The following is a 130,322-nucleotide window of genomic DNA, read 5'->3' on the forward strand; positions in this document are numbered from 1 at the left end:
ATGTATCAGGATATGACACAAACAATGTTTATTAGGTAGAAGTTAACTATTTAATTATTGGGTGTATGTTAGATGATACAATCCTTGGTGTAATAAAATAAGGGAAATTGGGGTTCTGAATACTATTTGGGATGTCAAAGGTTAAACTTGGATACTACAATTAACATCAAAATTAGATAAAATTTAATAACAGGACATAGATATACTTCATTGAAATTGGACTGACAAAATCTTTTTTAACTGACCATGCTATTCTTATAAATCTGTTATTTTAAATATGTTGTATTGAATGTTGAGGGAAATAGAGAAGGATGCTATGATAATTTAACCCGAACTATGTATTGAAAACTCTGTTATTTAACTGATGACTACCCAGGTACCATGATGCTTTCTAGATATATAGGTTGTAAATTGAAAAACTAATAAAAATTGTTTTTTTTAAAGAATCTTCTGTATTTAAATGTGAATCCTACTCCAATATTTCTTTGCTTTATCATATGTACAGCATAAATGATACAAAGTTCCTTCTTTCCATTTCCATTTCCATATTATTCCTTTCTTTGTGAAAGAAAGAATATTGCAATTCTTTATTTTATTTTTTAATATTGCAAACTTTAGGACCAATTTTAAGAAAGGCACAAGAGTCAGTTGCAAGGAAAAATTTTAAATAGAAAGGTCGCCCCTGCAATAAAAGTATAATAATAAATAACAAATTGTGTCTGGAACAAGACAGCAGGACGTTTACAAAAATTGTGGAAAAACAGATTGAGAACAGCTAATTTTGGATTGTCCTTAAAAATTGGTAGAATGAATTGCACAAGTTTGGGAAAAATCAGCAAATATAAAAGCTGCCCATCTGAAAAATGCTGTTGCAAACTAAGTTAGGTGTGTACATATAGATGTTATGGGCAGACGTTTCCATTAATTAACTTTTAAAACACAGTCATAAAAACTATCCGGCCAGTATACGTAAACAAGCCACTATGGATTAAGTGATGTGCATTGTGATGTAGGGCAGTATCTATATATGGTAGCCATACTTACAAAATTATATAATTGGTATTATTATGCAGCCCTGCAGTGACAAACTCATGTGGACAAGCCATTCTCATTTGTGGAAAGGTCTGAAAATCCAAAATTATATTTATACTGATAAAGGAGAAGGTTTGTATTTCAGGGTTGAAATGAGGGGTCCTCGCTGCTCTCTGGACTTGTTTTTTTTTCCCTTGCAGATGTTTCATTACCCAAACTAAGTATCATCAGCACTGATGATGTTACCTAGTTTGGGTTCTAAAACATCTGTCAGAAAACAACCAAGCCCAGAGAGCACCAAGGTCCCCTTATATTTATACTATTTATAAATTAATCCAGAGACGTGCAGGCTCCTTTCGGATCAGTTTGGGGTTGATTTTAAAACAAATACCTGAAAAGAATTGATTTTAAATTTAGCCATATTCCAACACTCTCCTGGGAATATGCCTTTTTTAATTTCCCAAACTGAAGCATTACTATTGTCTTTGTGTAAGGAAAACCTGCTTAGCCCAGCAGTCTGACAGCCTACACATGCTAGGCCTTTGGCACTCCTTCATTCCTTCTCTATCTGTGTCATGCTGACTCACTCTGCAGTGACATTATAACAAATGATTTGAGAGCATTGTGTCTTGATACAGCATGCCCTTTGGAAAGAAAGTGCTGGTATTCACAGCCAGCAAAGCCTCCTCTTGGTAGCTCTGGCAGATTACAGTACTGCCCTGCCCTAATTAAGAGTTTATTGCTCAACAGTCAGTGACTGTCATAATATACTCTCTACTTCCCTTGCAGTTATTTGTGTTAAGCAGCCAGTTGAGTAGATTCTCAGCTTCCACTTCATAAATGCTTCGACATAGTTTGTTATTCGATCTCAGGGCTCTTTCTCAGGGCTCATTCCATGTGCTATCCACACAAACCCGGCCAGCAAATACCTATATCAGCATAAAGTGTACTGTATTGTCCCTACTAATAATTTCTAAATTGTCATAGACAGGGCTTTTTTCCTCATAGAACGCTCAGAACGGAGTTCCGGCACCTTTTTTGGCTGAAACCTTGTAGGGTAGGTAAGGCGGGTTGTATGACACGTGTGAGTTCCGGCACCTTTTTCTTTTACAAAAAAAGCACTGGTCATAGACATCCAATGGTGATGTTGTTATTTACTCTAAATCAAAGGTGGGGAACAACAGCCTCTTTGTGACTTGTAAACTTCAACTTCCAGAATTCCTGAGCCAGCATGGCTGGCTCAGAAATTCTGGGAGTTGAAGTCCACAAGTCAGAAAGGGGCCATCGTTCTCCACCCCTGCTGTAAATAGGCCACATTAGGGGAAACAACTGGTAGATTCCAATGATTTTCTTTGTTCTCCTTCTTGCCACAGCCCAGGAAAACTCCCCTCCCCCTTTTTTTCTCCTTAATTTGTGTCAGGAAAGAGACATGTGTTAAGGAACAGACCCATGAATTTAGTCATCAGTCAAAATTCACTCTAGAGCAGACATGTCAAACACAAGGCCCGGGGGCCAGATCCGGCCCACGAAGTGGTTTCATGTGGCCCGCGAAGCCATCCTGGAAACAGTGAGGGAATGGCCCCCACTGCCTTGGCCCTGGCCCAGAGACCCTCCTTCTGCCAGAGACCCTCAGATCTGTCCCACTCCTGCCCAGGCCCCCATAGGCACCCTTGATGTGAATGATGTAGAGCTGGCCATGCCCACCCAGTAGGCCATATGCACTCTAGCCACGCCCACCCAGTAGGCCATGCCCACCCTGGCCATACCCACCCAGCCCCCTGAGGGCAACCGCAATGCTGATGCGGCCCTCAATGAAATTGAGTTTGACACCCCTGTCCCAGCAGGCGAGTTATTGGAAAGGAGGTCTCCCTCACCCAATGCCTGTGATGTTGAGTTAGTTTTGAATAAGTTCTTTCAGAAGAGCATTAATCCAATATGGGGGGAAAAATCTGACTAAACAGCTAACAACAGACTGATGGGAGAGTTTATGGTGTGACAAAATCCCTTGAGGCACTGTGCAATCACAGCCCTATCAGCTGCTAAGTGACATATGCATCAGGGGTTATAAGATTTGAATTGTTTGATACCCAGAATCATTGATTGAGATGGGTAATTACAAAAATTGAATAAATAAAGAAAGTGTAGAGGGAGGTGAACTTCTGCTGCACATAAGCCTGGTCAACTGCCATGGCTGTTACTAGTGTTAGCTGCATGGGAGGACTGCACAGTGCAAAGAAGAGCTTCCTCTCACCATATCACACAAAAAAGCTGGAAACTCGGGGTCTTCTTGAACCCTGATGTGGTGCTCTTTTGATTCCTAGACCCACATTTAAATATAGCCTGACTGACAAGTGACAGGCCCATGGAAAAACATTGCACATCCACACACAAAAAAAGGTCTTCCATTTTATGACCCTCCATACACTCTATAAACTCTTCAGTTACAATCCTGTAAACCCATGCTTAAAGGTACCCTAGCCAACTGTGACAGACATCGGTCAAGCAAGCTAGAACAGATAAAAGAAGCTGAAGAACAAGCATCCCAAAGATGCCTTTTCACGAGGCAACTGGACTTTTCTTGCTTTTCTTTGAAGACGTTTCGCTTCTCATCCAAGAAGCTGCTTCTCTTCACAGCTGAAGAAGTTTCTTGGATGAGAAGCGAAAGGTCTTCAAAGAAAAACAAGGAAGACCATTTGCCTCATTAAAAAGTATCTTTGAGATAATTATGACCTGGATGACTGAAAATCTCCATAGCTAAGCAGATGAAAGAGTACCTGATCAAGAAATATCACCTAGAGACAAGGAAGCTCAAGGAAGCACTAGAAATAATAAAGCAGTAAATAACTGCCTTAGCCAAGAAAATAAGCAGATATGAAGTTTGAAATGCACACTATAGACAAAATCTCCAATTTCAGTTGAATCAGAAACATTTCTATCAATCCATCAACAGAGAGATTGCAATGAGCCAGTCAACACCTGGCAAAGAAGAAACAGTGAGGTCTGGGCACAACCATGGAACAACCCAAAGAAATACAATAAAAACACAGTTTGGATAAAGGAGATGGAGAAAGAAGAAAAAAGAAGCTGAAACTATGGCAACTCTAGGCCAATTGCCTACTTATCAACAACTTTCAAATTGCTAACTGTTGTGATAGCTGATGCAGTCCATCATCCAACAGTGTGGGTCAAAAATGGGCTCCTAACTGACAAGATGATTTTGGAAAACTGCAAGAGAAGGAAGAGTAACTTGAATGTAGCTTGGATGAAGGCATTTGACTCCTCACCACAAGATTAGATAAGTGGCTAGAAATAACAGGAGGCAGTAGAAATGTCAAAAGTTTTGTGCAAATAGCACAATGGAAGACACAGTTGCTGGTCAATGGCAATGGATTGTGAGAGGTTTATGAGAGGATTCTTTCCAGGAGACTCACTATCATCACTACTGTTTGTATTGCACTGATTACTCTATCAACAGTGCTGAACAAATCAGGTTATGAAACATCAAAAACATCTGCCAGGCTATCGTTGTGTGAAAAGAAATATGTGAAGTGGAACTGCCACTCAGTGTCCATATATACAACCAAGACATTGAATGGAGTTTGGATATTGGACATTGAAATACTCTGTCTGGAGACAGCAGAGTAAAGAGAATAGAAGAACTGTATAGAAGAGAAGAAAAAGAACTGGAGAAAATCGCAAAATATAAAGACCTGAAAATAAAAATAGAACAACTGTTTCAAAAGAAAACAAAGATAGTACCAATAATAATACTGCAGTCCCAAAACAACTGGAGCACCACTTGAACACCTATGGCATTGACAAAATCAATATCAGTCAATTGCAAAAGACAGCTTTATTTGGAGCAGATTACATCCTGCGATGATACATTTAACACTCTCAGACAAAAACATCTGCCTATCCAGGTCCTTGGGAAGGACTGAATAGGTTGATAAAAATGCCAAATTCACTTTAACATCTGTCTGACTGTGCAACCAATCATAAAATAATATCCAATAATGAGAGACAGTTTGATAGTAACTATACCAAAGGTTACTAGGATTAGGATGCAAAACAGGAGACTGTGAATCCTATTTCTCCCCTGGGTATGAAAACCATTTTGGTAACTTTATGCCATTCACCATCCCTCAGCATCCCTCATAGGGCTGTTGTGAAGAAAATAGGATACAGGAACACTGGGTATGTATCTGCCTTGAGTTAACCAAAAATAAAAATAGGATAAAAAGAAATCTAATATTTTTTTCCTGCTATGTCCCGATGATGTTGCCTTCATTTCATCCTCAATTCCTATGCCACCGGAAGAAAAGATCCTATTTCTATCAGCAGAGGTCATGTTACCTTCAGTATCTTTACTTGTTTGCCAGGATGATGTTTTGGTGGAAATTGGAGGAACTCAGAGCTATTTACCAGATTGCATCCATAAACATCTACCTGTCTTTTCGTTTGATTAATGTCGTGTGTCATAGATGCATTTAATATTTCCTGGATTCTGTGTAAGGGATAAAAGCACAGTGCTTATAAATAAGGATATCAAAGCTGTTTTGTCATCATAAGAATAGATACAATATCAGCTTTAAAAAATCCTTATTCATCCTATACCTTTCTCACATTCCTAGACTGAAGTGATTTCATTTACTCTGATCAAAGATTTACAGTGTCTTGACTTTGCTAAAAAAAAATAGCTGTGTTTCATAAACAATTCATGATATATTTTGAAAATAGCTACACAGTAACATATTGGCTATGTAACCATAATTTAATAAAAGACATACTGTATGTCCTTTGTTTGTTTTTTAAAAAAACCCTATCCTTTTGCTAGCTCTAGGTTTAACCATTTTCTATGGTTATCTACTTTGTAGTCTATTTAAAATAAGTATTGGCTGTTGAGATTCTCTTAAAGCAAAATGTAGGATTGCATGGTGCAAAACAGATCTTAAAATAAAATTGCCGCAGCCCTCAATTTTTCTAGTAGTCAGCAGTTTTTAAAGAAAAAATTCTTCAGCCTAACAATGCTCTCTGTAAGAAAGCTGACAATTCTCATACAAATGACTAGAATGCTTGAATGCACTGTAGATGTCACAGGAAGCTATGATTATTTTAATACAAAATAAATAGCACTCTCTGATTGTTTTGTCAATGTTGAATTTACCTTACTGTGTATATTTCATTTTATAACACATTTCCCCCCAATACATCTATGTTCTTGGCCCTTTTCTGAAATGCAGTACTAATGATGGTTAGATTTGACAGGGTTGCATGATGAAATAGCTTGTTGATGTGACTCTCTTTTTGACGGGAGACAACTGGAATTTCACACAACATACTAATGATCACAATATTTATTCAGAATACATGAGAGCAGTGGCTGCACTGCTAAATCAGACACCACAGGCAAGAGACAAACGGGATTGCATTCTCTACTGAGGGCTATGAAAACACATACAAGCTAGAAAGATCATAGTTAATATTGAAAAATTCTAATTAAAAAGATTATAGTTAATAGTTGCTTTGTTTCTTCCCATTTCATTGACATCAGGAAATAGGTGCACCATACTGTGGATGAACATTACAGATTTAAAAAAGAAATGAGAACCTATAGTAATTACCAGACAAAACATACTTGCATATTCTTTTCACTTGATAATATGCATTTTTGTACACTGTTTTCTTTAAAGCTATAGAAAAATAATCCCTTATTCTAACCAAGCTGGGATTCTATTGATATTAGTTGAAGTATAAGAGGAGCTGAAATGAGATATGGACTGAGCAGCAGAATATAGACAGAATCTTAGGTACCCAACTCTGTAATACTAAAATTGAAAGGTGGAAATTAAAAATAAAGATCAATCAGGTTACTACAAAATTTGGAATAAGTTTTATTTTTGGCGGGAACAAAAGGAAGGTCTCTATTAGAATTTATAGATTGGTTGATTGCTCTAAGTATTGTATTATTATATATAACTGATATGTATCTTAAGTGTATCTTATGTGTATATATACATATATGAATATTGTAGACATGAAGGTATGTCAGTCCGTTTGTACCGTGTCCAATGTTTTAAATAATAAATTCAATAAATTTTTTAAAAAATAAATAAAATTGAAAGGTAAATCCCAGCAACCTGAATTGAATTTATTTCTTAATAGGGATCAACAAATCTGACCACTTTAGTTCTTCATTTTTTTCAGATCTTTCCAATTTGTTTTTGTCTTGATTTCTCATCTTCTATTTGTAATACTCCTCTACTTAAAAAAACAACCCCACCCCCCAAAAAATCCTTTATAGTAAAACAGGTATGACATTTTGGCCACTTTTATCCAGATATTTACAGTGTGGTGTCATGTATAATCTTAGCACTGACTAGCACTGATGATGTTACCTAAAAATGAAATGCCTGCAAGAAAACTACCAAAACTACTCTCTGAGTATCAAGGACTCTTCATATATAATCTTTTTTATTATTATTATTAAAGAGTTTTACAAGAAAACTTTTACAATTTTTTCATATATAATCTTATGCTAACATTTTTCCTAATATAATCATTTTTAGACATTATATTAATTATAATTAGTTTTTACAATTTTTCATAACAATAAGGTTTGCAACAGCAAAAATTGCAAAATTTGGAGAAATGCTCATTTCGAAGCATAGTATTTTCAGTACTGGTTCCAAAATGCAAACTGCACGATTATCTCCTTCCTCCCTTTCCTTGGGAAGGAGGTTTAATTTAGCAGCTTTAATAGGTAGATGTTGAGATTTTGATAATATAGCAATTGGGATAAGTTACTGAAAATGCAAGAATTAATCTCCCAGAGCCCAGAAATGATTGAAGAATTACAGGTTTATGATTTCCCAGAGAGACTTCAGATTAGAATTTCAGGATCTGAAATGGATTTTTGCAGAGATGTTATGCCACAGTTCTCGTTGTAAGACCACACCAGCTAGGGGATGCAAGTTATAATGAGATGATATCAGAAATATGGCCTCAAGATAACCAAACACGTCTTAATCTAAACACTGGTGCCAAATTGCTAATTCCTTTCTTACCTTGCTAGTATGGGAAGTCAGTCCCACAGAGAAGGAAATATTGAAAGGGCAGAAAAATAGGTTTCCTCGAAGGATCTTAAAGAGGCAGAAAAACATGCCCAGTTTTTCTTAATAGCCCCAGGTCTGCCTCCCCCAAGCAGAAACTAGCTCTATAGAAATGCATATGTAAATCCAGGAATGTTGGAGCTAGAAGCTTAGGAAGACAAAGACACCTAAAATCCACATACCCCACCCAAAGTCTAAGACAGGGCATAATAGGATTAACCCACAGATGCCAAAGGGTACACCCAGACACAGGTCAAAATACATGACACAGGAAATACAAAACCTCAAAACAGGAACAGGAAACAACTCCAAACAAAGGGCTCCAGAGGGTATAAAAACCCACTCCCTACATGTGCTCAGCTCTTTTTTCTCTTTTCTGCCAGAGCCATCTTTCTGTCTGGCTCTCTTCTTCAATAAACTGCAACCTTCTTCCTAAAGCAGCCACCATGTTTATTCCCAGCTTGGACTGAACCATGATGAAGACTTTTCTTCCAACACTAGTTTTCTAAAAGTGATCTCTGCTTTCTGAAAGATAATCCAATCTTTCTCTGGTTGTAGGTATTTCCTCTATACATTGCACGCCAGATGATTGGCTTCTTTTCACAGCCAATCTAGTATCTGGGATCATTTTGTAATTTTACAAATACCATATTGATTTGAAGATGAGACCTGTTTTCCCCAATAAATATCTAACTTATATTCTCTAAAGGTATGGCAATAAAAGAAATCGCTATAAAAAGCAAACAAATGGAGGTACAAAAACTAAAGCTTCTGCTTTTAGCAGGATGGGCAAGTATACTGCCCCTGTCCTCTTCTTATCATTCTTATCTATCCATGGAGGCTTTCTACTTTAATGAAAAATCAGGATCCTGAACTGCTTGATAGATACTTATCCTGAAAATATGGATAACAAAAGTACTAAATGTCTTCAACATACTGAGACTAACAACCATTGAAACCACTGATATTTACTACAAAGTAAACATGCATAGACTTTTCTGGTTGCTTGCGGTCCAGCAACAATACTTCTGTTTCCTAGAGATTTTCATAATAGGTGAAAAATGTTCTTTTCCAAAAATTCAAAATTCAGAGTATTAGAAGACTGGCACTGTTCATCCTTACATATGTTTCATTACATTTCTGGAAAAAATTCATATTCCATAGCAAAGACAAACATTGAATTCTTTTTTTCCCAGCCTGAGGATAAACTTAAGCATAAATCATTATTACTACTAGTTCTAGCCAGCTGTCTTTAACTATCACAAGCCTAGATGTTTATTGGATCAATTATTTTAATAAATAAGGCTTGCCTCACCACCTTACCTCTTGGAATGACACTCTTTTTGCAATTCTTTCATTGCTTCCATAATAATTTAAAAGACTTTTTTAAGCCTTTAAACATATCAGTTTATACAGAGGGTGTGATGGATGAGGAGACCACACAACAGGATAATGCAAAACTGATATGAATATAAGTATTATACAAACATATCACATACTGAAGCAATTATGCACAGATTTATAGCACAAGACCACATATAAGCCTCTTTGAAATTATCTTTCTTGTTCTAGAAAGTTGGCAGACAAGAGAGAACAGATGAAATGAAATACCAGGAAAAGTTTTCACACTAGAAATTTGAAGCAGCTTTGTATGAGATAAATCCTGGCCTAAAATGTCAATATGAACTTATTTTTCTTTCTTTTTTGCTTTCTTTCATTTTTCCATCTTGACAAAATATATATCTTTATTTATAATATATATCTTTATTTATAATATAAGATGTGGTCAATAAAGCATCCTACTGAATGTCTGGCTATAATCCATATTTTAGAAAAAAGAGCTTTGTTCTAAAATGTTGACATCAAAATGTCTAAAGTAGTTTGTAGAGAATTTCCTGCAGGTGAACAAACAAAAGTATAGCATTGTTGGCTTTTGGTTAATAGTTGCAGAATTTTCTCTTGAATCAGCTCCAGAACATGACAAATTCAAAGTGCCCAAAAACAACCTGTATTTCAAACATGCATAAAGACAAAGTGCTTCAGATGTGAAACCCAAATACCCGCGGCTGGTACATGAACTGAAATCAGACAGATTCCCAATTTATGGTCCTCCCCCTGGGTAAAGCCCACAGGATGCTGACTGGACATTGGTAAGGCTTTCCTAATATCTTAATTCTCTCTTAGGGGAAGAAGTGCAATTGACTTCCATCAGTGCTTTTTTTGTAAAAGAAAAAGGTGCCGGAACTCACACATGTCATACAACCCACCTTGCCTACTCTACAAGTTTCCATTCAAAAAAGGTGCCGGAACTCCGTTCTGAGGGTTCTATGACAAAAAAAGCCCTGACTTCCATACCATCAAATGAGAAATAATGTTGCTTTAAAACTAAAGTATTGTTATGTTCCTAAGGATTGTTTAATGTATTGGGTTGCCAAAGCTGTTACTGGAAGCTGTGCTGTACAGCAATGTTACAGTTGTATTATTTTGCATGGTTATTATTATTTTGATATACCATCCTGAACAACTCTGAGAGAAAGACAGGAATGATAATCTAATCATTATTTACATATTTTGTTTGTTCATTCCTCACATTTATATAGCCGACAATCTCACAAACGTGGCTCTGGGTGACCATAAAACCAAAATCAAAACAGAAGAGAGTATCTTTGGTGCTTCAAAAACTAAACCACAGATTGTAAAAAGTTTACATACCCTTCTGCGAGGTTACCAGTATCAGAAATAAAAAAGGGGGCACTATTAGCCTTTTTGGGGGGGGGGGGTTCTGCCCTTCTCGATTTGCACAAAGCGTATTTTAAAAACAGACATTTTAGCATTTTGATTGCCTTATCTATATACATCCCTATCCCTTCTTTATCCAGAGACAGACAGGCCAAGTTCATAAAGAAGGAATAAAGAAATCTGAACAGGGTTGATCATAGAGCCCTTTTGATCACTAACTGAGCAAACATTCACATAAGCCATTTGTATTCAACAGTAAACAAGTTAAGGCAACCACATGCAGGGCAGGATTAGTGCCATCAGAACATGGAAAAATGTCAGTGTGCATGAGTGATGGCAAGGCTTCTGACAAAACCCATCAATTGCTCTTGATTCATTGTGGGTGGTTTATTGCAAATCCAAAGACAGAATATCAGTTGCCCATATTCTTGTCTTCTCCATCAATCACTTCTCCTCTTGTTTTATTAACATTGTTCTCTCTTAAATAACTGCCTATTCTATATTTGAAATTCTCTCTAATGTAACAGAAGCTCTGAGGTTTCTTTCCTGTCTGTCTCCAAAATCATAAGCTTTGCACCAATGCCACCTTCAGCTGAAACAACCTGAGGTACGTACAGTAGCCTTTACTGCTGTTTTTCTTTCCTATTCTTTCCTTCCTGATATTATTTTTTTTTCAACCACCCTGGGCAGTCTAAATATAGATTAATACTTCCTTAAGAAAAAACTTCATACACTACGCACTAAAGCACTCTCCCTTACATGTTGATTAAAAAAATATTTCAAACTCTACAGGTTGGTAAAACTTCAAGGTTTAAGTTCCTAAGTTTATTATCATTGTTGTTTATTATTATATAAATAATTGTACTTTTCTATTTTTCCTCCTCCAAAGGGAGCTCAATGTCCCCCCTCCAACAAAATCAACCAAATATAATGCAAACACTCTTAAATCAAGGCAGTACCATTAGTTATGAGATAAGGCCTTTTCGCACCCTTGTCCTGAAGTGCTATTCATCATACTTAAGCCTGGTGAAAATTATACCAGTATAAAATTGGTTGTCTTCATTGCAGCTCCCTATCCCTACATATCCCTATCCCTATCCCTTTGGCCACCTAATGAGAAGGAAGGACTCACTGGAGACAGTGGCGTAGCGTGGGGGGTGCAGGGGGGGCCGGCCGCACCGGGCGCAACATCTGGGGGGGCGCGACCGGCGGGCTAGGGCAAGGCTGCTCACGAGCGAGGGGTATCTGTGCCTGCGCCAACACAGAAACGCTTCTCTCTCCGGGTGGGGGAAGGCTCGGCGGCTCTCTGGGTCTATATACGCCTCTGCGCACGCCGCGGCGTGCTCCCGCGAACGAGAAAGAAAGAACGGCAGCGGCGGCGTCTGCGAGCCTCGCCAGCGGCGGCATTCCTCGGTGTGGGCGTGCCTGCGTCTTTGGGTGTGAGGCTTTCGGAGAGGCTGCCTTTGGCTCCTGGTACTTGCAGCCGGTGTAAAAGAACAAGTCTGTGAAAGCGGGCGAGAATTTCAGGGGGGTGGGGGGGGACGGGAGATCGCGGGAGGCTCGATTCTTCTTACGCCAGGGGGGTGCCAGGCGTGCGGTGCGAGAGCGAGGGGGCGCAAATTACTTGCCTTGCCCCGGGTGCTGACAACCCACGCTACGCCACTGACTGGAGAAGAGCCTAATGCTGGGAAAGGTTGAGGGCAAGAGAAGAAGGGGATGACAGAGAATGAGGTGGCTGGATGGAGTCACTGAAGCAGTAGGTGTGAGCCTAGATGGACTCCAGAAGATGGTAGAGGACAGGAAGGCCAGGAGGAACGTTGTCCATGGGGTCGCAATGGGTCGGATATGACTTCGCAACTAACAACAACAACAATCCCTACATAGGGATTTCAAGTCAGTGAAACAGAAGTAGAGTTCAAAGTGCTAAAATTTTATTTCATGCTACCTATACAACAAGAATCTGATCTACTAACAGTCAAGCCAAATTGGTGCTAGATAAGGGTCTACGGGTTTCACGGGGGTGGGGGTGTGTGGATTTAATTCTCTTGTGGGAATGACTCCAAACGTATGATGCGTTTGACCCCACTCTCAGGCTCTGCCTGGTCATCTCCTATAGATGATTTTGTAATAAGGAAGAAAACACAACTTCCACACTAATATAGCTAAGGATAACTTAAAGCTGTCTTGCTCATTGGCTGGGCAAGTTGAGGGCTGCCCTTGAAGACTTCTGAATACTTCAAGGAGTACAAAATACAGCAACTTGTTTAATTAAGGGATAGTCTTCTGGCTGATGTGGAACATTGCTGCCAGAAGAGCTGCATCATCTCTCAATATGTTTTCTAGTGTAATTCAAGACACTGGTAGTTAACCAATATAGCCCTATGTTCTCTGACCTTATGTATCTGTGAGCCTACCTATCCTAGATAGATTCTGCCTCTCCAATCTGAGCCAGCTTGCCAAAATTCCCTGCCTGTCAAGTGGGCTTGCATTGCAAGAGCATCTCTGCTCCCAAACAGCTTGACTCCTGAACCACGAGTAGCCCCCAGCCTAGGATGTTCTGAAAGCTTTGGAATGTCTGTCTGTCTTAGAAAGCCTTTGGAGTTCCATTGCTTTTTAGCTCAGATATATGTTGCTTACAGCCAGTTAGACTGAAGCTATGCTGTATGTAAACCCTACAAATAAGCAGGCATCCTGGGACAAGCAGAAAAAGAACATTCTGAGAATATGTTTGCACCATGATTAGAGGCAAATGGGGAAAACCCCTTTGAAGCGATATCAGGAGGGAGATATTTCCAATGTTGACTCTAATCTTCCTTCCCAGAAACCAGAATGCATTATATACTCCCAGGTGACGTGAGCTTGCTAGAACTCTACAAATGCTTGGCCCACATATGCCAACAGAGTAAAGCTCTTTTCTATGTCAGAAAGAGGGAAAGGCCCTGTTGCGGTTTTATAGAAGCTTAGAGGACCATGGCCATATTTGGCATGGCTGCCATTTTGAATTTGTGGAAACTGCAAAGATGGTCCAGTTTTGTCATTGGAAGCTTTATTTTTTTTTCTCTCCCAGTTTTGCCAAGGAGTTGACAGAAAAGTGTCCTGGAATCCTTGGAAGCAGTGAGAAGATGAGCAAGTTGACTCTTGCCCTTCCCTTTACCTAATGTAATAAGAAATTAAGCTTTGGCTTTGTTTCCCTTTTCTGGGTGGCATTGGAATTCCTTTGCTTAAGCTAAAAGGGCAGTTTGCAAACTCACTATTTTGACCTGGTCTTGGAATTATCCTCGTGTATTCCCTTTTGTGATTGAAGAATTTAGAAACATTGAAAATCAATGCCCAAATAAACGGCCTGTGGCTAATTCTAAAATTAGGAAGGAGCAGATAATGTTTTATTAGAGCCAAGCCTTTTCCCACAGCCTCTGTAATCCGGTTCCCGCCCTCACTTTTCCAAATAAGGTTTACAGAAAAGGTGCGGTTTCATGATGACTCATGGGTGGATTCTTGCCAAATAAGAGAATGTAAAACAACAACGTTCTGCTTCCTCCTAGTAAAATGAGATTGTTCAAATCTCCAAAGCATGTGTTATCTGTGCACAAATTGTATTCCTTTGTTATCACATCCTTCCTTTGAAGTACAAGGGTTGGTGAAAATGGCTTGCCCCATTTTATCACAATAGCTAGGCTGGAATGTCAGTCATCAAACATCATCTCTGAAGGAATCTGAACTGAGATTTACCTTTGAAACAAGCTTATAGCAATTAGCTTTCATAAACCTTTGGGTCCTAGAAAGTATTTTTGCTGGTGTGAAAAGTGAGATAACAGCTTTAAGTCAAATCATATCTCTTGTTATTTTCAGGTACCATACATACAATCCTTTTTCCTTTTTTGCATCCGAAAAAGTATGAATGGATCTCACTACAACTGAAAGGTTTTATTGGTACCAATTATAGAGCATAGTCTATACGAAATATCATTTTGCAATACTGGCAACGTTCAAATTTAGTCTGGGTATCTCAAGAAAAACACAACATTGCCTAATAAAATGCAGAAATAGCACTGTGCTCTAGATTTGTGCTCTTTACTAAAGAGCAAACTTTGACTGTTTTACCTCCTGTGAGAAATAATAGCATGATCATTCTCCACATCATACTCTGATGTTAGCATCCCAGCCTACTCTTCCAACTTGACTTAATTCAGCCTTTGCTTAATGTCTACTATGCAGCCACATGTTGCTGAATATACTGATGCATTACATTGTGACTGACTTTTAAAGGAACTCTAAAAGCTACCTTTTTTCACTGAGTAATTATTTCCCTTGCTATTTTCCCCCCTGCTGTATAATGCAGAATGTCTACTAAGGGCACCCTGGCCTTTCCACAGAGATGACCTCAGTTATATCTTAGCAATACTGTAGCTATGTATTATAGAAATGATCTGTGCATTTGCATGTGAGATGTGAATTAGGAATGGAATGAAGATATTAAAAGCCCCAGCCATGAAGACCTTGCAAAAGATCTTTAGATATTGTGATATATTGTTAGACTTTCGAGGAAACCAGTCAGGAAATAGGACTAGATCAGGGGTGTCAAACTTGCAACGTCACGTGATGTGTCATGACATATCTCAACATTTTTCCATTGCTGGCAATGGGGTGGGCATGGTTTTGCCATGACATATCCGGCCCGCGGGCCAGCAGTTTGACACCCCTGGATTAGATAAACTAATTCTACTTTATTGTAAGGCTACATCACAGAATTTTGTAAATCTGAAGGCACAAACTTCCCATTGCCATATTTAACTGCTCAATCCAGGGGTCTTCAAACTTGGCCCTTTTTGTGGACTTCAACTCACAGAATTCCTCAGCCAGGCACGCTGGCTGAGGAATTCTGGGAGTTGAAGTCCACAAGTCATGAGAGGGCCAATTTTGAAGACCCCTGGCTTAATCCATTAGGGTGGGTCCTTCTTAGGTTTATTTCTCTTAACTATTAAGCCACTGGAAGCTCCTGCCTCTGTTATCTGATTATTGCTTAGGCAGCTTCTACTCCTCTTTCCCAATGTGTCCATACCTTCAAAGATCAGAATAGTGGACGCAACAATATTCCACGTGATACCCTATGGAAGCAAAACTTGGACTTTGAAGAAGCAGGATAGAAAACAGTTTTGGTACTCTTCAATTTGATATTGGGGGATACTCCTGAGAATACCATGGATAAGAAAAGAATCCAATGGATTACTGATCAACCCAGAGATCTCATTTGAGGCAAAAATGTTCGTACTCATTATGCAAGAAATTTCTTTGGACAAGGCTGCAAAGCTGGGAAAGGCGGAAGGAATAAAAGAAGACAACTACCGGTTGCAGCAAGGTGGATGGACTCAGTTTTAGTGACAATTGGTACAATGTTGGAGAATTTGAAGGGCTGAGTTAGGGACACATCACAGTGAAGAAAATCCATCTATATGGTTGCTAAGAGTCAGCAACAACTCGACGGCACACGATCAAACAAACAAACAATGGAAATGGGACGAAGCGGCCATTACTTCTTTCTCTCAAATCTCCCAAGACACTTTTCACCTTCCAAACCTGTGCTTTAAATTCTTCTATCCCAGGGGTGTCAAACTCAATTTCATTGAGGGCCACATCAGCATTGCGGTTACCCTCAGGGGGCCGAGTGGATATGGCCAGGGTGGGCGTGGCCTACTGGGTGGGCGTGGCTAGAGTGCGTATGGCCTTCTGGGTGGGCGTGGCTAGAATGCGTATGGCCTACTGGGTGGGCATGGCCAACTCTACATCGTTCGCATCAAGGGTGCCTATGGGGGTCTGGGCAGGAGTGGGAGAGATCTGAGAGTCTCTGGCGGAAGGAGGGTCTCTGGGCCAGGGCCAAGGCAGTGGGGGCCATTCCCTCACTGTTTCCAGGATGGCTTCGCGGGCCACATGAAACCACTTTGCGGGCCGGATCCGGCCCCCGGGCCTTGTGTTTGACATGTCTGTCCTATCCCATTCATTCCCAATGTGTGCCACACCGATATTGTTGAACTAAAAATGCAAGGATGATTGATTGCAAGGATCCTCCTTGATTATAATCCAAGACAGCTGGACCAATTTAATTGAAAGGAAATATATTGTGTAAATATCAGCAATTCTGTTCTTTTTGGTAACAGCCCATATGGTTGTAAGTAAATAAAGAAAACAAACAGCAAAACCCCATCCTCTATATCCTCCCCCATCATCAACTCAGTTCCAATGAAGAAGTCAAATTTGTTTTCCCCCAAAAGGTCTTTTCTGTCTACTCTCTCTACAGCAGGTGAAGCCAACTGGAGGTGTTGCAGCACCAAAGACTTTCAAGGTGCCCGAAATCCTATCTACTGAGGTGTCTTTGCCTTAATAAATGTGTCTATCATCAGACTGCTGGGGACCTTTTATTTCAAAATAATTAAATAGCCATGCATTTGAAGAAATCAGTCTTCACCTCCGTATGTCTTCCATGAAATTTAAATGTCAAAATCCCAGGCACCTTTTCTCCCAGCCACTTTAGAAGGGGACTGTTAGCAAAAGGCCTGGGCATCAATTTAAATATCTCGACAATCCTGCAAGTACAACCTAATGTGGACCGTAAAATGGATGACCCATATTGTGCCATGCCATTGTGCATTTTGCACAAGACATTGTGCTATCTCATGCTTCTGGGTTTCTGTTTGGGATTGGGTGGTGTGAGAGAGCAAAGTTGAGCTCACTGTCTGCTCTTTCCAAAAGTGGCTGCAGTCAGGCAGACAAGTCACACACACACACACACACACACACACACATGCCTTCCCTCAGGCATTCATCCATTCCCCTAGAACTGCACTCAAAGGCATCCAGGCCAGTGTCTCAGCTGCCTGGCTAATTGAGCCAAACCTGGTGTTTTCAAGGACATGGTGACCTATCCAGAGGCAGCCTCATCCCGCTCAGTCCTTTGAGTTTACAAAAGCAAATGCTAAGACCAAGTGGGAGAAGTGGGTGTGTAGAGCAGGAAAAGTGAAAACAAGGTTTACTGAGGAGGAATCGAGGAAGCCACATCTTGTGATCGGCAGCTCCTCAAGAAGACCTTCATTCAACTGCCAGGACCACAAGCAGTTGGTGAGCAGCATATCCTGGTGGGAGTTGCCTGGAGCTCTGCAAAAATTAGAAAAGGAGCAACCATAAAGAAACAGCAACTCGTCCCAACTAGTGTAAGAACATTTGAGAAAAGGCAAAGGTTGCATGTTACTTAGTCTTTGAGACTCTGGTCTGAAAAGACTATGTATTAAAGGAGAGAATATTAAAGACATATTTGCAAGGCAACATCACCTTGCAAAGTCCTAGAAGGGTGAAGCTGACCCAGAGCAATATCTTGTTTTTGCGGAAAGTGTGTGCTGCAATGAAGTATTGTGCACAGATTTGTTACACTGTCCAGTCCTTGGAGAGCAAAGAATCCTCATGGGTGTGTGCCCATGTGTGCAGTTTTCATTATTTTATTTGTTCCTAATTAGAATTTAGAGCAGGAAATAATGTGCCAGACCATTACTGTTGTTTATAAGTCCATATATTTGCAGCTGCTAACCCGCCACCCAATCTCCTCAGATAACTTCCTTCCTCTATACTGGAATCTTCAGGCTAACCAAATGCCTGTTATTTACTCCTGTCTCCCTTTAGAATCAAACCCTTTGTTTTTCCATTACTTCTTCCTCTTCCTGTTCATTAACAAACATCAGGGAAAAAAAGAATTTATTCCCCCCCCCCCGTTTGCTGTTGCTGCAACAACAACAACCTTGATTAATAAAAATTGAATGATTCTGCATGATACTGGCTGAAAAGCTCTACTGCGATGTAAGCCATTTGCCCTTTTTTGGAGTGAACCAGACTTTGGGATCAGAAAGAAAATGAAAGAGAGCCTTCTGTCAAGGCTTTCAGATTTGAGCAGCAAAAATCCAGATGACCAAGAGAGTCGAGAGGCTTTCGTCTCTTTCATGCCATTTGGCCATTGATCAGATTTTTCACAATCTAACCTTACCAGAAATCTACAGGTAGTCTTTGAATTACGACCACAATTGAGCCCAACATTTAAGTTGCTAAGTGGAACATTTGTTAAGTGAGTTTTGCCCCATTTTATGACATTTTTGCCACCGTTGTTAAGTGAATCATTGCATTTGCTAAGTTGGCAATGTGGTTGTTAAGTGAAGCAGTCTTCCCCATTGACTTTGCTTGTCGGAAGGTGTTCATGTGACCCCGGGACACTGCGGTTGTAATGACTATAAAGCAGTTGCCAAACGACCAGATTTTGATCCCGTGACCATGGGGATGCTGCAACAGTTGTAGGTGTGAAAAATGGTCATAAGTCCCTTTTTTCAGTGCCCCTGTAACTTTGAATGGACACTAAATGAACTGTTGTGAGGACTACCTGTATTATTCCATAAAATGTAGAACAAAAGTTCACCAAACACCCTGCCCAATCTGCTATAATATCTGTGAATTGTTGCTTCTGTGGGAAATAGCAACAGACAATAGTGCAATAGTGTAAAAAAGATTACCGTAGTTTCCGGTGTATAAGACTACTTTTTAACCCATGAAAATCTTCTCAAAAGTCAGGGGTCGTCTTATACGCCGGGTGCTGAAAATTTAGGGACAGGGCTGGCTGGAAAACCTGGAGCGGATCTCCCATTTAGTCTGCGCAGGGAAAGCGGGACCAATTGGAGAAGAAGCTGCAGTCTGTGATTTTTTACAGGCTGGGGTCTGGGCGTCTTTCTTTCTAAATTTAATTTAATTTAATTTAATTTATTAATATTTCTATACCGCCCTTCTCCCGGAGGACTCAGGGCGGTGAAGTTGAAGAGCAGCTGTAGTATATCCCAACTTGAAAGGCAGGTGGGGAAGGCAGCAGCCAGAGCAGAGGCTTAGCTCTAAGGACACATTTGACTCAGGAACTGGGCGGGCTGGCTGAAAAACCTGGAGCGGATCTCCCATTTGGTCTTTTTTTTTTAAATCCCATTTATATCCTGCCCTTCTCCGAAGACTCAGGGTGGCTTACAATTTAAAGCACAAATCAATGTGCTTAGCAATAGCCTTCATTCTGTGTATATGCCTGTTTACTAGGGCTTTCACCCCCCCCCCCAAGCAGCATTATTACAAAGTCAGCTTATTGCCCCCAACAATCTGGGTCCTCATTTTACCTACCTTGGAAGGATGGAAAGCTGAGTCAACCTTGAGCCTGGTGGGATGCGAACCTGCACTAATTGCAGGCAGCTGGTTTTACGTAAGGCTCTGTGCAGGGAAAGCTTTAGAGTGAATTAGGAAAAGTGAAAAAGTGAATTAGGAAAATAGGGAACGGTTGCTGGAATTGGGTATGTGTAGTTTAACAAAGAGAAGGGTGAGGGGTGACATGATAGCAGTGACCCAATATCTCAGGGGCTGCCACAAAGCAGAGGGAGCCAAGCTATTCTCCAAAGCACCTGAAAGCAGGACAAGAAGCAATGGATGGAAACTAGTCAAGGAGAGAAGCAACCTAGAACTAAGGAGAAACTTCCTGACAGTTAGAACAATTAACCAGTGGAACAACCTGCCTCCAGAAGTGGTGAATGCTCCAACACTGGAAGTTTTTAAGAAGAGACTGGACAGCCATTTGTCTGAAATGGTATAGGGTTTCCTGCCTTAGAAGGGGGTTGGACTAGATGACCTCCAAGGTCCCCTCCAACTACTACTACTACTTATTCTTATTCTTATTCTTATTCTTATTCTTATTCTTATTCTTATTCTTATTCTTATTATTCTTATTCTTATTATTATTATTATTATTATTATTATTATTATTATTATTATTATAGTTTAATCCACTTGCACTGTTTTATGTTTACATGTTTGATGACAAACAGCCTTATGTTTATAAGTGACAGTTTTCCTACTAAGCACCTGCATGTCATAAGCATTTGAATTAAAATTACCATATTAAAATCAAATCTGATGTTTTTTAATTTTTATTTGGTGTGTGTTGGAAGAGGGGTAGTCTTATACGGCGAGTATAGCCCAAACCCTATAATTTAACAGGAAATGTAGGGGGTCGTCTTATACGCCCAGTCATCTTATACGCCAGAAAATACAGTAGCTATATGTTGTTGTTAGTTGCGAAGTCGTGTCTGACCCATCACGACCCTATGGACAATGTTCCTCCAGGCCTTCCTGTCCTCTACCATCTTCTGGAGTCCATTTAAGCTCACGCCTACTGCTATATACACTGCTATATTAAAATGAGCTTGAATAAATTACCCCATCTCCATATACTCCCTATGTAAAAGCCTGAACAGTCCTGAATATCAAGGGAACAGGTGGTGCCTCTGCAGATCTGTACAAAATTATGATATTCCTTAAAGACTGAGATTAGTGGTAGGGTAATGAGTCAACGAGAGATCAATATCAGAAGCTACAGATTAGCTGTTGAAGCTTCTGATGAAGCAGAACTGAATCAAATGTTCTGAAATAACTGTGCTTTTATATATTCCATAGAAAATCTCTGCATGCATCTTCCATCAGCATTTAAAGCAGTTGCCAGGCACTTCACATTGGGTCTTTTTTTTTTGGTCTTTTTCATTGTGCAGCAAGAGGTGTGAAGGACACTGCTGCCCGTGGCAGTGCTTTCTCCACTATCAGTCCGTAATCATTACCCCAAATGGATAAGGTTGACTCAGCCTTCCATCCTTCCGAGGTAGGTAAAAGGAGGACCCAGATTGTTAGGGGCAATAAGCTGACTTTGTAATAATGTCGCTTGGGGGGGGGGGCGAAAGCCCTAATAAGCAGGCATATACATAGAATGAAGGCTATTGCTAAGCACATTGGTTTGTGCTTTAAATTGTAAGCCTCCCTGAGTCATCGGAGAAGGGAGGGATATAAATGGGATTAAAATAAAATAAAAAATAAAATAAAAAATCGGAGCTAAATGGCAACAAGGACCTCTTTTCAATTAGTGGACATACTAATGTGGGGACAAGTCTCTGGGAAAGAGATAAATGCCAGTAACATGTTCGCTTTCCCTTTGCCCCTTTCCCTACATTCGCACATACTGACAATGGAAAAGAGACTAAAGCAGCAGCATCTGAAAAAAGTCCTCTGTCTTGAGTCAAGCTACATTTTGGATAACTGTGGCAACCGTATAGAACTAATTTGCCATTGCCCTCTTTCATATTTTCTTATCTTCCTACCGCAGCTTCACCGGCAACCCTAAGATTCCCTGCTGTTCCCCATCCAAGTAGTAACCAAGTCAACCTTGTTTTAGCTTTGGGTCCACTAGCTGTTGCCACCAACTACAGGTCAATAGTACTGTGAAAATAATCACATTCATCATTTAGGGCCATAGTCTACTTCATGTGACGCACAGCTTATAGCCCTGTTAATTTTAAGTGCCACAACTCTCTCTGTACTTTTGCTGAAAATGTTAAGGCAGGCAGCCATTAGGAAATACCTAACAGACTTATTTCCGAAATCTTACTCGAGAGGGAGATTACGAAGAGGAGGCCCAGCATTTCTTGAGGAGAGCTTATTCCTCTTTGCCCAGGAAGAAATCAATTTCCAGCCTGCAGTGTAATTTTTTAAAAAATGATCCATTGGATCTGATAGAGAAATGTTAACTATCTTACTAAACCAGAAGATGGTAACTGTGCTTATCTACAATCAGCTGTTCTTAAAACACTGGGACTTGGGTGATGGGAACTGAGCTAATCAAGGAATCCCCAGAGGCTGTATTTGGCTTGAATGCTATTTTAGCATAAACAACTGTATTAAAAATAATTATATGCCTTTTTGTTTAAAGGATGGGGAGAGGTAAGTTGTTAGTCTATTACAGGATTGTCCTAGATACAGTCCCGTCACAAACCTCGTGGCCTTCACAATTCACTCCAAAAATACTGTCAACTGACTATTTTCCCAGTGGGGAAAAAGGATAGATTTTGTGCCATGAATAGGATTTTCTTCACAACAGAGCAGTGATTTGTCAAGCCTTTTGGGTTTCAAGTAACAATAAGCAACTTTTGAGTATTTACCGCATACAAAGACACACATAAATCGACAAATCTGAAACTAACGCCAAGGTAGCATCTTTATAGCTTAAAGTTGTCAGTGTGCTATTGCAGTCTAGCTAATTCTAATGATTCCTGTGGTTCCTTGCCATGTAAACAGCTCATGTATAGAATAGCAACATTGTGTTTAGAGTCTATGTCAAAAATAGATCTGAATATACCTAGGTTTCTGTACAAATAGCATCCTCCAAAGAATTGGGCCCACCTTCTGTTAGGATTGAGGCTGTGCAACCTCAATGTAGCCTTTCAGAACAGAAAGAAAAGGGTTGTTTCATCCAAGGCAGAGGCTTCTAAATAGGGTGTGAACTCCTTTGTGGAGATACCATCATGGACATCAGGGAGTGGTGCCTTGGGAATTATATGAGGGATATGTCTGTGCTTGTTTTGGTTTCTATGGCCTCAGGAATAAAAGGAAGCCATATAAAAACAGGTAGCACATCTGCAATTACATGATCCATAAATAGATATCTGAGAGAGAGTCTCCTCCCACCCCTGCCAGCTTTTATAATTTAAAAAGGTAGATTTTTATCATTCAAATCTTTTTTTAAGGAAGGCATGACTCCTAGAAGTTGAACTGTTTGCCTTTGTATCTTCAGTGATCCCATGTAAAGGCGGTGTTTATGGTTTGCATGGGGAAAGCTCTTTTACATGGGTATTTGCTACATGCCCACGATCTGCCATAATCATAGTTCAGAGGAGTGCTTTTGTTAATTCAACAAACAGGCTCAGCTGCACAGCTGGCCTCAGTTCCGTGATATTGTCTGCCCCCCATATGTTAATACTATTTCCTTTTTAGTACAAGCATACTTGTGCCCATCCGGACAGTAAGCTGTTACAAGAGAATATCTGGAGATTTCTGCTATTGCTTTAAATCAACCTATTTTATCACAATAATATGATTCCGGCTTCTACTAATCCATCCCTCAGAGTTTCAAATGTTGCAAAATAAAAGTAATTGCTTTTTCTTCTTGGAGATTTTTCAGATATTTAATGATTTTTGTGGCTCAACAGGGTTAAAATTCTCCTTTTACGTATTTTCCCACCCTTTGTAAAAGTTTTGGGGAGAGAACAGTGCAGAGATTTTTTGTGTTGATGTACATTGTGGCTGTAATTGGATAACAAAAGTCTACAGGTCTGAAGATCGTCACAGATGGTACACAATAATGCACAGCAAGTCAGGAACCATATACAGGTAGTCCTTGACTTCCTACCAAAATTGAGCCCAAAATTTCTGTTGCTAAGTGAAACATTTGTTAAGTGAATTTTGCCCCATTTTACGACCTTTCTTGCCACAGTGAATCACTGCAGTTGTTAAGTTAGTAACACGGTTGTTTAGTGAATCTGGTTTCCCCATTGGCTTTGCTTGTCAGAAAGCCGCAGAAGCGGATCACATGACCCCAAGGCACTACAACCATAATAAATATGGTCAGTTGCCAAACATCTGAATTTTGATCATGTGATCATAGGGATGCTGCAACCGTTGTAAGTGTGAAAAATGGTCATAAAGCACTTTTTTCATGCCGTTGTAACTTTGAATAGTCATTAAATGAACTGTTGTAAGTTGAGGACTATCTGCACAGTTTTTAGAGGGGCAGGTGGCTATTCTCCCACTTTCCTCCAGAAAACAATGTAAAAGGATTGTAGACGTGGGACTGCAAAGAAATAGGGAATACCACAAAGAGTGCATTTATCTACAAACCTTATATAGAGCAGATGGACTAAAAAGTCTGAGCTGCTATAGAGAAGATAGAAATTTGCCACTAAGTAAATTGATAGATGGATCATTATTCTCAGGAGTCATAAGAGCATCCTGCTCACCATCCATTTGCCATTTTACGCCACCTGTTTGCATAAGTCATTTCTTTCTGTCTTCCCCATTTTGTCCTAAAATCCAGAGTTTAGCGCATTCAAGTTAACCCACAGAGGCAAAGCATGTGTTTAATAAAAATGTACTTCCAAGTAAACAGTAATGACAGAATGTGTTTCCTAAAGAAATGGATGATCTCCTACCTAAGCTGAAAGTAAACTTGACATTTCCTGTTGGAGATTTTATATATATATATATATATACACACACACACACAAACACACACGTGTGTGTGTGTGTGTGTGTGTGTAATAATCTTAAAAATTCGAATCCCAGGTATATTCATGCTAAAAGTACAACAAAGTCACTGAACTCCGGGATAAATATAAAAACAAACTGTTTAATACTAAGCTTTCGTCGGTCCTCTGCCGACATAGCCAGAGTGAAAGCTGGTGGCTGGAAGATTTGCTTATATAGCTAGCTGTTTCAACGATCTGCTCATAGAGCACATAACCGGTCTATCTGCCCCTCGTTCTCCCCCAGGATGCCCATCCATAGAACAACATGAAATCACAGCGAGTGGAAAGAGGGAGATGCCAATACGACCCACCCGAGAATCAAGAGAGAGACGACAGACTAACAAGAGCAGGACAATGCCCACGACAACAGGAACACCACCAGATGCGATCACACAACAACTTACTGAGGCAATAGGATGAGGCAACTTAGAGGATGATCCGCCAATGACGTTGAACAGCCGCACGCAAGTGGCTTTTAAAAAGCAAACGCTTCATAGGTCATTTTTCGAAGATATCATCCAACTAAAAATCTTGTATTTTGTGAATTTAGAAAAAAAGAGTGAAAAGGACCTTACTTACAATGTAAGCATTGTGCTTCATCTGCAACCTTCCCCAACTCTGCTTTGAACTACAACTTCATCCTTTTTATTCAGCATCTCTGTCTACGGCAGTCAGCACCTCTGGTGATATCAGGCTGAAATTATGAGAGAGGTAATTGTTTAATCGAATGTTGTAGGGAGAAAGGAGAAAGTCAGAGGGAGATTTCAGTCCATTGGCGCTGAAGTAGGACTGAATAATGTGGTCATGGAAGGAGATTCAATGTTTACTTTTGAAATGCAACATCAATCTCCTTCCTTCGCTGCCCTGTCCAACCCTCCTCAACCTCATATGGACTGAAGTTCAACTTTTTACCGATAACAGAATTTGATAGATTTGTACACAAGGCTGAAAGCTGTTCTTATTTCCATAGTTTGGCTATGTGATTATAAAATCTGTAACAACAAGAATGATAAGATTTAATACGAACCTCTCTTCTCCTGTCTCTTCACCAATCATAAATAGCAAATTGGCAGCTAACATCACCCAAACCTACTCAGAAATAAACCTCTTTTAATTTAGCGGATGTTTTACTGTTGCTTCATCCTGTCCACCTAGGTTTTTTAACTGGTGAGTTCAGAATTGCCATTTTCAGATTCATATGAGATAGAAAGAGGCAACCCCATTTCTGGCCATCATGTTCAAAAGAATCATTTTGCATTCTTTAAGATAAATTCAGCTTTGTTCGACTTAGCCAATTATCCCTCTAGAGAAGTTATCCAAACTCAAGATGCTCTAGTGTGATGAAACAGGTATTTCCTGAAAAATTAAAAAAAAATATCCAGGAACATTTCCAGTAGAGAGCTTACAAAATAGTTAACAGTCATCTGTGTGTGAGGATGAATGCTTTTTAAACAAATGATCTGAAATATAACTGATTTTTTTTTAATAAAGCTCTTCCAGGGAAGAAATGAATAAATGTCTTCCTGGCAAGCAAAAAAGAGATGAGAACTAAAAGTTCATTAAGATGTCTTTTTCAAAGAAACACTGGCATTTACACATTGCAATTGTTGGCAGAACAACTTCATGCTCAGATTGTTAAATGGTTAAACAGACTTATCAGTGACTGGGTTGACAAGTCCCAACACTTACATGGTTTTGATTTAGCATGTTCTATCATTCTACTCACTAACGTGTCCTGCATGTTCTCCTTAAAACGAAATGGAACCTTAGAATTTGGATATGGAAAGAACTAGATCCAAAGTCTGTGTTCACACTACATCCATATCCGCTGTTAAATGGTTCACTCAATTAGTTCAATCTATGGAGCTCGTACATCACACCAAACCATGAACTATCTACACCCCAGGCAAAAATAACTGAATACGTAGCTCAGGGTGTAGTCTAAACCAGCCCCAAAATGTCATGCTAGGTTGTATTGTATAAGTATACTTTTGGTGCATACACTTCACCTTTGTATTATTTTTATTAAATAGTGAAAAAATAAAAAAATCAAATACTTAAGCTATCCTATTGGAAGATCCTAATTTCTTTTTTTTCATTGATAGCCTTGTTTTCTGTCAACAATTAGCTGGAAGACTCATTTGCTGTCAGTTCGTCCTGTTTTAGTTTCTTAGCAGAGACATTTCCTGTTTCTTAGTGTGCTGTTCAAATTATATTTACTTTTGGGTCAACAAATCCGGAAGTCTGCTGAATGCTATTTTTGCACACCCAGCCTCCTTGTTTTTCTTTTGCTAGAGACTAGCCGTGTCTTTTCCTGTAGTGAGAGCTGCCACTCTGACTAGTAAGAGAAGAGCAACCTAGGCTGCTGGCCACAATGTAGATTACAGCAAGCACTGAGTAATCAACCCTGTGTGAACAACAGGAGAAAACATGCCCATTGTATTTTATTTTTTGCCATTCTATTCATTTCAAAAATTCATTTACGGTCCTATTTCTAACCATCCCATCATTTTAGAACAGACATGTCAAACACAAGGCCCGGGGGCCAGATCCAGCCCGCGAAGTGGTTTCATGTGGCCCGCGAAGCCATCCTGGAAACAGTGAGGGAACGGCCCCCACTGCCTTGGCCCGGGCCCAGAGACCCTCCTTCTGCCAGAGACCCTCAGATCCGTCCCACTCCTGCCCAGGCCCCCATAGGCACCCTTGATGCGAACGATGTAGAGCTGGCCACGCCCACCCAGTAGGCCATATGCACTCTAGCCACGCCCACCCAGTAGGCCGCGTCCACCCTGGCCATACCCACCCGGCCCCCTGAGGGCAACTGCAATGCTGATGCGGCCCTCAATGAAATTGAGTTTGACACCCCTGTTTTAGAACATTTATTTTTCATTACAATATTCACTTTTGTTTTCCACTTCATAATCTTTCAACCTTTTGGGAAAGGGCATAACTGAAGGAAGCAGAACTGAGTTTTAGAGGCTGCCTGGCAGGCCTCAAACCAAGATTGCCATGTGGTGGTTTCTTTATTGTTTGACACCAATAGAGAGAATGTAGCCAGACTGAGCACTCTGGTGTCTGCATCTACCATTTACTCTGTGAACTATTTGGGAGGGGCTGTCTCTCTCACCCTCTTTCTCACACACAAAATAGACTGAGCTGCCTCTCACTCCTCTAGAATACACTCCCTCCTTCCTAGGAGTCCAGACTACTATATTCCGTTCAGCAGCCATCATTTTATTTCATTGGAAGGTCCAGGACACATTGGTCATTGGCCATTCATGTTATTCTAGTGCAGGGGTCCCCAATCCCCGGCCTGTGGACCTTCACCAGCCCACGGCATGCCAGAAACTGTTCTATGCAAACAAGTGAAACTCCATCCATGGGATGCAGGCAGTACACGAAACCACGCCCTCTCCGGTCCACGGAAAAACCTTTCTCCATGGAATCAGTCCCTGGTGCTCAAAAGGTTTGGGGATGCTGTTCTAGAGCATATAGTGCTCTTCTTTCATATGGCACCTTTTATCATGACGTTTATTTGGAAAGAACAAAATACAAATATTAATGAAACCTGAAGAATTTCTTCTGGGTATTCTGAACAAAACAAATGAAAAACAGTCTGGGAGTTTTGGGGGGAAGGATGCTGCAACGCGCACGCACATCTGCGCGCGGAGAACAACTTGCCGAACGCGGACAGCACAGCAAGATGGAGAATGATCCAGCAGCCACTCTGATTGACCGGGTGCGGACGAGGCAGGAGGGAAGGGCACCGCAAAGTGCACGCACACCTCTGTGCAAGGAACTACCGGAGGAGACGGGATCGGCAGGAGTCAACAGCAGAAGGCATGAACGACAAGTGGATACACCAGAGAAAAAAGGGGGGAGTGGCAATGGAAGGGCACATATAATGCCAGTTCAGGACACACAGCTTATGACGATTGTGGGAGGGGGGCGTTTGAAAGATGGGTCAGTGATAACACCATATGGCCTGACGCAAGAAAGATGGGTTGAGAAGATAGATAAGGCAGGAAAGGGGGCACAGCAAGGAAAGGCATGGTTGACAGGAGTAGGAAGGGCAAAGAAAGGAACAGTAGGCTGGAAAGAAAGCAACAAGACTGGAATACATGCAAGGAGATGCGGGACAACTAAGGCAATTACGGTCAGCTAGGCCGGGCGACCCCTTTACGTGATCAATGGGTAGAGCGCTGAGTCAACAGGGTTTATAAACAAACTCCTCACCTCTAACACTCACTCTGATGACAGTGGACCAGCAAAAACAAAAGATTGTTTTAAGCTTGTAAATAGTTGTTTTTATTATTTTAACAATAAGCAGCTGTTTTGTATTCATCCTGGAGTTCGAGGACTTTATACTACTGTACAGATATGCCTGGGATTTGCATTTTTATAGTGTGTGTGTGTGTGTGTGTGTGTGTGTGTGTGTGTGTGTGTGTGTGTAATCCAATTACTAGACAGATTTCCATAGCAGAGATATCTTTTTATGTAATATTTTTGTTGTTAAATATAGATAGGAAAGTTTATAATTATGTGTAGACCTGTTATGTAAGAGGAGGAGAACACACTAGATTTCTGATATAGATCATATGTTTAATGTTAATTTAATATTAGTTGTTAATAATGTACTTGATATATGGGGGGTGTTTGTATACACAGTTGATTTTGTTATTTTGTCAGATGCTTGTTAGTTTTCTTTTTCTTTGCTTTGCATTTTATCTTTGAAGCTAAAGAATAATAAATAGAAAATAAATAAAAAAGAAAAAATGAGGAGACACCCTGTTTTATTATTAGGGGCCCCAGCATCCTCGTGCAATGTTAGGGGGGTAGCTGAGAGTTGAAGGCTTTTTATTGGGTTATGTAGTTGGGTTGTTTTTTCTGGGACACAAATACAAAGCATGTATTTCTCCATTTATCCTAGAATAGGAACAATATTTGGATCTGGAGAAGTTGGGCTATCCTCTGAAATCATAAGGTTACTGGCCAGAGAGCACACAACCATGGGAAGAAAAATAAATTAAAAATATAGCATATAGCCACAAGATTGTTACCCAGGGCTTTTTTTGTCATAGAACGCCCAGAACGGAGTTCCGGCACCTTTTTTGGATGGAACCTTGTAGGCGGGATGTATGACGTGAGTTCCAGCACCGTTTTTTTTAGAAGGCTTTGTTCAAATATCCTGGCTTGTTGGGTGCTTACCAAATAGGTTAAGGCTTTTTCATAGCTTTTACTCCAGCTTGTTGGAAAAAGAACCTTATTTTGAGTTTGGCAGGCAGAATGAGCCAAATGGGAGTGGCAATTGCTCATTTTGGATACAGTAAACTCTAGAGAATTTTGACTTAGAATGTCTACAAGATTCTCAGACATCCAGGTCAGGGTTGTCCCAAAGGTGCTTTTTCAAAAGGCAACTGGACTTTTTTCCTTGAAGATGTTTCGCTCCTCATCCAAGAAGCTTCTTCAGTTCTGACTGAATGGTGGAGAGTGGATTTATATTCCTTGCAGTGATCTGATTGTTAGCCTCTTTCTGAGAGTTGTTGAGGTCACTTGGAGGTTTATCTGTGCCCTCAGGGTCATCTGAATTGTACAAATGGGTATGGAACCTTCTTGGGAACTGCTGAAGAAACTGTCTCTAGCCCCCAACTGCTTCCACGACTGTAGGTATATAATAATTTTTTCCTCAGCTTCTGTTGCTTTAAATACATATTTTGCAAAATAGGATAAACAAGGCTGAACGTTACAATATTAGCACAGGATTTCATAGGACTATATAATGCAATCTTCTCAACACAAAAGGTTTCCTTTCTGTCAAAGTTTAACTGTTAACATCGAAGCAGTTCAGACTTTCTTTTTTAAACTGTGGCAAGACGCCTAATATTTTCTATTTTAAGCAGTCTATATATACCGCACTAACTCCTAGAGACATTTGCTGATTGTGAATGAAAGCCAGCAAACACATTTTAAAAAGCAATGTCCATGCAGGAACATTTTTTTAATTGGTTTCTGTCATATTAATTAGCATTAATTCCTTCCAGTCCAGGTGATTACTTGATCAGGAAACAGCATAAGAACTGTTAGAGGTGACAAAAGAGTATGTTCATATGTGCATACACACACAGATAGATACACACCACACACATTACACAGAGAACATGAACTCTCAGCTATAAAAATCCTGGTCATAAAAAATTCTATTTCAGACAAGACTATTTACCTTGCATGCAATTATTGTGCTTATCCTTCCACCATCTAAAGTGTGGTAAAGATTAATCTCTTCAAGTAGAATTTGACTGATGGTATCTAGATCAACACTGCCATATAGTTTTTGTGGTCACAATAAAACTGCCACTGTCTTTTTATGAAATGATGACTTTCTAGTCCAGCCTACAATCCTGGTGTTTCCTGATCTCATTCAGATACTAACCAGTCCTAACCCTGTTTAGCTTTTCAAGATAAAAATTACCTTGAGTATTTTAATTTGGGCAATGGTGAAGAACTACCCCACTTAGCCCTTGAGGAAATGAGGTGCCCTCTACTCATCTTGTTCTACTGCTGAAAGTTGTGCATGCCTGCAACATTTCTGTGCAAAAAGCTCGAAAGCATTTTTGGCATAACATCCGAGTGAATATCCCATGCAAGTTTGTGTGCAGTTAGCACTGTTGTTAATTTATTACAATGTTATCAGAAGGGTATGACAATACATGTAAGTAATTCTTTATATTTGATACAGCTTTTTCCAATTTGGGTTCCTCCAAATAAGTTGAACTTTGTCACATAGTCTCCAACTAATGTGATGAGAAACAGAATACATCTGAAAAGAAGTATGTTTGGGAAAGCAATTTCCATTTCATAATTTCTTTATTTGATACAAGCTCAACCATTTGCAGTCATTAAGATGATAGTGTTGAATATTACAATCATCCCTCTGAACAGTTGAGTGGTAATTAGAAGCAAATGCATGGGAATTTGCAGTAATGGAAGAGTCTGTTAATGAGAATGTTCACTGCAAAACATCCTACAGTATGTATTCCACTAGATATGTATAGAAATTTGCTTCCGGATAGAAGTATAAAAGTAAAATACAAAGGTCAATCTTTCTGCTTGCTTAATTCATGTATTAGAAGAGCTGAAGTCATCCTGTTATAATTACAGGTAGTCCTGAACTTACGGCCACAACTGAATCCAGAATTTATGTTGCTAAGTGAGAAATTTGTTGAGTTTTGCCCCATTTTATGACTTTTCTTGCGACATTCGTTAAGTGAATCACTGCAATTGTTAAATCAGTAGCTTGTTATTAAGTGAATCTGGTTTCCACATTGACTTTTCTTGTCAGAAGGTTGTAAGAGATGATCACATGACCCTGGGACACTGCAAGCGTCATAAATATGAGGCAGTTGTCAAGCCTCTGAATTTTGATTACGTGACCATGGGACACTGCAACAGCTGTGTTTAAAACAGTCATAAGTCACTTTTTTCAGTGCCGCTGTAACTCCAAATGGTCACTAAATGAACTGCTGTAAGTTGAGGACTAATCTACAATAACAAAATAAAAGCAACAACAGTAAATAGCAAAGCAGCAAAAAACTAGTATGACTGAAATACTTCAGAGAGAAATCAAAGTATTACAACAGAAATCAATATTTATTAGCATTCTAGTATTTCTCTTCCCCTTTCACAGTTTTAAACAATGACATGCTTTGTTTTCTTTTCAATTCTAGATGTGTTTAATACTAAATTAAATATGATTCCCTAAATACGATTCGCAAAGAATAATATGGACAATATGCTTGTAACTCAAAACATTTGTGCTTGCTGCAGAAAGTTTAGTGCAGTTCCTGAAGAATTGTAAAAATAATAATTGGGGAGGAAAGGAGAGAAAGTAACTCTTAGGGTCATAATATGATCTTGTGCTTGAGTTTCCCAATTCATTTGGACATTGATCAGTTATCAATGCATAGTTCATCGCATCAATGCACAATAACAACACAGATCAATATTTACCAGTAGCAAGTGCAGTATCACATTTTTCTACAAGAGAATTAAGCCAATAGCAAAGTGGGCATGTACAATAAAAGCACTCACCAGGCACATTCATTTTGTTACCTTTCCAATCTAGTTTCTTCAATGAGGCACATTCCAGTTTACACAATTTTTTTTAATCAAAGTCAGCAATAAGATTAGTATCTCAAGATCATCACTTTACACAGAAGTTGAAAGTTTAGATTGTCTGTTTCCAGGTCAAATATAAAGTGTTATTATTTTCAAGGTCTTCTGCATTAGGCTATGTTTTGACATATAAGGGGGACTCAGGGACTGCATGTTTTGAACCTGTGAAAGCTGCTGTGTCTTTTCCTAGAATCAGGTGATTACACTTGGCCACCGTATATGATTCTGAGAAGTGACACATGGGAGTTTAAGAAAATACTGGCAGGTGTCACATGCATGCCCATGCAATGTTCTGGCACATTGCTCTCTTTGACTCTGAAGTGCTGTGCAGCCCTTTTACACAGCTAGAGTCCAAGCTATTTCAGAATGTGCTTCCTTTATGTGATTTCACTATTCATTGAAATCATCTGAGATGATTCAAGATTGGCTCAGGGCAATTCAGGGCTGAATCTTCTGTCTTGGGCATATGGTCCTCAAATATAAATAAGAACTGGTGCCTTTGTTAGCTTTAAAAAAGGTCTTCAATCTCACCTTTTAACAGCATTGTTGTGTTTTTAATATTGATTTTAATGGAGGTTTCAAATACAGTAAGAGTCCTGGTGGTGCAACGGTTAGAATGCAGTACTGCAGGTGACTTCTACTGACTGCCGGCTGACTGCAGTCTGGCAGCTCGATTCTCACCAGCTTAAGTTTGATTCAGCCTTCCATCCTTCCGAGGTCAATAAAATGAGGACCCACATTGATGGAGGCAATAGGCTGATTCTGTAAACCAAAGCACTGTGAAGCGGTATATAAATCTAACTGCTATTGCTATATAGTAGTGGTCCCCAACCCCCAGGCCGTGGCACACTACTGGGCCGTGGCCCGTTCAGAACTAGGCCGTGGAAGCGGTAGGTTCATTTATGCATGTAGTGTGCCGGCGAGTGCACGCACGCAGCTCAATTTCTGTGACGGTGGGTGCGCGTGCCTGCCACTTGCACAAATGGAGCTGCGCACACCCAAGCGCTCACCCACTGCTTGCACGGAACCATCCCCTCTCCCCCCCACCCCACCAAGGTAGAAAGATCGGAGACCACTGGCATACAATATAATCAGCAAAACAAGATGACTAAATCTTCATCTTCCTTCATCTTTGTCAAGTTGTCTTTCTCGGCAAGCCACATCTTCATATTCCACTGCTATCTAGAATGCTTTTAATGGCAATTCAAACACTGAATTGAAAATGATCTCAGTGCAGCCTGGTCATCTCCTACACCAATATGCTACAGAGCATGGGAGGATCCAATATTAAAAAATAATGCTGAATTTGGTTCAGCTGTGACAACAATCACTTTAAAGAGCATCTGAAAGTAGCTATAGACTGGCCAATGAGTAAATAGTGCAAAGTTCAATATTGCAAAGTTCATTCAAGAGGAAAACGTAGTGAACTAGGGTGCCTGAGAAGTATCTGCCTTGGATAGCATTATACTTTGATTTGTTGTTGGGATGCTAAATATTGCTGTACTGTATAAAATAAAGAATAATTAATACTCTTCCCATGGACTATATTCAAGAGCCAATTAACTGGCAGTTCACCAGTAATCTGCCAGCTATGTTGAGTAATCTCCCAGGTGTGTTCAACACAAAGCAATAAAACAGTGATAACTATTAATGGGCTAAAGGACCTTCTGAATACATTTTTAATAGGCGGGGGCCTCTTAAAAGTAAGCCAAGTCAGGCTCAATTTCTGTGATTGTATCCTTCCCTTTCCTTGGCAGAGTTACTCTAAACTCTTCCTTGGCAGAGTTGCTTTAAAAAAAAAAGATTCCTTTTTTCCAGGCCCAAATCAGCCTAGAAAATGGTAATAGGAGCTTGGTGGTTTCATCTTTATCAAACATGCCGCAATAGGAAATAAGTGATTACCAGTTCATTTTTTTGAAAATGCATCTAGACAAAAATGCCCAGGCTCATATAATATGCTATTTAGGTTGGAAAAATCCAACCCAATCTGGCACCCATGACAATTTCTTCATCTTCATTCAAAATATCCAGTGGACAGCTCCTGATCTTCTTTGGTAACTTTATATTCAGTCAAGTCCCTTTATAGTCTGTCAGTTTAGAATCAAGAAAAGTAGGGTTCTCATGGATTCAGAGTTGCGATCTTATGGCAATGAGGGTTAGGCTTCAGAATTTTAGGAAGTGGATAGGTACTTATATATTTTGGCATTCATTTATGAGTAGGCTAGGGCTGGTCTTCTCTCCTGCCTTTGATCTTCCTTCTACAAGAGTTCTGATTACACAATCTGTCCTCCAGTAATTGATCTATAATTCTACATCCTGCACCCTGGGATAACAAACAATAAGGATTGTTTTTTTGCATGACATCTCTTCAGGTACTTGAAAAATGCAAGCATATGTCTGCCTTTATCATTTTTTTTCCAAGACTAAATATGCTGGGTAGACTTAGGTTTCTAGTCCTGTGATCATTCATACTGTTCTTCTCTGCATTCTAGTTTCAGAGATTTTTTTTTTCTTTAAATGTGGTGTCCGGAACTAGATATGTTCATGCTTCTTATGTTCTGGGTTTTCACTGCAATTCTGCCTCTGCAGAATTTCTGTATTCTATTTCTATATGGCAACATCAGCAACTGGATGTCCTAAAGGCTTTAATGCAGCCACCTGAAAAATACTATTACCGTATTTTCTGGCATATAAGACGACTGGGCGTATAAGACGACCCCCGACTTTTGAGAAGATTTTCAAGATTTTTCATCTTATACACTGGAAAATACTTACATGCCAGTTGCCAAGTGTCCGACACAAGCCCGATTTAGCCCCGTCTGATGCAGATGGTGCAAAGCCTCCCTTTTGAAGCCCAAAGGGGCTTTTCCTTCCACCCACCCTTTGGAATAAACGCAAGAGGTGCGTTCACATGACGCGCTCTTCCAGGCCAGACTCTGCAAATGGCATGCCAGAAGCCGCAACCACTGCTGGAACTCTGAGTCCCTGCCTTTCGGCAGCCTGCACGGCCAAGTGCAATCCGGCTTTGAGAGAACATTTGCAGAGGGAGCAGCCGCCGTGTCTGGAGCCAAGCCCCGCCCAGGAGGCAGTCGGCCAGGTGGGCCCAGAAGATGTGCTGGAGAGCCGGGCTTGGGGCAGCCATGCCGAGGCCAGCTGGCGAGGGCCACTGCTTGGTCTGCGGGTGAGGGGCGCCAGGCCGCCAAGTACCGCTGTCCAGACTGCCGGGAGAGATAGCGGGTAGCAGGGCACGCTCTGCTTATGCTCAGATGCCGCTTGGGCAAGGGGGAGGGGCTTCCTGCCGCTCCTGGGGTCTGGTGTTTGCAAGGGGGAGGGGAAGGGGCTTAGAGGCTCTTGGGGGTGGGAAGGGAGAGTCACATTGGAGGGGGGACTGGACTAAGGAGGCTTGAAGTTGCTTTGCAAGAACGGGGCACTCAATTGATTTATGTACTATTTTCTGGCGTATAAGACGACTGGGCGTATAAGACGACCCCCAAACTTTTGAGAAGATTTTCATGGGTTAAAAAGTCATCTTATACGCCGGAAAATACGGTAGTACTCTGAACGATCCTCAGCTAGTCCTCAGTACCATGTTGAATGACATCTGGCCTGAGCGATCAATCATCTGGCATTATATTCTCAATCATTTTATCTTTATTATCCATAGGATTTTCTTGGCAAATACACGAGAGGTTTACCATACTTCATAGTATGATAAAGTCCCTCCATCAACTTCTTACATTACTTTAATTCCAAGTAGGTGCTGGCTTGCTTTAACCGTGCGGGAGGGAGATTTTCATATATCAGGAAACCCTGCTGGGAGTATATACACCCCAAGTACCCACATGGCAGTCCTTCCAAAGAACAGCCTCCCTGCCATGATGAGGCAACATAGCATGTTTTGGTGTATATGGAATAACAGACCTAAACTTAATTTTAATGGATTAATTGAGGAAGGGAGATCTAGTGGACAGCAGATGATTGTAGCGATTTATATCATTTATGTGATACATTATACAAATGAAACCAATTGCTTCACTTGTATGACATTGCCCAAAAGAAATAAATTGACGCACATGACATATATCATGTCATCTGTGTAATAACTCTCGTTCATGTAAAATTTAGTCTGCTGCATATAAAACCTGTTCCATCATTGTCCAGTAAACTGGGGCTTCACCATATCACTTACATAATATTTAAAGTATATTTTTGCTAGGGTAACTATTCCCAGCAATGCAAACAAACACTATTAATACAAATTATAAAGTTTAATGCTAGCAAAACTACTAAAGTATCAAATATGTGAAATATTTCTTTTAACTTCGTTCAATTAGTAACAGAAACACAATGTTTTGGTGGAGCTAAAGACTGTAGTAGGTAGCAACCTCTTTTTTGCACAAGTAACTCTATTGCCATCCTCCAACAGAATTCTGCATTTATAACGATTATTGGGAAACATTCATCTGCAATATCATCAGTTATGTTTGCACAACATTCTAACCCACGTTTTGCTCAATTATTCCAACTTTTCAGTTTACACAATACACTAAACCATAAGCTAATCACAGTTAATAGGTGTGTATCGAGTCAGATTAAAAATGATTTTAAAATCAAAATTTAAAAATGCTTTCAAATTCAAATCATTTTCTTAAAATGTCAGTGAAAATGAAAATAGCTAATCCTCGATTTACAACCATAATTGAGCCCAAAATTTCTGTTAAGTGAATCACTGCAGTTGTTAAGTTAGTAACACGGTTATTAAGTGAATCTGGCTTCTCCACTGATTGTGCTTGTCAGAAGGTCGCAAAAAGTGATGCTAAGCATCTGAATTTTGATCACATGACCAAGGGGATGCTGAAACAGTTGTAAGTGTGAAAACTGGTTGTTAAGTCACTTTTTTCAGTGCTGCTGTAACTTCGAAGTGTCACTAAATGAACTGTTGTTAGTCAAGGACTATCTGTAATCATGAATTTAATGCTATTTCAACTTGTCAATATGACATTTTGGGCAATGTCATACAAGTGAAGCAATTGGTTTCATTTGTATAATGTATCACATAAATGATGTAAATCGCTACAATCATATGCTGTCTACTAGATCTCCCTTCCCCAATTAATCCATTAAAATTAAGTTTAGGTCTGTTATTTCATATACACCCAAACATGCTATGCTGCCTCATCATGGCAGGGAGGCTGTTCTTTGGAAGGACTGCCCTGAGGGTACTGGTGGGGGATATACTCCCAGCAGGGTTTCCTGATATATGAAAATCTCCCTCCCGCAGGGTTAAAGCAAGCCAGCATCTACTTGGAATTAAAGTAATGTAAGAAGTTGATTGAGGGACTTCATCATACTATGAAGTATGGTAAACCTCTTGTGTAGGGATGCGGTGGCTCAGTGGGTTAGGACGCTGAGCTTGTTGATCAGAAGGTCGGCAGTTTGGCGGGTCAAATCCCGAGTGCCGCGTAACAGAGTGAGCGCCTGTTACTTGTCCCAGCTTCTGCCAACCTAGCAGTTCGAAAGCACGTAAAAATGCAAGTAGAAAAATAGGGACCACTACAGTGGGAAGGTATAATAATGCCGCTTGGGGGTGTGTGTGAAAGCCCTAATAAGCAGGCATATACATAGAATGAAGGCTACTGCTAAGCTTGTAAGCCGCCCTGAGTCTTCGGAGAAGGGCGGGATATAAATGGAATTAAAAAAAAAAACAAAAAAAACAGCATTCCGTGCACCTTTGGCGTCTAGTCATGCCGGCCACATGACCACGGAGACGTCCTCGGACAAGTGCTGGCTCTTCGGCTTTGAAACGGAGATGAGCACCGGCCCCTAGAGTCGGAAACGACTAGCATGCATGTGCGGGGGAACCTTTACCTTTAAACCTCTTGTGTATTTACCAAGAAAATCCTATGGATAATAAAGATAAAATGATTGAGAATATAATGCCAGATGATTGATCGTTCAAGCCAGATGTCATTCAACATGGTACTGAGGACTAGCTGAGGATCATTCAGAGTACTAATAGTATTTTTCCGGTGGCTGCATTAAAGCCTTTAGGACATCCAGTTGCTGATGTTGCCATACAGAAATAGAATAAAAGAAATTCTGACATAGTAAATCAGATCCCTATCACGGTGCAAAGAAAAAAGTTATGAATTATAGTGATGGGGTAGATCTGTACTGTAAAAGGAGGAACTTACCAAACGGAAGTTGTTAGGAAGTGTTTAAGGAGAAGTGTGCAACCAAATGAGAGGCACCATACTGTACATGCTTAAGTATTAACAGAAAAAGAGAGCTTAAGAAATGTCCCCATTGATAAACATTTATAAGAAGCAGCAATAAAAATTATAAGAAATGCGTACTACTCTGCAGTTTTTCTCAGGATAAAAAAACAACAGGAAACAAGTCTCCAAATACAGTAGCATAATTTTCCTTACTTCTTTAATGCATCTTTTGGTAAAAACATTTAACGCTCCAGAAAGGCAGACTACTGTTAGAAATATTGCAAAATTTGCACAATCAATATTGGAACAGATGCTTGGAAGAAAGTGCAATCAAATAAATTTACCCGAAATACATCACTGATTAATGAAGGAAGCTAAGTCTATCGGAGCCAATTTTTTTAAATATAAAGGCAGTGACAAGAGTAAAAAAAATATATGTGAAAGGACAAGCACTGTCTCCAGCTTGATTAGTTGCTAATATTTATAATACTTACTGTAGTATCAGGATTAATCTTTAGAACCTCTAGCTGAAAAGAAGCCAGTTGTGACATGAACATCCAAGAATCCCCCCTCCATAATACCATTTATAATGTATTTCGGGCAAAGGGTGATCCATTGAAGAATTTCTTGCAGGTACAGTATTTTAAGAAAAGTCACAGTGTGAATTGGGGGAAGCTATTAAACATTTGGATTCAGAAATCTCTTTAACAATGCTCCAACTTTTACTAGCAGTACAGGAGCTACTTTTGCTACAGTAGAAAAGTTCCTTCAGAACTGAGAAATTTAGAAATGGGGAAAGCAGGAAAACTTACCTTTCTTTGAAGACTCCCTAAAGAAGTTGAACACATATAAATTGAATTCCCCAGCTCCCTGTATTTTAGGTTTCCTCAGCTGACTTGGTTAAAATTGCTTGTTTTAAATATATAAACAAATAAAAAGCTAAATAAAACGACATGCTTTTTCGTTAAAATTCTTTTATTTTTTTACCGTTTATTGCCAAATAAGGGGAAATTTATAATATAATGATCGTTCTTTTAGAACATCTTAGCAAAGACATTCTTCAAACATCCACTAAAAGTGAACTGCAGCTGGTTGCATTGTGAATGACTTCATAAGGAAAAGTCTAATTGACGCCAATCATTTCAATCTAAACGAAAATTAATCTGAAAAAAAAAACCTGACTAAATGATTTTACATACTACTATCTGAAAAAGTGAAATCCTACAGCTTTTGGAGTGCTGAAACTGCCCATCCAGTAGGATGTGTCAAGCAATCCCAGTGCACTTTGACTAAAAATGGTTAAAAAATGTTTCTGACTAATGAATAAGTAACTATTTAAACAATTCAAACCGACTTTTCCTGAATCGTGATTTACATCGAATCCATCCCGGATCGCGGCATAACAACAGACCAGAATCCAGCCATCGTAAAAAGTTGCTGTACAAAGCATGAAAGTGAGTTAACTTTCCTGCGTCAGTCATCAATCCGCTATAGCCACTTTTCCCTGCAGTGCTCTATAAGCCTGCAACTCGAATTCCTTTCTCTTGGCTCGCTTGGGAGGAGCAGATCAACCCCAAGCCGCCCTATAGAAACACCGAGCGGTCGGGTCGCGCCTTGCAAGACACCGCAGCAGCACGAGACCGACTCCGCTCGCCTCGCTTCCGCACCGTCGCATGCCTCACCCGGCCCACCCTTCCAGGGCTGGAAAAGCGAACGTGTGAGAGGAAAAAAAGATGGGCGGGGTAAAAAAAAAAAAGGGGGGGGGGGGTCGCTGTAGCAGCATTTCCATGGCGACGATGACGTCACCTCACCCTGGATCTAATTGGAGGAAACCCCGTGCTTTAGCTGCGGCGGCCCACAGACCAACCGAACTTGTGCCTTGACTCTTGTCCACCTTCGCGGCGGCGCCCATCGGCTGGATTGGCCGTGTGAACGTGGGAGGCGGAGTCGGAGCCCCGAGAGTGCTTCTTGATAGGTCCAGCCGCACGAGCGCGGGCCTAGCAGTGAGGAGGCTCGCTTTGTGCCAACGCCCTTTAGCAACGCTGCTTCTTTCGCTGAAAGCGGAGCAGCTTTTTCTGTTCTTCTCCCCTCTCTTCCTCCTCCCCCGCCTCGCGAGCGCAGTCCCGGAGCGGAGCGAGCGCAGCTGACCCAGCAGGCGCCAGCCGGCCGGCCTAGCGCCTCAGCGGAGACCGGTGAGAAGCGAGGGGGCCACGGCCCGGGAAGGAGCGGGGACGTCCTCGCCTCGGGCGTCTTTTTCCTGCTTCGCGAATCTGTGCCGCGTCGTCCATTTTGTGGAGGCGGCGCGGGACTGGGAGTCCCCTGCCGGGGAGAGGAAGCGAGGCAGCCTGGCGCTGGAGAGAGAGAGAGAGACGCCGCCATTTCGTACCGGCCTGCAGCCGCCGCGGCATTTTCCGTGGGACGGCAGGAGGGCAGGGCAGGGGGGGATGGGAGGTGACTAGACGGTGCGCTTTTGCCTCGCCGTCTCGGGCTCGGTCCCTTGTCCGGGGACAAAGGCATCTCCGCTGCTGCTTCCCTGAGGCTCCGAGGGAGGAGCCGGCGAAAAGGGACGTTCCGATGCGGATTCCTTTTCTTCCCCTCCTCCTTTCCTTCCCACCACGTTTTTTCCCCTGCCTGGCTTACGGTCCTATGGTTTCCGTCCCAAGGCTTTCTACGGGCCTGTTCGCCCTCTTTGGGCCACCCTGGGGAGCCTCTGGGGCCAGGCAGGAACCTTTTTGTGCCTTTCTTCGCCTCCCCCCATCCATCCACCCACCCACCCCGGGAGGTTCGCCTCCAGGCATTCCGCGGCCCGTCGTCCTTCGCCAAGCTGGCGCCCTCCAGGGCTCTCGGGTTTTATTAGGCTGCTTCACCTCGCGGGCAGCACCTACCGCTGGGTGGCGAGGGTGATGAGTATTGTAGTCTGAAAGATCTGGAGGGTGCCAGTCCGTGAACGGTTCCGTAATCTCTCCTTGGCTCTAGAGCCGCGAACCGCCACATTCCTCCGGCCGCTTTCGGCGTTCGTTCGCTCTTAGATCGTCGTCCCGCGACCGTTCTGCTCTCTCTGGCAGGTTCTTCATCGCGCTTATTCGTCTTTCCCTCTCTGTACCCTTTCCTATAAAATACCCTCTCGAAGGGCTTCTTTCGGAGGGTGGGTGGGAAGACGTTGTAGAAAAGAATTTACAGGTATTTTGATTTGTCACTTCGTCTTCAACTAAGGAGTCTCTTATTTCTGACCACCATTTCTGGTGTCTTGTTCACATGGCCCCTCATCATCTTCGGAAGAGGAGGCGCGAATAACCGGTTTTTGGCAACCAGTATTTTTTTTTCTTTTGTCTTCGGGGAAAGTGTTATTTTCTTGTAGACGAAGTGCAATTTTTTTCTTGCTAGATGGGATGGTTTGCAAGTTGGAAACTTAAGTGGTTTATTTCTTACTCATTCTCATTAAACCTATTGCCTTTTCTATTGGTCTGACTTCCTCAATCCACGTAGAATACTGTTACTTACATTAGCTCTTTTTGTCTTAGAAAAAAAAAACACAGGACTTAAGGGTGTTTCTTCGTTGCAGGTTTCGAGCAACTACTTTGATACAGTCCATCTTTCCTACCAAATCAGTTGCCTTACTGCTCAGACCACTGCAGTCTAATATGGAAAAGACCGAGATGATCCAGAAAGCCAAGCTGGCTGAGCAGGCAGAGCGCTATGATGATATGGCAACCTGCATGAAGGCAGTGACAGAGCAAGGTGCTGAATTATCCAATGAGGAACGCAACCTTCTCTCTGTAGCCTATAAGAATGTTGTTGGGGGGCGGCGCTCTGCTTGGCGGGTGATCTCCAGCATTGAACAGAAAACTGATGGCAACGATAAGAAAATGCAACTTGTCAAGGATTATCGAGAGAAAGTAGAATCTGAGCTTAAGTCCATCTGTACTACTGTTTTGGTGAGTTGTCTATGGTCATTTTGGTTTCCAAAATTTTATGTGATAAATTTTTAATTAGATTAGAGGCTGATGTCTAATGGCAGAGTAAATTGTATTTCTCTGGGATACTAATAAAAATTGTAGCATAAATCTAATAATTTGATGACCAAAGTACTGTTTAATGTAAAACTAGGTTTTCACTGAGGAGTCTTTAGATTCTGAAAAGTTACTATGTTATAGGAAAAAACATTTGAGTTATACTTAAGTAATCCTATTCACGATTAAGATCCTGCTAACGTAGCAGAATAAAGAAATTGTTTTATTTTGATAAATTTGAAAATGAAACAGCTGTTTTATTCTTGCAGTTAACATTTCTTGTATTCTGAATTAAGTGACTATGCTAAGCATAATAGTAGCAAGAAGTGATAAAAGCTGGCCAAAGTAACTGTTGATGATTTATACTTACTGTATTTGTGATTAACTAAGCACTGTTTGATAAATTGTAATAGCTAAGCACTGTTCAATAAATCGTAATAGGTAAATCGGGTAAATCACTTTAAAATATTTAAATAGTGTATAGGTTTAAACTGTATAGCAATTAACGAGCCAATTTGGTGTAGTGGATTAAAGCACCGGGTTAAAAACCAGAATACTGTGTTGTAGTCTAGCCTTAGGCATGGAAGCCACCTGGGTGACTTAGGGCTAGTCACTTTTTCTCAGCCGTAGGAAAGAGGTAATGGCAAACCACTTCCAAAAATATTGCCAAGAAGATTACATGGGCCTATCAGGACAGTTAACAGGAGCAGAGATTGACTTGGAGGCACACACACACCTAAAGTAGTAAGTAAGTGCTTTGGTTAAGCCAAGTAATGGGCAATCTGAATATTTTTGAGAGCTGAACAGCTTTACCTAAACTTCCCATAATTTGGGTGTGTTTTGTTGTTGAAATTCTATTAAATCTATTGTGTTTGTGCTACTTTTAAATCATGTTCCTACCTCAATATGATAAAAAAGTACCACTAGTTTTCAGTGATACTATCAAAGGGTTCTTGGGAGTTGTTTGTATTTGTCCCAAAAACATAGGGCTAACATATATTTTAAAGGGTGCTTCGGAGGGAAAATACCTTGCACTTTATGTTTATTGAAATTTCTAGTTGAATATATCTACAATTAAGATAATTTATGTACATTTTTGTTTTATTGAGATGTATGTTCCATTAAAGTATCTAATTTCTAACTTGGTCGATAGAATTCAGTCTGTCAACACAAATGTTTTTCTCCTTAAATGTGCAAAAGTGTTTCTGTGATCCTGTTAAGCATATATTGTTTGTAATGCACATTTAATTTTGTGGCAGCAACAAAAATTCATGCTGTTGACACTTGCCCCAAAATGACTTTTTTCTCCAAAATGGCATTTCACACCATTTAGGAGAACATTTCAGAAATAGGTTTATTTAAAAAAAATAGTTCGATTATGGTATTTAATCTACTTTAGAAAGAAAATGAAAAAATCACAGGAAAAATTCATGCTCCTGGATGTATCTGTTGTAGCTTTCTCAATCCTGGTCAATCCTTAGTCATCTCCATTATGTGCCATTAACTTCTCTAATACAAGCAAGTTTCTCTATTTTTTTTCCAGCTTGAAATATCTAGCTTAAGAGGTAGTTGTCTGACATTTTTAATCATTAGATCATTTTTTTTAGGAATATAAGTCTGACTCAAATGTTTTGCCACTGTTTTCTTCTATTTTTTTAAAAAATTCCCAGTATATATTCTACAATCCTGAAATTTCCTGGTGGCCTTCCATTCGAATCTTATCCAGTTGATTCTACTTATCTTGTTAAATCAGCCAGGATCAGCTAAGTACTACTTAGCTTGGATTTCTATAAACTGCTCAGGAAGTCTAAGCCTTAGAAAAGAAGTCATTCACACTAATGTACTTAGTCTATCTTTGCCTAATGACAGATTACAATTTTAGTTAGCAATACATTTTGTACAAGTCATATAGGATTGTTCAGGTTTGTAGAACACATCAAATAATATAATTCAGTTCAATATGATCTGTTTTAAATGCTCATGTATTTAAACAAAACTAATGAATTTTACAAGAACAGAACAGAATTTATTGGCCAAGTGGATTGGACACACAAAGAATTTGTCTATAAAACCATTCCAAGAAAGAAACTATAGCTTATAAACTATTATGTATACTTTGCTTATCATGCTCGGCTCCAATAAATGTTTAGTTTTGTGATATAGTATTACAGTATTGCTATACATTTGCTCAAATTATGTTTTACAAAAGAATGCTAAAACGTAGATATTTGGTTTTTAAACATTTGGTAAGATCCAGACTGACCAGAAGGAATGTTTCATAGCATGCTTTGCAGATGATTTACAGAACAATAAAATCTTTTGAAGCTTTTCTAGGAGGTAGGATTTCAGGACAATATTTGCTTATCTTCCTTCCCCACAGTGTTTCATATTTTTTGTATTCTGAGCTTTCAGTGATGATTTCCGGACGTTAAAGACTAGGTCACATAATGTCTTTGTTCAGCATTGTTTCAAATAAATGTGATTTTGATCTTCATCTGAGGGATAGTTTTTATTTCTGGTGCTTCTGGAGTGGTAAACATATTTCCAGTTTGTCCCAACCTGGTAATTAAACTTAACCAGTTCACTATTTCTTTTATTTAACTTCACAAAATCCTGGAACTATAAAATTATGGAAAAATAAAGTACCATGTATTTTATAAACTGAAACTTACTTTGGCCTTTGTATAAATGTCCAAGGCACTGAAATTCAAGAGTTGGTGAGGCTAGGTAAAAAAATAAATTAAATTTAATTGAAATTAAGTTGAATATAGACTATTATTTCCTATGTATTTTAATCTTTTATCTGTATGTTCAAATTTACAATTCATAGGCTAATATTTGGAGGCACTCTGGGGCTGTATGCCAGATTTGAATAGGATACATGTAACAGACAAGGCATAATAGAGAAGAGCAGATAGAAACTAAGTTTCTGTAGTATATTATACCCTGGTGAGTTATATTTAGATCACCCTTGTACTCATCCAGAACACTATTCATTTTTTTCCTATTCTGGGTAATGTACTACAGAATTGCATGAACCAATCCTGATGCTCAAAGTGATGTATTCTGTGGAATACATGGAACATTCTGGGAGAAAAACAGAATGTTCCCTTTCCTGACTAGCATGTTTAGATTGTCTCCTACTTTTTGTGTATGTAAGTGATATATAACTTGGGAGAGATCTCTCTAAAGACTTAAACTGAACAATGGTAGCAAGACATTTTGCTGTAATAAATATACTTTTATCTCAAATCTTCTCTGTTTTTGAATATGCTAACTGGGTCTCCTGGGAGTTGAGGTTCAAAGCATCTGGAAACACTAAATCACCTTTCTCTATTCTATAAGGTTTGAGCCATGGAGGCCAATGAGGTTTTTTTTTTCTTACTAAGCGTTTTTGAAATTATTTCCATTTTGTAGAATTACATGTGTCTACATTTTATTATGAATTCTAAGTAGCCAATGTGCCTATTACCCCCAAACAAATTTAAAACAATAAGAATAGACAAAACAAGTATCATAGAAAGATTGCTGTTATTATTGCTGAATCATGGAGTATTTAATCCCTTGAGTGAAGGGATAGACATTCTTTATTAACATTTGTATAAAGTATTTTCCCTCTCCAATAGTAACAACTTTGATTATCCAATGATGTTTCCCACATGAACCTAATTGAAAAATTAGATTATGGGAACTTTTTTTTTATAAAAGAATCAAACTTTCTTTTCAGATTCAGTAACATTGCTAAAATGGTTAGATCCCCAAAAGTATTACTAATATCAGAATTTTGTATACACAGTATGATTTTTTCCCCCACTACTGTGCCGCCTTATGAATTTTTATAATTGGACTAATTTGGTCGTTTCATGATTTTAATTAATCTGTATGTTTCCTCTTTGCATTATCTGCCCTTAAGCTTACATTTACTTAAATGTATACATAAAGTATACATTTAAATTAAATGTATACATAAGGGACGCGGTGGCTCAGTGGGTTAGGACGCTGAGCTTGTCGATCGGAAGGTCGGCAGTTTGGCGGGTCGAATCCCGAGTGCCGCATAACAGAGTGAGCGCCTGTTACTCGTCCCAGCTTCTGCCAACCTAGCAGTTCGAAAGCACGTAAAAATGCAAGTAGAAAAATAGGGACCACTCCGGTGGGAAGGTAACAGCGTTCCGTGCGCCTTTGGCGTCTAGTCATGCCGGCCACATGACCACGGAGACGTCCTCGGACAAGCGCTGGCTCTTCGGCTTTGAAACGGAGATGAGCACCGGCCCCTAGAGTCGGAAACGACTAGCACACATGTGCGGGGGAACCTTTACCTTTACCTTTTATACATAAAGTTGAAAGTAATGTAGAATATTGCAAATGGACATGTTGACATTTAAAGTAGTGACATTAGCTCTAAGGTGAGTGATTTGTCTTAGCAATAATATCTGAGGCTTCAACTTGAAATAAATTAGTGTGCATTAAAGATTCTGCAAGATAGCAGTATGAATGAATTGACTCTTCATTTCTTGCTTTCTTGGAATGTATCAGTGAGACTTTCTTAAGGGGAACCTGACCTTACAAATACATTTTATTTGTTAAGGTTACAAAGAAAAAAATGACCAAGTGTGACCTGTGCCCTTTGAAGTTTAGGGTTTACTTATGTAGCTCTGAAGCTGGAAAGGGCTAAACAAGCATTTCAAGGTTCCTTGTTCTCCCTTGATTAGTAAAATAAAATATTAAATGGTGTAAATGGTTTATGAAGCAGTATTGGTTAGTACAAAATTTGAATGCAGAATAGTATTTTGTTCTGGATGAGGGTACACAGCAGTCCAAATATTGTAGCAATGTGTCCTTGAACCTGTTTACTTAGAAGGAAGTCTTGCTGCAATATTCTTTATTTCAAAGGAGTATATTTGAAAGCAAACTGCACAATTGAATTGTTAGAGTACTTATTTGTTTAATCTGATTCATCTTTCTTCTGAGTTTTCTAATGGAGATGATTAAAATCTTGGCATATTTTTAAGCAATTAAAAAGGGGTGATGCTAATAATCTGGTTTATAGTAGGCATATAGAATATGTGGCATAGTAAGTGTACATACAGAAAATTAAACAGCATCGAAACTGTTCATGAATTTACAGAAAGGTTACAATTTCCCATATTTCATAATGAAGGTTGATCCTTACAGATTATATCTCTAGCTCCTAAGCATGACTTGGGAGGAACAGATTTCATATTTTTTTTTCTTCAATGTAAGTATTTTACTTATCTAAAAGACTTGATGACAAGTCATAGTCCAAGTTATTTAATTCCTAATGGTGACAGACTAAACCTGCAGTGTTACTGAAATAAGACAAGAGAATTTATCAGTTTTTTCAGATTTTACATTGTAAATAAGTAAAGATGATGACTCCAGTTCTGTAACTGGTTATTCTTTTTCTTTTAAAAAAATGGAGCATGTAGCTAGATTACAAGAGAGCTATCATATCAGGTTAGTGGGAATAAGTTGTTGCTATAGCTGTATGAATTACTGTTATAGAGATACTAAGAGGAAAATGGGAGATAGTGCTTAAATACTTGTAAGCATCAAGAAAGGCCCACAAGTAGACGTTTTGATACCTTACTAGAGTATTTCATACTTAAATATAGTGTTTTAGAATGCACACTGTTGGCAGAAATGCTTCATTGTAAATCAGGTTTATATGAATTTTCAGTTCAGAAGAATTCAATAAAAAGATCAGTATAAGGCTTCCCAGATAGCTAAATTTAAAACATTTAAACCAAAGGTATGAAACTATAGAAATGTTCAAAGTAATCACTGAATATTGAGAGAAACCATTACATGCAATGGAAAGTTAAAAGCTCTTCTGGAACAACATTGCAAAATAAACTGGCTAATCTACATTTCTTTGTCTGCAAAAATCTGCACACAGCTTTGGCATTGAACAGCATGGTGCTTCTGCACTATTAAGAGAATAAGTCAAAATTAGAAAAGTGAAGATAGAAATTCTGATAGAAGTTTCATTTTATAAGTGGGAAAAAACTTTAGCCATGTTGTCTCTTTTATCCCTTTTGCATATTCAGTTGGAAAGGGATTCTGCAGGTTGCCACACTGCAGAAATACAAATCACACCCAGTCTATTGTTTTTCAGGCTTGGATAGTCTTACAGTTTAGAACAGCATATACACATGTATAGAAAGATATTAATATAATGTCCAAATGACTTGCAAACCATCACAAAACACTACCTATTGCTGTTTTAAGAATCACTGTTGCAAAATAGTTTTTTTATTGGGCAATCTGCTTCAGTTGCAACAAAATTTTCATTTAAGATACTTTAGATTTTAACATCAAACCATAGACATAAATACATAAAGGGACACAGCAATGATCATAAATATGAACCAATTGCCAAGCATCTGAATTTTGATTGCTTGATCATGGGGATGCAGGAAAGGTCATAACAATGAAACACGGTTATAAGTCACATTTTTCAATGCCATTGTAACTTTGAATGGTCACTAAATGAACTCTTGTAAGTTAAGGGCTCTCTGTACCTACTTATTTTATTTCAGGATTTCATTTTTAGCTTATTTATACCTTGTACTGATTTTAAGGAAGCCTACCTTGTATTAGTTTTCATGTTCAAATCCCTGGCACTTAGATTTTTTTTTTTAATCCCATTTATATCCCGCCCTTCTCCGAAGACTCAGGAGGGCGGCTTACAATCTAAGAAGCACAAATCAATGTGCTTAGCAATAGCCTTCATTCTATGTGTATGCCTGCTTATTAGGGCTTTTGCCCCCCCCCCCAAGCGGCATTTTTACAAAGTCAGCTTATTGCCCCCAACAATCTAGGTCGTCATTTTACCTACCTCGGAAGGATGGAAGGCTGAGTCAACCTTGAGCCTGGTGGGATGCGAACCTGCACTAATTGCAGGCACCTGTTGTTACCATTCTTGTCTTTTGCCTGTACATCCCCTTGCAAATTAAGTCAGCTATGTTCTGCTTGCTCTCATCCTACCTAGAATTAGATGCTTCGGGCTGATAAGCCGCCCTGAGTCTTTGGAGAAGGGCGGGATATAAATGGAATTAAAATAAAAAATAAAATAAATAATAATAATAAACCTTTATTGTCAAAGTACAACATGTGTACATTGAGATTAGCTGAGCCTCCCCCCCCCTGTGCTCTCTCCCCTCAACACACAGTGACAACAAACCCTCCATCCCACCACACTATGTGAACCAACTACACCACACACCGGCCTCCCAAGTCAATTCTGCATAAGATTATGTCCCATTTAAAAGCCTAACAGATCTATCTTCTCTGGCCATTGAGGGAGGGAGGGAGGGAGAGAAAACAATGCTGGGAGAAATTCCAGAAAAATAACACTGTTCCACCCACCTTTAGAATCATCACTCTAGCAATATTCTTCAGAAACACTTATTTATGTATTGTAAACATAGGGGAGCTACTTATTAGTTAAATTAGAGAGCAAAGTAATGTATATATTACATAGTGCTGAAAGAATAAGACAGAAAAAGAAAGTTGAGTGAAGAACAGTCAGAGGAAGGAAAACAGGAGAAGGGCCAACATCTCAACTGAATCAAAGGTACTGATTCTCTGCTTTTTAAAAAAAAATTCATGATGGGTGAGCAGGTGAATAAGATTCTTGGCCCATGAATGTTTCAGAACAGTTGTATTAATACTTATAGCAAATATTTCTAGAGCTCTAAATGATATGGTAATTAAGGCATTTGATTAGGAATTGGAAAATCTAGGTTCTTGTCTCAAAGTGTTGCAAGGGAACAAGGAGAGCTGTGCAAGTTGCCTTAATAAAATACTGAATGAAATGTGGAATGAATTTTCAATTAAATATATGACCAGTTAAATACCCTCCTTCTGAAAAATACTTAAAAGACTTGGCTTTTCCCCCAGGCACTGGAATCTGATGAGGTGGATGAGGATTTAATGAGGATGTTGGAAGCCTAACTTTGGTACCAGGTTTTTAATGTTTATGGTTTTAATAGGTATAAGTATTCTGTTTTTTATTGATTGGAACCTTCCCAGAATTTGATATAAGATGGGCAGCTATATAATTAATAGTGCATTTATTTTATGTGTTTATTTTATATTTATGTGCTTTCCCCCCACTTTAAAGTGCCAGATAATAAAAGTTAATGGGTATGTGTCCTTAATTTCTTGTTAGTAATTTGTATAAGTATTGCCTAGATCAGGAGTCCCCATGCGCCCGCCGCTCTCACAAATGAAGTTATCCATGTGTGTGCATGCCTGCCCCTCACACAAAACCATCCCCTCTTTCCACCCTCCCCTGCGCCAGGCTGCCAACCCGGAAAGATTGGGGAACGCTGGCCTAGATATTATGTATTGCATAACTAGTAAGATAATCCTAGAATTTTATTTAAGGCATTTTCTTACCTAAAGTGCAATTGTACCCAGTTACAACATAGTACAGTCGTTTAAATGTTTTCATGTAATTGAATGTGCTGTCCTTTTATGGTGGTAAAATTTTACCTGAATCTAAGCAAGGTGATACATGACCAAATGGCCGCTATTGTGTTCATTTTTATTGTGATAGGAACTGCTGGACAAGTACTTAATAGCTAACGCAACTAATCCAGAGAGCAAGGTCTTTTATTTGAAGATGAAAGGAGACTATTTCCGTTATCTTGCAGAAGTTGCAAGTGGAGATGACAGGAAACGTGAGTACTATGTTCATTTAAACCTATAGTTTTCAGTTACAACAAATGTGTATGAAGCCATTATAAAAGGCAGGAGCATTATGTATTACGTCCTGCTTGTGTGGATAATAGTCTTGGCTAATTTTTTAGGTTGCTTTCACTTATTTTTCCCTTTTCTTCACAGAAACAATAGAAAATTCACAGGCAGCTTATCAAGAAGCATTTGACATCAGCAAGAAAGAGATGCAACCTACACATCCAATTCGTTTGGGTCTAGCGCTTAACTTTTCGGTGTTTTATTATGAGATCCTCAACAATCCAGAATTGGCCTGCACATTGGCCAAGACAGTAAGTTTTTGTTTGTGTATGTCTGTGCATGCACGTTAAGGGAGAGGACTTTGTAGTCTCATCTGCTTATTTTCTTTTTTTTTTTTTTTTTTTTTTTTTATTGAAAAGTTTTAAAATACAATTTTCCCTTGAAAACCCCCCTTCCCCCTCCCTCCTCCCCCCCTACCTCCCCTCCTCCCCCCTCCCTCCTCCCCCCCCTACCTCCCCCCCTCCCCCCCCCCTACTTCCCAGAGCTGAATACAAGGTATATATATATAAAAAAAAGCAAACCTAAGCAACCATATACTAACAACTATAAATTCTAAAATCCATCACTCTCTAGCTTATATAGGATAAAACAAACCTTAACAATATTAAACATATATATATAAAAAAAAAAAACTAGAATAAGAAAAGGACACTCTCTAGCTTATATAGAATGGAACAAACCTTAATAGTATTAAACATATATTAAAAACAAAAAAAAGGAAAAAGAAAAAAAAAAAACCCTTCTCAACCCTATACTTATCCTAAATAAACTCCATCCATTTTATCCATTCCATGATATAACATTCTTACAAATAGTTTTCCAAATTAACCAAGGATCCCAAATCAAAAAACTTTAAAGTCAACTCTTCTGTAATCGACCGGTCCTCTTCCCGTACCACATCTATAATTATTCCAAACACAACAAAAAAGGAAAAAAAAAAAAAAAAATTGCAAACAAAACTTGAACTTTAATCCAAAAAAGCTCACCCTCTCCACAAAACCACCAAATATAGAAATATATTGCGTCTACACCCAAATCTTTTCCCCCCTCCCCTACTTGACTACTTGACTATATCGTAAAAATTCCAAAGACTTCTGCGATTCCTGCTACTTTCTCTTCTTAGATCGTTTTGCAGCAGCACGCGTCACCCTCTGTTTTATAGATTCATCCAACGAGGTTGTATCTTGATCTCCTCCAACACCGTTGTCTTCTATCTGACCATCTTCGGCCTCTTGATGCACTCCTTCTCCAGATCCCTTTCCAGCTTCCAAAAGTGTTAATGGCGTTGCATTTAAAACATTATTGTAGAAATCACGCGCTTGCATCACAGTAACCAAACGGTACTTTTTACCTTCGTGCGTCACCATCAACCCCACTGGGATCTCCCATCTGAACCTTATATCTCGTTGCTTGAGCTCTTGCACAAGAAATGTAAAATCCTTCCTTCTCCTTAGAATCTTTGGAGGAATTTCTTTTAAGACCAAAACTTCTTGATTAGCAATCATAACTTTAGTATCATAAGCAGCTTGTATAACTTCATCTCTAATTTCCCTTTTTGCAAAATATACCACCACATCTCTAGGCAACTTCCTCTGTCTGGCAATCCATGAATTCACACGAAACACTTTGTCCATGCCTCCTTTTATTTCAGATGCTGGCTGTTTCAACACTATTTCAAAAGCCTCAGAAACCAGCTGCTTTAGATCTTCCTTAGTATTCTCCTTTAAGCCTCTAATTCTAATGGCAAACTGCATCTGGAAATATTCAGCAAGACACAGTTCCTTTTCCATTTTATTTTCATTCTCCAATACTTTTGCTTCTAATATAGCATTCTTTTGAGTCAAGTCTTCTAGCTTTTCCTCCAATTCTTCCACACACCGAGCCACTTTACACACTGAAGTCAAGATGTCTACCCTCATCGCTTTGAGCTTCTGTTCCATCCTCTCCTCCATTCTCTCCTCCAATTTCTCCAATTTCTCCTCCATCTGTGCAAATCTAATATTAATTGATTCCAAAATTACCTGGGTATGTTTTTCAAGAGCATCTTGTAAGTCCTTTGATGTCAATACATCAGGAGGATGCAGCGCCTGCAATAATGATTGTTGCACAGGAGAAGTTCCAGCACTCCGAAGAGTTTTAGGGGGTGGTTTAGCCGCCATCTTTTACCAAATATGACGCACTTTCACTTCAAATTTGTAATCCAAAAAAGTCCATCAAGCTGGAGAGTAAAACATAGTAATCCTCTTTACCATTTCCTCTTGTATCGCTCTGCCTGCTCCTTTAAATCATAGTCATTCCTTCAGGCAGGGGTGGTCGCAGACGGCTGGCTCTGCTCCAAGAATCAGGAGCAGAGGCGACGGCCAGCTGGGAGCAGCCCAGGCTACGGGGGAGTTCAATCCTTCAGCCGCCCAAGCCATAAGCTCAGGCGGCCCTGGAGAACTCTACCCCTACCTGGGGGCTCGCCCCCTCCTCTTCTCCCGAGGAGGGGGCTTCGGATTCGCCCGAACAGCTGATCGGCGCTGTTTCGGGCGAAAAAAAACAACAGCTGAGCCGCGGGCAGCCCGGGAAGGCTCCCTCCGTCGCCGCGGAGCCACCGGAAGTCCCTCATCTGCTTATTTTCTTAAATGAGAATTGCATGTAGAGAACATAGAGTTCTTGTAAAATATAGTCTAGAGTGATGTATCTTTTTCCATGATTTACATGCTGAAACTTGAGAGACCCATTAACAGTGAAGTGTACTAAAGGACACTTAATTGTTCTTCACAGATTTTCACTTAGTGATTTCAGGATGCAACTGCCACTGTATAAGGTTGCATCTTTTCCTTCATTGATCACAGTGAAACTTTGAAGGAACAGTACTTAGGATTGATTGCTCTCTTTTCCCCTGTTGTCTAAAGTATGTATGATAAATCTTGTTCACCAGATGAAAACATTGTGGCTAAGTATCCCCCTTCTTTCTTTTGCTTGAAAGCTTCATCAAACAGATTTTGTATTAATAATTCTTGTATAATATATAATTATAATATATAACTTGGAGAAGTTTTCATTAAAGAAATAAGATATACTTATGACGAAAGCTGATTTAGCTTTCTATGTAAATGTTTACTTTGGGGAGGTCTTTTTCCTGAAATGAGTAAGACTGGTCTTTGTGTCTCTTACAGGCTTTTGATGAAGCCATTGCTGAACTTGATACACTGAATGAAGACTCATACAAAGATAGCACACTCATCATGCAGTTGCTTAGAGACAACCTCACAGTAAGATACGCCATTTAATTTTCTTAGAATAACTGTTTAAAATCTAAGTTTGCAACTCTTTAATTGTAATTTTTTGGAAAGTACCTTTAGGAATAATAGTTGCAAGCCAAGGCTGTTTGGTATAGGAATAAAAGTAGACATACATTCTTGATATTGTCTAAGACTATTTCCCTTGGCTAAACTTAAATAGAAATGCATATATGACATATTATCCAAGTAAAACGGTTTCACATGATGTAGGTAAAGCTATTTAAAGGAGTATGAACTCATCATTTAAAAAGCCAGTTATCTTTGCCATTACTTATTTACTCTGCCATTTAGAAGATTTCAATATGTGTGTGTGTGGGAGTGAGGTTGTTTGAGAAGTTATTCGGGGCTGAAAGGCAGAATGAGTGTATCTTTAAACTTGAATGTGCTGTACTTCAGTCTGGTTGTTTTTCTTTCTAGTTATGGACATCAGACAGCGCAGGGGAAGAATGTGATGCTGCGGAAGGTGCGGAAAATTAAGTTGAACCTGGAGTGTCGATTCTCCTCAAGAAATCTTTTTACACGTCTCATTCCTTATAGCTCCACTTGGATTTCCTATAGCAAAGAGAACCCATCCATATGTATGGAAATCAATTTATAGTCTTTTCACACTGCAGCTTTGGGAAAAATCCATTCCTTGATTTGTGTTTGTCTTGGCCTTCCTGGTGTGCGGTTACTGCTGTAGAAAAGTATTAATACTGGCTTAAATTTCATATAAACAAATAATTTCCAAACACTTTAAGTAGCAGACTAAAGTTATTTGGTATTTTTTTAAAAGAAATCTGAACCAGGTCCTTCAAGCAATTGTTTTGGTATTACAGAAAAAACACAAATATTTGAGTAACGCAACTAAAGAGTTTTATGCAGTTCAATTCTTCACATTCCCTTTTTATTCAGGAGTTACTTGGTTTGACTTTTACACACTATTGTTAATTCCTTTCTGTAGGATATGGGAGTATTGGGCTACATAGAAAGCATAGTAGTGTGGCTTCCTACATGTGTGTACAGCAGGAGCTATTGGAGTGTTTAAATACAGGGACTCTTCTTACTCTTCAGTTGCTGCTGTCCAATTGCTATCCCCTCCCAATAAAATATCACACTCCTGCCTTTGTAGTTCTGGTATTCACTTGATTATGTCTTAGAAGCAGCATGTTACTGCCAGAAAACAGGGAGTGCCTTTTTGGCAGACTAAATTGCATGTCATTTCTTAACACTGGAATGGGGAAAGTGGTCACATGTCCAAGTATAAAACTTTTCCATGCAGATTTGTGCACATGTATGAAGGTGTCAAGTTCGTCCAGTGATTTGTTCTGTAGGTAGATGGACCACTATTGTGTGTTGCTAATCATTGATTGTAGTCCCAAAAAAGCCTTGTGAAAATGTTAATGCCCTATGTAACAAAATAACATTAAATAAAATTACATTTTATAAACCATAAAATGTTGCTTTGTAACATTTACATGCAGCTTTTCTAAAAATACAATTATTTGCTTAACAAGCTGGACTGCTGAATTGAAAGTAAAGACAAATTACCTATATTGAATCCTTTTCAAAAAGTCTGGGGAGAAAATAATTCAACAGCCGTAAGTTTAAGGATCTCAATCTTTGTTAATCTTTTTATTTCTTTTCCTTTTATTTCTTTTAATCATTTTATAGCCGTTCACCTTGTAACGCGTTCTGAATGGCTCCCAGTCAAGTAGAAAGAACATGCAAAACCACACTAAAACTATAAAACCAAGACATTAAAAACCAACAAAAAACCTGGCACCAAGTGAAGCCCATGATGTGCAGTCACCTAATAATACCCTAGCACTTGGGGGAAGAAAAAAAACAGGACTTCCAAGCTTTACACAAGGCCTGGGGGATAGAGGCTTGCCTAACTTCTGTGGTGCACAGTGTTCCATAGGACAGTTGGCTGTCCCAGGAAAGGCATGCTTGCTAGCTCCCACCAGATGATAATATTTAGGGGAAGGAAACAAGCATACCTACCCTATCTGACCAGACAGGACAGGCCGATGTCCTGTAGATGTCTGCATATAACCTGGCTGTGTGACAGGGCTTTAAAGGGGAAGAACACCTTGAATTGCAGCCAGAAAAAAACAAAGCCCACACAGCTCACGCAACAGAAGTCTTACATGGGCAAATCTAGGGGTTCTTGTGCATTGCTGCATTCTGGACCACTTCATTTTCTAGATAGTCCAGTAGAATGCATTGCAGTAATCCAAACTCTGTGACCATGAGCAAGGCTTCCCGGTCCACGGAAAAGTGCAATTGGCACAATAGACAAATCTGCGAAAGCTTCCCCCCCCCGCCCCCCATGGCTGCCACCTGCTTGAGCAGGAGCTATGAGTCCAGATGGACTCCTAAATTGCACATTGCACACCAGCTAAGACTGGGGAAGCACCATTCCATTCAGAGTTGAACGAAATATCACCTATAGCCATTCCACCTTGCCATGGATGAATAGAAGTTGGTAGGTACTTCCTCATCCAGACTTACAGCCTTCAGGCATTCTGCCAGCACCACCACAGCATCCTTTGGTTGGGGGGGGAGATAAATCAGAATTATTCCCTTATTCAGGTAACCCAAAAGGATTTCAATTTCAAGATTACAATTGTAGGTGCTAGCAAAAAGTATGTTTAAGAATCTTACTGTCACTATATGTAGCTTGTCTCATGAGATTTTTCTATTTCTTTAAAATTGAGTGCTCGTATCTCCCTTTTTCTCCAAAAATGCCACTTTCACTCAAGAGCATATCGTTGAACATTGGATTAGGTGTAGCAAAATGATGGGTCATATTTAAGGGGCAAACATTATTGATAGCAAAATAGATTTAAGGTTAGATTCATGATACAGATTAGAAATAGACCTATTTGCATAATTACCTTTACAAATAGAAGTGGGGTACAGAATTGGGTAGAAATACAGGTAGTCCTCGACTTATGACCACAATTGACCCCAAAATTTATGTTGCTAAGTGAGAAATTTGTTTAAGTGAGTTTAGGATGATTTTCTTCTAACCTCTGGTCTCCATTTACCCCAAAAATTCCTAGTGCAACAGATTTATTTTGCAAAATGCTAGCCTAGCTTAGAGGTTTCATGTCTGCTTCATGATTGCCAGTTCCTGTATGCTGATAATTTAGTATTCTTGTACAGGATAGGGACCGTATAGTACTGAAACCTGTTTCCTAGGTTACAATACTGATAATGGCTTGAACCTTTACACCTGCTTTTTCTGCTCCCTTGTAACTCCTTTATAACTAGATTTGGAATGCTATAAATTAATGATTGTCACTTTTAGTCAAGTTCCTTTCCTTCACTGCTGAATCTTACTCCAGAACTTGAGGAGGGGAAAAAAATCTGTTTAATCATTCTAAAGTCAAACAAAATTACAACTGATGGGAAAGAGAACCCTCATAGGATTTCAAAACTTTTTTCTCCTCCAATAAAGCCATTATATAGCAATAGAGGGCAGAATAAAAACACAATTTTAGGACTGAATAACACACAGTGCCATTGGATGCAGAGGCTTCAATTTCTGAGGAAAGGCTTTAGAGAGGGTCAGGGCTGCCATCCAGATCTCAGATAAGGATACTCCTGACAGTTTCAACACTGACCAAGGAGACCTTCAAGCCAAGAGTGGAGTTTTTTTTCAGTAGCCCCAAATTTTTATTTTTATTTTTTTATTTTAATTCCATTTATATCCCGCCCTTCTCCGAAGACTCAGGGCGGCTTACAAGCTTAGCAGTAGCCTTCATTCTATGTATATGCCTGCTTATTAGGGCTTACACACACACACCAAGCGGCATTATTACAAAGTCAGCTTATTGCCCCCAACAATCTGGGTCCTCATTTTACCTACCTCGGAAGGATGGAAGGCTGAGTCAACCTTGAGCCTGGTGGGATGCAAACCTGCGCTAATTGCAGGCAGCTGGTGTTACTTAAGGAGGCATTAGCCCACTGCTCCACCAAGGCTCTTGGAAAGCAAAGTCTCCTTCCAAATGAGCTTGATTATGTGTAACTTCACTAGAGACACTTCCATGAAACTTTCTTTTTCGTCGTTCTTCGGGGTTGTCGCTCTTCCAGTCTAGTCTGCAACTCTTACCTCTCCAGATAGTCCTTGTACAGGTAAGTCCTTGACTTCCAACAATTCGTTCAGTGACCAAAGTTACAGCGGCACTGAAAAATGTGACTTATTGCTGTTTTTCAGAGTTACGATCATTGCAGCATCCCCATGATCATGCGATCAAAATTCAGATGCTTGGCAACTGGTTCGTGTTTATGACCATTGCTGTGACCCAAGGTCACGTGAACCCCTTTTGCGACAAGCAAAGTCAACGGGGGAAAGCCAGATTCACTTAACAGCCAGATGGTTAACTTATCAACTGCAATGATTCACTTGACAATTGTGGCAAGAAAGGTCGTAAAATGGCGACAAACTCACTTAACAAATGTCTCCCTTAATTTTGGGCTGAACTGTGGCCGTAGGTCGAGGAGTAGCCTGTACTACTCCGTGACGGCCGATTTAACTGCCCACCTCAGTCAAGCTGGGCCGGCTGCTGCCACCGAGAGCTCACATAACATTTAGGAAACCTGCCAAGCGGCACAGGAGCCCCAGCAGAAAAAAACGAACAAAACAAAAATGCATTTATTCTTCATTCCCAGGATACCAGCGCTATTTCTCGCCACGGCAAGCAAGAACGAAACCAAAAAACCGCCGCTTTTTTATTTATTTATTTATTTTCTCCCCAACGTCGCTGGGAAACGCTCCTCCCCTTCCCGAGCGGAACAAGATGGCGGCCGCTCTGCCGGCCCGTCATGCTCCGCGGGAGGCCGGCTCTCATCTTCCGTGTGTGTAAGTGTATGTGGGAGAGAGAGCCTCCCTGGGGCCGGAGGAGGAAGGTTGGACGTCGGCCGATGTGAGCGCGAAGAAGGAAGGAGAAGGAGTTCTGCCGCCGCCCGGGGACCATGCAGCCTCAGTCCCGTCGCTCCGGTCGGCGGCCGCTTCCCGCTTTGTTCTCGCTGCTGCTGCTGCTGCTGCTGCTGCTAGCGCAAGGGGTTTCCGCCCTGCGACCCCGAGGCGGGCATCGGGAGTCGCGATTCGGTGAGTGCTTGGGGAAAAAAAGGCGGGGAGGCGGGAGAGCTCGCTTCGCTGCCACCCGCCACCCCCCGCGACAGAAACCCGAGAAGCCGAGCGGTCCTCCTCCCGCTTTGCCAACTGGTGGGCTGTTTCCTCCCGTCGGGGTGGCTCAAACCGGGACGAATCCCTGGCTGGAGCCGAGCGGGCTCTCCGAGAGGCTTCCTCCCCGCTTGAAGCTGCCATGCGGGGTGCCAAGTAAATGGGTGGCGGTGGGGGGGGGGGGCAAAGCGTTGGCCGTCGCGGAGAGTTGCTGGAAAGGGAGCCTGTTGAGAAGCTGAACTGTTTCTCCATCCGGGAAAGGCCGGGCAACGCCTGCCAGCGCGAACGCTTTGCGCCATTTAGCGGGACTGCGGGATTTGCCGGAGGTTGCCTGGGAAGAGACGCTTCTTTGGGAACATTTGACGGGGGGGGGGCGGGAAAAACTCCATGCCCAGGCAGGGGGCTGCTCAATAGTTGTAAACCGGTTGAACGGGGTGTGTAAGAAAAAAAAAAAAGAGGTCCTCTTCTCCTTTGGGGAGGATTTTGAGTGCTTGAAGAGCTCTGCCTACAAAATACACTAATAGCACGTACAGGTAGTCCTCGATTTACCACCGCAATTGAGCCCACAATGAATGTTGTTCAGTGAGACGTTTGTGAAGTGAGCATTTGCCCCATTTATGACTTTCCTTGCCACAGGTGTTAAGTGAATCACTGCAGTTGATAAGTTAGTAATGTGGTTGTTAAGTGAATCTGGCTTCCCCATTGACTGTGCTTGTCAGAAAGTCGCAAAAGATGATCACATGACCCAGGGACACTGCAACTGGTTCCTAAATATGAACCAGTTGACAAGCATCTGAATTTTGATCACATGATCATGGGGATGCTGGAAAGGTAAGTATGAAAAATGCTCATAAGTCAATTTATTCAGTGTCGTCGTAACTTTGAACAGCCACTAAATGAACTGTTGTAAGTTGAAGACTACCTGTAGAGACGTTCCTACCCCTGTGCTGGTAGGAAGCAAATGGTCTGAAGAAAGGAGGGGGAGGTCCTTACAAAGAGCTTGGGGAAGTGAAGATGGGCATTACCATCTTAGGTTCCACTATCATTAAATGTTATAAAATAGTGGAATGTCAATTGTTTAAAAAAATTCACGAGGGTGGGAGGCAAATTGGAGATTAAAAAAATAGTACAAGAGTTAAGTCAAGCCCATCTTTTGGTGGTTTCTTGGAGGCAGTGAGGTTTTCTAGGAAACAGTGTCAAAAACAGGAGCAACCTACCAAAAAATTCTAATTACTCTTAGATAGAGCTGGGATGGTCATTCGTATTTTTTGCACAGGTAGTCCTTGATTTACGAGCACAATTGAGCCCAAAATTTCTGTTGCTAAGCGAGACAGTTAAGTGAATTTTAGGATCTTTCTTGCCACAGTTAAGTGAATCACTGCGGTTGTTAAGTTAGTAACCCGGTTGTTAAGTGAATCTGGCTTCCTGTTGACTTTGCTTGTCAGAAGGTTGCAAAAGGGGATCACATGACCCTAGGACACTGTCCTAAAAACATATGTCTCAATTTTGATGTCACGATCATGGAGATGCTCTGATGGTCATAAGTGTAAAAAATGGTCATAAGTCATTTTTTTCAGTGCCGTTGTAAATTTGAACAGTCGCTAAACAAATGTTGTAAGTCGAGGACTATTTATACTGTTCCAATACTGAGATCAGGACTGTAAACACAGCCATAGGTGATTTCATGCACAGTTAAACATTGACATGATGTTAAAACTATCCTTATGGCAGGTGAGATACATCTTTATTATAGGGAGCTTAGGCCTCCCTTTACAGTGTAAGAGTCACCCATATAAATTAAGAAAAGTTTTCAGCTGAGTTTGTATTATTGAACAGTACTGTACTGTGTGGATAGGCATAAAATAGCTGCAGATGCTCATAGAAGATATTTTTAAAGATCTTGAATGTGTACTATTTTTTTCTGGCGCAGGAAACAAGTAGTTGTAATTCTTAAGAAATATCTCTGGAATGGGGTGTGGAGTTTTGAGTTTCAGTTCCTGATTCTGTTACAGTTTTCTAATATAGCCATTTATTCATGCTTCATGTCATTTCCATAGAGTTCTTGAAAGAATATAATTACTGGTATATACATTTCATTTTGGCACTTTCTTGTAAATGAAATGAGACATTAAAAGGGAACAATATTCCATATAACAAAAACCTAATATTTTCAGGGGCGTGAGTGACGAACACAATCCAGTTTACTAAATCACAAACGTCAAATTAGTGAGACTGAGTCACATGACTTATATAGTGCAGCTTCAGTGGGAGATATGCTTGGATGCCTCTTTTTAACATTGCATCTTGTTCCATTTAGTTACAGACCAATACTTCACTTTATATTTGTTCTGTTTAAGTCTTCACTTTCTTTATTCCCCAGAGAGATTGGAGTCTGTTCTTTCAGACTATGATATTCTTTCTGTGTCCAACATCCAACAACATTCAGTCAGACGAAGAGATCTCCAACCTGAATCCCACATAGAGAAGCTTATTAGTTTTTCAGCATTGCATAGGTATGATTTTTTTTTCTAGTTAAATGCAGAATCGGTCTTGTTTATGTATCGCTGCAATCACGTATTATCTGAGTAGTAGGAACATTATGTCTATTAGGAATGAAAAGGAAATTATTTTAGGGCCTTTATAATGTAAGATAATATATCATTGGCTTTCACCCACCAGGCAAATGTATTGGCAAGCATGGTAGTTCAGTATCTAAAGCTCAAATACGTATGCAGAGCCTTTGAATCTCTCTTAATAATGTATTGATGTATTTTCTTAAACATTTATCTCAGGTTTGAAAATTAAAAAAAACAATTTGTGCTAAAGCCGCTAGTAAACATTCTTGACGCTATTTGTCATCAACTCCATAGAGAGCCATATGCAACAGTTGCTAATATATTGTGCATAATGAAATCAAGTATTTTAGATACATCTGAAATTATTTTTTACAGGCATTTTCAATTATATTTAAGATCAACAGCAGACCATTTTTCAAAAAACTTTCAAGCACTTATTCTTGATGGCCAAGGCAATGAAAGAGAGTATCCTGTACAATGGCAAGAATTTTTCACAGGTCATATTGTTGGTAAGTGTATACAAGTAAGCATTGCTTGCTAGCATTGTTGTTCAGTTGCTAAATCATGTCCGACTCTTCATGATCCCATGGACCATAGCAGTTCAAGCTCTCCTGTCCTCTCCTGTCTCCCAGAGTTTGCCCAGATTCATGTTTGTTGTCGATGACACTATCTAACCATCTCATCCTCTGCCTTCTCCTTCTGTCTTTGCCTTCAATCTTCAATCTTTCCCAGCATCAAGGTCTTTCCCAATGAGTCCTCTTTTCTCATTAGGTGGCCAAAGTATTTTGAGCTTCAGCTTCAGTATCTTATCCTTCCAAAGAAACAGGGTTGATTTCCTTTAGGATTACTAGCATACGAAAAGTCAAATTGGATTAAAAAAATGTATAAACTGCCATGATCTGGAATACCACAAACAACTTTCTGTTCTGGAAAAATTAATCTCAGAAGACAAGGAACGGCTATTGGAGCAGCCAAACCACACTGCGGATTTTGCAGATAGCTACTAGGTATTTGTGTAAATGGAATGCATAATAGATCTGTTACTAGAGTCTATTGGCATTCTGAGTGCTAATATTTATTAATTATATTCAAAAATGACATAATTCTTAGAAGCTAAAATGATTAAGACTACAATTCATAAACAGTAGAAACCTAAGCAAACTCATTACAACTTTTGATTTCAGCATTTACCTTTTAAACATTAAGGTAATGAAAGGACTGGAGAGAATGAATATGTCTGACTGGTGCCTCAAAGGCAAAATTATAAGCGTGCCTTATTGCATTGCTACTTGCAGCATCTGAATTTGGGAAAGTAATTGGAGCAGAAGCTCCGCCAACAGACGGGAACAAATGGGTAGGTAGTACGGATAGTATAATCCCCAGCCATGGCGAGTTTTATAGGCTAATTTAGACTGATAGAGCTTGATTTTGGTCCACAAATAGACCGGGTGACCATGAATATCATATAAAAATGAGACAGGATGGTTATAATCTTTGGGTCCAGTTAGCGCACTTGGTCTGATACAGGTAGTCCTTGGGTTATGACAGTGGCACTATACAATGGGGACTTAACGATGGGTCCTCAGAGTGCCAGCCAGATTGTGATCTGGGTGCCTGGCTGGCAATTATGACATTGCAGCAAGCCATGATCAGGTGTTCACAGCTTCCAATATTTCCTGCTACCTTCCCAGAAGCAAAGTCAATTGAAGAAGCTCTCAGGAAATCAGAAGTCATGATGATGTGAAATCCTCCTTTAACAATGGCAATTGAGACTGCGGAGATGCCATTGTTAAATGATGCAGTCACATGATGTTACACTTAAGAACCTTGTTACTTAGCAAGAGAATTCCCAGTCCCAATTGCCATTGTAACCCAAGGACTACCTATATGACAGCAAGAGCGTTAATGGACCCATAGTACAAAATACTAAAGCAAAGTGATTAAAAAATGTTGGAAGGTAATATAAATTTAAAAGAAGTTATTCATATTGTTTACAATAATAAAATCATTGGAAATAAGTAATATTGATATTATATTGATTCAGATGGCTTCCCATCTCACAAATGTCACTCCCCAGTTAACAAATGCTAAAAATTAAAAATTAATATTAGCAAAGGATAAAAAATAATAAAACGGTCACCAGGGATAAACTCAAGCAAAAAAAACATTTTGACAAAAGACCTCTCTGGTTCATTTTGCTTCCCAAGCTCCAGGCCCTGGAACATGTCTTTTGATATAGTCAGTGAATATACCCAAAGATTTTCCTTGAATCTCATGAAATAACCTCAAATTCATAATATGTAATTTCTTTGCAAATGTGAACTGACCTGTTACAATCTAGCATGTTTGGCTTAACTCAAGTAGGACCTGGTGTATTTTTCACTATACAGTAGTTGCTGACTAAAGGAAATTATACTATTTGCTGCCATTAATAGATCCATTTTTTTTCTTTTTCCCCCCATATCCAGGTCAGAGTAATTCCAAAGTTATAGCTCACATAGGTGAAAGTGACTTCACAGTGAGGATCAATACAGATGCAGAAGAATATAATGTTGAGGTATATCCCATTACATAAATCTACATGTAGCCAAATGATTGCTTAAATTTTTTTAATAGATTGTAATATTTTAACATTCTTTTAACATACTTTGAGTGGCATGGCGGCCCAGAGATGAAGACACTTGCCTCCTACTTGGAAGGTTGAGTTTCTCGTGCCAGGGTGCAAAGAGAAAATATCTGCTGCAAACTCCACATAGGCATCAGGAAGGGCATCTGGCTAGCAAAGGCTCCACTCCATTCAATCACCCCTACTCTATCCCAAAGCAAGGGATTACAGGGTCGTAAAAAGAAAAAATAGTTTAACATTCTTAAAATGTGATATAAATAATCATATCAAAAAGGAGCCTGAATGGAAGATTATCTTCCTGACTTATGGAATATGATGCTTTTGCGAAATCTAGGAAAATCATATTACACCATATTAATTTTCTCCCTTGCTGTAAGTAATCATCTGCTTAGAAAGTGTTTCTTTAAAAATTGCCATAAATTGTTTTAGCCTAAAAACTACCTGAAAAAGGCAACTTACAATCCAAACCCAAAGTTCCGACTATCAGATATCTCCCTGCTGCCTGTGGTCACGTGACCAAACTTCAGGTTCTTTGCAACATGATTGCATTTATGGTTGTTTGCAGCATCCTATGGTCATGTGACTACATTTTAAGCCAGCTTTGCTGAAAACCAGCAGATACTTCATTTAATGACTGCAGAGTTCGGCTTAGTGACCACTGCATAAACTGTAAAATAACAATAGGAATAGCCCTTAGATTTATATACCACTCCATAGTGCTTTACAGCACTCTCTGAGCAGTTTAAAAAACTCAGCATATTGCATCCAACAATCTGGGTCCTCATTTTACTGACACTAGAAGGATGGAAGGCTGAGTCAATCATGAGCCAGTCAGGATCGAACTCCTGGCTGTGGGCAGAGTTGGCCTGCAATATTTTGCATTCTAACCACTGTGCCACCATGATCATAAAATGGTTTTAATGACTGACATAATGGGCAGGCTCTGTTGTGGTCATAACTATAGCACTACCTGTTTTCCAATTAACCTTTTGGGCATCTTCTGTATTTAAGATCCAGTCATTTTATTAATGCCTAGTATTTCCATGAAATAACTTCCTTTCTCTCGTTGTAATGGTCAGTGTTTTTTGAATATTTTACAAAACAGTAAGGAGCAAAATGAGCCACTTATGAATGTCTCATTATACTGCAGTGGATTTTGGTATGAGTGGGAATAATAAAAGGTAAAGGTTCCCCCGCACATGCGTGCTAGTCGTTTCCGACTCTAGGGGCCGGTGCTCATCTCCGTTTCAAAGCCGAAGAGCCAGCGCTTGTCCGAGGACGTCTCCGTGGTCATGTGGCCGGCATGACTAGACGCCAAAGGCGCACGAAACGCTGTTACCTTCCCACCGTAGTGGTCCCTATTTTTCTACTTGCATTTTTACGTGCTTTCGAACTGCTAGGTTGGCAGAAGCTGGGACGAGTAACAGGCGCTCACTCTGCTACGCGGCACTCGTGATTCGACCCGCCAAACTGCCGACCTTCTGATCGACAAGCTCAGCGTCCTAACCCACTGAGCCACCGCGTCCCTTGTGGGAATAATATACGAGCCTAAATCCTGGCTCAGTATCAATAGCGAGTCTGATAAATGTAATGACATTATTTTGAAACTAACCAAGGTTCAGACCTGAATGAAGTTATTTATTTTAAAATGTAGCATTATTATTCAAATTCATGATTTTCGCAAGCTATTTTAAAGAGAATGGATAGGGGAGCTGTTTAGCTATATTGACTAGAAATGAAGATAATTTTACCTAATGAAAAAAAACAACAAACCCAAATCTATTGCATACTTACAAAGCCCCGCAAGGTGGTTTAGGACAGAATTAGATATATTTACAAACATAAATAATTGTTTTAAAGAATACTAGTCTTTAGCATATTGAGTTCTGAACTGACAGCTTTTGATAAGTTACTCCACTTAAGGTGCATTTACTTAAAAGACATTCTGTTGAACGTAGGGTAGCTTATTTTTGAACAGACGTGAAAACAAAATCAATTATTTTTTTCTATTCTAGCCCTTATGGAGGTTTCTCAACAACACAAAAGATGAAAGGCTTTTGGTGTATAGATCTGAAGATATCAAGGATATCTCACGATTAGAATCCCCAAAAGTATGTGGTTATGTCAAACCAGAAGAAAAGGGGCTTTGGGGAGGAGGGCACAAGGATAATGATGTAAATACAGGTAAGTGTCTTAACTACTTGCAATATTTTTATAGAATTGTATAAGATTCTTCCGTAACAGCATAAGATTCTTCCGTAACAGCATAAGGTACTACATAATCCTCAACAACCATTTGTTCAGCGACCGTTCAAAATTACAACGGTGCTTAAAAAAAATGGACTGATAACCCATGCCCAAATTATGGCTATTGCAGCCTCCCGATCCTCATATGATCAAAATTTGGGCGCTTGGCAACCTCCTTGCCCTTACAGCCTCAGGGGCCATTGTTTCTTACCCAAGGCTAAAGTTGCGCTGAAGAGATTTATGAAGATTTAGTGTGTGTAGAAAATGATCACTGGAGAAGCTGGATCCAAAAAGGAGACGGCAAAGGAAGTGAAAAGGGTCCACAAAGCAGGCAGCAAAGGCAGTGAGGTGCTTCTTCAGCCACAGTGGCTGGGCACAAAAGGTGAAAGGCTAGCGCGGGGAACTGGAGAGAAGGCAAGCTGAGTAAGCTTCGTGGTTCTGAGGCTGCTTGCCATCCCACAAAGTAGGTGGGTGGGGTGAGTTGGAGGCAGTCCATTATCTTCCTGGAGGTGGGGGGAAATCGGAGCTGGAGGGTCCAAGTCTGGGATGGCTTTGTTTTGTGTAGATACTTGATTAATGACTTGCGGTTCTTAGTTAACAACTGCAACAGGGAATGCTGGGATAGCCGCCATTGGTGTGGTTACATGACATCTCTCTTTACAACCACATCAACTTATGACAAAAATTCTGTTCTCAATTGGGGTAGTAAGTTGAGAATTACCTGTACTTTCTGTTTAACATTGTGACGTTTATGCAACAGAAAGTTGTCTCCTTCACACCGGAAGCTTATAGGGAATTTACTTTACTATAAAGATCAGGATATTAGCATACAGCAACTCATCCATAGTATACTGTCTGCCTTGAATACTTGTCTTGTTCTCACTTTATTGGAAGAAGGCACATTCTAGCCTGGCTTCCGCATACCATTGGTAGCAGTCCATTATTTTAAAAACTAGCTTAGCATTTTTTTTTCCTAACACTATCTCTCTGGCATAAAGAAATGATGTAAGAAAGATTTAAGCAAAAGATTTCTGTAAATGAGCATTCTGCTTCTGCTTTTTTATTGTATGGGGGTGGGGAGAGAAGAAAAGCACTTTAAAAATAGTTGCTCTTTTCACTCTGTCACTGTCTCTGCCTATGTCACATGGCTATGATTGTGGAGATAAAATTGAGAAAGGTTTTCTTGACCTTTAAAACATGGGATGAATGAGATGAATAAATACCCATAAGCAATTTCTGGAACTCCCCAAGGTTTTCTGTTCTATCCATAGCATTTGCACTGAACATACCATTTTGTGATGAACATATTCATATGTTACAGAAATTCTTGATATAATAGCTATAAATAAGTTATCTGGTAATGTTCCAATTATCATGATAGAAAATATTCCTCGGAGAAGAAGAGCTACTCCAGACCCCTTGAAAAATACTTGCAAGATGTTAGTGGTGGCAGATCATCGTTTCTTTAAGAATATGGGCCGTGGGGAAGAAAGCACTACCATTAACTACTTAGTAAGTGTAATTACCTGCTGTCAATTGGCTGATAAAGTATGCCCAATTATTTTGCTACATTTAAAGTCTGGCAGATTTGAATGCGAGGGTATAACTAAATATTTAAGTAGTACTCAGCAGATACGATTAAGGATGTACATATGAAAAATGCTTAGAATAGACAATATTAACATACAGGTAATCCTCGACTTACAACAGTTTGTTTAGTGACCGTTTGAAGTTGCAGTGGCACAAAAAAAGTGATCATTTTTCACGCAGCCATTTCAGCATCCCCATGGTCACATGATCAAAATTTAGATACTTGGCAACTGACTCATATTTATGACGGTTTCAGTATCCTGGGGCCATGTGATCCCCTTTTGTGACCTTCTGACAAGCAAAGTGAGTGGAGAAGCCAGATTCACTCAATAACCGTGTTACTAACTTAACAAGTACAGTGATTCACTTAACAATGGTGACAAGAAAGATCGTAAAATGGGGCATAATTTACTTGACAACTGCCTCACTTAGCAATCTAAATTTTGGTCTCAATTGTGGTTGTAGGCCGATGACTACCTGTATGTTTCTTGTAAATGGCATAAACTCACCTGCTTCTGAGCTTGTGCCAATTACAGTCTTTAGTTCAACTTGCCTCCATTTTTATGGAGAAAAACGATGTGAAAGACACAGTATTATTATTTTATTTCACAGTTTTTATATACAACTCAAGGCAGCAAACATACTAATACTCCTGCCTCCTTTTTTCCCCCAACAACAGCAGTTTGTCCCATAGTCACCCAGCAATTCTTATGCATAAGGGAGGCCTAGGATTCATAGTCTCTTGGTTTTGGGCCAGCACCTTCACCGTTACACCAAACTGGGTTTACATATAGGAATGGTGCCTTGAACTCCTGCTTGATTAGCGTAACACAAATGTTAACAAATACAATGACTTAAATAAGTAGAATGCTACTATTCTTTTCTCATGCACAGAACATGCATGTATTTATAAATAGCCCACAATGCTGGTTCTAATGACATGGGTTGACTGGAATCCCTTGTTTTCCTTTCTGTATTTAGATTGAATTAATAGACAGAGTGGATGATATCTATCGCAATACCTCGTGGGACAACGCCCACTTCAATGGCTATGGCGTACAGATAGAGCAGGTATTAAAATACCTCCTGGAAGGAATGTGAACACTTGCTGTATACCAGTGTATTCAATTCAGTATTTTATTGAATAATTTAATTGTAAATCGTGATACATGCAAAACATGTGATGAATTATGATGATCCTGAAGGTTATAGTTCTTTTTTGTTCTCCTTCCCCTTTTTCTTTCTAATAGAAATGCAGATAGAGGAAGTAGCCAGGTAGTAACATAACTCAAGAAGAAGAGAGGCAGCAACAGGCATTATTAGTGAGAAAAATCTTTCTTGGTTTATACTTTTTAAAAACCATTGGTGCTTCTACTTACTTTAAAAACATATTCAGAAAACTTTCTTTAACTTGAACTTTACATGTTAAATTATTAAAGAAAAGCATTCGTTATTAAAAAATACAGCATAAACAATAAGAGACTATGATTAAATGAATTTATATACCGTGTATACTTGAGTATAAGCCGAATTTTTCAGCCCCCTTTTTGGGCTGAAAAATTCCACTTCGGCTTATACTCCAGTCAACAAAAAAACTTACCGAGGACTTGTGCGCGGCCGAGGCTTTGGTGCTTCCGGGATCGCGCGCACCTCTCCCAAGCCACCGCCGTCCGAGACCTGCCGAAGTTTGGGGAGGTTTGGGGAGGTGCGCGTGCACCTCCCCAAACCTCCCCAAACGTCGGCAGGTCTCCGTTCCTCCTGCCGACATTTGGGGAGGTTTGGGCGCCTCCCCAAACCTCCCCAAACGTCGGCAGGTCTCCGTTCCTCCTGCCGACGTTTGGGGAGGTTTGGGCGCCTCCCCAAACCTCCCCAGGTCTCCGTTCCTCCGCGCAGACCTGCCGACGTTTGGGGAGGTTTGGGCGCCTCCCCAAACCTCCCCAAACGTCGGCAGGTCTCCGTTCCTCCTGCCGACGTTTGGGGAGGTTTGGGCGCCTCCCCAAACCTCCCCAGGTCTCCGTTCCTCCGCGCAGACCTGCCGACGTTTGGGGAGGTTTGGGCGCCTCCCCAAACCTCCCCAAACCTCGGCAGGTCTCCGTTCCTCCGCGCAGACCTGCCGACGTTTGGGGAGGTTTGGGCGCCTCCCCAAACCTCCCCAAACGTCGCGCAGACCTGCCGACGTTTGGGGAGGCGCCCAAACCTCCCCAAACGTCGGCAGGTCTGCGCGGAGGAACGGAGACCTGGGGAGGTTTGGGGAGGCGCCCAAACCTCCCCAAACGTCGGCAGGTCTGCGCGGAGGAACGGAGACCTGGGGAGGTTTGGGGAGGCGCCCAAACCTCCCCAAACGTCGGCAGGAGGAACGGAGACCTGCCGACGTTTGGGGAGGTTTGGGGAGGCGCCCAAACCTCCCCAAACGTCGGCAGGTCTGCGCGGAGGAATGGAGACCTGCCGACGTTTGGGGAGGTTTGGGGAGGTGCGCGCGCACCTCCCCAAACCTCCCCAAACTTCGGCAGGTCTCCGGACGGCGGCGGCTTGGGAGAGGTGCGCGCGATCCTGGAAGCACCGAAGCCTCGGCCGCGCGCAAGTCCTCGGTAAGCTCCGGGCGGTCACTTGCTTCGCGTCTCCTGAGGGAAGGGGGGGCGACTGGAGCGGGCGTGTTTCCTCGCCTGCTGGGCGCCGCGATTTGCCCGGGGAACGCGCGGGCCCCGAATGGCAGCGTGGAGCGAGGAAGCGGACAGCCAGGGCTTCCCCGAGAGCCGCGGCCACACAGGGTATTCCTGTGTATTCAGGCTTGCAAAATGGCGGATCGAGCCTCTGCTGGCGGCAGAGGCTTGCAGAGCGCGGATCCAGCCTCCGCCGGCGGCGGAGGCTTGCAGAACGGCGGATCGGCTTATACTCGAGTCAACAACTTTTCCCAGTTTTTGGGGGTGAAATTGGGGGTCTCGGCTTATAGTCGAGTTGGCTTATACTCAAGTATATACGGTAAGTCCCATTGCAGCATCACTTACTATCCTACAATAAATTAGAAAAATTAAAATTAGAGCTTTTCCTGTGAAGAGAGCATTCTGTCTCTGCTGTAATATCTCCCCCAAATTCGCCAATTTTTGTTCTATCATATTTTTTCGAATCTTCATATTTAGTAGAGACAAAGCCCCATGAGAGGATATTACAACAGATCTGGTGAGCTGGGAGTATTTCAGTCAGAAAAAAATTGATTACAGCAGTAGCCACGAAGGGAAAACTCATTGGAGTTGTCTTGCATGCTAACCCATCCCTCTCCCAGCAGCAAATCTTGCTTAAATTAAGAAACTCTAACCAGAAAAAAGTGTCCTTCAGGCGCTCTTTTTTATATGGTACACTGTTCTAATTTTGTTAGAGTTTTAATTTTGGAACTCTCTTTTTGTTGATGGCGCTGACTATCTTTGTGTGAAGTAAAGAATGCATATGCCTCAGTGAATTATGCTGTTTCATAATAAACATCTGCATTAAATATATTTATTTTTTTGTCAGTAAAGATAGTAAAGAGCAAACAGCTGTGTTACTGATCCATTTTTTTCATTGCCAAGAGAAGTCCTGACAAGATGGTCAATATTTGATATGTAAAAACAATTGTTTCCCATATAAGATAATAAAAGTAGCTTATGCCAGATTATTTTCTTACCACTGTTGGTCCAATAATGTTTTCTCTTCAGAATCAGTCTTATTGGATATATAGTTGCAACTTTTGTTCAAAAAGTATTTATTTACCAAATTCTAGAGATTTAGGTTAAGCTACTGAAATTTAAAAGCTTGATAATGCGCTTGCTGTGCTGAAGGATTTGTTTGGATCTGATTATTTCACTCAAACAAAAATATGTTTTCTTTCACCAGGTAAATCACTTTAGAAAGTTTCTGTTTGAGTGATAGTTTGCCTGGGCGGGGGGGGGGAATTTGTGTAACAATTCTAAGTATATGAATGGCTATGAGCCTTTGCTAATGAGTAATGTTATTTTCTCTTCATTAAAAAAAACTGAAGCATTATTTTGAACCCTTTTTCTGGTTTTACAAAATTTCTAAATATTTTCTTTCTGTTTAATAAAGATTATTGTTCATAGTGAGCCAGAAAATTTACCTCCTAAACAAAAACACTACAATATGGCAAAAAGTCAGCCTGATGAAGAGAAAGATGCCTGGGAAGTCAAGCAGCTGCTAGAGGTAGGTAGGTGTGTGTGTGTGTGTGTGTGTGTGTGTGTGTGTGCGCGTGCACATGCATTTTAAATAATAAAATTAGGTATAAATAATTTTTTTCTTGACTCACTTAAGTTTCAGGTGATCTCCAAATTATTGAGTCACTTAAGTTTCAGGTGATCTCCAAATTAAAACATACCATGTTTCCCCAAAAAGAAAACCTGTCCTGAAAATAATCCCTAGCTTGATTTTTTTTACGCATAGACCTAATATAAGCCTATCCCCAAAATATGCCCTAGTTTTGGGGTGAGGTACACACGTAAAATGGGTCCGGATTATCTTAGGGAGCACCTGCTGCCAGCATCAATTTCCCATCATCCTGTGCGCTCCCATAGGGAGGGCCTCCTTAGGGTGCCGCTGGTCAGTGAGTGCCGGCGGGTGATCCCCAGGGGAAGGGCGTTTTCTGTGGGTGCGCCTGCCCTATGGAATGATCTGCCTGTGGATCTCCGGACTGCCCCCGACCTTCGTTCGTTTCGCCGGGACCTAAAAACCTGGTTATTTGATTTATCTGGCCTGAACTGAGGGGTTTTAAATTTTAATTTTTTTAACTTTTTGGGCTATTAATTGTTATTTAATTTTATTTTAACTCTATTTTAACTTATATTGTTTTTTAACTTTGCCCTGTAAACCGCCCTGAGTCCTTCGGGAATAGGGCGGTATATAAAACTAATTAAATAAAAATAAATAAAATAAAATCAAGCTAGGGGTGGGGGGGGAGGTGGAGCTATCCCACACACCCTGTACCTGCTTACCTTAGGACCACTGCAGTCAGTCTCCCCTCGCCCCGACACCTGTCGCATTGTTGCCTTGAGTTCTTCTGCGGCTTCTTGCGGCCGCACCCCACATGGTACATCGCGCCAGTGCTGCCACTCACGGCAGGAGGCCGCGTGGCTCGTTGCACCAATCATAGCATGTTGATGCAGCATGCTTTATCAAGTATATCTTAACTATTTTTCAATCCTCATTATGCAGAAATGCTATTATAGGGTGTTTACTTACTTTCTGGAATGCTTCACTATGCAGTCATGAGTAATTTATGACAGAAAAACAATCTCGGGCAAAATATTTTCTTGGGCAAGGAAAATGGAAAAGTGAAGCGTTATTTGATGATGCTAGAAGTGGAATCTCTTATTTATTGATCTTCTTTCCTAATTTATTGACTAAGCATCTCTAAAGTACAAAGTGTTTGCTTTATTTGTCTCCCAAAGCAATTCAGTTATGACATAGCTGAAAAGGCAGCTACAGTGTGCCTTGCTCATCTGTTTACATACCAAGATTTTGATATGGGTACTCTCGGACTAGCTTATGTGGCATCTCAAAAACCAAACAGCCATGGTGGCATATGTCCAAAAGGTAAATCTCTTTCTACTTTGAATTTGGTGTTTTTTTTTCTAGGAAATGAATTTAAATGTCAGAAGAAGAAAAAAAGGATCTACTGTAGGCAGTTAAGATGAGCTAGTGACTTACAGCAGAGGTCTCCGATCCTTTTTGACCAGGAGGAACATTTGAAATGTTGAGGCTGTGTTCTGGCACTTGCACAAAAGGCCTGCTTGGAGGTGGGCTTTCTTGTTTACAGAGTGGCTGTCCTGGGAAACATAAACTCATCTCGAAGCATTGCTTTTATTAGAATGGTACTGCTACCTCAATTTCTTATTGTCCCTGCTTAATTTTTTCCGGGAAGATATGCACATGTCCAAACATGCAGTAGATTACATTTTCATTTTTCAGGCTTATGGGCCGATAGGCATTTACTGAAAAAGCTAGTAATTTATTTTGTAGAAATAACTTAGTGCAAGTTCAGGCAGGACAGAAACATGGTAGGTGTCAAAGACTTCCTGTAAAAGTCTCAAAGCTGAAGAAAAACTTGAACTTTCCCGCAAATCTAGTTTCTTTAGATTTAAATTTATATTAAGCATTAACTCCTAAAACACAGCCAACAAAGAGTGGCCTGTTTGTACTCTTTGTTCCCTTCCCTAGTGAGATAGCATAATTGAGAGAAGCACCAGTGAAAGAGAATTGTCAAAATATGTTCCTAAGATTGTGAATCCTTCTGCATGTATCCAGCAGTATCGAATGACTCTTAACTTGATATTTTTATCTTCTCTTTCCTAGCTTATTCTAATTCGGTACCAGGAAAAGCTGTTTATCTTAACAGTGGCTTAACCAGCACAAAGAACTATGGCAAAACAATCCTTACAAAGGTATTGCAAATAAATTATGGATACCATTTTAAGGAAATCAATAATGTTGCTTTTGGGGGGCTAATTGTCTAATGACTCTTTGTTGTTGAAGATGATTTTTCCTACCAGCCATGTTGACTGAGCTGCTAAACACATTGTGGTAATGTTGAGTATTATTTAAAATTATTGGATTGTTCAGTATTATATTTCATGAAAAAGTGTAGGCATTCCTGATTGTAAGAAATAGGAAAGCAATGAATTTGGTTAAGTGCGGAAGTTGGGCATTGTTCCAGTCAGTAATTCGTAACACCTATTTTGGCAGAAATAACAGCTTCCAAACGTTTCCAGTAGCCAGTTAAGTTTATTCTTGCTTCTGAAACTGTTTCTCACTCTTTGACCTCAGAAGTATTCTTAAGTCTTCTTGCATGCTAACCTCCTCGAATACCTTCAGAGTTGATTTGGTTGATTGTGTTTTCAATTATTGTCCTGTTGAGATATCCATCCTCTTTCCAACTTTACTTTCTTTACTCACTGGAAAAGTGTCCAAACTTCTGCATTTGCTATATTCATTGTTTTATTACTTTCAACTTATAAAGAATTTTATGTAAATAGTATGCATTCAGATTTGCAGAAAGATAGCACTTAGCGATATACACCTCTTTGCAGTGCTTTACAGCCCTCTCTAAGCAGTTTACAAAGTCAGCATATGGCCCCCCCAACAATCTGGGTTCTCATATTACCGACCTCAGAAAGGTGGAAGGCTGAATCAACCTTGAGCCGGTGAGACTCGAACTGCTGACAGCCAGCAATCAGCAGAAGATGTTGTGTTTAGCTTTATACCTTGTAGAAGTTGTGTCAGCTTCTGTTCACTTAGGCATTTATTGAATCATACAAGCATGTGTGCCTAAAATTTTGCAAACAACTGTATAGTAACAGAAATCTTTGGAGCATTGTTGGTCCTACTGTCAGAAGTCGAAGTCACCTAACTGAACAGAATTATAATGAAGTCTTGTCTTCTAACGCAAGGTAATATATGTCATAGTTCAGGACTGCACTGTGGTGTTTTTGGTGCTCTCTGAGTTTGGTTGTTTGCTTGCAGATGTTTCATTACCCAAGTAAGTCCCATCATCAGTGCGAGTGGGAGTGGGGTTTGCTTCCTATTTCTATATAGTAGCTTGCCCTGCCGTTTTGGTGGAGTGTGGTTTTCTCCTTAGTAGTTCCTTGATTCTGTTTGACTGATGTTAATTCTTATTTATCTGGGAGTTGGCTGCTGAAAAATATGTTTTTGAATGATGTATAAACATGGGTTACTTTTTGGGTCTATTGGTGGTTGATTAATCTGAATGCCAAGTTTCCAAGAATTCCCTAGCATTTTTGGATTTAGGATGGGGCGATCCTGGTGCTCAGTGGTTAAGACACTGTGCTTGTCGGCTGGAAAGCTAGCAGCCCAAGTTTGTGACCCAAGCTCTGATGGAGTGAGCCTCCCATTCCTCGCCCCAACTCATGTCAACCTAGCAGTTCAAAAGCATGCAAATTCAAATAGATAAATAGGTACCACTTTGGTGGAAAGGTAACAGCGCTCCGTGATGTCATGCTGGCCACATGACTGCAGAAATATTTTCAGACAGCACCGTCTCAATGGCCTTGAAGCAGAGATGAGCGCTGCCCCTGTTGGCAACAACTAGCTGAGTAAAGTCCACAGGGACTCAGTTCAATTTACCTTTTGATCTAGGATGCCTGCAGTTTCCCAGTCAAAATTATGTTTGAATCTCTCCACGTCTTCTGGCTGATAGTTGGTTTTCATAGATGTACTCTGTTAGTCTTCTGCCTATTTGTCCTGCATAGTGGCTATTATGGAGGACTTTATTGACCTACAAAGATGCCAGATTGTTATAATAATCTGTTGGTTGTTTATGAGATGTCGCCATGTTTTTTTCATAGCTTGTGTCAGTTGTGCTGCAGTGAGTTGAGTGGTCTGGCACTTTTTGATAAAGTTGCATAGGTATCCATTTTATTGGAAGATATTGTATAGGTGGTCTGTTTCTTTTTTTTTCTGATGTTCAGGATTGCTGCAGTGTACTTCTGTACTTTTCTGAATAATGTTCTTACACAGCTCCTCTTGTGGGAGGTTGGATTGTTACTTCATAAATGGAGTACTTGGTTAGTGTGGGTTGTTTAGACTTGCATTTCTAATTTGCTGCCATTTCCTTTGCTGATGAGGATATCCAGGAAGTCTAGTGTGTTGTTGTTTATTTCCCTTGTGAATTGTACTCATTTGAAGATGCCATTCATTGTTACATGTATCTTCTCTAGTACAATTTTATTATGAGAAATAAATGTGGGAGTGAGTAGGTAATGAGGCTAATGATTCCGGATATTTCCATAATAGCGTCTTCTATTTTTTGGTCTTTAGCTCTCTGGAGGCACCGTAATGAGGAGTTGATAGATTATTCGCTACCCTCTGTAAGATGTACAAGATTTTGTAGGGTTTTTTGGCTATGCTGTACGTTGGCCTCTTTAGTAATGATACAGTTGGATGAAGAGGTAGGCTGGGCTTGTGTATTTTGAGGTCTCCACAAAAGCATGGCAGACAAAGGTACACAGTTTTTCATCTGCCACTGTTTTTTTTTAATGATTTGACCTTTATTGGTTAGGTCATTGAGGGTCCTCTTAATCAGGTTGTTCAGTTTATGTTATTAGGTTGATGTTTACTGGAATGTAGAATTTTTGGCCTCAACTACGGTAATTTTTTGGCATTTTGTACGTATAATCTTCTGTCCATTATAATCATAATGGACAGACATAACCATGTTAGGAACTTTGTCTGCTGAGAAGATGGTACTGGTTTGGTCCTTTAGATTTTTAAGGTTTTTATGTCTTCTGCTTGAGTTGGTTCTGCTTTTTGTTGTACTGGTCTGTGGTATAATTGTTTGGCTTAAGTTTTTTTTTCCCCCGGATCTGTGTGGTGAGTTCTGTATTTCGTATGCTGCTTCTAAGGCTGCAGAGAATTCTAACTGATTAGCATTGTCCATGTTATAGTTGACACTTTTCTGGAAGATGTTGTGTATACTGCAGTATACAGTGGGCAGCTGGACGTATTCAGATACCTCTTTGCTTCTGGGGTTTAGCTGCAACAGTTTGGTTTTTGGAGTCCTTGGTGCTCTCTGAGCTTGGTTTTGCTTGCAGACATTTCATTACCCAACTAGATAACATGATTTTGTTTTCATTTAACAGGAAGCTGACTTAGTTACTACTCATGAGCTGGGACACAATTTTGGGGCAGAGCACGACCCTGATAGCATGCTGGAATGTGCTCCCACTGAAGATCAAGGAGGAAAATACGTTATGTACCCTATTGCTGTGAGCGGGGACCATGAAAACAACAAGGTATTTTTTTTTAATCTCCATGTTGTTCCATGTATAAATAGCGTTCCTTTATTTATTTATTTATTTATTTTATTAGATTTATATACCGCCCTTTCCCGAAGGACTCAGGGCGGTGGAATGATCTTTTAATTTTTATATTTCAGTTTAATTTAACCTTTGCAAATATTACAGTGTTTCATTGCATTTTTTAAAAAAATACCGACTAGTTTGAGGAAAGGTATGAAAAGAAAGAAAAGAAGAGAAAATGTAAAATCAGGAATGAAGCATGAGAAGTCAAGATGGAGGCTAGAAATACCCACACTGTGTTCTGAACTGTGGCAAGAGATCCTGAGTTAATGGATTTTATTGATTGCATAATGGGGGGGGCTGACGGGGGCCTCGGGTGGGTGAATTCTATACCAAAGTTTGCAACTCACCACATTTGCAAATGACAGCATTTTACAGCTATTATTTTCCCCACTCTCCTACAATCTTTTTAGATGTTTTCGAACTGCAGTAAAGCATCCATTCTTCAGACCATACAGGCCAAGGCCCCAGAATGCTTCAAAGAACGGTCCAACAAAGTATGTGGCAATTCCAGAGTGGACGAAGGGGAGGAATGTGACCCGGGCCTCTTGAATCTTCAGAACGATCTTTGCTGCACCTCTGACTGCAAGCTAAAGCCGAACGCAAAATGCAGGTGAGACAGTAGCGAAGTAAATAAAATTAAAAAATTGGCTACAGAAGGAACAAAACTGAAGGGGGTGTGAGTGTGTCACTTGGAGTTTTTGTTTTCCTATATTAAAGTAAACAAAAAGGGTATTGTGTATCCAATATTTTTTTATTAATGATTGATGGTTTGGTAATAATACCTAATGTGCTTTGTATAGCTTTGTAATTCAAAAAGACTAGCTAAGTATGTACTTCATGTGGCTTATGTCACCGTTGTAACACAAGGTACAATGGGTAGCACAGCAATAGATAGACATCTTCTGAAACAATTTTAACACCTAGAACACAGGATATAGAATGTTACAAACTTTATTATACTAATTATTATACCCATTTCTGTTCTGACTCTGGATGATGAACGTAAGATTAAAATCAACAATCAACAAAAACAAATCTCCATCATTATGACAATACAGGGTAGCATGCAAGGACAATCTGACACAACCCACACAACCGCAATCACATTAAAAAAAAAGCGCGTCATTGACAAGCTCACTCTGCCTCCAGGCTCCACATACAAAGGAGCTTCCCGGCTTCGAGGACTGATGAAACACCAGCAGGGTGAGGGTGATCTTGTGGGGGAGGAGGAGGAGGATCCAGCACTGTAACCCAGAAGACTTGCTTCTGGGCTCTGGCAAATGGCCCTGGCTAATAAAGGGGGACCGGGGCATGGCCGTCCTGCTGGAACTACTGGATCTGGCAGAAACCATTAAGAGAAAGGTCCCTTGCTTGAAGGGCATTCTAAGTGATAATCAGCACTTTGAATTCCACCAGCTCACGGTGGCGTAACATAGGCACACTGCGATACATTTGTAGAACTGCATTGCGGACCAGCAACAGCATCTGAGTACTCTTTTAAGGGTAACCCCATATAGAGCGCATTGCAGTTATTCATTCAAGTAATCAAGGCTTGAGTCATTGTAAATAATACTTCCCAACCTAGGAAAGGGTACAATTGGCACACAAGGCCAATCTGCAGATGGTCTCCTGGCCATGGCTGTCAGTTCTTCAAACAGGAGTTGCGACTCCAGAAAAAACTCCCCTATTATGTGCACCAATTCTTTGTGTCGCAGTAGAACCCCATTGAGAAAATCTGAATCTCGTGGGAGGGGGCTTAAAATGGGTGAGTTGAAACCCGTTCTTCCCCATCTAGACTTGCATAGCCTCCAGGCACTGAGGAAGCACCTCAACAGCGCCACTTATTGGCCCTAGGGTAGACATCTATAGCTGAGTGTCAGCAACTACTTAGACCACCTAATGTCATGCCAGTGAATAATGTTGCCCGTTGGCTTCATCTAAAAATGGTAAGTAGGAAAAGGTGATGAACAGAACTCTGAAAGGGGCCATGGGAAAGGTTGGAGACAGGATGAAAATTATCTAAAACAGTTTCTGTAAAAAAACAAAAAAAAGTACAGATTTTTTTTTAAAGTATACAACCTTTATGGCATTTTTTTTCTTTGCTATTTCTTGGAGCTTATCAATTTAGATATTTTATTATTTCTGCCAATCTGCTTAGTGACCGAAACAGCCCCTGCTGTAAAAGATGCCAATTTGAAAGTGCCGATAAGAAGTGCCAGGAAGCTATCAATGCAACTTGCAAAGGGGAATCCTATTGCACAGGTGAGTCCTTTGTTTTTCTGTCTTTTGTCCTAAACTATTTTTGTTTTTAATTTCAATTTTTCAGTAGTACACCCTGCATGTTTTGTTTTGGAAAGACAGTTATATTGTTTAAGATAATTAATAGTTTTATTAATAAATTACGAATGTTGTATTCCAAGACAAATGTGCTTCCAAAAGAGAAATTGACTGAAAAAGATACACCCAGAGTTACCTTGATGGTAAGATGGACAGCCAATAAATTTTTATAAATAAACAAATAAATAAATAAATGTGCTTATGTGCTACTTCTTTCTCCTTGCCAGGGTTTTGAACTGAGCATCCTACCCAACGCTAAATTTGAGCTTGTAATCTTTTACTCCTCAAAAAAATCCTGAGATAAACTGTAATTCAAGGTTCTGGTAATTAATTACCTACAAAGAGCTTCATGTTATGAAGCCTGATGATCTGTATCTTAAATATAATCCTAAATCTCAAAAAAAAAACCCACCCCAAGATACATACAAAAAATTAAAGCATATTTTCAGGCTAATTTTCTTACTTATTTGTAAAATGTACAGGTTGTCCCAATTAGAATACTCAGTAAAAATGCAATAAAACACCCACAAACAGAAAATCTAAATTCTAGAAAAAAACAAACATTTAGTAAAACTAGAACATTACCAAGAGGTCTATCGCTTCTTGTAACCAAGGCCTGGGGATGGCGCCCATTTTTAAGGGCTAGTTTAAATAAGGCCTTGGTGAGGGCTGTATAGATCTCAGGAAATGCTATTTCGCAGGGCAGGTGCCACGATAGAGAATACTCACTTCCTGGCTCTTACCAGGTGTCATTGTGCAATTAATGGGACTGGGAGCATGCCAACTTTGTTAAGACCCTGTGGGACGGATATCAGTTGTAAGGGTTTGGATACAGATAATCAGGCTTCACACCATGAAGGGCTTTATAGGTAATTACCAGTACCTTGAAGCTGGAAATCTACTGGCAACCATTGCAGCTCATGGAGCAAAAATGTCATGCAGGCAGGCCATGCCGTGCCCACAACCGCCTATGCTGCTACATTCTAGACCAGCTGCAGCTTCCAAGTGGCTTTCGGGGAAGTGTAGTGTGCACTGCTGTAGTCATAAGGTAGCCAACGCACGAGTGAATGGGAGAGGAAGTGTTCCAGTGGTTCTCCTTTTTCTTTGGATGGGTGCAGTTAATGTTGACAAAGGGGGGTGGGATTGAGCCAGAGATGCCTCTTATGTAGGACGCCTCAGACCTTTTGTCCCTCTTGTTAAATGTCTACATGAAGCCACTAGGTGTGGTCATCTCTTGGTTTGAGGTCCAGTATCATCAGTATGTTTCCTTCTGTTACAGGATTTGGGGTTTTAAAGAGGGATATTGAGCAATGCGGACTGCTTAGGCATGGATATAATTGCAGCTAATCCATTTGTAGATTCACGAAAACATTGATTAACTTTCTGGAACGAAAGCAGCTTTTTTGTTCTGATAAATGATTTAAGAGCAAACAGTCTACTAATCCCCTCAGATCCTTCATCTCATTCTCTGATGTTACCGATTTAAAAGAGTTTCACCAAAATCAAATGTAGAGAGGAAAGGAGAAAATGCTAATCATGAGGTGTGTTTGCTCTATACCAGTGATGGCGAACCTTTTAGAGACCGAGTGCCCAAACTGCAACCCACCCCACTTATTTATCGTCGGGGACCAGGTGGGCATGGCCCACTGGGTGAGCGTGGCCATTGGATGAGCATGGCTGCAGTGGTCATGGCAGACGGTGGGCGGGTGTTGCTGGGGTGGGCATGGCCACCTCAATGTTGCTCGTGGGGAGGGATGCCTGTGGGGGCCTGGCAGGGTTGGGAGAGATCCAGAGGGTCTCTGGCAGGTGGGAGGGTGGGCAGGAGGCTCGTCTTGCGGGGTGAGGCAGGGCAGGGGTGCCATTGCCGCAGGGCAAGGTGAGGCAGGGGCCGGGGCGGCTGCTGCCTGACACCATCAGCCCACACACACCATGAGCGCATGGGGGCCAACAGTGTCCATCAGCAGCCCCTCGACTGGTGCACTCGGGTTCTGCAGCCCGCTGTGAATACTGGGCCAGCCCTCTAGCAGCAGGGAGAGGAGGGAAGTTCATGATGCAGACTGCCAGACGTGCCTGCTCCATCCCATCTGTTTTTGCTTGCGGTTGGAGAGCAGGTTGCTGCTGGTCATCTCATTGGCCCTTGCTCATCTTGCCCTTGGCCCGCATGTGGAGCCTGTTCCCTTCACACACACGACGCACCTTAGCCCCGCCTCAGGCTCCCACCGCCAGCAGCTTGTGCAGGTCCATTAGGCTACCACCGCTGCCTGGAGCACTTGGTCCGCCCAGCACAAAGAGGTGAAATGGCCAGCTAGCAAACTCGAATAGACGTGATAGAACACGCCCACGCCCGGCAAGCCAAAGGCCACCCCAAGCGGGGAAAGCCAAATCTCCATCAGCACCATGGCTCCCCAGTCCTAGCTAGGCTTGCTTGCCTCCCCCCAACTCTGCTGGGCCTGGGTGACCATGATGCCGATGGGGATCCGGCTTTTCCTGCTAAGGGTGGCCTTTGGCCTGCTGACCCTGGGCATGCTCTACCACCTCTACGTGGGGCTTCCTAGCTGACCGCTTAACCTCCTTTGTGCTGGGCGGGCCTGTAGCTCTGGGCGGCAGCCTAGTGGACCTGCGCGAGTGGCTGGCGGCCACGGTAGGTACTGAAGTGTGCAAGGGGAATGTGCTCCATCCACGGGCCAAAGGCAAGACCCTCGAGGGGGCTGAGATGACCAGTGGTGACCAGCTCTCCAACCAAAAAGCCATTTCAGTGTTGCTAAGGATGGAAGAAGGTAAGTACTACAGTACTTCCAACTCACACGGATTACAATAATCCTAAATGGAAAGATTAAAATGGTCTCACAATCAAGAGTTCTTCTCTTTTAAGCTGATCTGTTCAGAGGAATAATAAAAAAACACTTCCATTGCTTGAATTTCAACAAGGGAGCCACAAGGCGACAACATGAAAGACAGTTTGGGTTGTTGGCTAAGCACTAGGCTAGAAACAGGGAGATTGCGAGTTCTCGTCCCGCTTTAGCATGAACTTTAGGTCAGTCACTCTGAGCGACTTTAGGTCAGTCACTCCCTCACAACCGAACACATCTCACAGGGTTGTCGCTGCAGTGGGGAAAATAGGTTGAGGAAAGAGTATTAGGCTTGAGTTATTTATAAAGGCAGGATAAACGTGAATAAACATGAACCAAGATGTACCTCAGCAGACATGACAGGGGGACTAAGGGGATGGGAGCCAACAGCGTAAAATTATTAAACAGACCATGATGTTAAATCCACTTACAGGGAATAGTAGTGACTGTCCTCCCCCTGGGAATGCCTTGGATGACACCGTCTGCGTGGATTTGGGCAAATGCAAAGATGGCGAATGCGTCCCTTTCTGTGAGTGGGAGAAGAGCCTCCGTTCGTGTGCTTGCAATGGTGAGTTCAGCCTAATTGTCTGCTTCGCTTGGGCCAATGCTGCCTTCGGCCTCTTGAGTGAGAGCTCTTCCTTCAGGCTTTTTCTCCTCAACCAGGACCCTGACCGCTGAAGATGGATTCCTGGAGCTACAGGGCGAAAGAGAATTTACCGAGGATTATTGGGCATAAATATGGGTGCTTCAGTTAAGGGAGAGTGTGCCTCAGCGGGCTGACAGCCTCCCTGTCCTCTGAGCTTAAAGGTTTGCTTGATCCTCTTCTCAAGAAGCATCTTATGCAGAATTGAGGGCCAAAGGCAGATATCGCCTGCTTTTCTTAGAATAACTTTCCTTGACCTGGATTGGAATAAAAGTAGTTTGATTTTTTGGGGTGGGCTCTCCTAGAGCATTTTTTATTCATTCTCTTCCTTTTCTCCTAAATTCCTTTTGGGCAGTTGCTTATAGTCCTCTTTATAGATTTGGCTTTCTTCTCCTTTGTCAAGGTTCCTTCCAAAAATAATGAAATCTCTTTTAAGTATTCTGTAGTGTCCTTTGGATGCTCAGAAAACTAGTAAATTTACCCTGGCATTTAAAGAGAAGGGGTTGAATGCACTAGCCCAGGGGTAGGCAACCTCGACTCTTTTCTGACTCATGGACTTCAACTCCCAGAATTCCTGAGTCAGCTGACTCAGGAATTCTGGGAGTTGAAGTCCATGAGTCATAAAAGAGCCGAGGTTGCCTACTCCTGCACTAGCCAGCCCCCCCTTCTCCCCCAACCCTGACATCCCTTTCAGGGATGTTATATGTGGAAGGTGGGGGGGGGGCTTTTCTTCCATTGTGGATCCAGATTTTCCAAGTTCTCCCTGGCATGGAAAGTAGCTCTTTTCTTCAGGTCTTGAGAATCAGTCCTGCTAGGTCAGGGAACAGGAGTGGTGGAGGGTCTTGAAAACTCTCAGAAGGTGACAAGCGGATTGTAATGGAGTCTTGGAAGCCTGTCGGTGGCCTTTTCTGTTTCTGCTCATTTCTAATCACTCCCAAAGCAGAATTGTGTGGAGGAGTTTCTTTCTCAGGTTTTCTACTTTCCCACTTTATCATGGCTCCACATTCTCCTGAAGTCCCATCCCGCTTGTCCGCTGCATGTGTAAGGAACCAGGAAAAAAGCAGGATTAGCCCAGGGACCCCCCATTTTTTGGGAATGTGAGGAGAACCTTGTCATTTTTAATAATGCCTGCTCTCTTTGGGACTCTTTTCTGCCAAGAATCTCTCCCTATGTGGAAGAATCACATTGTTCTCTCCGCACACCTTCAAATATCTCTTGATTTTTAATACAGGTAGTCCTCAATTTATGACTGGTTGTTTAGTGACATTTGAAGTTGCAACAGAAACCCCCCCTCCCCCACCCCAAAAGGCACTTACACTATGGATTCAAAGTTCTGTTGGCTGCACCCCCAGTCATGTGACCATATTTTGGGTACTCGGCAACCACGTGCTTTTACAGCCATTTGCAGTATCCAGCAGTCATCTGATTGTATTTGCCCAAAAGTGATGTTTACTTCTGGTTTCTGGTAAAAAAAAATCCATTGTGGGCAATGGGTTCATTTAATGATTGCGGCATTCACTTTATGACAGCTGTATTCACTTTACGATCACTGCATTTGTTTAAGGACCATTAGAAAAGATTTAAAATCAGATCAGTCCTGTGACTGCCTTGACTTACGACTGTCTCATGATATATGATAGAAAATGCAGAAGTTAATCTGTTCCTAGCCATGCATGTTAACTAGGGAATTCACAAAAAGCCAGTAATCACAATGTGTGGGAATGATTTGAAGACTTGTGAAATCTTTTGAAGAATGATCTGTTTTCTGTTGTTACAAACATTTTGTTAGTACTTACTTTTGTATCTTGTTGTTTGTGATAAAATTGGTTTGCAGTGGACACTAGTTTTTAGATCCAATGAAATGTAACGCTGTTTTTGTTGGGTTTAGTTAAGAAAGGAAGCATTGTGCTTCATTTTGCCCTAGGATTTAATGAAATTCCATAGTTTTTCTTACTGTGCTGAACGCACTCAGTGTTTACATGACGTTAAATATTTCATTTTTATGATCTGGGGATCATAAAGACATATAATTAACAATGGAAGGTGGTTTCCGGTATGAAATAAGATGGTTAAGAGCCAAAATTACCTTCCTTACCTCTTTTTTTTTTTAAATAAATCAGAAACAGATAACTCCTGCAAAATCTGCTGTCGAGATGAATTTGGGAGATGCAGTCCTTATCATGGTGCCAACCAGACCTTCTTATATTTGAGGAAGGGGAAGCCCTGCACTGTGGGATTCTGTGACACGAATGTGAGTATGCATACACGATCAGGATGTATTCTCTTTTTATCTATCCCTGGATGTTGGTCCCACATCCTGGAGATCGCTTTATTCCCTTTTTTTGATAATTGAAACAAAGCTTTAAAGATTTTCCCTCGCTAGTCATAACCGACTCAAGGGGGCAGTGCTCATCTCTGATTCTTGGCCTAGAGCACGGCTTTTCAACCTTTTCACCCATTGTACTTTGGTCGCTTCACATGACCCTAGGACACTGTGACTGTCATAAATATGAATCAGTTGCCAAGGATCTGAATGTAAATCACAAGACCCTGGAGATGCTGCAACATTCCAGCTGGAGCCTGGTGCTGATCCTGGCGCTTCCGCTGAGTCCTGACAGCCCCGAAGAAGCGCTGATCCTGGCTCTTCCGCTGAGCCCTGACAGCCCTGCAGCTCCATCCACCTCTCGCTCAGGCTTGTGCAGTGCTGCCACCGGTTCAGCTCATTCCCCTACCCCGCTACCACTTTTCTAGGATGGTCGCATACCACCTGCCAAGTGCCAATGTACCACAGGTGGTACCCGTACCACTGGTTGAAAAGCCCTGGCCTAGAGAGCCTGCATTGTCTGAAAGATGCTTCTGTCATCAGGTGGCCAGCATGAAAGCACTGAATGCAGTAACCTTTCCCACCAAAGTGATACCTATTTATCTACTTGCATTTGTATGCTTTCAAATTGCTAGGTTGGCAGAAGCTAGGGCAAGAATAGGAGCTCACCCTGTTGCACGGCATTTGGGTCTTGAACCTAGGCTGTCAGCTTTCCAGCTGGCAAGCCCAGTGTCCTGTGAACATAATTTGGGTGCTTGGCAACTGACTCACAATTAAGATGGTTGCAGCATTCCATGGCTGTATGGTTCACCATTTGCAACCTTCATTGCCAGCTTCCAACAGGCAAGGCCAGTGGAGAACCCAGTAGGAGGTTGTAAATGGTAATCATGTGCTGTCACACGTAACAACCTCATGGGATTTACTGAACAACCACAAGTGGAACTTCTGCTGGTAATCAATGCAATCGTGTGACATTGGGCCTTATGACCATTTCACAATGATGGAATTGTGGGTTCCAATTACCGTTGTTAACTGAGGATACCTGTATTAGTTTTCTTTCTGGGACCACCTGTCCTGTAGCTTTTGTTATGTTTTTGCAGCCCATTGTATTTTCTTTTTTATCAGTTTCATTTGTTCCTTAATGCTCATTTTTTTGGCCTAGCTATATTTAGCCTTAGGAGCAAATAATTTCTTTTCTACCTCTACCTACATATCCTTTGTAAGGACTGAATGTTGAGATCCAAGGTAAAGGTAAAGGTTCCCCCGCACATGCATGCTAGTCATTTCCGACTCTAGGGGCCGGTGCTCATCTCCGTTTCAAAGCCGAAGAGCCAGCGCTTGTCCAAGGACGTCTCCGTGGTCATGTGGCCGGCATGACTAGACGCCAAAGGCGCACGGAACGCTGTTACCTTCCCACCGCAGTGGTCCCTATTTTTCTACTTGCATTTTTACGTGCTTTCGAACTGCTAGGTTGGCAGATCCAAACAACCATCCAATTAACTTGATCTATAGTGAAATTAAGGTATTTTCTTTTTTTTCCTGTTTTTTAAAAGTTTTATTAATTTTTAAGAATTACAGTCTTTAAAGCTTAGTAAACAACATGTTGTCTGGGTTCACATGTTTGACATTAAGTTCTTCAATGTAAGTCTGTTCAATACTGCACAATCCAGTATTTTTTCCCTGATCCTCCTTTCTTCCCCATATTTTTTCCATTTCCCCCTCATTACACAATTACAATTCTTGATACTATTGATGTATACAGAGTTAGATATAAATATCTTCATCATATTTTATTAAGATAATAGAAATAATAATATAAATTCATTAATCAATATCCTGTTTTTTGTGCTCTTGTTAAGGTTTAATTTTCCATCAATATTTAAAGTATCTTTGTCAGTTACGATTTTCTCAATGTTAATTACATTGATATAGCTAAACCCCTTCATGGATTACTGCCTTGTCATGGCGAAGGGGCTTGCGTAATTCAATGAAGCTATGAGCTATGCCGTGCAGGGCCACCCAAGATGGAAAGGTCATAGCAGAGAGTTCTGACAAAACGTGATCCACTGGAGAAGGAAATGGCAACCCACTCCAGTATCTTTGCCATGAAAACCCTATGGACAGTACCAAAAGGCAAAACGATATGACGCTGGAAGATGAGCCTCTCAGGTCGGAAGGCGTCCAATATGCTACTGGGGAAGAGCAGAGGGCTAGTACTAGTAGCGCCAGAAAGAATGAAGCGACTGGGCCAAAGCCGAAAGGACGCTCAGCTGTGGATGTGTCTGGTGGTGAAAGGAAAGTCCAATGCTGTAAAGATTTTTTCTCCATAGGAACCTGGAATGTAAGATCCATGAATCAAGGAAAGCTGGACGTGGTCAAACGAGATGACAAGACTGAACATCGACATCTTAGGTATCAGCGAATTAAAATGGACAGGAATGGGTGAATTTAATTCAGATGACCATCAGGTATACTACTGCGGGCAAGAATCCCTCAGAAGAAATGGAGTAGCCTTCATAGTCAATAAAAGAGTAGGAAAAGCAATACTGGGATACAATCCTCAAAATGACAGAATGATCTCAGTTCGAATCCAAGGCAAACCATTCAATATCACAATAGTCCAAGTCTATGCCCCAACCACCAGTGCTGAAGAGGATGAAATTGACCGGTTCTATGAAGCCCTACAGCACCTTATAGAACTAACCTACTGCTCCACCAAGAGCCTTGGTGGAGCAGTAGGCTAATGCCTCCTTAAGTAACACCAGCTGCCTGCAATTAGTGCAGGTTCGCATCCCACCAGGCTCAAGGTTGACTCAGCCTTCCATCCTTCCGAGGTAGGTAAAATGAGGACCCAGATTGTTGGGGGCAATTAAGCTGACTTTGTAATAATGCCGCTTGGGGTGTGTGTGTGAAAGCCCTAATAAGCAGGCATATACATAGAATGAAGGCTACTGCTAAGCTTGTAAGCCGCCCTGAGTCTTCGGAGAAGGGCGGGATATAAATGGAATTAAAATAAATAAAATAAATAAATAACACCAAAAAATGATGTCCTTATCATCATGGGGGATTGGAATGCTAAAGTAGGAAGCCAAAAGATAACCGGAATAACAGGCAAGTTTGGCCTTGGAGTACAAAATGAAGCAGGGCACAGGCTGATAGAATTTTGTCAAGAGAATACGATGGTCATAGCAAACACTCTTTTCCAACAACCCAAGAGACGGCTCTACACATGGACATCACTAGACGGTCAACACAGAAATCAGATTGACTATATGCTCTGCAGCCAAAGATGGAGAAGCTCTATACAGTCAGTAAAAACAAGACCAGGAGCTGACTGTGGCTCAGACCATGAGCTTCTCGTTGCAAAGTTTAGGCTTAAACTGAAGAAAGTAGGGAAAAGCACTAGGCCACTCAGGTATGAATTAAACCATATCCCTGTTGAATATACAGTAGAGGTGACAAATAGATTTAAGGAATTAGATCTGATAGACAGAGTGCCTGAAGAACTATGGACAGAGGTTCGCAACATTGTACAAGATGTAGCAACTAAAACCATCCCAAAGAAAAAGAAATGCAAGAAAGCAAAATGGCTGTCTGAGGAAGCTTTGCAAATAGCTGAGGAAAGGAGGGAAGCGAAAGGCAAGGGAGAAAAAGAAAGATACGCCCAATTGAATGCAGAATTCCAGAGAATAGCTAGAAGAGATAAGAATGCCTTCTTAAATGAACAGTGCAAAGAAATAGAAGAAAACAATAGAATAGGGAGGACCAGAGATCTTTTCAAGAAAATTGGTGAGATGAAGGGAACGTTTAATGCAAAAATGGGCATGATAAAGGACCAAAGTGGCAGGGACCTAACAGAGGCAGAAGAGATTAAAAAGAGATGGCAAAATTACACAGAAGAACTATACAAGAATGAGCTTAACGTCCCTGATAATCACAATGAGGTGGTCACTGACCTCGAGCCAGACATCCTAGAATGTGAAGTGAAGTGGGCCTTAGAAAAACTGAGCAACAACAAAGCTAGTGGAGGTGACAGTATTCCAGCTGAGCTATTCAAAATCTTAAAAGATGATGCAGTAAAAGTGCTACACTCAATTTGCCAGCAAATATGGAAAACTCAATAGTGGCCACAGGATTGGAAAAGATCAGTTTACATTCCAATTCCAAAGAAAGGCAGTGCCAAAGAATGTTCAAACTATCGCACCATTGCACTCATTTCACATGCTAGTAAAGTTATGCTTAAAATCCTACAAGCTTGACTCCAGCAGTATGTGGATCGAAAACTACCAGAAGTACAGGGAGGATTTCGAAGAGGCAGAGGAACTAGAGATCAGATTGCCAACATACGCTGGATCATGGAGAAAGCTAGAGAGTTCCAGAAAAACATCTACTTTTGCTTCATTGAATATGCTAAAGCCTTTGATTGTGTGGATCATAACAAACTGTGGCAAGTTCTTAAAGAGATGGGCGTACCAGACCATCTTATTTGTCTCTTGAGAAACCTATATGTGGGCCAAGAAGCAACAGTGAGAACTGGACACGGAACCACTGATTGGTTCAAAATTGGGAAAGGAGTCCGGCAAGGCTGTATACTGTCACCCTGCCTATTTAACTTATATGCAGAGCACATCATGAGAAAGGCAGCGCTAGATGAATCAAAAGTTGGAATTAAGATTGCCAGAAGAAATATCAACAACTTAAGATATGCAGATGATGCCACTCTAATGGCAGAAAGTGAAGAAGAACTAAAGAGCCTCGTGTTGCGGGTAAAGAAGGAGAGTGCAAAACTTGGGTTAAAACTTAACATTAAGAAAACCAAGATCATGGCATCTAGCCCTCTCAATTCCTGGCAAATAGATGGGGAAGAAATGGAGGTAGTGACAGATTTTATTTTCCTGGGCTCCAAGATCACTGCAGATGGGGACTGTAGCCAAGAAATTAAAAGACGCTTGCTCCTCGGGAGGAAAGCCATGGCAAATCTAGACAGCACACTAAAAAGCAGAGACATCACCCTGTCAACAAAAGTGCGTATAGTCAAGGCTATGGTCTTCCCAGTTGCAATGTATGGCAGTGAAAGTTGGACCATAAAAAAGGCTGGGCGCCAAAGAATTGAGGCCTTTGAACTATGGTGCTGGAGAAGACTCCTGCGAGTCCCTTGGGCTGCAAGACGATCAAACCGGTCAGTCCTAGAGGAGATCAACCCTGACTGCTCTTTAGAAGGCCAGATCCTGAAGCTGAAACTCAAATACTTTGGCCACCTAATGAGAAGGAAGGACTCACTGGAGAAGAGCCTAATGCTGGGAAAGATTGAGGGCAAGAGAAGAAGGGGACGACAGAGAATGAGGTGGCTGGATGGAGTCACTGAAGCAGTAGGCGTGAGCTTAAATGGACTCCAGCAGATGGTAGAGGACAGGAAGGCCTGGAGGAACGTTGTCCATAGGGTCGCGATGGGTCGGACACGACTTCGCAGCTAACAACAACAATATAGCTAAAAAAATTATTCATACCAATCCTCTTATTTTCATATTTCCCATATCAAAAAAAGAGGAAAAAATGCTATTTTAATTCTAAATCATATCTTTCATTATAAAAGTCTAAATATATCTAAAGGTCATCCATTCTTTTAACCATATTCAAACAAGTACTTAAAGATATGATGCCCCCTCTAATAGGTCAAATCTTCTATTTTTTAAATCTAACTCTCAATTTCTTTCTTTGCCAAGTAGCTTTCCAAGCCAAGGCAATTAAATCATCTAGGAATTTTCTTTCTATTTTTGTGAAAGTTGCTTGGTATGAGGAAGACAATTTATGTAGGGTATTTTTGAAGGGCAATTCCGCCTATTTATCTTCCTTAAGCAACTCCACCTTCCTTCTCCCTCAATTTCTCCCCTCATCTTTTGACTCCCAAATTATAACATTTCCCCTGACAGCTCTGTGTTCCATTCCCCAAAATCTTCCTTGTCATCAGGTTCATCTTGCAAGCTTAAAGGGTAAAGAGTCTTTTGCAATTTCATAGTTATGGGTAGGTCTTGCAGTATTTTATTTGTGTATGGTAGTTTATATTTCCCTTCTTTCATCTCTTCTGTCTCTTAAGTCCATTTCCTCTGCTTCATCTTCCAATCTCTGATTTATTTGTTCATACTTTGTAGTCATTGTCTGGGAACTTTCTGGTTGTAGATTTAATTTGGACATTTGCTCATTTATATTATGTAAATTATTTTTAGTCTCTGTGGTTTCTTTTTATGTCCTCTATATGCAACATTTTTTTGCTGAATTGTAGCGTAGAGTATATTTCCTTCTGAAAGATGTTTGTTTATTCTTGAGGCATCATTCCAGGAGATCTTCTAATATCACCAGTCTCAGTAAGAGTAAAACAAAGTTTCCTCTTGATTTCTGGTCTTTATATGCAGCCTTTATAATGCAATAGATTTTAGAATATAGGTCCTGTCCCCAAGCAATATTTTATAGTGATCCTTTGTCTCAGGCATCCAAAAATTGTCAGTCAGGCAAGGTTATAATTCACAATGTTCAAAGTGTTCAACCTCCCTGAAAACGGCTCAAAAGTTTCTCCTAGCCAGGCATAATCAAAGGTCAAGTTTTTCTTTCTCTTCCATTAGCTCTTGAAATTAAAAGTCCAAGCTCAGTGGGTGTTTATAGTCCAACAAGGTCAGGTTGATAAGTATGCCAAAACATTTTCCTTTATTGCCAACTTTTCTCCCTCAGCAAGCAGGCAGGAAGCTAGTTATAGTGCTGTACTCAGATCCACCACTAGATGTCATTCAAAATCTATTTTCCACTCTTAAAGGATTGATTTCTTATCTTTCACCTCAGTGGGTTTTTTTTTCAAAGAGAAAATCTTGACAATTATCTCAGTTCTCAAATTTCAAAACTGTAGCTTTATGTTACTTCCACTTCAATATTGTATATTTCTGTCCCCCATAGAAATTAAAACACCGCTTCCGTTCACATTCAGAGGTTTTTAGCTTCTTGGGAGCCTTTCCCAGGAAATGTAGTTGTAAAATAGTAAAAGGATCTATATTCTCACCCAATTCCAAACATGCTATTTACAATGTGTTAATTCGTACTTTTCGTCTTCGGTTGTCAGCAGCCAGTCTTTCCCCTGCTGGTTTGGAGGGCTTTTCTCGGATCGAACAGAAAGACCGCCATCTCTCTGTGATTGACGAGACACCCCTCCTTCATTGCTTCTTTGGGGCAAATTTAGGCCCTTTTTAGGGCCCCCAGCAAGGCAAAATCGGGTGCAGAGGGCAAAGCCCTGCCTTCCTGCGTCTGTCTTGCTGTGACGCAAAAGCGGAAGTCACGGAAATTAAGGTATTTTCCATGTTACACACACACACACACACTCACACACAAACACCTATTTTCCATGTTATATGGAAATGTGTGTTTGTGAAACAGAGAGAAAGAGAGAGAGAGAGAGAGAGAGAGAGAAAAGAAGAAAGAAAGAAAGAAAGAAAAAGAAAGAAAGAAAGAAAGAAAGAAAGAAAGAAAGAAAGAAAGAAAGAAAGAAAGAAAGAAAGAAAGAAAGAAAGAATCTGGCACAGGGTGTTGCTATCCAAAGATAATTAAATTTGGCCAGACCAAGCAGTTCTTTGCATTGGAAGCTAAGTTTCCCAACTAAATAATCCATTGTGCATAAAAATGTCCAAGGATCAAGATCAAGACAATATCAGCCCCCCTTCCCCAACTTCCTTTCATCTCTTGTATTCTCTCATATTTTGTAGTGTTATTAGGGGAAAGAAAACCCAGCAACAAAGCCTGTTTTGTAATGAAATTGCAAATCCACCAATAGTTCTTAGTTTTCTTATTTCAAATTGATTAATGGTGTGTTTTTATAAGAAATTAACTCATTACCGAGTTTTGTTGCACTTAACTGCCTTTTCTGTGTCTCGCTATTCTTCAAATAGGTTGTTCTGTCACTATGATGGAAACTTGGTTTACTAAGCCAGCATTGTTTCTTACAGGGCAAATGTGATAAGCGTGTGCAGGATGTGATTGAACGACTTTGGGTTTTCATTGATCAGCTTAGCATCAATACATTTGGTAAGATATGCACTGCTTGAAATCTTACTTTCAGCCCATCTTTTCTACTTCGTGTAGTATTCTCTTTGCTTTTTGAAATGTGATAGTGTAGCAGATGTGTAAATAATTTGGTAGCATGAATATATCTAATATTGACCTGATAATGATCATGAAGGTTTTGATATAAATTGTATATTTGCAATTTAAATCATAGGTGTCCAAACTTTTGGCTTGCCTGGACCACATTGAGTGAAGAGGAATTGTCTTGGGCCGCATATAAAATATATAATATAATTAATGTATATAGATAACTTTTTTTAAAAAAATCACATAATAATGTTAAAAGTTTAAAAACTTGTGGGGCTGTGCTACTAGCTGTCCAGGGCTGCATGTGGCCCATAAGCCATGATTTGGACACACCTGCTTTAAATATTTGTGTTAACTAGTGCACCTAAAGTTTTAATAAAACAAACAGTGTCTCTCCTCCATCCAATTGGGAATAATTCTGGATTTATAATCCAATCATGGAAATTCTGGCTATGATAATAGTCATAAAATTAGCATCAATCCTATTGCTATACAGGACTATGCAAACTGAAAGAACAGGTTTGTGTGTATTTCCAAGGTGAGCGGTACAACTTGTTAAATGTTATGCAAAAATAAAAAGGAGGCTTATAATTTGTGTAACTATTTACCTAGCAACGGTAAAGACGACCTGTATTCAATTTCCTAGTTGATTATCCTTCTTAGTTTATTAGATAGATATATAAGAAAACAGTATAAAATGCATTCCCTGAATAAATGTCTAGCTTCCATTCCTTTCCATTCTCTACTGGTAATAAAATCTCTTTAAAATTGATAATTTATATCCTGATATTTAAGCTATTTGTTATTTCAATATATATGATCCTATTTTGTCATATGCACTAATCAGTTGGGGAAAAGGGACATGTAAAATTTACCTCTTTTTATTTTTGCATATTCTTTACTCCTAAGATTGCTAGAATCGTTGTTCTCTTTTAAACAGGGAAATTTTTAGCAGACAACATAGTAGGATCTGTTGTTGTATTCTCCTTGCTGTTTTGGATTCCTCTCAGTATTCTAGTACACTGTGTGGTAAGTTTTAATTTAAACAGATGCCTTAAATTCAAGTGTAAATTTATAGTAAAAGACATTGAGTCCATAATTATAAAAATCCATGCTGAGTATTTACTCATTTGATACTTAGATCTTTTCATAGTAAGAGTATTCCCTGTTTATTCATTCTACTCCTTCCTACCCCATCTCCAGTAATTTGGAAATGTTTTGATTCCTCAAAATTTGCTTCCCTTTCAGAACTTTTGAGGTTTTTTTTTAAAGAAATCATTATTTACAAACACCTTTTTTTTTAAAGCAAGAGGAAGAAGTATATTGGCTAGGTAACTTGAAAGTCTTTCCAAAGTTACAATAACTTGCTTAGTGGTTGACATAACTACTCCTGAGTTCTGATTATTTGTAAAATAATGATTTGTTTATAGAAATAAAGATGTGATTTCTCCCCTTTTAACAGGACAAGAAATTGGACAGGCAATATGAAGAAAACACCAAATCTCTGTTTGGTCCAAGTGTAAGTTTGCTTGAATTAATACTTTTAGTATTGCATTTGTTGACAACAAACCTCTGCTGGATAAAGTTTTCATCAGGTAGTCCTCAACTTACTACTAGTCATTTAACAGCCATTCAGAGTTACAACAGATTCAAAGTTACTTATGACCCAACCTTGAATTACAATGCCTTACCACCCGTGCAGTCCTTTCATCACATTTTGGGCACTTGGCAACTGCCTTGCATTTACCACCAGCTGCAGCATCCAGCAGTCACACATTAGCAGTTTGTGACTTTTTTGCTACTTTACATAAAAAAAATTCCACTGAATAAGCTGGATTCAGATTTATGACCGTGTGATTTGCTTAACGACTGAGGTGATTCACTTAATAAGAACAATCGTAAAATCGAGTCCGGTTTTATGGTAACTCAATGGCTGCAACAAGAGACAAGCAAAATTCAAGATTCAGTTGTGGTCCTAATTCAAGGACAACTTGTTGTTGTTGTTGTTAGTTGCGAAGTCGTGTCCGACCCATCGCGACCCTATGGACAATGTTCCTCCAGGCTTTCCTGTCCTCTACCATCTTCTGGAGTCCATTTAAGCTCACGCCTACTGCTTCAGTGACTCCATCCAGCCACCTCATTCTCTGTCATCCCCTTCTTCTATTGCCCTCAATCTTTCCCAGCATTAGGCTCTTCTCCAGTGAGTCCTTCCTCCTCATTAGGTGGCCAAAGTATTTGAGTTTTAGCTTCAGGATCTGGCCTTCTAAAGAGCAGTCAGGGTTGATCTCCTCTAGGACTGACCGGTTTGATCGCCTTGCAGTCCAAGGGACTCGCAGGAGTCTTCTCCAGCACCATAGTTCAAAGGCCTCAATTCTTTTGCGCTCAGCCTTTCTTATGGTCCAACTTTCACTGCCATACATTGCAACTGGGAAGACCATAGCCTTGACTATACGCACTTTTGTTGACAGGGTGATGTCTCTGCTTTTTAGTGTGCTGTCTAGATTTGCCATGGCTTTCCTCCCGAGGAGCAAGCGTCTTTTAATTTCTTGACTACAGTCCCCATCTGCAGTGATCTTGGAGCCCAGGAAAATAAAATCTGTCACTACCTCCATTTCTTCCCCATCTATTTGCCAGGAATTGAGAGGGCTGGATGCCATGATCTTGGTTTTCTTAATGTTTAGTTTCAACCCAACTTTTGCACTCTCCTTCTTCACTCGCAACAAGAGACTCTTCAGTTCCTCTTCACTTTCTGCCATTAGAGTGGTATCATCTGCATATCTTAGGTTGTTGATATTTCTTCCAGCAATCTTAATTCCAACTTTTGATTCATCTAGCCCTGCCTTTCTCATGATGTGCTCTGCATATAAGTTAAATAGGCAAGGCGACAGTATACAGCCTTGCCGGACTCCTTTCCCAATTTTGAACCAATCAGTGGTTCCGTGTCCAGTTCTCACTGTTGCTTCTTGGCCCGCATATAGGTTTCTCAAGAGACAAATAAGATGTTCTGGTACTCCCATCTCTTTAAGAACTTGCCACAGTTTGTTATGATCCACACAATCAAAGGCTTTAGCATAGTCAATGAAGCAGAAGTAGATGTTTTTCTGGAACTCTCTAGCTTTCTCCATGATCCAGCGTATGTTGGCTATTTGATCTCTAGTTCCTCTGCCTCTTCGAAATCCTGCCTGTACTTCTGGTAGTTCTCTATCCACATACTGCTGGAGTCTAGCTTGTAGGATTTTAAGCATAACTTTACTAGCATGAGAAATGAGTGCAATGGTGCGATAGTTTGAACATTCTTTGGCACTGCCTTTCTTTGGAATTGGAATGTAAACTGATCTTTTCCAATCCTGTGGCCACTGTTGAGTTTTCCAAATTTGCTGGCAAATTGAGTGTAGCACTTTTACTGCATCGTCTTTTAAGATTTTGAATAGCTCAGCTGGAATACTGTCACCTCCACTAGCTTTGTTGTTGCTCAGCTTTTCTAACGCCCACTTCACTTCACATTCTAGGATGTCTGGCTCGAGGTCAGTGACCTCATTGTGATTATCAGGGACATTAAGCTCATTCTTGTATAGTTCTTCTGTGTAATTTTGCCATCTCTTCTTAATCTCTTCTGCCTCTGTTAGGTCCCTGCCATTTTGGTCCTTTATCATGCCCATTTTTGCATTGAACGTTCCCTTCATCTCCCCAATTTTCTTGAAAAGATCTCTGGTCCTCCCTATTCTATTGTTTTCTTCTATTTCTTTGCACTGTTCATTTAAGAAGGCATTCTTATCTCTTCTAGCTATTCTCTGGAATTCTGCATTCAATTGGGTGTATCTTTCTTTTTCTCTCTTGCCTTTTGCTTCCCTCCTTTCCTCAGCTATTTGCAAAGCTTCCTCAGACAGCCATTTTGCTTTCTTGCATTTCTTTTTCTTTGGGATGGTTTTGGTTGCTACCTCTTGTGCAATGTTGCGAACCTCTGTCCATAGTTCTTCAGGCATCCTGTCTATCAGATCTAATTCCTTAAATCTATTTGTCACCTCTACTGTATATTCAATGGGGATATGATTTAATTCATACCTGATTGGCCTGGTGCTTTTCCCTACTTTCTTCAGTTTAAGCCTAAACTTTGCAACGAGAAGCTCATGGTCTGAGCCACAGTCAGCTCCTGGTCTTGTTTTTACTGACTGTATAGAGCTTCTCCATCTTTGGCTGCAGAGCATATAGTCAATCTGATTTCTGTGTTGACCGTCTGGTGATGTCCATGTGTAGAGCCGTCTCTTGGGTTGTTGGAAAAGAGTGTTTGCTATGACCATCGTATTCTCTTGACAAAATTCTATCAGCCTGTGCCCTGCTTCATTTTGTACTCCAAGGCCAAACTTGCCTGTTATTCCGGTTATCTTTTGGCTTCCTACTTTAGCATTCCAATCCCCCATGATGATAAGGACATCATTTTTTGGTGTTAGTTCTATAAGGTGCTGTAGGGCTTCATAGAACCGGTCAATTTCATCCTCTTCAGCACCGGTGGTTGGAGCATAGACTTGGACTACTGTGATATTGAATGGTTTGCCTTGGATTCGAACTGAGATCATTCTGTCATTTTGAGGATTGTATCCCAGTATTGCTTTTCCTACTCTTTTATTGACTATGAAGGCTACTCCATTTCTTCTGAGGGATTCTTGCCCGCAGTAGTATACCTGATGGTCACCTGAATTAAATTCACCCATTCCTGTCCATTTTAGTTCGCTGATACCTAAGATGTCGATGTTCAGTCTTGTCATCTCTTGTTTGACCACGTCCAGCTTGCCTTGATTCATGGATCTTACATTCCAGGTTCCTATGGAGAAAAAATCTTTACAGCATCGGACTTTCCTTTCACCACCAGACATATCCACAGCTGAGCGTCCTTTCGGCTTTGGCCCAGTCGCTTCATTCTTTCTGGCGCTACTAGTACTAGCCCTCTGCTCTTCCCCAGTAGCATATTGGACGCCTTCCGACCTGAGGGGCTCATCTTCCAGCGTCATATCGTTTTGCCTTTTGGTACTGTCCATAGGGTTTTCATGGCAAAGATACTGGAGTGGGTTGCCATTTCCTTCTCCAGTGGATCACGTTTTGTCAGAACTCTCTGCTATGACCTGTCCGTCTTGGGTGGCCCTGCACGGCATAGCTCATAGCTTCATTGAATTACGCAAGCCCCTTCGCCACGACAAGGCAGTAATCCATGAAGGGGAAGGACAACTTATAAAATGTATATTCAGCTGAATAAAAAAAGCCAGCATATATTGGGTAAGAAGACAAAACTTTAAACAAATCATGTAAGTATAATGTCATGTTTTTGAATTGTGTTTTTAAAAAGCTACGAGGTTGGGGTGCAAGAACCCAATCCAGTTCCAAAAGTTGTTATTTCCAGGAAGAACTTGTTCATGCCAAACCATCAAATTCTCAATATAGAACAACTTCAGAATTCTCTGCTAGGTTCAGTTTTGGGGATTATACATACCTTACAGATGTCTACAGATGTCCTTTCTTAATTTCATTCAACTATAGTTTAGTTTAAGTTAGTTTCAGTTTATCGTAGTTGTAATTTATCATAGCTCCCTGTTTAAAAATAATCTTGCAGAAATTCAGCAGCTTCACACTATACAAAACTTCTTCCCTACGGCCCATTGTGGCAATGCTTTTAAATTGTCATCTTTCATTACTGGTGTGGAGGTTTGTATGGACCAGAATTCTCCCAACAGTCTCCTATCTGTCCTGATTCACAGGACTTGCCCTCTTACCATATGTACAGAATACGTGTTAGTGGCCTTTAGAGGCAGGCCTTCTGTGAACACTTGGCTCAGATGCTGTATAAAGCATAATAATAATAATAATAATAATAATAATAATAATAATAATAATAATAATAATAATAATAATAATAATAATAATAATAATAATAATAATAATAATTTTATTTGTATACCGCCCTTCTCCCGAAGGACTCAGGGCGGTGAACAGGGCAAACATATAAAAATACAAAAGTACAAACATTAAAAGAGATTAAACAAGTGCCCAGAAACTAAGAACAATGAATTAAAATACATTAAAACAATATTAAAATCTAAACCCATCACCCATCAGGCCAGGCCGGCTTGTTCGAACAAGTAGGTCTTCAGATTGCGTCAGAAGGAGCGCGGGTCGGGCGCCATCCGGAGCTCAACCGGCAAACGGTTCCACAATTCCGGCGCGCCCACAGAGAAGGACCTCCCCCTGGGGGCCACCAGGCGACATTCTCTGACCGGTGGCACCCTGAGGAGGCCCTCTCTGTGGGAGCGCACGGGGCGGAGGGAAGTTGATGCCGGCAGCTGTTGAGGAAGATCTTTACCATCCTCCTCTTCCTCCTCCTCCTCCCATTAATGTACATCCCGCTTGTCTCTTGCAGAACGTTGAGATGTTGAGCAGCATGGACTCAGCCTCCATCAGAATCATCAAGCCTTTCCCCGTTGTGCCACCAGCAAGTCGGCACCAGCCTTTGCAGCCCATCATACCCGTGTCTGTGGCAGCGGGGGCCCCAAAACTGGATCACCAAAGAATGGACACTATCCAAGAGGATCCAAGCACGGACTCCCATATGGAGGAGGATTGCTTTGAGAAGGATCCTTTTCCAAACAACAGTGCAGCTGCCAAATCGTTTGAAGACCTCACGGATCATCCGGTCACCAGGAGTGAGAAAAGCTCCTCTTTTAAACTGCAGCGCCAACACAGAGTGGACAGCAAGGAAACCGAGTGCTAGTCTCTGCCTTCTCAGCTGCTGACTCTTCTGCACATCAGGTTCCGCTAGTTGATCTAAAACCATTTCATTATATTCTCTGCCTCTGTGTGTCTGTGTGTATGCATTTGTACATGCATATGCATAGGTATGTATACTGAGAAAAAAGCAAGGAAGTGCAGATGCTGGCCATATGTATGATCTTCCTGATGTCAGTATGAATTACTACCTAAAAGCATAAAAAGTGAGGTCAGATTGAGTCTTGCTGACTCTTTTCTGTATTCTCAAATTGAACATACACTTCAGTTGATAGAATCAAGCCATAGTCTCTCTGACCTAAGATTTGTGTATCTTAATAGTATTTTTATAATGTGCCTTCTTGGTATTAAACAGCACTGCTAAAAGAGATTTCTTTTTTCCCCTCCAGAATACAATTCTTCCAAATAAATGAAATCATCTTTTACTAGAGAAATCAGGAATGCCACTAAACAGTATTTTTTAAAATGAAAGATGAAAGGAACATTTCAATTTCATTGATATTTAGGAAAGGCACAGATTTCAGCTAAATGTGAACGGAATATTATATAGCAGCTAATTACTTCAATGCAAATCTTGGAATCCAAGAATGTTTTCAGAAGAAAATACAGTGTGGCTTTAATTAGGCAGTTCTGATCAGACTCCAACAGGAAGATAATCAAAATCCAATTGAGACAGAAGCAATGTTTTCATTGATTTTCAGATTTATATGCACATAGCCTGCTGAATGTTGATTTCTGATCCAAAACGAATAGCTTAAATGTGTAATTATCATTTCACTTCTTTCACTTTGCGAGGAAGGAATAGAAGCCTAGAAAGGAGACTTCATAAAACTGTATTTCAAACCATGTCAGTGTACAGTATCCAGGGCATCTGCTGTAGCGTATTTCATGTTGCATTTTTATGGCTGGCCTGCTTGTGAGGAAAGAATAATTTGTGGATGCCATGAGGAAAAAAAAGAGCATCTTGTTCTGCCACTAGCCTGGCTTATCTCAGTCCTGATCTCCGTCAAGTGCCAATTGCTGCCTTTGTGGCTTTCTCCATGCCTTTTGCTGAGAGAGCAAAAGCAGAAACAGCACAGCTCTCTACTTTTAGGGATCTGGTCTCAGGAGTGGAGGCAGTGCCTATAGAAGCAGTGGGGTCACGATTAAAAGGGTAGCATTATTTCTGATTGCTCATCTAATCATGTCCAAAGTTATGCTTAATATAAAATACAACAGCTTGGGAGCTGGTCTAAATGTCAGGAAAAAAAGGATGAAAAATTTGTATTCTGTAGCATTTAAAGGGGATTAATACACCTGTACGTTTTTCATGGATATTTGTTGCACTACTTGAATTTGTGTCTCTAAGGTATTTTTACCGATATTCTGTTAATTTTCAGATTTCACAACCAGCTGTAAAATAACCTTTCCATGAAGAGTAAGAGTTCTCATTGCCATGTAATAAAATGATTTTCTAAAATATATTGAATATCAAAACTAGTTGGTGTCAATTGAAGCTTCAGATTTTTCAGGTCCTGGAGAAGGGTGAGGGGTGACATGATAGCAGTGTTCCAATATCTCAGGGGCTGCCACAAAGAAGAGGGAGTCAAACTATTTTCCAAGGCACCTGAAAGCAGGACAAGAAGCAACGGATGGAAACTAATCAAGGAGAGAAGCAACCTAGAACTAAGGAGAAACTTCCTGACAGTTAGAACTATTAACCAGTGGAACAATCTGCCTCCAGAAGCAGTGAATGCTCCAACACTGGAAGTCTTTAAGAAGAGACTGGACAGCCATTTGTCTGAAATGGTATAGGATTTCCTGCCTGAGCAGGGGGTTGGAGTAGAAGACCTTCAAGGTCCCTTCCAACTCAATCATCATCATCATCATCCCTGGCTGGGTTCCTAAAGCTAAGCAAGATCAGGTCTGGTTAGTACCTGGATGGCACATTTAGCAAGAAACCCTAAACTGTGAGCTAGATTAGACATTCCAAAAACATTCTAGCAGGAAGAAATCACTTTCCATATCATTGCAAAGCTACTTGCATGCTTGTATCCGTGGGGTCACAAGTTAATCTTGTACCAAGGGTGATTTATAAGTTTCTCATGAGACGCATCTTGGCATTCATTGTAAATACGAAAGTCCACCTTTTTCTGTGATAATTTAAAAGCTTCAGTCATCTGTTAAATGTACTTCGATGTGTGTCATAACAACCAAGGCAATTAAATGCTGCACTTGTCTATTCTATCATCTTGCATTCTGGAAACAGCTTTGCAGGATGCTTGTAGACGTGAGTAGTCTAAAATATTTGTTTTGCCCTTATATTTTCAATTGTATATGGAAGACATGACTGTTACTGATAATTGGCACGATAGCAGCAATCAAAGTAGAACATGAATGCTTGTTCTTAAACTGTTCAGCACATCTTAGTATGGTATTGTCAACTGCTGAACATTGGATAAAAAGGAATCAGATTATTTTAGCAAGGTAAGTACCATAGAAATCAGACAATGGAAGTCATCAGTAAGGTAACTACTGCCCTGTAGAATATCTAAGGAGGAAGCTTGAAACAGCCATGTCACACTTGAAGCAGAAGTTGATAATGGGAAATTGCAGAAAGCACATTTTGCTGCATTCCATTTTGGGCCCTTGCTTTTAAACTGCCTTCTTTGGGCAGGTCTGATGTATTTCCAAAGAGCTGCCTGCTCACTTCCAACCTGCAAATGCTAGCTGCTGATTGAAATTGCAAATTTTTTAGACTAAGCACCCTTATCAGCAAAGACTAAACAGCCTTTTGCTTGTATCATTATAAATGTGGTTCTTGTTTACCAAATATCAGCTTGGGTTGCTTACCTTAGCTTTTTCCAAAAACATTGTTTTTGGTCCTTTAGACATTGTGGCTCAGTGTGTTTATCACAATTATCTGAACAGCTCTTGCCCCCTATTGTGTCCCTGCTTCCCTCTGCAATCAGAATATTGCATCTCTAAAATATTTGATTCCCGCCCCCCGAAGACTTCTCTTAGCAGGACTTCATTACTTTCTCTAAAGTGCCTGAAAACAATCTTTGCTATTATCTCATTCAAATTGTTAATTGTCTCAGTCAGAATCATGTATGACCACCCACATTCTCAAGATCTGGTCCAGCTTGATTCAGAATTATAGTCTTGGATTACGATTATTATCTATATTGTTTGCATTAACTATTGCCCCTCATTCTTTTAACCTGTTATTTTAATCCCTGTGCCACATGGCACAATTATCTCCAATACAGAATCCTGACTGCTAATGTCCATTACCGAAATCATTAACATTTGCCAACCTATCTAAATAATATCCCACGCAGTCAATCCCTGAATTTCAATTCTAGGGTTGAGGATATCAAATGTAGCCTTTTTTTTCTCTTTTGCATTTCAGAAAATCCAGAGGGTATGGCCAGCATTACCCCATTAAGATCCCTCCTGAAATAGTCTTAACCCTTAAGGCAGAGGTCCCCAAACCTTTGGGCACCAGGGACCGGTTCCGTGGAAAGAGGTTTTTCCATGGACCGGATGGTGTGTGGTTTTGTGTGCTGCCTGCATCCCACAGATGGGGCTTTGCTTTTTTGGGTGGACCAGTTGCTTGCATGCCGTGGCCCAGTACTGATCCACGGACTGGGGGTTGGGAACCCCTGCCTTAAGCCAATAGTCTTTTGGAGTGCAGCCCCCAACATGCTATCAAAACCCTGATGATCCTTCCAACCAACCCAAGTTAGACACCCAGCCCTCTTCTGAGTCTGAAGTATAAAGTTATGTAGCAATGTAGGATTGTCTGATCCATCAAGGCTTGTTTTCTGCTTCTTGCTTGTGGTGACAATGTTCTTCTGCATACAATTTTTAACAGGTAAATTGCCCTACCTATGCCAGTACCTAATAGCATAATTAGGAAACTCAGCAATTATGCATGAATATTTAGAGGCCTAATAATTGGGAATGCAAGTTCGTATCAGAACGCTCTTTAAGAATTGAAATCACTGATTGTGGAAGAAAAGGAAATTTTATTTTGTCTCAACAAAACTTATGGATGTTGTTCTTTTTATTACTTCTTAGCAGTGGGGATGCCCAGGAGACTAGCTTCAGGGTAGAGAGGATCTACATCACGCCAGTAGGGAAGCAACTGAGGAAGGGTTGACAGTTTCTCTTCTAGGAGTGTCCAAAGCTGGTTTGCTAGAAAAGTATTTCCTTTTTCTGATAAATGGAGTCCATCTGATAGGTAACAGGAGAAGTCCTAAACCAGAGATTTCATAAAATATAAAATGTTATAAATTGCTCAGATGACTTTACAGAAAGAAACTTAAGCCAAAAAATATAGGTAGTCTTCAACCTATGAGCACAATTGAGCCCCAAATTTCTGTTCCTAAGACATTTGTTAAATGAGTTTTGCCCCATTTTACAACCTTTCTTGCCACAGTTTTTAAATAAACCACTGCAGTTGATCAGTTAGTAAGACAGTTAAGTGAATCCTGTTTTCTCCATGACTTTGCTTGTCAGGCTGCAAAAGGCGATCACATGACCCCAGGACTCTGCAACTGTCATAAACGTGAGTCAGTTGCCAAGCGTCTGAATTTTGATCACATAACCATGGGGATGCTACAGTGGTCATAAGTGTGAAAAACGCTCATAAGTCATTCTTTTAATGCAGCTGTAACTGTTCTGAACCAGCCTGCTACCGGCCTTGCAATAAGGCAAACCCCTGTTCAAACAGTAGAGACTGGAGAGCGTCTAAGGCTGGAAAGCGTCTGCCAAGATTTATTACTCAAATAACAGAACAAGAAACAAAAACACTGGAACTTGAATCCTCAAACGGAAGGGTTGCTTTCAGCAACCAGCCCTTCCCCAAACACTCCTTTTATTTAGAGATCAGGGCGTGGCCTCCCTGTGCCTCCTCCCGAGGAGTCCCACAGCCTTTCTCTGTTTGGTCCTGCTCGACTGCCTCCTGCGTCGGGCGTCCTTGAACAGGGCCAGCTGTGGGTCATCATCCTCCGCACTATCGGGCTCATGCAGCTGAGAAGAGGGCCCCGGCTGGGGGCTCTGCGAAGCCTCCAAACCATCATCAGCCGGTTCGTCTTCCACACACTCCTCCTCCCCCTCATCTGAGTCATCCGAGACATCTGAGCCGGCTGCCGGACCCACAGGCTGGCCCTGAGTCACAACAGTAACTTTGAACAGTCACTAAATGAACTTTTGTAAGCCGAGGACTACCTGAATTAATCATTATTCAACTAAACTGCCAGTCTGCAAAATAGAACATGAGCTGACACTGCACCCAGTAAGGAAATTAGCTTCACTTTGCTGCATACACTCTGTAACGACAATCTCAGAAATCATACCTGGTCTCCTTTTTGCATAAGTGTCCACAGGTCAATGACATCGGTGCCACATTCTTCAGCTACTTTAACACAAACCTTTGCATATCTCCCAGTGACAGAATTTAGACGATTTAATTTGTCACCTGTTGAGAATTAGGGGGGGGGGAAATACATCAAACATAAAAGCTTAGTTCAGGTTTTGCTTTTTGAGTAAAACATGAATCAGAAATGGATCCAGATGATGCAACTCACTACCCTATAGGCTTTAACAGTATACAGTCACTCCTCATTTAAAAACTGTAATTGGAATGGACAACTTGGTTATCAAGCTAAGTGGTTGCTAAATGGGACTACGAAGTTGCTTCAGCATTCCCTTGCTTTCTAGATTTGTGAAGGTCATAAATGTGAGGATTGGTCATAAAGTTATTTTTTTTCATCACTGTCACAATTGAAAACAGTTTGCTAACCAAATTAGATCTGGTACCCATTTTTCTTTTTCCTAGCAAGAGCTATGAGAACAGACAAGACTGAGTGTAAGTATATGCATAGTGTAGAACCACTGTTGGGTACAAAGAATCCTGCTGACCACAATATCCCACACAGTAAAGTTTAGAAGCTGCCCTTATAGCTTTACTGCAGATGATTTTGAACTACTGCATTTTCTTTTTTTAAAAAAAGACCTATTTCCATACAGTTGTATGCTTTGGTTCTAATTTTAAGATGGGAATAAATAAAACATACCAACAGTCATTTTAGTTTGCAAAAAAAGAGGCTAATAGGACAAATTTGGCAGAGCTGATGGAAAAAGGCTAGGCCAAACATTCTATTCCTGGTATCATTTAACTGGGTAAAACATGGAATAAATCATGCAGGGAAATTTGCCAATACTATTCAAATAGGAATAGGAGAATGCCTTACCTTTAGCAACACACTCTTTTTCCCAACTAGCTTCGTGAAGGGGTGGTGGAGTCACTAATATAATGTCCTGTTTGGAAATGTCCACAGAGTTGAGGTAGCATATCATACTTTTCAAATTGTCAGTATACTCCTCCAGTGGAACGTGCTGTCTGGGGTTCTCATCTGTTTAAGGAGACACAGGAATTAATTTTCTGGGTACAACAGCTGTGTGCTCTGCCCATGTTGCGCTTCTTTTTCTCAAGCTGGGAAAAGGTAGGACAGAGGAGTTTAAGTAAAACGGGTGGTGATCAACCAAAAAGCCCCAATCTAAATACGTTTTCACAAAGCAAAGAAAGAGGTAATTTGGCTATAAATCAATTACACACAAGGAACACTCTTGTAAAAAAGGCACCCAGTTGTTCCTCTTTCCTTGAAAGATGCTCACCCCTCCCAGCATGGACCTTTTGAAGGAAAACATAGTCAACTGCTGGCTCAGCCAGACAGCCTTGGACACCAAGAATGCTGATTCAGCAGCCTGGGAAACAATGAAACATCATCTCAGTAATACACATTCTAAGAGCCTTTGTTGAAATTCAAGCAAGCCATTGTCTTCCCCCATTGCCTCAACATTCTAATGCACTAACATGCATTTTTGCCATAACCCAACAAGATTAAACATATCTGTTTAATTAAACAGATTGTTCCAGATTAAACATATCTGGAACAATGGGTGAAGGCTTTAAAATATTTGAAGTAACACACTTTTCAACTCCAGCCTAACAAAATTATCACATTAGAAGAGTAGGATCTAGAATCAAAATGTACCATACCCTTTAAAGCGCTGTCGTTTGCTCCAAAGAAGATAGTTACTGCCAGGGTGTTTCCAGCATTATGGTCTTTGTTGATTAATCTTGGAAGAACAATTTTAGCCCACCTGGTGTTGTAGCCAGAGAGTCCACGATTCAAAACATCGCATTTTCTAAAATAAGCATATTCATAAAATGAGTGTCTCTCTGTGTGTCTCATTATGTAGTAAATCTACATCTTGAAATGGTAAAGATTGGCCAGGGAATTATTAAGTAGTGTATTCCATGTGGGTTATTCAGAATTTTAGTCCCAAAGAATTCACTGATACATACTACCAGTTAAATTGGTTCAGCCCTTAGTGTGAATCTGACCTTTTCTTCCTCTCCTCTCCATAATGCACTATATTCCATGTTGAAAAGAAGCATTTTGTATCTTTCTATCCAGAATTCATACCCATTTTCTTTATTTGTCAAACCTTATTTACAATACAGAACAATCATGATGTTCATGTTTTCAATCAGTTTCCAGGGATTATGCATCATTACAGATTCAAAGAGCCTGAATTACTATAGAGGTCAAGTAGAACATTTAGAAATTGTTTAAAAATTGGTGGGAGAACACAACTGAGGGAAGATGATGTTGAGGAAATGGGAACAAACTGTTGCCTAGGCCAGGGGTAGGCAACCTTGGCTCTTTTATGACTTGTGGACTTCAACTCCCAGAATTCCTGACCCATCCATGCTGGGGAAAAAGGGAGAGGTTTCCAAGCTGAGCCATGCTGGCTCAGGAATTCTGGGAGTTGAAGTCCATGAGTCATAAAAGAGCCAAGGTTGCCTACCCCTGGCCTAGGCAAAAGGGGAAGGTATACTGTTTAAATTCAGAGGAATGAGATCCCATTCAGACATGGCTTAGGCAAACCCCTCCCTAATTCATTGAACTAAGAAGGTAAGAAGGTAGAGAAGGTATAGCACAACCACATCTGCACAATTCTGTTATTCTAGCAATCTCATTCAAAGTGGATTTTGCATTGCCATGCAGTTGATTTCCTGGTCTGATCTACCTGGTGGGGCTGGCAACTCATCAACAACAAAGTGGGATGCCAAAGGAGCCCCCAAAGAAAGTTAGATTAATAACAACAGCAGAAAAAAGCAAGGAGTCTACCATTTTACAGTCACAGAAATATTAATTTCACTGGTTCCTTAGGGATCTCTTATGATTTCCTGTGTGTCAGATGAGAACAGCATCAAGAATGCAGAGAGAGAAGTATCATTTTAATATTCTGGCGGTGTGTTCCAATGTGACAAAAGAACTGACAACATGAGAGGTAAAACTAATAAATAAAACGCTAGGATTTCTTACCTAGCTAATCTATTAGCAAGTGTTGCGCCCCATCCCTTATCTTGGAAGGAAAACTAGAAGAAAGACAATTAACAATTTATATAAATGCAGAGATCCCAATCAATGTACTAATCCTTACAGTTCAGCATAGGGTCTCCAACATTATTGTATATTTTAAGTCTCATACACAGTGACCCACTGCAATCAAGTGCAGGAAAGGTCCGGCTTTGCAGACCAGCGGAGGGACGAGAGGGGATGGTTCCATGCGAGTGGCCGGCAATTGTGCTGCTCACACAAATGGAGCGCGCACACACGCTCGCCCACTGCTTGCGCAAGTGAGGATGGGTGTGTGCGCTTGCCGGCTGTTTTCGCAGCCTAATTACAATCCCCTCACAGTCACAGCCCACAGGTTGGGGACCTCTGAAATACAGTACCAAATTTAGGGCTATCAGTTCTGACTTGCAAAGTCCCAATCTCTACAGTAGATGGCAGTAAAGAGGCACAGGAAACTCTCTGCTGCCACAAAGTGGTTGTTCAGCATTTGACAGCCCATACCTGGTAGCCCTGCATAATTTCTCTGTTAGTAAAAGCCAATGTACATCAGACAACTTTATGAATTATTACTTTAAAAAGTGACAAATACCTGCAAAGCAGAATAGGGCATTCACTGATGCACTTTGAAATAAAACTGAAAAACCACCATCTACCAGCCATAATGGATTGCCAGGGTTCCCAATCCAGAATTTAGGAACTACAAAGCCCCATATCTATTCAGGGAACTCAGGAATGCTGGAAGTGATCACCATCATCCTCCATTTGAGCAGGAAGTTTGGCCGCTTCTTTTCCAAAGTACACATGCAAGAAATATTATTAGGGATCAATTCTTCATTTGAAAGACTGCTGAGTGTGCATGTACATAATATTCTAGCCTTGCACTGTGTAAGTAATCCTGCACTTATGACTGTTCATTTAAGGACAATTTAAAATTACAACAGTCTTGGAAAAAGTGATTTACAACCTGTCCTTGCACTTATGGACATTGCACCACCCCTAAAATCATGTGATCACAATCTGTGACTTTCCCAGCCTGTTTCTTGCAAAGAACAGCAACTGGTAAAGATGGATTGCTTAATGACCATGTTTTATTTAACAACTGCAATGATTTGCTTAATGACTGTGCTAAAAGTGGTTGTAAAATCAGTTCGTTATATGACAACTCACTTTATGACCACACTGAATTACGATGAAATTCTGATCCCAGTTGTGGCTACAATCAAGGACTACCTGTATAAAACATGCAGTCTACTGTATCTGATCAAAAGAGTTGGTTGGGAATCCTTCAGTACCAGGTACGTTTATTTAGACCATTGGAAATAACATGTAGCCAAAATAAGGAGGTTAAAAATATCTCTGTATATTCAGGTTTTCCACAATCTTGACTACCTACAAATATTTTCCCTGAATGAAAAAGCCATGTGTAAATAAAGTTATTTATGTGTGCAAATGTCAAAGGTGCTATTCTCACAGACCATTATGAAATAGTGCTGGCCCTTATGAGCAACTTCAGTTTAAGGGCAAAACAGACCCACAGGATGGGCTGAAAGTCCCAGCTGGGATCTTGAAGGAAGAGATATTCCTTTACCTTTTCCCCGCATTCTAAGAACTATTTTAAGATGGGTAAAAAATAATACGGTAATCCAGTCTTGAGATTTCAGATTAAGCACAACAATCTACTGCTACTGCTACTGCTAAGCTTGTAAGCCGCCCTGAGTCTTCGGAGAAGGGCGGGATATAAATGGAATTAAAATAAAAATAAAATAATCTTGAAAGGCAAGCCACATGTGTGGTCATTTTGACTTTCCCAACTATTTCAGCAAAATTCCTGACACTCCTGACTGTATTTTCAATTTCAGTAATGTAGAGAGGGGAAGCCCATTTCCAAACTTTTCCTCCAAACTCCTTAAATTTGAAGTCAGCTGCACACCATCATCTCCTCTTTCTCAGGTATTTTTAGCTTGGCTCCAAGCCTGGCAACCAGCTGTGATCGCATTAGACTAGCTAGCAGTTCCAACTGGCAGCCCTGCTCCCCTCGCAGCTCAAACGCTCCTTAAATTGTTGCCTAATAGAAAATCCAGTCCACGTTAAGCAATCCTCCCTCCGAGCCTCTTTGGGCAGCTCAAAAGAAAACTTCGCCTGATGAATTTCTACCTAAAGAGAGAGGAGTGGGGTGTGTGTGGGGGGGTAAATTTTAGGTAGAATTTTTTTTCTAAGAGAAAAATTCTTAGGTAGAAAAAAATTCTACCTAAGAATTTCTACTTAAGAAGAGATTGGACAGCCACTCGTCTGAAATGGTCTAGACGACGCGGTGGCTCAATGGGTTAGGACGCTGAGCTTGTCGATCAGAAGGTTGGCAATTTGGCAGGTCGAATCCCGAGTGCCGCGTAGCAGAGTGAGCACCTGTTACTCGTCCCAGCTTCTGCCAACCTAGCAGTTCGAAAGCACGTAAAAATGCAAGTAGAAAAATAGGGACCACTACGGTGGGAAGGTAACAGCGTTTCGTGCGCCTTTGGCATCTAGTCATGCCGGCCACATGACCACGGAGACGTCCTCGGACAAGCGCTGGCTCTTCGGCTTTGAAACGGAGATGGGCACCGGCCCCTAGAGTTGGAAACGACTAGCACACATGTGTGGGGGAAGCTTTACCTTTACCTTTAGAGCAGGGGTAGGCAACCTTGGCTCTTTTATGACTCGTGGACTTCAACTCCCAGAATTCTTGAGCCAGCCATGCTGGCTCAGGAATTCTGGGAGTTGAAGTCCACGAGTCATAAAAGAGCCAAGGTTGCCTACCCCTGGACTAGAGTGCCCTGCTTGAGCAGGGGGGGCTGGACTACAAGACCATCAGGGTACCTTCCAGCTCTATTCTGACTAGAATACCTCGGAAGAGATCGAGGCTGCAGGCGACTGGGAGGCAACCGCTGGCGTGGAGGGAGGGGCAGAGAATTGAACGGAAGTAAGAAGAAAAAAGGAGAATAAGTGTGCAAATCAATCGGAGGCGGGGTGGGGGGAGAGGAAAAGGGACACAGGGCCTCTGCGTCTGTTTCGGGGCCATGTCCCACTCACCCCCCTTTCCCCCCCCCCGCGATACCTCAGTAATGGAGTCTCCGAAAAGCACGATCCGGGGCAGCAGAAATAGCCCCCGGGCAGCCGCCGCTTCCGTCAAAGCCATGCTTGCAGTTTTTGCAGTAGCGGCTGCAGGCCGAGCGCCTCCGCTGGGCGTTTGTGTGTGCGCTGTGTGTGTGTGTGTGTGTGCAAAGGGGCGGGGCAGTTGTGCGGGTGGTTGAGGCAGACGCGCTCTTTTTTCTAAAAACAGACCCGCGGATCTCGCATCGGGGACGCCGAGCTGGAGAGTCTTTCGGGTCCTCCTCGGGCTCTCCGACGACCGAGGCGAAAAGCGATGAAGGAAATCAAAAAAAAAACAAAACAGCCTCGATCTTCAAAGACCGATCGCAGAGACCCGGGATCTGTTTTGCACAATAGCCAGACCTTTTTCCTTCTTTGGGGGCGGGCAGCTTTGCCCTTTTGCAGAGTTGGGACAAAACGGAACCCTTTCTTCCGGGGACCCCAAACTGCCTGATTCAGACAACTAAAAGCGCCTTTTTCAAAGGAGACAAAGAGGACGGTGGAAAATCACAAACTTCATTTTTGCCAACGACTAGACTAGACGGGACGCGGTGGCTCAGTGGGTTAGGACGCTTAGGTTGGCAGTTTGGCGGGTCGAATCCCGAGTGCCGCATAGCAGAGTGAGCGCCTGTTACTCGTCCCAGCTTCTGCCAACCTAGCAGTTCGAAAGCACGTAAAAATGCAAGTAGAAAAATAGGGACCACTCCGGTGGGAAGGTAACAGTGTTCCGTGTGCCTTTGGCGTCTAGTCATGCCGGCCACATGACCTCGGACAAGCGCTGGCTCTTCGGCTTTGAAACGGAGATGAGCACCGGCCCCTAGAGTCGGACCGACTAGCACGCATGTGCGTGCGGGGGAACCTTTACCTTTTAGGCTAGACTAGAGCACGAGGCATCAAAAGGGACAGAAGCAGCCCAATCGAAACGTTTAACGTAACACTCAAGTTTACGGCAGAATGTCTGTGGGGATTCTCAGTTATCCGGGTCATAGTTGTCTCAAAGGTGCTTTTTTTCATCAAAAGGCAACTGGACTGTTTTTCCTTGAAGAAGAAGAAGAAAACATTTCGCTTCTCGTTCAAGAATCTTCATCAGTTGTGATGGTGGTGGGGGAAATGGAAGGATTGGCTTTGCAATAGTGGTGAATATCTGTAGCTTGAGTGTAGGATGAGGGTGGAGGTTCGTTCTCCAAGCTTGTGGGTTGGTTTCCGGATGTTTCATTACCAGGCTAAGTAATACCTTCAGGGGAATTTAGGAAATGTCAAGAGTTGGTGTTCTGCTTATAAGGGCTTCTGTGGTCAGTAGGGGGGGGGAGGGCTGGCTGTGCTTACCACCTCCTCAAGGCGGCTGCTGATTGACTCGTAGTCCTTGGCCAAGTTGCTCATGGTGTGCGGAAGGGCAAAATGTGTGGGTTAGAGGGAGCCCCATTCCCGGTGAGGAGACCTGGCTTTGTAACCAAAGCATCCTCAGCAATAGGATGGGAGACCACCAGGAGAGGTCAGGAGGAGGGGACAAGGGGATAGCGAAAGTGCACCAGGGCTGCTCGTGGCCAAGTGCTAAGGCAGGATTTCCATCAGATCTTTCCTCCCTCTTATAATCTTCCTTCTTTCTTTCCTTCCTTCCTTCTTTTTTCCTTCCCTCTTCATTCTCTCTTCCTTCTTCTTCCCTCCCCTCTTTCCTTCTTTTTGTTTGTCTTTCCCTTTCTCCTTTCCTGTCCCCTTCTTGGATGCTCAAATGCAAAAGGGGAAACATTTCTCAATGCTTCCTTGCCTTGTGACCAAATGCCACTTTTGCTAGTAGTCTGTGGCCACTTAAAAGATCCAGAACAAACCAGGCTCGGTTTATCCAATGCTTGCGTTTAGTGGGGATTGTCCACAGACAACAGTACAGCAAAACTGTCAAAATGGTGGCTGTGATAGTTGATCAGAGCTGCTCTGTTTTTTATGTCCAACAACTTTAGCATTTAGGAACAGAAGTAAGTTAGTTGCTTTTCTATTAATACATAATCCTTAAAAGAGCTCTCCTGCAGGGACCTGCCATAGTCTAATTCAGACTGGAAATATAGTAAAGGAAAATATTTTCCCCCACTCTGCTTTGTCCTGTTTCCCCCACTGGAAATGGCTATTTGCAACACACAAGGAGGGGATACTTCCCTAAGAGTTCACAATTCAAGAATACCGGTGTTAACTTGGATTCCCAATAAAGTCCTGTTTGTGACAAAAGGAACACATAATTGCTTTCTCCTTTGAGCCCAAGTTTCAACGGACCCAGGATTGAAGCAGAACTGTGTGAAATGGGACATCTCCAAGTTGCCTCTCCCTCCCTTCCTTTCTTTTTTCCTCCCTCTCTTTTTCCCTCCTTCCTTTTTCCCCGCCCTCCCTTTTCTCCCTCTGTTCCTTCCTTCCTCCCTTTTTTCCTTCCCTCTCTCCCTCTGTTCCTTCCTCCCTCCTTCCCTCCCTCCCTCCCTTTTCATTCTCATCTCTTTTCTTCCTCTGTGCACAGGAAGGGGTGATGGGAGGGGGAGAGATTGCCAGCGCTGCCAGTGTTCATGCTGCCGCCGGCCAATTGGTGTACATTCAAAATGACAATAAAGTTATTGTTGGCCATATATGGATGTCTGCAATGAATTATGGCATCAATTTATTTTCTGTAAATAGACATTTTGCATGTTTCTTCTTTTTTACCTTTTTTTCTCTTTTATAATTTTGTGTACGTCCCACAAAGTAGCTAATAAACACAAATCTAGATTGTTGCATAACACACACACACGTGTAATTAAGAATCAGTGGGCTGCATGGATTAAATAATGACATCATCATAACTCAGCTTATCATAGAAATGCTTTCCGTTTAAATGCTCGATGCACACATGTTCCCTAAACGTAATAGGTTTTCGGCCATTTATTCTGACCACCAAAAGTTCTGCTGTGGACAGAAAAATGGTAAGAAAAGTACACTATTATATAATGGTCACGCAATATATTACAGTATGTAAACCAACAGCTGAGGCAGAAAATAAAGGGCTGTTGCTAAATTAAGTTTGTCTTGTGTTTTTTTTTCTCCAAAAGGAATAGGCAAGTACAGTATGGTGGAGCAAGAGCCATACTGTAGTTTACTCTGCCAAGCACAGAATCTCTTCAATTCTCTCCTCTGCGCCATTTTTCCTTCTAAATTGTGCCTAATTCTCCAAAAGCTTCCCTGTTTTCTTCAATGGCACTACTTTTTCTATGGCATTTTTCTTGTTAGCTGATCCTCTGATTCCACCAAATGCATCTATGGGATTTTGTACTAACATTTTCCCCAATATTGAAAATTATTTATCTTTTTAACTATTTATTATATTTAATACATTTATTTACTTTAGGATTAGTTTAGTTTAGGACATTAAGGATGGAGACATTCTTATGCTATGCGGGGAAACTCCCCATCTTAGACCAAGGCAAGTCCAAAGATACAAGAGAATTCCTGGAAGCCTGGCACCCTTGAGAAACTGCCCATCAAGAGACACACGGACAGAAACAGAAATGACATACTGTGCAAGAGACAATCAACAAGCCAAAAAGGGAACAAAAAGCCCCAAACGCCTCCCCACTAGAAACAACACCTAGATGAGCATAGATTAACACCAAGTTTAACATAAGACCAACAACCATGAGGTAAACTACCCCAGGCAAAGAAGCGCCAAACAAGCTATCATAAACAGTCCAAATGAAAGAAACCTCCAAGAATGCGGCTGAGGGATGAAGGGGAGTAGGTGGAACTAAGAAGGAACCAGGGTCGCAGAAGAGCCAGGAATGGCGCTTAATTAGGCTAAAAACACTCAGCCATGAAATAAGATATTTTAGACAGAATGTTCTCTCTTGTGGCATTAGAAATGGAATTTATTTGGCTTGTCTTCATATGTTTGGCTGGATTGTTCCAAAGGTAAATGTGATGAAAAAGCTTGCTAATTTCTACCGAGAAGTTATTCATCAGCTTAAATTATAGTCGCTTTCAACTTGGCTAGGTTTGATTGGACAAAAATGCTCTTTGATATATAATCTAATGTGTTGCTTTTTTTTCATTGAAATATTTATCTGATTTCTCTTAAAATACAATCTTCAAATACAGGATTGTCCACAGCTGATTCTGTTCTAACGTACTTGTATTTAATCTACTTCAGTGAATTACGATATCAAATTTGAAGAGATCTGTAGTCCATTTTTAGGACTCCCTCTGTTTACTGCTTAACACAACCAGAGACAACCACGACTGGCTGGTTTGCTGTGGCTACGAGATGCAGTCATGTGACATCGTGTTTTCAACTTCTTCGCATAACAATCACAGCGGCAATTGATCCCAGTTTGGCCCCAATGAAATCGTAACGTGATGACTACCTGTATTATGAAAATTCTCCTTTGCCACCAAATACCTTCCTGAAGAAATTGCTTTTAGCATCCCCTTCTTGTCTGGGGGTCAAAGTGAATTTGAATGTCATGCAGGATGGTCCTGCCCTACAAGCTTCTGCCTCAGCACCTAGGATGTTAAGAAAGAAAACCTCAACAGCAAGGAGTGCAACGATAAAAGAAGGTAACTACATAAAATTATTTAACCAAATAAAATTAGATCTGGAAAAATGGAAAAACTTGCAACTATTAGTGTTAGGAAGAATAGCTACTGTGAAAATGAATATATTACCAAAAGTGCTTTTTTTTTGTTCCAAACAGTACCTATAAAAATAGAGAAGAATTTTTTGATGACTTGAATACATTGATTTTGAAATTTATTTGGCAAGGAGAGAAAGCCAAAATTAAACTGAAAATGCTACAAGAATCCAAAGAAAATGGAGGATTTGGATTACCAGACTGGGTCTTATACTATCAAGTGTGTATCTTAACTTGGCTAAAAGAATGTATAATTCTCAGACATAAAAGACTGTTATCTCTAGAAGGACATGATCTGCAACTGGGATGGCATGCATTTCTATGGTATGAGAAGAATAAAACTCATAGATACTTTCAAAACCACTACGTAAGAAATTCACTACTTTATGCGTGGGGAAAAATAAAAGCTAAAATCTACTTGAAAATCCCAGGATGGCTTTCAACAATGGAAGCATTTGTTTACCTGAACTTGGTGCAATATGAAAATTTTTTGACATGTAAGAATATTTTGGATACTGAAGGGAAACTAAAATCTAAACGAGCTTTTAGACCAGGGTATTGAATTATGACGGTGGCCTGAATTGCAAATGCAATCAAGATATGATAAAGAAGGAAAATATATGGCTTTTATAAAGAACAGACAATGTTTGATCAGATATTGTTGAAAAACTGATTAAGAAACTGTATATAATTTCTATTAAATTTGAAAATGGAGGATGAATAAGTGAAAAATACAACGATACAATGGGCAAAAAACTTTGGATATAATATAGAATTAGAGAAATGGCAAATATTTGGGAAAGAAATTATGAATTGACAATGGCAGCTTCTTATAAAGAAAACTTTTATAAGATGTTTTATAGATGGCACTTATATCAAGCGTGCTTTGGCCAACGGCCTTGCCAACCAAGTTAATACATTTCATCTGGCCAAACATCCAACCTCATCCTCACCAGAGGAGGCAGACAAAGAGTGTCTCTCCGTTAAGACATAATTAACAGAAAAGCACACCTGCTTGGTCATTGCCCAGATTACAGCAACTGTGCTAGGTTTTGGAGGAAAATGCACTATAGGATTCATGGCTGCTGAATGAGTAACCAGGGCTAGCAGCCTTGCCAGATATAACTCAAATTGTAAAGGCAAACTAGTGGGACTTGGCAGTGGAAGAAGCCGGCACAGCTATTAAATTGTTATATTCGGAAAGCGGGACCCTATTCTTTGCCAAATAATACTGGATCAAGAAATATCACCTAGAAACAAGGAAGATTAAGGAAGCTTTGGAAATCATAAAGCAGCAAATAAAGCAGCTGTAGCCCAGAAGATCAGCAGATATAAGGTTCAAATTCCACACTACAGACAGAATCTCCAATTTCAATCCAATCAGAAACAATCCATCAACTGAGAGACTGCATCGAACCAATCAACACTTGACAAGGAACACACAGTGCAGTTCTGGGTGCAGATATGGGCTAATCCAAAGAAAGACAAAGAGAACGCAGCTTGGATAAAAGGGGTGGATCAGAATAAAAAAAGGCTGAAATGAAAGAACAGAACAGAAATGATGGAGAACAAAGCAAAGATAATCAAGAATTGATCAGTAGCAGGTAAAGTTGAGCTGCATGGTTTTTGGTTGAAAAATCTGTCTACATCAGGGGTGTCAAACTCGCGACGTCACGTGATGTGTCGCGACATATCACGACTTTTTTCCCATTGCTGGCAATGGGATGGGTGTGGTTTCAGCATGATGCATCCGGCCCGCGGTCCAGCAGTTTGACACCCCTGGTCTACACCCACTCATTGCCAAGCAGTTTAATAACATACTGCAAGGAGATGAAATTGAAGAGTGTTAACATCTGGCAAACCCCCTACCTGATCATGAAAAATCCAGCAAAAGGGGAGGACCAGGCAACTACAGGCCAATTACCTTCTTACCAAAGACTTTCAAATTGCTATCTGGCTGATGCAGTTCAAGAGATCTAGATGAAAACAAGCTCTTTTCACCTGAGCAGAAAGGAAACCATCCCAACAGCAGATGAAAAAAAATTCAGCTCATGACTGACAAGAGGATTCTGAGAAACTACAAGAAAAGCAAGACCAAGCTGAAAGTAGCATGGATTGATTACAAGAAGGCATTTCACTCCATGTCACGTGGTTGGATAATCAAGTGTCTAGAAATAACATGAGTCAATAGAAACACCAGAAGCTTTTTCCAAGGTCTATGGGACAAGAGAAGACATTGCTAATGAATGGCAAGAGCATGAGAGAGGTTACTAATAAAAGAGAGGAATATTTCAAGGAGATTCGTCATCACCATTACTGTTTGTCACTGATTGCTCTGTCAAAAATACTGAATAACTCCAAGAAGAAACTTTGCAAGACCATAAGAAAAAGAATCCAAGTAGAAACTCTTCAGTTTAATATGAAGCTTGTAAAAAAGGCAACTGAAGAAAAAAGGATTGATAAAGCAAAATGCAAGGTTGTAAATACAAGAAAGGTTTTTGCATTAAAACGTGAAGATTGATCTGTGTCTACAAGAAGGCAGGAAATGTTATAAATAATTGGAAATTATAAACATCAAGATCGCTCAAAAGTAACAATACCTATAAAAGAGGACGTGCTAGACATCCTAGAATAGAAACTATCAAGTGCCATAAAATGAAGCTTCAGGAAATGAGGGTGTTACGATTGAAATGCTGAAAGCTAGTTGTCACAGTTTATATAAGTACTAGCAAAACAACACTCGAGATGCCTCAGAGGAGAAAAAATACCCGATGCTTGGAAAAATGGGGAAGTGATTCTTATTCTGGGTGAAGATGATCACTACAAATACCTGGGGATCCTTCAAGCGGATAACACCAAACACACTGAAGTCAAGAAAAAGGTTGGAAGTGAGTACATGAAGAGAACAAAGAAGATCCTAAAGTCCAAACTCAGTGGAGGAGATACCATCAAGGCAATTGGTGCCTGGGCAATTCCAGTCATTGGATACAAAGCTGGAACGATGGACTGCACTCAAGCAGAATTAAAGCTCCCGGATCAGAAGAGCAGAAAGATAATGAAAAAGCAATCATGCCCTTCATCCAGACTCTACTTACCAAGAAAATGGGTCCATGTAGAATGTTGCAAGTAGCTCAGTGATTGAAGAAGAAAAAAAGAGCATTCGAAGAATATCTGAAGGGTAGTGAAGAAGATGGACTGAAGCTGGAACCACCAGGAAGGTTTACTGAATACTAGAGAGAATAAACTGGCCTACAAGAAACACCAAATGAAGTACACAAAAGAGATGTGGAAAGACACAGTATTACATGGCCATTATATTTTTAAAAAGCAGGCAAAGCGGATTGTAACAAGATGGAGCAATAGCTGAGAGCAGGAAAGTAGAAGAAAGAGACAAAGCTGCATAAGACCAAACCCTGACAGCAAACGCACAGAAAGGCAGAATTGAGAAGCAAGGGAGAAAAATCACAAAATACAAAGACCTTGCCAATAGAAGTTGAATGACTGTGGGAAAAGAAAGCAGAAAATGTTTTCCTGATCTTCAGGGACAGATTTTGCTAAAGGACAGGAACTTTGTATCATGAACTCATTTTGCAAGAAAAAGGCTAGCAGAAAATCCACCTGGAAGAGTCCATCTGGGTAGACAAGTGAAATTGATTACATCATGTCAAGTAATAAAACCCTATTTTGCGAATGTACCGTCATCGCTTTAATGTTGGAAATGACTATAGAATGGTACAAACTGAACACAGACTGTTGAAAAGAGTGTATGAAAATGATAAAGATGTCAGGAAAAATGAAAATAAAGAGTGATCAGCTGTTAAGAGAAGATCAGCGATTTTGAGATTAATTTATCAAACTGCTTTGCTCTATTGCAAGACTTGGAAAAGATAAACAATGGATCGAAATGAACAAATAGTCAAAAATGTCCTTGAATCTGCTATATCTATAGCACCGGCGGGAAAACATTTTGTACAATCAAAAATATCTTATGAAACTTTTGTTGTAATGAAAAAATAATGGACAATGAAGAATACTGGAAGTTTCACTGATAAAGTGGAGTACATTGAAGTTTGCAAGACCATTAAAAAATGTATCCAAGAAGAAACACATAAGTTTAACATGAAGCTTTTGAAAAAGGCAGTTGAAGAAAAGAAAGGGATTAATAAAACAAAACGCAAGCTTATAAATACAAGAAAAGATTTTTGCATTAAAACATGAAAATGGCTCTATGTGTAGAACAAGATAGGAAATATTAGAAATAATTGGAAAATTCTGTTCAGAGCTATACAAAGATCAAGATCACTCAAAGTTATAACACTCACCAAAGAGGAATCCTAGTAGAAGAAGTATCAAACACCTTAAAAAAATCAATAAAAAATGGCAAAGCTTCAGGATATGATTATGTTACGGAGAAATGCTGAAAGCGGGTGGTCATAGGTTATACAAGATGCTAGCAAAAGTATATACGAGATGCCTCAGAGAAGCAAAGTGCCCAATGCATGAAAAAAATGCTGAATTGATTCTTATGCGCAAGAAACAACAGATGATCATTAGATGGAAGAAAAGAGTTAAATTTGTGTGCATCTTTTTGCTTCCTTATAGCATTCATCTGTCAGACCCCAAACCATGAAGGACAATGGTGATACTTCCAAGCTGAGTTGTTTATTGTTTCATGCCTATAGACAGAATCTTGCCAGACTGAGCACTCTACACTACCTGCAACTACAATTATTCTCTGTGAACCATTAGGGAGAGACTGGCGTCATCCTCTTTTTCTTACACATGATATCTGGGCTGAATTGCCTCTTATCCTCTAGTGTGCATCCCCTCCCTCATGGGGAGCCACCACCTTACTACATTCCATCACACATTTGCATCTGTCCAGTCAGAATTGATCATTCTACAAGCATTTGCAAATAATAGGGAAATATAATGATTTAACCATCCATATTGAGTATCTCCATCTACAAAACATTAGTATAGGTGGAAGTAATCTATCAGGAATTATTTCCCAAGATGACTACAATATTCAAATGTCCTATTTCCATAGGCTGGAGGGTAGTATTGTAGCATAGTAGAATGCATTTCACACAAAAAAACCCCTCCTCTTATCACATAGAAAATCAGCCACTCAAGGAAACAATCATGTGGGGCTTTTCTTCTCCTGCCACTTTTCTATGGACGTAGAGAGTAGTTTATATTCTAATGTTTCAGTAGCATGATCTTCACCTGCATTCTAAAAATTAGAAACTATTTTCATTCTGTAGCACAGCGGTCCCCAACCTTTTGGACACCAGAGACCAGTTTCATGGAAGGACAACTTTTCCATGGACCAGGGAAAGGGGATGGTTTCAGTTAGCTCACTCACCGTTCACTCACCTCCAACTGTGCAGCCCAATTCCTAACAGGCCATGAACCGGTACCAGTCCGTGGCCCAGGGGTTGGCAACACCTGCTGTAGCAGACATACATATACACATACATTCCATATAGTAGACCCAATGAGCAGTTCTTACGATGAGTTCCTTAACTGACAGCTTATTCCTACGATCCTCTTTGCATCAGTGCAACTTCTGTTTGCTCTCCAAAAGAGACGGATTGAAAATAGTGTCCAGGGCGGAGTTATAAGAAGCTTGTTAACACCATACATTTTCTTTACCCTTTTGGAACACCAAACTAATGCGGTGGGCTGGTTGGAGTTTTTCTGTCCTGGGAAAGCAACTATCATCTTCATTTCTCACATAATGGTTGACAGGTAGCATGATTCACATTTTTATGTGGATAAATGCCTTCTTACAAATGCCTGAAAAGAAAAGTGAAGGATTAGTTTTGAAAATAATAAAGCAATTAGTATTCTTTGAAAGTTCACTTCCATAGATAATTGTTATCAACTTTCGAGGACAACATCCTGTCAAAAACAATATTCATAGAAGAATAAAAAAATTCTCCCCTTCTCCCCAGTCCTCCAAACAATGACAACTTTCCTTAAAAATGTACTAAGCTATTAAAAGAGAAGATCTTGGAGAATTTAATCAGTTTCCCCAACTAAAAGCAATTTTTTTTCTGTATATATAGATCTGTTTTTTTTTTAAACCTAACTACCCACAATTTCTTTCAGGCATTTTTAAGGTAATAAACCTCTTGAGTGACCATATTTTTATTGCTGAAAAATGGCTTCCAATTTTTCTTCAAAATTTATGGTTTTAGCTTTAGTTCAAAGGGAAAAGACTCGTCTTGGAGTTTATATTCTGTGGTGGTTGTAGTCCCAGACAATCCAATAAATTGAATGGTAAGATATCTTCCATTTTACCACCTCTGTATCGAAATTTCGTGCAGATGTCAGTGACAGATGAAAATTTAGTTTAGTTTCTTTTTTAGTAAATTCAGATTTTTCTCCCCAAGCCAGGGAGAAAAAACTTGAAACAATAATTAAAGCAACACTATTTTAACAGTGTAAGCATCGCTTGGTTAGCTCTGTAGTGTAAACATATCTTTTAGAAGAATAAAATTTCGCTGACTCTATCATTAGAACTATGCTTAAGACACAATCCAACACGTTATGCATTTTTCTTTTTATCATGTTTACTTAGCTTTGTTCAAAATAATAAACAGTGCTAAAATGTTGAAGGTGGATTCCAAAAATACCAAAGACAGTGGGATAATTCTTTGTGCCAGGACTTACCCTCCTCTTAACTTCTATTTTTAATTGCTGTTACTTGACAATCAAGCATCAAAGAATACACCAACTAACCCTTCTTCCTATCAGTCTGGGTTTTTTTTTTTTGTCTGCCTGCTTGAGACATATATTTTTTTCTTCATACCAACACAAGTGAGCAAATGCTTCATCATCTCTTCTGAGTTTTCCATCTGAAAGCTGCAATTATAGGAAGAAATTGTAGTTGGTATAACTTTCCCTTGAACATAGAAAATACACCTGGCAACCCAACAGTAAACTGTGTCTTGTCTAACCCTTATTTTTGATTTCAATGGCTTGCCAGTGGTTATATAGAAATGGGAAGAGAGGGGGACTGAAATGCGAATTGTGATGTTTTGTATACTAGGAGTGGTTTTTGATTCATGCCTTTCTGAACTGCATTTTCAGACCATGGATCAATACAGTTTGGCTTATCGTGGTGACTTTGAGCAACCTCAAACAAAAAAACCTCTGAACTACCTCTTAACTTCTTTTTTTTCTTCTTGATTTTTCCCTGGTGTTCTTTGGTGCCATTTCTGCTTTCAGTATCTTGCAATGCTAAGGCTGGAGGTTGTTTAAGAATCCTTTTGCAACACCAAAAGGTTGCATATTACAGCAGCATGACTACTTTAAAAACCCTTTCTACACCTTTTGAATTTTTTCAAACATGAGCTCTTCCCATCACATTTCTACTTCAGTGGTATTTTTCTTTAAATATCTGCATTTTTAAACCTGCAATTTTAAATGTGCAGATGAGCTGGCTTGTGTTCTTACAGACATTTTCAATCTTTCGTTGCAGCAGGCTGTGGTTCCATTGTGCTTTAAGACGGCCATTATTTTGCCAGTGCCAAAAAAAGTGTACAATTACGGGTGTCAATAATTACCATCCACTTGCACTTACGTCCATCATTATGAAATGTTTTGAGAGACTGATAAAGGACATTATTGTACCTAGCCTCCCTCCCTCGCTTCACTTTGCTTACCTTCCAAATTGCTCTACAGAGGATGCTATTTCTTCTGTTCTCCATCTGAGCTTGGTGCACTTAGAGGAAAGAAATACTCATGTGTGAATCCTGTTTGTCGACTTCAGTTCAGCATTTAATACAATCATTCCTCAGTATCTAGTAGACAAACTGTGCCTTTTAGGCTTTAATACTCCTTTCAATCACAGTTTTGTTCCATACAGTATCAACCTTGAGAATTCTCAAGCTTCCTCTTTCCGCTATATATTCAAGATGGACAGTGTTAAATATTTATATGTAATGGAGTAGGTATATACACATGTATGTATGTAGCATGTTTATATGTGCATTATGTATGTGTACACTTTGAGAGCAGGCAACAATTTCATTTTTAATGTGTGCCAATGTGCCCACAGTAAAAAAATGACAATAAAAGTTATCTTATATCTTATCTTATCTTATCTTATCTTATCTTATCTTATCTTATCTTATCTTATCTTATCTTATCTTATCTTATCTTATCTTATCTTACCTTACCTTACCTTACCTTACCTTACCTTATCATCTATCTAATTACTGCTTTTCCTAGTACATATTCTTTGGTTTGCAGTTATCCTCATGTGTAATGTTTGTACACACAATTTGCTGTAGTGGACATTATTTTAATGAATGTGTGCATTTTTACTCAGAACTGTTTCATAAGATTCAGAGAAGTGTGAAAAACTGAAGGATAATTGCAATCAATTTCATATAGTAAACCATTTTTCTCTTAATTTAGCACAGGGGTTTCAAACTCAAACCCCATAGGAATTAGTGAGCTTGAGGTCCACATACATCAATAAAATTCTTTCATCATGAAGAAAATGAAGAGTTTCGTAGAATGTCATTGAACATAAATTTATTAAATAAATGTTAAAACTTGATTGTCAAGCAGGGCTTTTTAAACTATTTCACTTTGGTTTGTTATCTGGCAGCATATTAATATTCAAACACCAATATTTGAGTATCAACACAAAACCTTTGAATCTAATCATCTGAAACTTGGCAGGACCTATTCCCTCGGAAGAGTCAATTATATCTGAAAATTAGTTCACATTCTGCCAAAACAGTTAGAATGATGCTGGCAGTAATCAAAGAGGAAAAAAAGAGAAATGTTTTGTCTTTAGTTTGACATGTGTCACCCTCTCTTAAGAGGCTATAATTCCTGGAAAATTTAGCCCAGTTTCAAATTACTTTGAATCGCAGCAGGATAAAAAGTTGATGAAATAAATGCATTTTGTCATAAGGGGGGGGGCAGAGAAAGTGTTTTCTAGTTTCCTGAATTAATAGTGAAGCATGGAGGCTTGGCTATTTAAACCAAATTTAGGGTTTGAATCAGGCCCTGCCCTATCCCAGAGGAAAATGAAAAGCAGGCCAAATAACCTTTGTATTTATTGAAGCTTTCAGCAAATGAAAGACCTGTGTCTCTTAATAGAAAGTCATCTTGAACATGGTAGCGCAGGGGTGTCAAACTCAATTTCATTGAGGGCCGCATCAGCATCGCGGTTGCCCTTAGGGGGCCGGGTGGGTATGGCCAGGGTGGGCGTGGCCTACTGGGTGGGCATGGCTAGAGTGCGTATGGCCTACTGGGTGGGCATGGCCAGCTCTACATCGTTCGCATCAAGGGTGCCTATGGGGGCCTGGGCAGGAGTGGGACAGATCTGAGGGTCTCTGGCAGAAGGAGGGTCTCTGGGCCAGGGCCAAGGCAGTGGGGGCCGTTCCCTCACTGTTTCCAGGATGGCTTCGCGGGCCACATGAAACCACTTCGTGGGCCGGATCTGGCCCCCGGGCCTTGTGTTTGACATGTCTGTGGTAGCGCTTCTCCTACCGTGACTCAATGTCTACTCCTCTCCCCTAAGACTACTAAGAAATACGAACCAAATATGTATTTTTGCCAACTTTCATCTGATTATAATTTGCCATTTGTTGAATTTGTATCAGAAGGTAGCACTCAATACAAAGGTCCCATGACTAGTATGGGAAAGCAACATTGAAAAGCACTTTTAACAGGAACCAAAAAGAAATAGAGTCAATGGAAGCAGGGAAGGTTATAGAGTTGGTCTTTCCCAAGAATTACTGGGAAGATAGAGGAGAAAAGCAGGTGGGATTAGAAAAGTCAACAGGGAAGGAGAAATAACAATAGCTCAGCTGAAGAACATGGATATAAACCCAAGACGCAGCAGAGGGAAGATGGGGAAGAAAGAATAGACAGATACGGTGAGAGGAGGAAGAAAAATCACAGCTTCCCTCTAATAAAAGGTTGATCAAGAAGTTGGAAAGAAAGGACAATAAAAGAACAGGGTAGGAATAACAGTGGCCATGGGAGGGGTGTGGATGAGGACAAGGGATCTTGTGAGATGCTCCTGACCCAACCCATTGATTGACTATCTGTGTATGGTACAGAAAGCATGTTTTGCAATCCCACCTTACTCAGTGTCTGGAGAGTAACAGTATGCCAACTCTAGGGAAATCATCTTTCTCCAATTTTAAGCTACTACACTTGCACAAGTAAGCTCAATCAAGTTAAATGACAAGCAGATAAAGCATTCATGTTGGCCTGTAAGAACTTTCTAAGATTGGCTTAATGAGGATAGTTGGTTTGGTTCTGCCTTCTGGTTTCTTACAAGTCTTTTTTTTGGTGACCAACTTCATATGAAACCCTAGTTTGAATTGGTTGCTATTTGTGTGAAAATAACTTGAAGTGTACAACAACGTTTAGCCATGGCTGGTGCTAGGGAAGAATAGTTATAGTTCTTTAAGAGCAGCAGAATAACAGAAACACATACTTTAAGTATGTGAGCTTACATACATTAATAATTAAAGAAAAACAAGTATATTTGATTTTGTATCAAAGCTTTTCTAGGCCTATCACTAATTCCAATCACATGGAGTGGTGGGAACTGGGATAATCCAAAATTCTTTGTTCATTCTTATCAATAAAAGCAGAAAAATTAAAAATCAGATTGCTTTTTTATCTTTCTAATATGCACTGATTTCCTGATTAAATCACCTTTTTATCTATATACCCTGTAAGTGGACCACCGTAAGCAGCCGATTCAGTGACCACCTGGAGGTGTCAGGTTGTTCTTTCCTCCGCTCCCCGTCACTGCCCACCCTGCTCCCCCAGCTCGCCTGCGTAGCCAGCCCACTACGATGTACTTAGAAAATTCACCTTTTCCAGTTGGTTTGTTGGTTCTCAGGTGTTGCCCTCGATGAGAAAACAACTAGTTAGTCACAGCCATATTATATATAAGGAAGGGGTGAAGGAAATGTATTCCATTTTAATCAGATAGAGAAATTACACTGTGGGATCCTTGGTGCTCTCTGAGTCTTGCAGACATTTTATTACCCAACTAGGTAACATCAGCAGTACACCTTTATAGCCACTTATTTTTCTCTTGCACTCCCTTCCCCCAGCCTGCAAAAAAATACAAGGAGCTGGCAGTGATGGCACAACAAAAGAAAACACCAGCAGACCATGAGGAATGTAGAAACTAAGACGAAATCCAGAGATTCAACAGAGGGGTTGATCAACTGAAAATTGTATCTTACATGATAGTACAAAATTAGAATAGCTTCAGTAAACAAGCTTATGTAATGCATTAAAAGTTGAGACTGGATGGTGGGGGGGATGGAAGGGAAATACTGACAGTTGAGACTGGATGGTGGGGGGGATGGAAGGGAAATACTGACAGTTGAGACTGGATGGTGGGGGGGATGGAAGGGAAATACTGACAGTTGAGACTGGATGGTGGGGGGGATGGAAGGGAAATACTGACAGTTGAGACT

The 130,322-nt window shown here is 40.6% G+C and overlaps 3 protein-coding genes across 5 annotated transcripts; 2 read left to right on the plus strand and 1 right to left on the minus strand.

Moving 5' to 3' along the window:
• Positions 1-41,436: 41,436 nt before the first annotated feature.
• Positions 41,437-56,968, plus strand: YWHAQ (tyrosine 3-monooxygenase/tryptophan 5-monooxygenase activation protein theta). Its single transcript, XM_081346489.1, has 6 exons — positions 41,437-41,642; positions 43,013-43,385; positions 52,045-52,168; positions 52,332-52,495; positions 55,406-55,501; positions 55,949-56,968. The coding sequence occupies exons 2-6, from the start codon at positions 43,092-43,094 to the stop codon at positions 56,006-56,008; spliced, it is 738 nt and encodes a 245-aa protein (XP_081202615.1). The 5' UTR covers positions 41,437-41,642; positions 43,013-43,091; the 3' UTR covers positions 56,009-56,968.
• A 3,427-nt stretch (positions 56,969-60,395) lies between these two features.
• On the plus strand, positions 60,396-104,882 carry ADAM17 (ADAM metallopeptidase domain 17). 3 transcript variants are annotated; one of them, XM_081313795.1, is made up of 19 exons: positions 60,396-60,632; positions 63,088-63,220; positions 63,659-63,792; positions 65,752-65,840; positions 67,925-68,093; positions 69,538-69,668; positions 70,728-70,817; positions 73,824-73,937; positions 75,179-75,323; positions 76,083-76,171; positions 79,385-79,537; positions 80,017-80,216; positions 81,765-81,868; positions 85,226-85,360; positions 87,556-87,686; positions 95,741-95,819; positions 96,826-96,914; positions 97,348-97,404; positions 102,292-104,882. In XM_081313795.1, the coding sequence occupies exons 1-19, from the start codon at positions 60,497-60,499 to the stop codon at positions 102,640-102,642; spliced, it is 2,529 nt and encodes an 842-aa protein (XP_081169921.1). In that variant the 5' UTR covers positions 60,396-60,496; the 3' UTR covers positions 102,643-104,882. The 3 variants fall into 3 exon arrangements, with proteins under 3 accessions (XP_081169921.1, XP_081169922.1, XP_081169923.1); XM_081313796.1 differs by lacking the exon at positions 96,826-96,914 and having other exon boundaries at positions 102,292-102,487; XM_081313797.1 differs by lacking the exons at positions 60,396-60,632; positions 63,088-63,220; positions 63,659-63,792; ... (2 more) ...; positions 69,538-69,668; positions 70,728-70,817 and adding an exon at positions 70,995-71,068.
• Positions 104,883-106,657: 1,775 nt separating this feature from the next.
• On the minus strand, positions 106,658-114,296 carry IAH1 (isoamyl acetate hydrolyzing esterase 1 (putative)). The gene is made up of 6 exons (XM_081326558.1): positions 114,168-114,296; positions 111,044-111,096; positions 109,708-109,856; positions 108,899-109,060; positions 108,002-108,123; positions 106,658-106,899 (listed from the first exon to the last, which is right to left on the minus strand). Exons 1-6 carry the CDS (start codon positions 114,246-114,248, stop codon positions 106,711-106,713), a joined length of 756 nt encoding a protein of 251 aa, XP_081182684.1. The 5' UTR covers positions 114,249-114,296; the 3' UTR covers positions 106,658-106,710.
• Positions 114,297-130,322: the final 16,026 nt, after the last annotated feature.

Source organism: Vipera berus, assembly GCF_964194415.1.
Source record: "Vipera berus genome assembly, chromosome: 1".
Taxonomy (NCBI): domain Eukaryota; kingdom Metazoa; phylum Chordata; class Lepidosauria; order Squamata; family Viperidae; genus Vipera; species Vipera berus.

Coding starts and splice junctions, on each gene's coding strand:
- IAH1 (XM_081326558.1), bottom strand. CDS start 114,248: ATGGCTTTGACGGAAGCGGCGGCTGCCCGGGGGCTATTTCTGCTGCCC. Junction 111,097..114,167: donor TCGGAGACTCCATTACTGAG/GTATCGCGGGGG, acceptor TCTTTCTTCTAG/TTTTCCTTCCAAGATAAGGG. Junction 109,857..111,043: donor CTTGCTAATAGATTAGCTAG/GTAAGAAATCCT, acceptor TGCTTATTTTAG/AAAATGCGATGTTTTGAATC.
- ADAM17 (XM_081313795.1), top strand. CDS start 60,497: ATGCAGCCTCAGTCCCGTCGCTCCGGTCGGCGGCCGCTTCCCGCTTTG. Junction 68,094..69,537: donor GGATAATGATGTAAATACAG/GTAAGTGTCTTA, acceptor TTATCATGATAG/AAAATATTCCTCGGAGAAGA. Junction 85,361..87,555: donor CCGTTCGTGTGCTTGCAATG/GTGAGTTCAGCC, acceptor TAAATAAATCAG/AAACAGATAACTCCTGCAAA.
- YWHAQ (XM_081346489.1), top strand. CDS start 43,092: ATGGAAAAGACCGAGATGATCCAGAAAGCCAAGCTGGCTGAGCAGGCA. Junction 43,386..52,044: donor CCATCTGTACTACTGTTTTG/GTGAGTTGTCTA, acceptor TTATTGTGATAG/GAACTGCTGGACAAGTACTT. Junction 52,496..55,405: donor CCTGCACATTGGCCAAGACA/GTAAGTTTTTGT, acceptor TGTCTCTTACAG/GCTTTTGATGAAGCCATTGC.